At 42.1% G+C, this 133,663-nt stretch overlaps 1 protein-coding gene across 1 annotated transcript; it reads right to left on the minus strand.

Moving 5' to 3' along the window:
• Positions 1-41,710: 41,710 nt before the first annotated feature.
• Positions 41,711-118,166, minus strand: LRRC27 (leucine rich repeat containing 27). Its single transcript, XM_089669195.1, has 11 exons — positions 117,835-118,166; positions 108,927-109,128; positions 94,254-94,384; positions 91,634-91,692; positions 80,282-80,434; positions 69,478-69,697; positions 64,963-65,052; positions 61,119-61,206; positions 53,817-53,959; positions 48,748-48,874; positions 41,711-41,998 (listed from the first exon to the last, which is right to left on the minus strand). The coding sequence occupies exons 2-11, from the start codon at positions 109,113-109,115 to the stop codon at positions 41,852-41,854; spliced, it is 1,347 nt and encodes a 448-aa protein (XP_089525321.1). The 5' UTR covers positions 109,116-109,128; positions 117,835-118,166; the 3' UTR covers positions 41,711-41,851.
• Positions 118,167-133,663: the final 15,497 nt, after the last annotated feature.

Genomic DNA, 133,663 nt, shown 5'->3' on the forward strand with positions numbered 1-133,663 from the left:
GTTTAGCAAAAAAAAAACCCACAGGAAAGCTCTATCTGTCCCAAAAAAATGGTACAAATATCATATGGGTACAATTTTGCATTACCGCACAATCGTCATTCAAAGTGCAACAGTGCTGGCAGCGGAAGATTGGGCAGGAAGCGGGTGAAAGTGCCTGTATTGAAGTGGTTATTATTTGATTTTGAAATGAATGTAATTTCCTGAATGAAAACCTCATACACAGAAAAGCTTAGAGAATTAACTTTCTTAAAATTTGGAAGGAGCTGTAGGCTCATGATAGGTGAAAAAAAGCAAAGTATTTATTTTCTCTCTGTTCTGGGGACAGGGTAAGTCCCAGATCCCTTTCCCATTTTAGAATTTTAGGCCCTGTCTACACACACAGATTAGAGGAGTATTCGGATGAGATGTGATCTCGATGGGTTTTTATTTATCCTGGTTTTGAGATTGCTAACTGGAAGATCTGACTTTATTCTTCCACAAAGTTTTAATTTTTTTAAACCAAAATCCATGATGGCCAGTCAGGCCAATATGACTTGTTATAGAGCAATAACTCTCTCTTCAAAGACAGATGTACTATGCATCCTATGGCAAACTCCTTTATATTCATGAAGTGCCTTAGAGATCTGTAACTTCCAAACTACACTCTTGTGTTGGGGTCCATTCAAAATGCATTAGCTGTGATAATGTAGCTCCCTGCAATGCACAATAAAACTTGCTGCTGTGCATGTCCAGGGCCATACTTACATCTCAGGAGCCTATAGGCAGAGAATCCTGATGCGCATCTCCCCCCCCCCCCCCCCCCCGCCGAAAAAAAGACCAACCTTTTTTTTCTTGATAAAATATTTTGTTTAAAGGGGAATGCTGCGCACTTTGATGTAAAGGGGAACACTGCGGATTGTGATGTAAAGAGGAACTCTGATGTAAGTGGGTTTCTGGTCACCAGAGCCCCCCCCCTTACACAAGAGTCCCCAGAGTTCCCCTTACATCAGAGACCTCCTTTACATCAGAATTTGCAGGGTTCTCCCTTACAGTGCAAGGGAGAGCACTGCAGACCCTGATGTAAAGGGGAACTTTGATGTAAGGGGGACACTGCAGACTATGATGTAAAGGGGAACTCTGATGTAAGGGGGACACTGCAGACTATGATGTAAATGGGAACTCTGAAGTTAGGTGGTCTCTGGTCACTAAAGCCCCACCCCTTACATCACAGTCAGCAGGGTTCCCCTTTACATTGGCCCACAGTGTTCCCTCTTACATCAGAGTTCCCCTTTCCATCAGGGTCAGACACACAGAGTTCCCCTCAGCACTTCGTTGAAAGAGGCAGGCAGTGAAGAAGTGGCTGTGAGTGACATCACTCCACCAGCAGGGAATGTGAGCCGGAACTATAATTTTATCAGCATATGCAGCACCAGCAGCTTGTGTAAATCTGCCTGCGAGCTGATTTAGAAGAAAAAGTTCTTCAATGCTACAGGTCCTGGGCCCTTGTGAACTTAACCTCATACAGGCAGGTGCCCCCTAGGAAGGGCACCTGTAGGCACATGCCTAGACTGCCTATTGGGAATTCCGGCCCTGCGCATGCCTTGCCATAGTGCAATATACTATTAACATGTTTTTACATTTAGTTTCTGTATTGACTTTAGATCACTATTCCTTGAATATAAAAATGTACTAAAACTCGAGCACAAATGCTCAGTGTTCGGCAATGGGATTCGTTCCTTGAGTTTACTTAGATTGTAATCCTATCAATATGACATTCAGCTTTACCCAAAGCCAGGGTTCCGGCATACTCTCACTTACTTATATTAATTAGCTTAGTCATTTGCCATAATTAAATGACAGCATAAGTTTGAATGCTCTTTAGTTCCTTTCTCCCTTTGAAACTTGCACACATGATTTAGCAGGAACCATGTCTGGATGCAAAGTGTGTGATCTGAAAATGTCTGTGACTAGAGATTTAGCTTTTATGACATTAAAAAACAAAAAAATAGGGATAAGATATGATTCATGTATTTTCAGTCTCATGACAAACATTTTGGAATAGTGATTCCTTCTTATGCAATCCTAGTTGCTATAAAATAAAGATTCTAAAACTTTCTGACAAGAATGGATTCTTGAAGGCAGAATAATCAAAATTCATAGATTAGTATATTTGCAAATAGAAACATCCACTCACAATGTAAAACTTTCTTTAAGGCAGACCTCCACCCAAAAACTGAAGTGCCGCTTACCAGCAACTAATTTTCAGACGTCGTCATCAATACCCACTTCAACTACCTCAGTCATCATCTAGGCAAGGATGATGTCAGTTTGAACCTCCCTCCCCCCGCAGCCTCATGGGACCAGTCTCATAGTGTCCTGCAATCTCAGTGGAGAGATGGCTTGGAGACATCAGGAAGTCACAGCCAGCTTCCACATTCAAGATGGCTACATTAGGGATCTGAACCCAAAGTGCTGGACTCCATGGGCTGGTAGGTACTGATTTGGTGAAAGTAAACATCTACAGTATTTGAAGCTGCTGACTTTTTATTTTAAAAACACAAATGAAGGATCTCTTTAAGTTGAATTATTGTAACTTTATATTGAGCGCAGAGTCAAAATCCTTTAAAACAGTGAATCAACCTTAAAATCTTGATTCACTGTTGCTTAGTGAGGTTTTACATCATATAAATGGAGCAATTAAAGCTTTGAGGGGTGAAGTGAGGTGTAATTTACTACAGCTTTTCACCCTTGCACATTTTGGCAATGCATGGCATTGGCAACACACCTGCCCTATGTGTGATGCATTATGTTACCATTGTGAATGGCACCCCAATGCACTGTTCAGAAAAATGCAATAGATGACACACAGCAGTGCACTACAATGCACATACTAGGTGACATGAATCAATCCTGTTACAAGGCAAAGCAATTCTGAACAGGAGCAGTGAAACACATTGTGAGACATATTTATTAGATTATTAAGTTACAGCCTGAGTCATGCATTCTTTCTTTGTGTTTTCTAAAGTAGCACTTGGGACTGCCTGAAACCTGACCCTGACCACTTCTCAATTATGGGGAAGATTTAACAAAGCTGGTGTATACAAAATTGTAATTGAACAAGCTGAAGTTAGAAGGTGATTGGTTACAGAGGGACCAGCCACGATTCATCTATGGGCAGGCTAGCTGTACCCAAGCCAATCCATTGATCAATTGACTACAACCAGCCTGTAGGATGTTTTTACATGCAATTACTACCAGCAGCTATAGCCACTAGCATAATCATTTTTGCCGGAAGGCTCCTTTCCAGCAGAACACAATAGTGCTGATTCGAGCAACTTTCTTTCCTTCCACCTGTTGTCTAATTAAGAGCAAAAAAAACACATAATCTATGGGCTGCTTTTATTATGTACAGCTCCACCAGATTCTGTGTGCACTAGTTTTAGTAATACTCCTCTATGTGTCTTTTTAGAGTGTAAATCTGTCTTATCTTCAGTAATAAATCTTTCTTTGAACTTTGTAAAGTGTTGCACTTGACTGCTCAGGAATACAAAGGGACTTTGCTGTAGGAGACACAGCCTGATTTGCAACAAATTGTGTCACTAATTTGCTTGATAAATCCCCCCCCCCCCCGTACGTTTTGACTATTTTGAAAAAAAATAGTCATGCATGTTCTGTCACCCATTGTTGTGCAGCCCATTCCAAGTAAACATGCTGCCTTAATGCAACGCTCATTAACACGTGCCTTAACGAGCTTTAACGCACTTCAACAAATCGCTTGGGGCCCTAAACGTTTAGCTTGCCAATGCATTTATTTGCCTATGAGGAAAGAACAAACAGAGGGCGCACAGGCCTAGTGCTTTACCATAAAAAATGTTTAATAAGAAATAAAGTAGGTGTTGTACTCACAAACAACAATAAAGTCAAGGCACATCATGAAAGAACAGCTGGGTCAACACCGCACTGGAGTAACAGTCCGCAATAGGGAGTGTAGACCTCCAAAAACTGACGCGTTTCGAGGACTTGCCTCTTCCTCAGAGCCACTCCCTATTGTGGACTGTTGCTCAGCACGGTGTTGACCCAGCTGTTCTTTTATGATGTGCCTTGACTTTACTGTTGTTTGTGAGTACAACACCTACTTTATTTCTTATTAAACATTTTTTATGGTAATGCACTAGGCCTGTGCGCCCTCTGTTTGTTCTTTCCTCATTCAGTATATTTGGATTCCCCCGGTCTATTTGAAGGCAACAAGGTGTGCATGTTCCAGGACATTCTTAATTTGGTTGTAGCCTGCATCGAGTCCATCCCCAAGCGCAGGAGCATTTGTGTTTGCTTGTTATTTATTTGCCTATATCGCTTGATCTTTTTATTGTGACATGCAATATTCACTGAAGGTGACCCGTGATTGGACATTTCCCATTATGCTCAACTTAAATTTGCCAAATTGTGGTAACTGAACATCAGGTTTTGTGTGGCCTTTGTTTTTAGAGGCAAAATAAAATGCCCCCAACAGGGTCTATTTTTCTTACTGTACATGTTTGCCCCATTTATTGCTAAGGGCGAGCCATCATTTTCTGGACAGCCAGGGGCTGCCATTCAGTACAGCTTGTTCATGGGAATGAATGGGACCACGATGCACAAATCTTTGTTATGAGAGATGAGCAACAGTGGTGAGGGCTTTATAATAGGAATTACTGGAACAGGAAGGCAGGTAAGTATTTGATCCAGTGGCTTGCACTCAGTGGGGTTTAGGGATTCATTAATTGACAACTGTTGTAAATATACACTTATCATAGAAGATAGTAAACAAAATCCATAGAGGCAGAAAGATAAACTAATGCAAAGACTTAAGCTAACTGCTTTAAAACTGTTGAGATTAAATATAAGCCATACAGGGAGTGCATTGTTTTTGGTGATTCATCTGACGTATAGACTTTCATTATGAAAGAGCAGTGAAGCAACAGTTGTATAAACTATATCCTTCTGAGTACCTGAATATAGAGTAAATGGCTTTTTCACACCTTCAAACTGTATATTTTATTATTATTGTTATTACATATGTACCCCCTGTAGGAGCTGCTGGCTAAGATGGGTCCTCTGTTCTTTGCCTCGACCTCCATAAAAATTTCAGTCTCTCTGATACACTAGGTTGAGTGTACAAAGCATGCAATATTACAGACAATCACTGAAGGTAATACCTGGTAACCAGTAATAGTACCATGTCCAAGAAACAGGTACTGAACCAGTTAATAAAGGCAAACTTGATATATTGTCACCATACATAGTGGGCAATGAGGCAAGCATGAAAATGGATTACCAAAGGTAATAACACAATTTAGCATACCGAGTGATTAATAGTAAGGTCTAGGTATAAGACGACACTCGATGTCCAGATCAGCATAAACAGTAGCAAGGTCACCTAAACTGCAACAGTGGGCAGTACTAAAGCTTGATTCCCCAAATACAGGAGACTTTGCTGCTGAAGTGCATTAATGGCAACTATGCTAGGCCTAGACCAACTGGATATGCATTGTCTGTAATTATTAAAAAAGAGAGGAGTGATACAAAGGATTTGCAGGATGGTTTTTCTGCAGGGGCAGTCCTTGATGTTGTTCTTCTGTCAGCTATTGTTGGGTCCCTTTAAGACATGGTGGTGCACTTAACGGCAGTAAACCAGCATGCAGTATAGTTGCTGTAAGGATGCAGTAAAGATGCAATCAAGATGCAGTATAGGTTTGGTACAGGTGCAGTGCAGATGTGGGTCATATGCAGTGACAGTTCAGTTTAACTGCAGTATAGGGTTGGTATGGGTGCAGTATACTGTAGGTTTGGTAGAAATATGTTATAGTACTGGTATAGATGCAGTATGGATTGGGTGTCCTGTTTTCAGTGACTCATTCTCTGCTAGCAGAGTCAATAATGAGCATATAGCCTTTGCACCAGTTTCCAGGATGCTGCTGTGGACACTTTCTATAGAAGGGGGCCCCATCAGTATCTCCCTGAAAGCCTTCAGTGATTAGCGGTGGGAAGTAGAGGGTGAGCTGTGATGCGTGGGGTGCTGCGCTGCTCCCGGGTGTCCTCACTCCCAATTTTAGGTTTGCATCCCCACTGGCAGGCTAATCCTCAGACATATGTGCTGTCTCTCTAACTCCTCAGTACCAATAGAAAGTACTTTCCCTGAACAGATTAATAAAAATCATCTCTCCACTCACCCTACTACACAGTGTCTATGGGAATTGTAGTTTAAGAGCCCATGAGTCTCATAATATGGCTGCCATCCAAAATTACAATTCCCATCATTCTCAGCACTCTGCATAGAAATCTATGGGCTTGCTTAGCTTTAGCTTTCCTCCTGCTGGCCAGAGGAAAGTGGTGCAGCATAACATCAGTATCTCAGTAGAAAGTACAAGTAAACTTATTGTAAAAAGGTAAATGTCTCCTTTTCCATGTTTCTGTAGTCCAGCACCTGGCTACACACACGATTTATATAGAGCTAACAGTTTGCGCAGAATTTACAAAATTAAGGGAGATATTACTGTTACAATACAATTCAACATAGGAGGGTTCAGAGGGCCCTACACGGGAAAGCTTAGAGTCTAAAGGATATTTAGTTACATACTTTACATAGAAAATATTTATTTAAAAATGTTAACACACTTTGATAAAATATTTTATGTTAAGCTGATCTCCTTAGCATATATAACTAGGGCACCACAGTGGCTTGGTGATTAACACTTCTGCCTTGCAATACTGGAGTCCTCAGTTTGAATCCCAACCAGGACACTATCTGCATAGTGCACTATTTGCATGTTCTCCCTGTGCTTGCGTGTGTTTCCTCTGGGGACTCTGGTTTCCTCCCAAATTCCAAGCCCATACTGGTAGGTTAATTGGCTCCTGTCTAAATTGACCCTAGTGTGTGTGTGTACACATGTGTAAAAAGGACCAGGGGTGGACTGACCATTGGGGAACTCAGACACTGCCCGAGGGCCCAGGGTCAGTATGGGGCCCCATGAGATGTCTCTGGTACCTTTCATAGGCTTTTTTGGGTGTGGTTTGAGTGTGGGCAAGGACACAGGGGCCCCATGATCCCCTATTGCCCGGGGGCCCCATGAGTTGTTGTCATTCCGCCCCTGATAGGGACCTTAGATTGTAAGCTCCTTGAGGGCAGGGACTGATGTGAATGTCCAATATGTAAAGCACTGCATAAATTGATGCTACATAAATCCCTGTAATAAAAAAGATAAGGAAAATTACTATGTTTTGATACAACACATACACCATTTATTAACTCGAATTATGTACGCCAAGATTAACTGCAGGTTTAATTACTTTTGATAAAGCAGTCCCTGCAATAACAGTTTATACAAAGGGTGATGCTTTAGGTTTATGTGTACACAGAGAAGATTTGAATTGTTTGCAGATGGAGAAGTTTCTCATTTTTACAGAGATGGCAATCTATCACATTGTTTGACTTTTCCAGAGCAAGAAATGATTTGCATGCATCCAGCCAGCAAATTCCATAATCATTGACCCACATATTATGGTTCAATTACTTTCACGTGACTCTCTTACTTAATCACCTTTGTTATGTAAGATGTTGCTTTCCATGCTCAACCTTGTGAAGTATATCACTTTGGAGTTTGTACAATCACGTAAACATGTAGCTTTAACACCCAAGTTAAGTCTCCCTTGTGGAGGCCATGCCCATGGTATTTATGGAGAAGATTTAAACACAATCAGGTTTTGCTCAAGTATTGGATTGGAATGGATTGTGGGCAACCTACCATCTTGAAAACAAATGATACCATGGTGGTAGGTTACTTTGATCTGTTGGTAAGAAGTTGACTAGATTTTCCAACTTAAATCCAGGGACACCCTACTGACCTTGCCCATTTTTATTGGGGTTGGGACAGGGCAAAACATTGGGTGGGGAGAATAGCAGCTTTGCATGCTACTATTATCCCCCAATTAATCCTATTAGTTTTCAAAACCTGCTTGAAGATGGATGAAATTGCATGATAGTTGCTGCGTGCATGCACAGCATAATGCTAGGGCTAAAAGAACATAAATAGTATTAGCCTCTGAAAGTTTACTGACTGTTGTAATGTATTTACAAACCAATTTTTGGCCCTATTCACATCTGAGCTATCTGAGGCACATGTCCAAGTGTTTCAATGTTTGACACCAGATTCTTATTTTATTCCATGGGGCCCCTGTTCACATCTGAGTGATGAGCTGTTGCTTTTCACACCAAAATGCAGATGATGATTCTTTGGGGCAGGAATGGTCACTCTTTGCCCCAAAGACGTTTATTAAAGCACCTGAAAATGCACTCAACACATGGTCTTCGCACCTATAAACCGTACCCTCCTAGTAACCTGCCAATTATGTTTCATACTGTGGAAAATGCGTATGAAAAAATATGAAAGATGTGTGTACAAATGTGCAGAAAATATGTGCAGAAAACCAACAAAGAAGCCAACGTTCAACTGAACCTAGTCGACTCAACATTTATCTGAGAGTCCAAATGTATTTAGAGCACGGAGAAAGGTAATACGACTATTTATCACTGGGGTACAAGCTAAAAACAGGCATGTCATTGTGACAGTATACACCACCATGTATTGCATTTCACACTTCTGAGTGTATGACAGAGACACGGAAACTCTCTGCACCATCAAGTCATTCACACTAGTTGCAGACTACATTACATACAGAAATATTACATGCTACACAGAAAGAGCCGTGTTAATAATTTGTTGAGCAGCATTTATAACATTCTAGGGAGCACAATCTACAAATTAAAGTATAACTACAGACAAAACTTTGATTTTAGTTTTGCATAAGTGGAGAGGGTTTGGAATACCTATTGCGGTTTTATTGCTGTCTGCATTCCCATTAGGGAGATTTACCCTCTGTATTTGTCATGTTTACTGTCATCACCAAAAATTAAAAGAAATCCCAAAATCCATGAAAGAATAGTAGAAGGGAAATTTTCCAACTGGGATACTAGTTCTGGTGAAAACCAGTGATCCCTCACTTTGTAGGGATTTCCTCTCACTTCTATTTTGGCTTATGGGCAAAGGAAAAGGATAATCTCCCCAATGAGACAATGATGGCAAAAAATAAAAAAAACTGATGGGGGTTAAAACCCTCCTAGAATCAATATATAAAAATGAACAGGGGACCCCAGGATCACCCAAGAGTATTATACTAGAAACCATAAAGAGTACTTTAAATATAGCACTTTTTATTAACAATGACATCAGTAACATCTGGGACCTGTGACGTCCGGTGGACACTGCCATCCACACACTCCTCCCACTGTCCTGAGGCTCCTGGGATTATTATTATTATAGAGTATTTATATAGCGCCAAAGGGTTTGCTCAGCGCTGTACATTAGAATGGGGGACAAGACATGAGACAGTACAGTAGCAAAACAATACACAATACACGAGAGTTAGAGGGCCCTGCCATTTCGAGCTTACAGTCTAGGAGGGAGGGGATGGTGGTACAGGAGGAGATGGCTGTGGGGGATGGAATGGAGTGAGGAGTGGAGGGGATCGGCTGTTAGGTGAGGGTGGGGTAGGCTTCCCTGAAGAGATGGGTTTTCAGGGTGCGCCTAAAGGTGAGGAGGGTAGGGGACAATCTGATGGATTGGGGAAGTGAGTTCCAGAGGATGCGGGAAGCTCTGGAGAAGTCCTGCAGTCGGGCGTGGGAGGTGGAGACCAGGGAGCTAGAGAGTAGGAGGTCTTGTGAGGAGTGAAGATTACGGGTAGGGTGGTATTTGGGTATCAGGTCGATGAGGTAGCCTGGGGTAGCGCCATGAATGGCCTTGTATGTCAGTGTTAGTAGTTTGAATTTGATGCATTGGGCAATCGGGAGCCAGTGGAGGGAATGACAGAGGGGGGTGGCAGAAGTGGATCGGCTGGTAAGGTGGAAGAGTCTGGCCGCTGAGTTCAGGATAGACTGGAGCGGGGATAGCTTGTTTTGGGGTAGGCCGGTGAGAAGGGAGTTGCAGTAGTCCAGGCGTGAGATAATAAGGGAGTGAACGAGTTGTTTAGTAGTGTCTGGGGTTAGGAATGAGTGTATTTTGGAGATGTTGCGGAGGTGGAACCTGCATGCGGTAGTCAGCGATTGGGCATGGGGTTGGAAGGACAGGTTAGAGTCTAGGATGACACCTAGGACCTTGGCTTGCGTGGTGGGACTGATGGTAATGTTGTTGGTCGTGATGGAGAGGGTGGGGGGGGGGTGCGGGCAAGGGGGAAAATTTGGAGCTCGGTTTTGGAAAGGTTCAGTTTGAGGAAGTGCAGCGACATCCTGTCCGATATGTCGTTCAGTAGGTGGGTGATACGGGCAGAGAATGGAGGGGTGGAGAGGTAAATTTGCGTGTCATCGGCGTAGAGGTGATAGTTGAAGCCATGGGAGTGTATCAGTTTGCCGAGGGAGGAGGTGTAAATGGAGAAGAGAAGGGGCCCGAGGACAGAGCCTTGGGGGACCCCAACAGAGAGGGGGAGAGAGGGGGAGGTGGCAGCGTTATAGGTAACGCTGAAGGAGTGTTGGGATAGATAGGAGGCGAGCCAGGAGAGAGCGGAGTCTCTGATGCCAAGGGAGTGTAATTTGTTAAGGAGGAGGGGGTGGTCAACTGTGTCAAAGGCCGCAGAGAGGTTGAGGAGTAAGAGGACAGAGTAGTGTCCATTAGCTTTGGTGGATAGCAGGTCATTAGTGATTTTGAGTAGGGCGGTTTCGGTGGAATGTTGGAGGCAGAAGCCGGATTGTAGGGGATCGAGGAGGTTGTTGTCGGTGAGGTGGGCGCTTAGGCGATTGTAAACTAAGCGCTCAAGGAGCTTGGAAGTGAATGGCAGCAGTGAGATGGGTCTGAGGTTGTTCAGGTCAGTGGGGTTCAGGGAGGGTTTTTTGAGTATGGGGGTGATGTTGGCGAGCTTTATGGGAGAGGGAAATGTGCCAGTAGAGAGGGAGAGATTGAAGATGTGGGTGAGGGAGTGCAGGATGGTGGAGGAGGGTGACCGGAGGAGTTGCGAGGGGACAGGGTCAAGGGGGCAAGTGGTGAGACGGGCTTTTGAGAAGACCTTAGTGACCTCCTCAAAGGTAGCAGGGCTGAAGGAGTGGAGTGTAGGGGAGGTTAAGCTGTGCGGGATGTTCGGTGTGGTGGGTGGGAGGGCGGTAGCGAGGTCAGACGAGGGGAGAGTTGATGGGGCTATGGTGGGGGGGAGGCCGGGTGAGGAGGTGGGTTGAGCATTGATGATGTCCTTACGGATTGCATCAATTTTATTCTGGAAGTGTTTGGCAATCTCGTGGGCGGTGAGTGAGGTACTGGGTGGGGGTGGGGGGGGGAGAGAGTAGGGAGTTGAAGGTGGAAAAGAGCTGGCGGGGATTGGATGAGCAACCTACTGTTGGGTCCAGGATCATGTGTCATCCTCCAGCTTAAGAAAATATGTGTTTAACCCAACATTAAAGTGAATTTTGAAAAGTGAATTCTGTTCCTGGGCTTGTGACTCTAGGGCAGCACAGTGGCTAAATGGTTAGCACTTCCGCCTGGCAGTACTATGGTCATTGGTTCGAATCCCAACCACAGCACCACCTGCCTGGAGTTTGCATGTTCTCCCTGTGTCTGTGTGGGTTTTCTCTGGGTACTCTGGTTTCCTCCCACACTCCAAAGACATGCTGTTAGTTTAATTGGATCCTGTCTAAATTGGCCCTAGTATGTATGAATGAATGTAGGTTAGGGACCTTAGATTGTATGCTCCTTAGGTGTGGCAAGGCAGGGTTAGGGACTGATGTGAATGTACTATATATATATATATATGTGTGTGTGCGTGTGTGTACAGCACTGCATAAAATTGACAGCACTATATAAGTACCTGAAATAAATAAATATTGACTTCCACAGGGTTGGGAGCACTCCTTTAGTTGTTGTTTTGTGCTCGAGTCTCATTACTGGTCGGATGAGTTGTTGGAGCTGCACATACTGTTGTTATCGACATATCCCCTGGAAGCTCATTGCGCTTGGTATTTGCACCTTTTTCTAAATCTATGGAGACCTGTGCTAATTTTTCAGAAGTAGTTATTGAAGCTATAAGTAATCCTATCAATAACTGATTATGTTTCCAGAAGGTTACATATATAAATAACTACAGCTATCAGTATTCATTGTATTTTATTGTGCAAAAGAACAAGAAGCAAGGAGCAATTTTAGATTTCCTTCTTTAACCCCTTGACGCCGACCGCACGTAAATAAGCAGCCTCACAGAACAGGGGCCGTTAATTTGCATACCTGTCTTTCTACTGGGAGCACGTGCCTGGCGAGCTCCTAGCACAAGGACTGGGGTGTCACTGAGAGCCCCAGGTTTCGTTCTAATGATCAGGACCCGCAACTCTCAATTTTGGGTCACCTGATTGCTGTGATAGCCTCTGGCTATCACAGTGATCAGTCACTGGTGAAGCCCGCCCCCTTGTTTTCTCTCTCTAATTGGAGGAGAGTGATACATTGTATCTCTCTCTGGCCTTTCAGAAAGAAAAACAAAGACAAGTGTGTGTAAAAAAAATAAACAAATAAATAATAAAAATAAAAAATAAACAAAAATACCTAGATCAAGGTTTTACCTAGGTTTGTGCTAGGGTTAATGCTTGGGTTGAGGTCAGGATTTTTTTTTTTTGGTCAGGGTTTTTTTTTAATTTTTAAATTATTATCAGTGTCAGTGGGAGGATAAAAAAAAAATGCATATTGCGCACTATTGTTTCTGGATTGTACTACGGGTACAAACAACAACTAACATACACACATGGTATCGCTGCAATCGTCAGGAGCAGGAGAAATTATTTTGGGTTGTTCTTTGGTGGTAGGTGATGTAGTAGTAGCAAGAAATATACAGCTAAATTGAAAAAAAATTTTTTTTTACTATTTTGGCCCAGATTTCCTTTGGTAATAAAAAAAATCAGGAGATATTCATTACCATTTACCACCAAATCAAAGCCCAATTTGTCCTAAAAAAAACAAGGTATAATCCACCTGGATGCACAAAGTAGTTGTGGTGATGTATGGTTTTGCTAACACTTGTCAAAGTTGCAAAATTGTGCTTAGGCAGTAAGATTTGTTTTACCCTTAGGCACAAAGGGGTTAAAAATAATCCAACAGCCTCAAGCTGCCATGATAAATGCCTTGTGGGAGACATAAAGAAGGATGAAAAATTATCCCGGATGTTTGCATCATTCGTGTCGCCCCAAGTTCCAGTCCAATGGACCCTTTCCATTCTGTAGCTTAGTGAGTCTTTGAAAAGGAAGCCATCGGAGGCCACTCCTTCCGCATGTTTAGGTCCAATGTTATCCATGCTACAGAGCCTTATACCCTTCTGTGATCTGCTGTGTCCGTGGGTACTACTGAAAGCCATACATTCCTATGCTAGAGGTGACCCAGGACACTTTTGGTTCTAATTTTAGTAGTTATTCCGACTATTTATGTTCCAAACATATGGGCTTTGTTACACATACTCGCACTTACTCCTGTGTACACTTTGTGGCGCACTAGTTATGTTCCAAGCATATGGGCTTTGTTACACATACTCCCATTTACTCCTGTGTACACTTTGTGGCGCACTAGTTATGTTCCAAGCATATGGGCTTTGTTACACATGCTCTCACTTACTCCTGTGTACACTTTGTGGCGCACTAGTTATGTTCCAAACATACGGGCTTTGTTACACATACTCGCACTTACACCTGTGTACACTTTGTGGCGAACTAGTTATGTTCCAAACATACGGGCTTTGTTACACATACTCCCATTTACTCCTGTGTACACTTTGTGGCGCACTAGTTATGTTCCAAACATATGGGCTTTGTTACACATACTCGCACTTACTCCTGTGTACACTTTGTGGCGCACTATTTATGTTCCAAACATATGGGCTTTGTTACACATACTCGCACTTACACCTGTGTACACTTTGTGGCGCACTAGTTATGTTCCAAACATACGGGCTTTGTTACACATACTCCCATTTACTCCTGTGTACACTTTGTGGCGCACTAGTTATGTTCCAAACATACGGGCTTTGTTACACATACTCGCACTTACTCCTGTGTACACTTTGTGGCACACTATTTATGTTCCAAACATATGGGCTTTGTTACACATACTCGCACTTACTCCTGTGTACACTTTTATCTGTCCTTAGCAACTTGTTAGCGTGCCAATTGCCTGTACTGTAAAACACATATCTTAGATATATGCTGTATTGAAGAGACCCATTCTACTTATTATTTTGAATGAGTATGTACACAGTAGGTGGATGTCTTTGTATACATTGATGTTGGCACTCTATGCCCTTTTCACCACCAATAAATACTCATTTGGATATAAAATAATTAAACCCATCACACTGTACAACAAATGCTTTTTAAATTGCAGTGATAGCATTCTGCATTATTAAATTGATGGGAGTGAGCAACAAATGCCACTCATTGGAATAAAGTCCAAATACAATCTTCACAACTGTTCATGGTCTGATAAGGGGGGTAATTGGAAACCCTCCTTTGTAAATCCAGATCTGAAAAGGCCTTAGCAGGTGTTCAGCCAGAGCAAGAGCTGTATCTCCAACAATGGCACAAAGAGGAGCAGGACCTGTCCCTGGCAGTAAACAGTTCTCAGGCACGTCACATCCATCTTCCCCCAGAATCTGTCCAAACAGAGTCACCAAAGATACTGCAGTCAAAGTTGCTCTCATATGGCCCTGTATCGCTATAACTAAAACAAATATTTGCATCAGCTAACACAAATATATATTTTTATAGTTAAAGTACTTGCTGCCATTTGATACTGGCTTGATGATCCTAAAGTGTTTCTTTTCAATTGCTCCCACACAGTTGGGAAAACAGCAGCATTCCTGGAAAAGGCAATCTATTTTTGACCATTTCTTCCATCTATGTTTTTTTTTATCCTTTAGCACATCCTATTTGGCTGCGCTCTATCTTGCAATCAATTTTCCTATCATAAAATCATAGTTCAGACTAGCAGAGGATTGACCAGTTGCTAAGGATTTGAAAAATAAACCAAAATTTGTAATTGTTGTGTTTTATGTTTTGCAGTCAAAGTTTAAAAAACAAATTGGAAAAGAGCAAAAGATGTATATGGGTTCCATTGGAGGTAGCTGTGCACAGGACATACAATGTGACTGCTGTGCCTGTCAAGTATGTTCATACCCAGGGACCCAGTGCCGAAAATGAGGAAGTATGCACCTGTCATCACGTATATTAAAACTGAGTGTTTTAATATTTTGTATTTACAGCATGGAAAGCAGCTGGGAACCAGCACTCAAAAATGAGGGCAATGTTGATGAAGAGCACATACAGTTCTTTATCCACAACTCAACTCTGAACCCCCATACAAAGCTCACCTCTGCACTCTTGTCCAAAGCTCACCTCTACACAACCTACCTCTGCCCCCCCATCCAGAATCTATTTCTACACCCCCTCACTGAAGTTCACCTCTGCACACTTCCCTACTTCCACAACTCACCTCTGCACCCCCAACTGCAGCTCACTTCCACCCACCTCCCCCCTTACACATTTCGTCACTGCACCCCACCCCCATCCACAGCACCCTTCTTCCAAACCTTATCTCTGCAATCTACCCCCCCCCCCAGCAGCCGGCCCCTCTTTGGTAACTTCAGCAGCCACATCTTATTATCCCGCACAGTGGACTGAGTGCATATTTATTTGTGGCTCTTTCTCCCCCCTCATTGGCTAGCAATATTATCCAGCGTGGTTGGGGGTGGGGGCAGTGTCATTCAGGCGCCAGGTTGCAGCACACCAAAGCACCATGCTACGCCTCCTCTCCTGCTTATATACATTCTTCATAAACAAACTGCTCTTGGGAAGCCATTCCTCCCTTGTTCTGCCATGGGTGCAGGGGCAGAGAGGGTTCTGTAGGGGCCACGCTATCAAAAGCTGTGCTGTCATTTGCACACAGAATCTGGGTAGATAGCAGTGAGCTCACTGGCAGTTTGGCGTTTCCCCTACCTCCGCCCTCCATGGTTGCTGGGCTCTTCTACTTTTCCTGGGAGGCCGGACCACAACAAATGACTTCAGGATGTCGAAGAAATGGCTATTATTCTAGGTCTCTCATTGACAGGTAACTCTATTATGACGAGCTGTAAAATAATTTAAACCACCACCTATTGAAAATTTGGGGTAATGTAATTTTTAAAACACTTTAAAGGCGCAACAGTTTTGATGCTTAAAATATTTGGTATCTGTTTACTCAAAACTACATCTCATCTTTTATTTTGTACAAAAAAGAGTTGATTAAACTGTTTTTTGTATGTAGTCAAATTCATTTTTTTCCTGAAAATATATATATGATAAACAGTTGTGCAAATATCACACAACATCAAAAATTGTAACTAGCATTTTGTTTATTCTATATGTTCTCTACATTCAGGAAATATACAAAGTTCCAAGGCTTTTAAGTAGTTTTATAGCCTAAACACACATACGGAAAACAAAAAATTGCTCTAGACGGGAACTGCTTAAGTATGCAGAACACCTGTAGAGCTATAAACTTTATTACAGATAATACAGACAGATAAGGCAAAAAGAAAATGTGGAAAAAATTGATCATAGAACATCATATTTAATTTTATATTCTTGGGAAAATAAAACAAAGCATCTGACTGGTTACCATCAGCATTTTCTCATTTTATCACTACCCCTCCCCCCAAGTTTCTTTTATTAAAATCTGACATAGTTACTGCATATTTTCGATGGTAATAAACTGCACAGCACTGCAGGGGATTTTGGTTCTTCAAACATATATTATTAAAAAGAAGTCTTTTCTAATGTCAGAGCTATGATCTTCGACCTCTAGCAGTCATGCATGTGATACCGCGGTGCCCTCTGCTGGCTAGTTCACAGCTCAGAAATTTGTGATTGGAAAGTCTTTTGTGCCTTTTGTTGGACCTCATCGCTTTTCCTGTTCTTTGCTTTTTAACCTTGAATGATTTGTGTCTGGTTTTCAATTTTTTTTCCTTAAAAAAAATGACAAAAAGAGGTATGTTAAGAATCTGTTGGAGGTGTGCTTTGCACCTCAAATTGACAGCTGAAACACAACCTATTAGCAATTCTTCCTGATGATCAATAGTGAGTGTATGGATACTTTACAGGTGTCCTATGTCATCACATAGTAGTACAAATGTTTACAGGTTATTTATTGTAGCGCTCACCCCCAAAAGGGCTCACTGAGTGGTCCCAATCTAGTGTATCTGTAACCAAGCACACAGTCTCAGTCACTCTTCTGGCTCAATAGGAGTGCCATTTTTCACATGCTTTATAAAACTTGAACTTGGATGGGTGCAGGGTAACTGTGGGATACTCCAATAATGTTAAATAGCAACTTGAGGACACTTGCCTCTTTCTCAAAGCCTCCTAGCTCAGTCCTTTCAGCAGCAAAAAATAGAATTAGCCTCTTACAGACACCATAAGGACTATTCATCTTTATCCTTTGCATAGGCTGACACTGATGCAAAGGATAGTAGCAGCACAGAGTCATTGGAGTCTCACACACTGGTATGTACTCACACGTCCTTGGATATTTGGATGTCTTCTGTGAGCTCTGCAGACCAGATCCCCAGACAAATCCCTCCAGCAATATTCAGTAGAATAGGCCCCCAAGCTACTGCAGCAAGCGAACAAGAACAAGTGTAGAAGCACAGCTGGATTGCCCAGGAGGGCAGAAGCCCTTCAGACTGACATCTTATCCTCCTGGACAAAAACCCCCTGCTCCAGGCCTCAGGCTATTTATGCTCCCTCCCAACCACCTACTGGGTTAACTTCCCCAGGGATTGCCTGGGACCACATAAATTTTCAGACTGTAGATTTGACTCTCCCAGCCTACTACATTCCAGAACCACCCAAAAGGCAGGAGGAAGCAGTCAGACCCACAGCCTATGAAACTCAGAGCAGACCAGAGCCATCACAAGCAGCCCCATTGATTATAGAGGCACTAAAGAACTTTACCTAACCTAGCTAGCACCTAACTAGGAGGTGCTACATTATGAATTCATCTTTCAGAAGTAAAGTGTGCCCATTCTGTCAGTGCATCTAAAAATTATATTTAAAATGTTGGTGGATGCCAGTGGATTGTATTTAATTAGATATACTGTATGTCTTACTGCCTTTCTCTATGAAACTTTCTGCTAGAGAGATCCAGACCTGCCCAGCTATCGCATCCCTTACAAGAGGTCATAAGTCTTTCTAATGGATGTTTCATTTATTTTAAAATACAGAGAATGTAATGATACTCAATAGAAGAAAAACCAAACACTTTGCTGCTCAGATCTTGCGACTGAAGCCTTTGAGAAATATAACAAATATTATACAAACTTGAATTCAGTGAACAAGTGGAATATGAAAGAGTGGGGTGCACAACCAATGTGTAGTACTGCAAAAAAGGAAACAGGGCTTCATATGTACTGAGCAAATATGGTTGCTCCAATTTTCTCTTTTATTAATTTTTATTTCTTGCATTGTCAAAATAAATCCAGTGATTATTATTATGTACCTGTCGCGTCCTCCTTTTGTTAGACCATTAGGGTAAATTTTGTTGTTGGCTTCACTATATTCAGTGGAGCAGTGATCTCTTGGTTTTGTCTGGTCAGGGCTTTTTAAGCTTCCAGAATATTGGGCAGGGAGAGTCAAATATTCAGTTACCAATATTTATCACATCTCAGCCAATCCCTGGAAGGGGGCATCCAGAAGGTGGCTGGGGATGTGATAAATGTTTGGGAGGCCTGCTCAAAGTGTTCTTTCCTCTGCTAGGAGGATTCCAGTTCTCCTGGGGCTGCTACTCCTTGAAGGCAGCTAGTGTGAGAGAAAATTTACATTTCAAGCCTTGGTAGTTGCTGGGCTGAGAACCTAAAGAAGATCTGCTAAAAGATTTTTGCTGGAGGGCACTATCCTGGAGTTCTGGCCTGAAGAAGGATATTTTGTCTCCCTCACTGAACAATGTCATGTGGAAGCTGGGTGGTAGACAGCTCCTGGGACATTGTGAGTAAGACCTAATGTGGGAATTTCATGTTCTTCTGCAGCTATAAGGATTGGTGCCAGAAGTATATCCTTCTATTGATTGTTTTGGAGTATCCTGAACTCCTCAACTGTTTCAAGTTATTCAGCAATAAATTCTAAAAAGAAATCCCCTAGACTGAGCCTGTATTGTTGGTGTGCATGGAACTGTGTCTTGTGGCTGGCAGCCTCTGTACTAACAAGGGAGACCTGGGCATATTCTCAGCAGCCACTCCAGGGTGAGCTCTACAAACCAGTAAAGATTTCATTTATATGTATTGGAGGCTGTCTGTGTAATTTATATGTTCTTTGCAATTTTCATATATAATTACGAACAGGATTTATAAAATGCACACACTACTAAGAATTGTTGCATCACGCTTTAACAAGGTTCACCGGACCTTGGGTGCCTCTTAGCGATGTGGCTTGAGTGAAGTGATATAGCATGTTGTTTATTATTATTTATTTATTTATTTATCTAGTTTATATAGCGCCAAAGGGTTTGCTCAGCGCTGTACAATAGAGGGGGGGACAATACATGAAACAGTACAGTAACATCAAACAGCACACGAGGGGTAAGAGGGCCCTACTCTTTCGAGCTTACAATCTAGGAGGGAGGGGGTAGTGGTACAGGAGGAAATGGCTGTGGGGGATGGAGTGGTAGGAGGAGGGAAGGGCAGCGGCTGTTAGGTGAGGGTGGGGTAGGCTTCCCTGAAGAGGTGGGTTTTCAGGGAGCGCCTGAAGGTGAGGAGGGAAGGTGACAGTCTGGTGGATTGGGGTAGTGAGTTCCAGAGGATGGGGGAGGACCTGGAGAAGTCTTGCAGTCGTGCGTGGGAGGAGGAGACCAGGGAGCAAGATAGAAGGAGGTCCTGTGAAGAGCGAAGGGTACGGGTAGGGTGGTACCTGGGAATCAGGTCGGTGAGGTAGTTAGGGGCAGTCTTGTGAATGGCCTTATAGGTCAGGGTGAGCAATTTGAATTTAATGCGTTGGGCAATGGGGAGCCAGTGGAGGGAGAGGCAGAGGGGAGTGGCAGAGGTGGAGCGGCTGGTGAGGTGGATGAGTCTGGCAGCTGAGTTCAGGATGGTCTGAAGCGGGGAGAGTTTGCACTGGGGTAGGCCGGTGAGGAGGGAGTTGCAGTAGTCAAGGCGTGAGATAATCAGGGAGTGTACGAGTAGTTTAGTGGTGTCTGGGGTAAGGAAGGAGCGTATCTTGGCGATGTTCCGGAGGTGGAGACTGCATGTGTTTGTGAGAGATTTGATATGAGGTTGAAAGGAAAGGTTTGAGTCCAGAATGACGCCAAGGACCTTGGCTTGCTGGGCGGGATTGATGGTGGTGGTGTTGGTAGTGATGGAAAGGATGGGGGGGGGGGGCGCGGGCTGGGGGGAAGACGAGAAGCTCAGTTTTGGAGAGGTTGAGCTTCAGGAAATGGAGCGACATCCAGTCAGAGATGTCGTTTAGGAGGTGAGTGATGCGGGCGGAGAATGTGGGGGTGAGGTGAGGGGTGGATAGGTAGATTTGAGTATCATCAGCGTAGAGGTGGTAATTGAAGCCGTAGGAGTGTATGAGTTTGCCAAGGGAGGAGGTGTAGATGGAGAAGAGAAGGGGTCCAAGGACAGAGCCCTGGGGGACCCCAACAGAGAGGGGGAGGGAAGAGGAGGTGGCATCGTTGTAGGAAACGCTGAAGGAGCGTTGGGATAGATAGGACGAGAACCAAGAGAGAGCGGTGTCTCTAATGCCAAGGGAGAGTAGCTGATTAAGGAGGAGGGGGTGGTCGACTGTGTCAAAGGCCGCGGAGAGGTCTAGGAGAAGGAGGACAGAGTAGTCGCCTTTGGCTTTGGCGGTTAGTAGATCGTTGGTGATTTTGAGGAGGGCAGTTTCGGTGGAGTGTAGGGGACGGAAGTCGGACTGTAGTGGGTCAAGGAGGTTGCTGTCAGTTAGGTGGGCGCTTAGGCGATCGAAGACCAAGCGCTCAAGGAGCTTGGAAGTGAGTGGCAGCAGGGAAATTGGTCTGAGTTTGTTGAGGTCAGTGGGGTCCAGGGAGGGCTTTTTGAGTATGGGGGTGATGTGCGCATGTTTTAGGGGGGAGGGGAAGACGCCAGTAGAGAGGGAGAGATTGAAGATGTGGGTAAGAGAGCGGATGAGGGAAGAGGGGGGTGACCGGAGGAGTTGAGAGGGGATAGGGTCCAGGGGGCAGGTAGTGAGGCGGGCTTCTGAGAAGACTCTGGTGACTTCCTCAGTGGTAGTAGGGCTGAAGGAGTGCAGTGATGGGGGGGTTACGGTAGGCAGGGCCTTGGGTGTGGTGGGGGGCAGTGCCGTTGCGAGGTCAGAGGAGGGGAGAGATGAGGGGGGTGATGGAAGGGGGGAGACTAGATGGGGAGGTAGATTGCAAGTTGACTATGTCCTTGCGGATTGCGTCAATTTTGTTGTGGAGATGAGTGGCAATCTCGTGGGCGGTAAGTGAGGTACTGAGTGGAGGAGGGGGGGAGAGAGCAGGGAGTTGAAGGTGGAGAAGAGTCGGCGAGGGCAGGTGGAGAGGGTGTTGATCAGGTCAACGAAGTAGGCCTGCTTGGCGGCGTGGAGGGAGGAGGTGTAGGTGAGGAAGGCAGATTTGTAGAGGGAGAATGCATGAGGGGACCTGGTCTTGCGCCATAGTCTCTCCAGCGCACAACTGTGACGTTTGAGGCATTTAGTATGGTCGTTCTGCCATGGTTGGAGCGGTCTGGGTTTGATGTTGCGTGTGGTTAGGGGTGCCAGAGAGTCTAGGGTAGCTGATAGTGAGTCGTTGTACGCGGTGGTGGCTAGGTCAGGACATGACAGTGGAAGGATGCTGTCGTGTAAGCGGTCGGCAGCCGAGTGGAGGGGGGCCGGGTGCAGGTTGCGGAGGTTGCGGCTGGTGATGGTTTGGCGCACTGGGGGGGGGGGGGGGAGTTAGGGGAAGGAGAGATGGAGAACGTGAGGAGGTGGTGGTCGGAGAGAGGGAAGGGGGTGTTAGAGAACTGGTTGAGGGTACAGAGGTGGGAGAAGACGAGGTCCAGGGTGTTCCCATTGATGTGGGTGGAGGATTGAGTGTATTGTGTGAGCGCGAAGGAGGAGGTTAGGTGGAGGAGTTGGGAGGTAGCTGGGGTGTTGTTGTTGATGGGGATGTTGAAGTCCCCGAGGATGATGGTCGGTAGCTCAGAGGAGAGGAAGAAGGGAAGCCAGGCGGCAAAGTCATCCAGGAAGCGGGCTATGGATCCGGGGGTTTATTGAGTTATATTGGGAAACTTTCACACTTAACCACATTTATATACATGGGCTGGATGGGAGCTGTGCAGGAGTGGGTTGCCGTTCATAAACGGCGCCCGCATTTTCAGGCTGTGCGCGCTCCACAGGAGCGATCCAGTGCCCGCTGTGTCCGGAGAACACTGATCAGTGTACAGGACCTCTGTGTGAGGTCCCGATCATGTGATGACTGCTTGGCCAATCAGTGATCACATGAATAGTAGTAAGCAAGATGTCACTTCTGACATCATTGCTTACTACTAGTGAAATATGTGAATGATCACAGAGATCACATGGTACAAGGCTATTTACAACAGCCTTGTACCATGTGTCAAGCTGTGACCAATCACTGCTCTCACAGTATTTCTCAATAGCTGCAAGAATGCAGCCAGGGAGAAGGAGAAATTATTGCTTTTACAGCCTTTATGGGTGTAAAAGCAATTAGTGTAAAAAAAAAAAAAAATCTTCATCACCCCCCACAAGTAGTACAGTGTCACTATGGTGACACTGTACTGCTACAAAAAAAAACCAACATAAATAGTAATATAAAAAATAAAATAAAAATGTAAAAAACATTTTTAAAAAATTATAATTTTTGGTTATAAACTAATTTGGGTTATTATTTGTTTTACTAAAAAGATAGCTGAATACATTTTGACCAAGATTTATGAAGAAAGATTATTTATTTGCAAAATTTTATAAGAAAAACACTTTCTTTCAAAATTTTTGGGATTTTTCATTTATATAGCAAAAAAAAATAAAAATCCCAGTGGTGAATAAATACACCAAGATAAATTTTTATCGGTCTCAAAAAAATGCTAAAAAATTCATATGGGTACAGTGTTGCATGACCACGCAATTGTCATTCAAAGTGTGACAGTGCTGAAAGCTGAAAATTGGACTGGGCAGGAAGGGGGTGAAAGTGTCCAGACTTGAAGTGGTTAAACCTGGACATTGCAAGGACACACTGATCCCACAAACCTAAACAATGGCACTCCCCTCTTTAAATCAAGGTTTCAGTTTGTTTCCTGAACTGTCAGGGGTGCCAGTCCTAGTCATGGATTTCCATCATATTGTGAAGGTCCTCCTATGAACCTGAGAGCAAAGTACAAGTTCCACCTGAAGACTACTACCAATCTTATTTATTATTCCACTATGTTTAGTTAGTGGTCTATCTGGTGGATTATGAAAGGACTAACAAATTGAGTCTGAATTGTATTGGAGGTAAAAATACAAAGCAGCTTCATTGTCAAAAATGTAAATACAATCCCAAAGATTGTAGAGCAGTAGTTTACTGTATAATTGTGTTTTATTAGTTTAACCTCCCTAGCGGTATGATTATTTCAGATTTTTGGTGCTGAAAGCGGTACCATTATTTTGCATGGAAATATGTAGTTTTTTTTATTGTAGGCTGTAATTTTTAGGAATAACTCACTGAAATCTGTCCGAACAAGAGTCTATTAAACATCACGGGTGTGATAAAATTTTAAACACGAAATAAATTATAATTTAATAAATAATCATAAAAAATAAAAATATAATAATACATTTAATTCATTAATATAATCAAACTGAAAACACTTAAATTTGAAATATAGCGCCAAGTACGCACATCACTGAGCAAAGTCGCAAAATCGTTTTCAGTGTCTGATGACGAATTTCCCCACAAATCATCACTCAATTCTGCAAGTGGTTCTGATTTACTATCGCTGTTCTCTAGCTGGTCTAAACCCGCTTTTGACCTAAAGGGATGCTTTTTGGACGCCATGGACGTTTCTCAGTTTCCAGGCAGAAAGAACAGACAAAATGCAGGCAGGGCACAGGACAAAGCATTAGGGACAATATGTATGTGAAATGGGTTGAAACAGCAATGTTTTACTATGAAAAATGTGTTTTGAAAAAAAGACATTTTTTTACATTTTCAAATTTCCCGCCGGTTCCTGCGCCCGTACGTCCCGACGTCACAGGGACCGGAACACAGAAGCCGGATGCCGGCATCGGCCGGAGGAGATGGCCGGGGACGCTGCAGGGAACACATCGCGGGAGCGAAGGACAAGGTAAGCTCTGCAGGGACTCCCTATGCAGCGCCGCATGGTAAGCCCGAGTGTAGCTCGGGGTTACCGCTTGTGGTACAGACATTTTACCCCGAGCTACACTCGGGAATACCGCTAGGGAGGTTAACACATTTCTATAGTACACTGACATGGTTGCCGATCGGTGAAGCAACATATATTAGATTACATGGACCTTTTTCTGTTATGTGATACTTACATGACTAGCAGGATCTTATAATGTAACATTTCTTTTGCTATTTGTTATATCTGGTAACACTTTTGTAGACCAGTCATTACTGTGACCGAGTCGTCATTACTTTTGTATTGCCTAGAAAACGTCAGACAGGTCAGGTGTACTGCATCTCTACAATGTACAATAAAGATTGAATGTCAGAAGAGAAGAAACTTTCTATAACATGTTGAAGATCTATAAAATATATTTATTTGACATAGCTTTAAAATACTTACAGGGAATCCCAATACTGAGGTCTAAAGATATTATGTATAGGAGCCCTACATTGAGGATCACACTATATTTAACATAAAAAAAAATGTTTATGTGTAGTGAAATTTGCTCTTGCTACTTTTATAGAGATTTTGGAAAACTGGTTTACTAATAAAGTTTATATAAGAACAACGGAAGGACACAAGAAAGAAATGACGATGCTTTAATAAATACAAGACATGCATTAAGCCCTGGTTCAGACTTCTGTGGTGTGGCACATCGCATGGGATTCGCACAGGAACTGCACCGCATTCCTTTGCAAATCACATGTGATTTCTGTGCGGTGCATTTTGAGCATTTATGGCTCAGATCGCACCGCATCCGCACCACAATAGTGCAGGACCCTTTTTTTTTGTCTGCACCAGAATTGGATCACATGGGTATTCACACCCATGCGTTCCAATTCTGCACGTCACACCGCATTTTGCAAACTGATTTTGGGGTGTTAACTTAACATGCACACCCGCAGTGGTTCGCATGAACGGGGTGCGATTGTGATGCGGTGCAGAAATCAAACAGAAATCGGTGCAAATTCTACACCACATCAGTGTGAACCCAGGCTTAGCCCTAAAGCAGAACTAAACTTCCAGAAATACTTCCTCATTCCAACGATGCAGCAGCTAAAACCCTGGTCAGCTGCCGTCATCTTCTCCTCTGCTACATCTAGGTGCAGGGTTTGCGGCCTCTTGATTGGCTGGTGAGGGAATGACATCATCCTGTGCATGTGCACAGGAGTCTGCCATTCCAGCATAGCCAAAATGTGCCAGGAATGCACGCTGAGCTGCACATGCACAGCTCAGTGTGCATTCAATAGAATACTGCAAGCAGAGAGGTAAGTGTTTTTTATTGCATAGCATGTCTCTTCTCCAATAAGGAGCTGCTTGCCCACACTTTTTCATTAGTGTAGTGTTCACCCCCGAAGGGGGTTGCTAAAGATAGACAGGTTCTCCCGATTGTGTGACCGGCAGACTCTGTACTAACACTATCCCACACACACTGACAATGAAGGCTCAGACTCTAGGTGATATCTTTTTAGTGTTTATTGCTGAAGAACTTAAACAGGAGAGGAGTTTGGGGTCATGGGATACTCCAAAATGATCAGTAATCACAGTAAAAGGATGAACTTCCCTCCAATCTTCCCAAGAGTAGCTTTTCTGGGGGCAGCAGGGTATGGCTAGGATATCAACTGCCCTGCAACATCATCACTGTCTTCCTGGCTATCTCCCAAGGGCAACAGCCCCCCAAGGGACTGAAACCCTCCCTGACAAGGAAAAAACAATCTTCTAAGGCTTCCTGCATATTTATCATATCCACAGCATCCTACCAGATGAAATTGACCATGATACATGCTCAGTTGATCATTTGAATCTCCATCTCTATACCAGTGTTTCTCAACCTTTTCAGTCAAGGCACCCTTCAGAATTATGGAAGGACAGTCCCGAGGCACCCTTTAAAATTATGGACAGTCTTGAGGCACCCCATTCTAAAATGAGAAAACTATTTGGATAGCTATATATAATGCAGCAACATCCACACATGTAGGGCACCCAACATTAGAAGTGATTTTATTCCAAAGCAAATACACTTTTGCACACTGGTACTGACTAGTATTCCAGTGTTTTTCTTCTCCCTCAGTTTTTCTCTATCACTGAGCTAATGTGACCCCAGCACTGATAGAGAGGAACAGGGGAGGGTCAAATTAAAATGCTGTGCAGGCAGCTGACATCCTCCTTATCAACTGAAAATGTCATTGGTTGTCAGGATGGCAGTGGATAGAAGGTCGTAATGGTGCACAATGAAATTCTGTGGCTTTGTGTAATAAAAGGCAGGCTTGTTTCACCTGCTGACTTTTATACAAGTTTTGGGCAGTTTATAGACATTTTGCTAAGGCACCCCGGAAGAAACCTCAAGGCACCACTGGGCACCCTGGTCGAGAAAGGCTGCTCTATACTGTGGAAGCTTCTTCCAGAGTAAGGGGGAAGCAATCAAACTCTCCGCCTAGGAATCTTCATCAGGCCCAACCAATCAACAACCACTCTACTCACTACAGTCAAAAACAAAATTTACCTAGCAGCCTAACTAGTAAGGTACTACACCAATTAAGTTTAGTTCCACTTTAAGGATTTTAAGGTATAATTAAATCGAATTACTAAAATCTCATATAAGCTTTGACATACGGTATTAATGTAATTTCAAAAGTAATTTACAATATTTTAAAATCTACATCTTTCATTAACATAATACTTGGTGATCTTGCCCTTGTTCAGGTATTTCCTGTTATAGGGCGACAGCTTTCTCTCAGTTATGTTTCTGTATTGCCACCCTGTCACATGCTCCTCTGTTATAGATTGCAATGATCCGTGCTGACACTTCCTGTTATAGGTTGACAACACTATGTCTCTGTCTCCCTAGTGTGCTCCTTTGTTGTCAATCTGTCACAGTGTCTTCCGGTGGAGACTACAACTGACATTTCAACACACATTGTACAGACACGATCCACTGTTGTCATCATCAGGAGACTAGCCCCAACAAATGCCATGCAGCCATCTAAACCCAATAACAAAAATGCAGTATATTGCAGATTATCAGTCCTCAGATGATTAAAGTGATATAAAAGGCAATTCTTAAAAAAAAAAAAAAAAAAATACAAACATGTTATACTTACTTGCCCTGTTCAGTGGCTCCAATCCTCCACTTTGAACTCCAATGTTTTGCGTTAAACATAGTTAGTCTGGCTGAAAAAAGACAAAAGTCCATCCAGTTCAACCATAAATAAAAAAAAAAATAAAAGTTATAATCTTACACCCACAGTTGATCCAGAGGAAGGCAAAAAACCCAGCAAAGCATGATTCAATTTGCTCCTGCAGGGGAAAATATTCCTTCCTGATCCCCCGAGAGGCAATCGGATATTCCCTGGATCAACTTTACCTATAAATGTTAGTATCCAGTTATATTCTGTGTATCATAGAAACAATCCAGGCCTTTTTTAAAGCAATCCACTGAGCTGGCCAGAACAAACATTTGAGGGAGTCTATTCCACATTTTCACAGCTCTCACTGTGAAGAAACCTTTCTGTATTTGGATTGAATTTCTTTTCCTCCAGACATAAAGAGAGCCCCCTTGTCCTCTGTGATGACCTCAGGGTGAATAGCTCTACACCGAGTTCACTATATGAACCACTGATGTATTTATACATGTTGACAATATCCCCCCTTAATCTTCTCTTCTCAAGAGAGAATAAATTCAGTTCCTCTAATCTTTCCTCATAGCTGATCTCCTCCATGCCTCTTATCAGTTTGGTTGTCCTTCTCTGTACTTTCTCCAGTTCCCCAATGTTCTTTTTGTGAATTGGTGCCCAAAACTGAACTGCATATTCCAGATGAGGTCTTACTAATGATCTGTACCGGGGTAAAATGATATCTCTCTCTCTGGAGTCTATACTCTTTTAATACAAGAGAGGATTTTGCTCACTTTAGAAACCGCAGCTTGGCATTGCATGCCATTATTATGCTTGTGATCTACCAGAACCCCCAGATCCTTCTCCAATCAATAGCTAACATGGTACGATACTCTACTACTGATACAAAGCATTACAGTGACCTAGTCAGGACAAGCTATAGCCTCATTTGCATCTGATGTGTACCAATAAAAAGAGAGTCATACAAAGAAACTACTGTAAATTCCCGGTTAGCATGAATAATACAGTTCAGTCACGTAATAGGACGCTATAGAATGAATGATTGTAAAAAACCTTTAGAATCATATTAAGAAAACAACAGAGTCAAACAGGCATTATGCATTCAGTATAGACCCGTGGTAATCAGATAAAGTAGTTAGGCAATCAGGAGGTACTCAGAGCAATGTCTCTGTTTCTCAGTAAGCACACTAGATGACAGTACAGCACAGACTATGGAAAGTTTTATAGGAATAGAACATGGAAACAGGGTCTCTCTCACAATGATGTGGGCTGGTTTGGTGGTCCAAGCAAGCAGCTGCAGGATCCCATGATCAGCTCCACAGGAAGAGTCTCTGTCCTGGACTCAAGGTGAATGAGGATAAGCACAGGGGCATCAAACCTAAGGCTCAGTACTCTGGAAACAGTCGGCAAAGTGCTCTCTGCAATGGCTGTAGCTGCAGCATGTGCTGTTGAGCTTAAATCCAGTTGCCTGCATGCCAGGAATGAGGACACTTTGCAACAGATCATGTGCCAACTCCTGCCTCTGTATGCATGGTCTCTCTGAGCACTTGATGGTGGGAAATGTATTCCCTGAGCATGCCCAGAGGTTTGTTTGAGCAAAGGGGATCTTTGTGAAATAGAATATTCTAAATTTGATTTCCTTATTAACTACTTCAATACCAATCCATTTCTGACATTTCTGTCATCCATGTAAAAAACTGAAATTTTTTTGCTAGAAAATTACTTAGTATTGGTATACAATGTTCATGCATTTTGTGCAGCCAAGAGGAGATGGTGGTGTTTCTAGGTTTGTAGCTGCACCTATGGTTGTTCTCTGTATTTTCCTGTTTAGCAGAAACACAGTAGATAAACACGTGTGGACTGTGCACTGTCTGTTCTGTAGGGCTATAAATACAGAATGTGTAACAGGTTATGGGCCCAGACACCCAGTCATGGCCAGCTATAGCAAAATAAGTGCAAGATAAAGAAAACTGCAAAAGAATAAAAGAAAATGGCCAGTAACACAGCTTTCATTTACAAAACTGACAAACCAGAACTACCAGTCTTGAAAATTCAAGATGAAAATGCTGATAATAAGGGAAGGTATGTGGAAGTTTATAAATGAAGTCCGACCAGAACACCCTTCAGATGAGTGGATAGAGGAAGATGAGAAAGCTCAGAGCACAATCTGTCTTAGCACAGAAGATCAAATCATACATATACAGTATGTAAGTGTGAAACAAGAAATGTGGGAAGGATTGCAAAAGGTGCATGAAAGAACAAATCTCAGCAATAAACTGTATTTGATTAGAAAGCTATACCAAATCAAGGCCAGGATATGCAGGATTACATAAGGCACATTCTGGAAATGGTTGAACACCTGAGAGGTATAGGAGAAGAATTAAAAGATTTTCATGTCACAGCACTATTACTTAGTGGTTTACCAGAAGGATATGAAACATTTATCACAGCACTTAATACACATCCAGATGATGAAATGATATTGGAAGCTTGTGGATGAATATAGGTGTAAAACAGAAAACATTAATAGCGACAGTGCTTCTGTCGCAGAGTCTGTTTTAAAGACAAAAAATAGGAATAAAAACAGTAACATGAAACAAGTAACACATGAATGTTTTGTGTGCAAGAAACAAGGTCATTTAAAAGCAGATTGCAGAATCTGGAAAACTAAAATGCAAAAACAAACCAAACTACAAAAGGCCAAAACTATGAAGGAACCAAGTGATTATGAATAATGTTTTTCAATCCAGCACCTCATCTTTTCAGGCATGGTGTGTTGATTCAGGAGCTACGAATCACATGACAAATGACAGATATTTTTTTTATTCACCTTGACCAGAGTAAACAGAAAAAAAAATCACCAAATGGGCAAATATTAGAATCAGAAGGAATAAAAGACAGTTCTCTTTATTGCCGTATTTCCCAGAGTGTCATCAGAAATATACCTGTGTAAAATGTTCTCTATGTCGCTGCTCTTGAAACAAATCTTTTGTCAGTGAAGACGCTCACAAAACAAGGCAATGTAGTTACCTTCCAAGATGACAGTTATGCCATCACAAAAGGGGATATCCTACTTGCAAAGGCTAAAATTACAGATGAACTGTATCTGCTGAACTGCAATGAGGTAGTTAATACTGCCAAGGAGGAAAAAATATTCAAACTGCATTCACACATGGCACAGATGACTTGGGCACAGAAGTCCTGACATAAAGAAATGAACTGAGAATGACTATGTAAGTGGAATAAAAATGAGTCTTTGCAATCAAATGAAATGCACAAGCTGTTTAAAAGAAAAAAATGACAAGAAAAGTATTTCCAAAGCAGAGTAACAACACAGCTAAGAAACCTCTGGACTTAATGCATTCAGATGTGGCCAAATGGAAACATTTACTCCAAGAAAGAAGAGGTATTTTCTCACTTATATATATGATTACTCCAGGTATACTACACTATATGTGTTACACAAAAAATTAAGTACCAGAGAAACTTGAACAGTAGGACCGGTGCTAGACTATCTTGCACCCTAGGCAAGGCCAACTACTTGCACCCCCCCTTCCCCCTTTAAAAAAAAAAAAACTTAAAAATAAAACTCCACAATGAGCTAATCCTTGCCAACATTAGCACCGTGTGGAGATGACTGGGGAGCTTGGAGGAAGTTATGTTGCATGCAGCACACCTTGCGTGGCACCTCATTGGCTAGATACCTCTTCTTTGCGGTTTGGCTGGTTTGCAGGAGATGGCTTCATCTCCAGCTATCATTCAATCCTGTCTGGGGACAGTGACACCAGTGCCTAGAAGTGACGTTTTACACGTTGCTTCTGGGTCATTAACAGGAAAGAGGGATCAGTGAACAGGTTTTCGCTGATCTCCCTCACTTTTATCGGTGGCACCCATCATGCAGCTCCCGCTGATGGGAGCACAGAGCCTGGGAAGCATGGCAAGGCACATGGGAGGTGTGGAAGCAATCTGGAGGCTGCACAGAGATTGGATAATTTCCACCTGATAGCCTGTCAGATTTACACACACTCAATTAGATGCTTCATCTTAGTTCTTATTTACACTTTGAGGGACATTAAAAACTGCCACCGTAGTACGGCAGTGGGGGGTTTTACACAATACCTGACTACTATTGCTACATACTACGGTAGTGGTGCCTTTGCAGCATAATGGGGAGTGGCTGGGGGACAGTAAAAGTGTGGCTCAGCTGCACATTTTTAATGTCTCTCAAACACAAGTGTAAATAACAACTAACAGGAAGCCTCTCACTGTGCTTGTGTGATTGTCATCATTATCACGTAGATGATCACACAGTACAGAAGGTGCCATATGTCTGCCTGTATAGTGTATTGCTGTATCTCTGTCTGTGCCTCAGAAAAGAGAAATTGTGAGCTTGCCTGTGCACCGGACTCCCATTGCTGCCTGTGCCCTTGGCCACCTCTCTGTTCAATCACCTCTCACCGTCGGGCTACAGCCTTGCCTGCTGCCGTCCTCTGCGGAGGAAGGGATGATCATTCCGCCAGTGAAAGAATCACTCCACCACTGAAAGGCTGTGAGCAGCCGGCTACCAGTGATCGGCATTGCAAAGTGCAGTGTGGCTTCAGCCAACTGCGTCCAAAAGTCCCTCTCTGCTCCTTGCCTCCCAGACCCATCTCGTGAACTCATAGGGCCCAGGGAAAATATAAGGGCATTTTCTAAAAATAATAGAGAATAGCTACTTAAACAATAAACTAAGTGAATAGTCAGTTTTAAGGAGACACTCTAACTTTGCCCTTTCTCTAAAGGGCCCCCACAACCACCCTTACCAGCGATCGTTCATTGCTCCCTCTTCTTCCACAGCTGGCACTAAAAATGGTCATGTGACAGTGCTTACTGTGCTCAGCATAAATGAGTACATCCCTTTTGAAAAGTAAGATTTTAATCAATATGTCAATGAACAAGAACAATCTCCAAAATTGACAAAAGTGAGTTTTATAGAACATTTGTTTAGCTCATTACATGAAAGTAAGGTTAATAATATAACTTAGATCACAAAATCTGTAGTTTTACTCAAATTAGTTGATGCAAAAATGAATACACCCCACAACAAAAACTACTATTTCTAGTATTTTGTATGACCTCTATGATTTGTAAGGACAGCACCAAGTCTTATAGGCATGGAATGAACAAGTTGGCGACATACTGCAACATCTTTTTTCATTCTTCAATAACGGCCTCTTTTAGAGCCTGGATGCTGGATGGAGAGTGATGCTCAACTTATCTCTTCAGAATTCCATATTCTATAGGTGCTTAATTGGGTTCAGATCAGGAGACATACTTGGCCACTGAATCACTTTCACCCTGTTCTTCATAAATGCAACAGTGGCCTTAGATGTGTGTTTTGGATTATTGTCATGTTGGAAAAATGAACGACGACTAAGGGCACAGAGTGATGGCACCATATATATATAGAGAAGTACATCTGTGAATTCATGATACCATCAATGAAATGCAGCTCCCTGACATCAGCAGCCCTCATGCAGCCCCACAGAAGGAATCTGCCACCATGTTTCACTGTAGGCACCATGTATCTTTCTTTGTACTCCTCACCTTTGCGACACCATACAGTTTTGAAGCCATCAGTTCCAAAAACATTTATCTTGGTCACATCACTCCAGAGTAGAGTCCCAGTTGTCTTCTTTTTCAGCATGGGCCCTGGCAAATTGTAGGTGGGCTTTTTTGTGCATGGACTTTAGGAGTGGCTTCCTTTATGGACGACACCCATGCATGTCATTCCTCTGCAGTGTACACCGTATTGTGTCAGGGGAAACAATCACAACAGCTTGGCTTTCTACTTCGTTAGCTAACTTCAGTGAACTTGCATGGTGATTTTCTTCAACCCTTCTCAACAGAAGATGATCCTGTAGAAGTGTTAACTTCCGTGAACGGCCTGGACGTCTCTGTGAGATGGTTGCAGTTCCATCTTTGTTCAATTTTTGTATCACTTTTGCTACAGTATTCGGTCTGATGAGTAAAGTTTTGCTGATCTTCTTGTAGCTTTCACCTTTCTTGTGTAAAGAGATTATTTTCTTTCACAGTCCTTGTGACATTTCTCTTCCATGTAGTGCCATTGCTGACAGTATGAAATGGGAAGGGGTTTTCTTTGATAAGTAATGCCCTTTTATAATCAATTGTCTGCTGAACACTTGTTTATTGAATAATTAGACTCACCTATAGTTGAATTCTTGTTAATTAGGATTTTGTTGACTAAAATTTAGCTTTGCTCCTAAGACTTTTATTGGGGTGTATTCATTTTTGCAACATGGTCTTGAATGAATATGTTAGGAAAGATTTTGTGTGTGCAAATTAACAAATCTTGTTTGCAATCAATGGCTCGCATTTGTGGGAGTATATTTTAATATAGTGTCCCAAAGAAAATGTTGATTCTGAAAGGAAAGTAAAGGTTTTCTGACAAATCTTTTGGGGTGTACTCATTTATACTGAGCACTGTAGGTAACATGTCCCTCAATACTTGAAAGTCCCAGGTATTGGAGAAAAAAAAGAAGTGGCAAAGGAGTGAAAGTACTCTGAGTATAGCAGGTTGAGGTGGGCCAATTCCAGGGACACTGTAACTTTGCCCTTCATGGACAAGGTGACAGTGTTTCTATAAACTGGTGTGTCTCATTTACTTAAAAGGTTGGTTGAAGAAAATTTACAGCAGAACTCCAATCAAAACTAAGATAAAAATGTATAGTACATTAAAATATAAAATAACAAAACCCGCCTTTCCCGCAAAATTTACCAATACAGAAATGTTCCTGCAGTCATTTTTTTTACCACTGGATGTCCTCATTTTGATGGACAGTTTCTGTTTTCCTTGGTGTCTATTTAAAGGTTCTTGCGGTAAAAGCCAAGGAAACTTAGACCTCTGTAGTGTAATCTACTAAACAGAAAAGCACATACAAATGCAGAAAACACAAATCATAGCATGGAAAGCAAGTAAGCAGGTACAATATGCAATAAGTATACTTAGCAGCTAGTCAACTTGGGCTCTCCTGGTGATGGAACCTTCTCATGGTTCCTTCAAAGGCGAACTGCTTCCTCCTCCGTCTTCAGAACAAGCGTGTCCTCCTTTGTCTCTCAAAAGAACTCTTTCCTCTCCAAAGTCCAGAACAACTCTCTTCTTCTTCAAAGTCCCAAAACCAACTCTGTCTTTTTCTGTCACCACATGGTTGTTCAAAAGTCCTCCTACCCTCCCGCTGCTACCTCATTTCCTGTAAGGAGCTTCTGGTGCTGCTCATAAACCAGTCCAACTGGTTCATTTACACATCAGTAGGGGTGGCCTAAGTTTCTAAAACAACACATGGTCTTAAAATCAACAAAGTTCACATATATAAGCTATACAAATCAACAAAAAATAGCCACGCAATCCAGCTTCACTTAACCCACTTCCTCTGAGTCCCAGCTGTCCTGGACCCACCCAAGCTGATGACTGGACAGCAAAAGGAGAAGCAACACAATTATAAGCTCATCTCTCTGTCATTCTTCTTTCTCCATCAGTTTGCTTCTTTGCTAGCACATTAACTGGATGACTCCTTGTACTTCTTCTCCCTGTTGCAGTCCAGCCCTGCTGTACAGGGACTGCAAGAAGCGCATACCAGGTCTCATTCAGGTGCTTACACTGTTTGCATTCATTCATTTTAAGGATGTTTGACTGAATACAGAGCTGCATTCACGTTTCTTTATATCTGTGTAGTTAAGCGCTATGAACCCTGGAAAAAGATGTTGATAATATTTTCCAGTCCAGTAGGCATAGACCAGGGTTGCCAGCCATACATGAATTCATGGACAGTTTGTAAAAATCCATGATTTTTATAGCGGTCTGTGAATATCTGTTACTGACATAACGTAAAAACACTACAAACAACAGGGAATGCATGGGTCCATCTAATATGATATCTCTATTCATTTCACATTTTTTTTATTGCTGCGATGTTGCCACTGCAGTCCCACCTCCTGCTGCCAGCTTTAGCAGTTGCTTGCTAGGACTGCCTGGTATCCTAGCAACCATGTGCTTGCTCTGTCCTCAGCATTCAGAGGGGGAGGACAGAAGTTCCTCCTCCAGACCTGCTGCCACTATACACAATACAGTGGGACAGCTCTAGGCCACAGCAGCCACACAGTTTGCTTCCTGCTTGCCCAGCCCACCTTCCCTTTGCTTCTCTCCAAAGCCTGCCAGGTAGCTAGCTGCTGGTACTCTGTGGGGCAGTCAGTTGGTCAGTCATACTACACCGTAGAGTAACTGACTGACTGCCCCACAGAGTCTGAGACTTGTCTGATGAAAGGGGAGAATCTGATGTAAGGGGGACCCTGCAGACTCTGATGTAAGGAGGGAATTTTGGTGACTCTGATGTGAACTGACGGTTAATCCTAACTGCTGCACTCTATATGCTGTTTTGTACGTTTCTTAATCTTGATCCCTGCCCCTCTACATTACAAAGTCAGCAACCCTCCCCCAATGTATAGGTCCCTTATGTTTCATCAGTAGCCATCACAATGTAAACCCCCTTATATTCATCAATCAGCAGCCAATGTAAAGACTCCTCCTATTCCATCAGTGACAATCAATGTAAATTCCCCTCATATTTACCGGCTGACCCCCAATGTAAATCACCCTATATTCATCAAGCCCCTCAATATTAATCAGCAGCCTCCACCAAATATTGCCCCCTTATATCCCATCAGCAGCCCCCAAAGTAAAGCCTCCTTATGTTTAGCTATCAGCATATGCCTGCAGTTTACAGCCACTTTATATTTATCCATCAGTATCCCCCTCCCATTCATCCATTAGTAGCTCTTCAAAGTGAATCTGCACTATCCTTGTTTGACCCTCCCAGAAAAAAGTCAGTGGTGAGGAGGTGACATCACGCAGCCTTTCATAGCCCTAGAAATGCCACCAACTAGAACCCATTAGAGGGGTTGTTGAGGCAATTTAAACATATAAAATCTGTGTGCATATGTAGGTACCCCCAATCCAATACTGTATCATTGTAGACCCTCTATGCCCTGTGACATTTATAATGAAGACGAGCACAAATCAGATATACAGGAAGAGACTGAAGAATCATTGGCACTAGTCACAGATCCCCTTTGCAGGCTATGCAGTACAGAGAATTTGTTTAGCTCTTTTAGAAGTTTAGATTTATTGCCCTCAGAGCTTCCGGTCATCCTTGCAAGCACTGATATAACCTGTATGCCTAATGCAGTCTTCCTTTTGAATGCATGCAAAGCAAGTAAAGAAAACAGAAAAGTTGAGATATTCCCAGACTTCATTGCTCATCTTCATTAAACGAGTGACTTAAATGTCAGTTTTGCTCTTATTATCTAATGTCTAGCACATCTGTTGTGTGGGGACTTGTATACAGTGCCTTGAAAAAGTATTCATACTCCTTGAAATTTTCCACATTTTGTCATTTTACAACCAAAAACGTAAATGTGTTTTATTGGGATTTTATGTGATAGACCAACACAAAGTGGCACAGAATTGTGAAGTGGAAGGAAAAAGGTAAACAGTTTTCAACATTTTTTTTTTACAAATAAATATCTGAAGAGTGTGGCGTGCATTTGTCTTCAGCCCCCTTTACTGATACCCCTAACTAAAATCTAATGGAACCAATTGCCTTCAGAAGTTACCTGATTAGTAAACAGAGTCCACCTGTGTGTAATTTAATCTCAGTATAAATACAGCTGTTCTGTGAAGCCATCAGATTTGTTAGAAAACATTAGTGAACAAACAGCATCATGAAGGCCAAGGAACACACCAGACAGGTCAGGGATATAGTTGTGGAGACGTTTAAAGCAGGGTTAGGTTATAAAAAAAAATCCCAAGCTTTGAACATCTCATGGAGCAATGTTCAATCCATCATCCCAAAATGGAAAGAGTATGGCACAACTGCAAACCTACCAAGATATGGGCGTCCACCTAAACTGACAGGCCGTGCAAGGAGAGCATTAATCAGAGAAGCAGCCAAGAGGCCCATGGTAACTCTGGAGGAGCTGCACAGATCCACAGCTCAGGTGGGAGAATCTGTCCACAGGACAAAAATTAGTCGTGCACTTCACAAATCTGGCCTTTATGGAAGAGTGGCAAGAAGAAAGCCATAAGAATTCCCATTTGCAGTTTGCGAGAAGCCATGTGAGGGACACAGCAAACATGTGGAAGAAGGTGCTCTGGTCAGATGTGACCAAAATTTAACTTTTTGGCCTGAACGCAAAACGCTATGTGTGGCGGAAAACTAACACTGCACATCACCCTGTACACACCATCCCCACCGTGAAACAAGATGGTGGCAGCAACATGTTGGGATGCTTTTCTTCAGCAGGGACGGGGAATCTGGTCAGAGTTGAAGGGAAGATGGATGGAGCCAAATACAGGGCAATCTTAGAAGAAAACCTGGTAGAGTCTGCAAAAGACTTGAGAATGGGGCGGAGGTTCACCTTCCAGCAGGACAACAACCCTAAACATACAGTCAGAGCTATAATAGAATGGTTTAGATCAAAGCATATTCATGTGTTAGAATGGCCCAGTCAAAGTCCAGACCTAAATCCAATTGAGAATCTGTGGCAAGACTTGAAAATTGCTGTTCACAGACGTTCTCCATCCAATCTGACAGAGCCTGAGCTATTTTGGAAAGAAGAATGGGAAAAAAATTTCCCTCTCTAGATGTGCAAAGCTGGTAGAGACATCTCCAAAAAGACTTGCAGCTGTAATTGCAGCGACAGGTGGTTCTACAAAGTATTGACTTGGGGAGGCTGAATACAAATGCACACCACACTTTTCAGATATTTGTAAGTTTGAAAACCATTTATCATTTTCCTTCCAGTTCACAATTATGTGCTACTTTGTGATGCTCTATCACATAAAATCCCAATAAAATGCATTTACGTTTTTGGTTGCAACATGACAAAATGTGGAAAATTTCAAGGGGTATGAATACTTTTTCAAGGCACTGTATGCGTTACAATCCAATACTGTATACGACACAAGAAATCCGGAGGGAAAAGCTATAAGATTTCAACCAAATATAGATATTAAAAGCAAAGTCCATAATTGTGGAGGGAGTATAAGTTTCAGAGGTTTCCACATTAAAATCTAACATATAACATGAATATCGGTTGTGCTGAAACATGCAGTGATATGGACAGCAATATGCAAAATGGCATAAAAATTGTACCCAAATGCAAAACCAAGAATCACAAGTCTACGAAGGTTCAACATGCACAAGGTTTTAGTAAATAAGACAATATGAGAGGTCAGTAAATCAATCCCAATTCCAGAAGATAGGGACCAAGTCTGAATACGTCAATCATGGAAGCTCATGGAGGCCTGAATCCAGGACCATTGTGATGAACCTGGATACCCATCTCCAGCACACTGTGTTGTAGTGTACTTGTTTTAAAATGTAACAGTGGGAATGGGGTCTTATGCAGGCTTCATTGCATTGCTTGCTTTGTTTCCAGGTGCATCAGAAACTGCACCTGACTTCTTTTTTTTTTTTTTTTTAGCAACACAGCACATCACTATCAAAATGAATATCACCATAATACAGTTAAAGGATAACTAAACCTATGTAGTCATCTAAATGCCTAATAAGCTCTGTACCCATGTAAATCACAACTCTCTGGAGCACAAGAACAAAATTAGAGTCAAAGGATAAATGTGATACAGCGCTAAAAAACTATTGATAAAACCATTAGTATAACATTTAAAAAAGATAAACAAATCTGTGATAAAAATAAATATAAAGCACATAAAAATAAGAGAAATATATTGGAAAGAGCTATGACTAGCAAAACTTGTCTATAACATAGGTTCAAGATTGTGGTATAAAACTTTTTGTTATAGCATTAACCTTTCAAGTTGTTCTCCATAGCACTCAGGGAAGAGGACAAAAGAACAGCAAACTCATGTAAAACCACACGTACATGTGCAATGCACTACACTTGCGCACATACAATATAAAAATCACTTAATACCCTTTGATCACTGCCACAGACCCAGCTGTATAGTGGTGTATTGTGTGAATGTAGAGAACCTGGAGGGGCAGTCACTAATCGCATGGTATCACTAGGGCATTCACTGTGAAGGCCTGTGGGTGCCTCGGCATGGCAATGAACTTGTCTAGTTTGCTGTGGCATTTCCAGGCTATGGCAAAGGGCTTGAGAGACCTCTGGATGCAGAGCTCATTCCCCTGAATATTGACACCGATGGCTGAGAACATCTGCCTACCAATTTTCCACACCTAGGATGCGGACAGAGGACATGGCGGGAACAAGACGTTCTGCCCAAGAAAGCATTGTCTACTTTCCTTAGAGTGACATGACTTCTGGTGCCTCCTTGATGAATGATGTAGGCCATGGCTATGGCATTGTCCAACTGTATTCTTGTAGGGTGTCCTCGCAATAGGGATTCCAGCGTTCCAGGATGTTGATTGGAAAGTAAATCTCCTCCAATGACCAAGTCCACTGCACCAGGAAGGTAATCAGGACTCCCCATCTTGACAGGCTGGCATCTGTTGTGAGAACCACCCACAACAGCAGAGGAAAGGGTTTCCCTAATTCCAGCGCCAGACTGGAAATCCACCACGAGGGAGTGTCTAGTCATGGGGTACAGATGCATGGGGCCGCGCAATCATTGAGTAAATTTGTCCTATTCAGCCAGAATGTTCAGTTGCAACAGTCTGGAGTGAAACTGTGCATATGCATTGCATCAAAGCAGGCTACCATTAGGCCCAAGACCCTCAATGAATTAAAAAATCAAGGGCTTCTTCTGGACCTGAAGAGCCCTGGCATGAGAACGAAGAGACAGTTGTTTGTCTCGAGGCAGAAAAGCTCTGGACAAATTCATGTCCAGTGTCAGACGCAGGTATTTCAATTTATGAGATGGTTTCAGTCTAAGCTCTGCAGAACCCATATTTTTTGTTGGATGTTGATTGACAGGGACAGGGAGCACTGATCTTTTAAAAGATTGTCCAGGCACCCCAACATGTTAATTACCCGAGAAGAAAGCAGATCAAAAACTGGGACAAACACCTACCTAAACACTTGTGTGGCCTTAAGAGATCAAAGGGATGAGAACCAGGAGATGTTGCTCAGCTGGTGTCTTGCATCCAAAGAGGAAGGGCATGCACGTGCAGTAACTTTCCTCAAAGTCAGGTGGTGCATGCAAAGAACATGCTTTAGGCTGGTGCACTACATAGCCACAGAGCAGAAGGTAAACTTCACTACAGTGCCCCCATCATGCACCCTCTAGCACGACAGGGAAAGCAGGTGCCAAAGCCAAAAACCCCAGCCCATTCTGGATTGTATGACTGTACCAACATAAGTGTGGACAGCAGTCTCAGCACACCCAAAAAGGGGAATAAAATGGGCACCCTGGGAAAAAGGTTAAAGGGTTTCCACCCTGTACTCACCAAATTCAGTAGCAGGAGCAACAGAGATAAAACGCTTTCCTGGCTTTACCCTCGACAGTAGGCACACCTCTGCATTTTCAGCCCCTTATCCCTGTTCTCTTCCTGTCAGTGCTGCAATGGTTAACACCTTTGAATCTTCAGACAGAACAGCAGTACAGATGGTTCCACAGGGACCAGCCCCTCTTTCCTCCTCCTCCATTGAGAAAAGTGCTTTCCTTTTTTTATGCTGCTTCTAACAGGATCTGTGAATGGGGGAGAGAATCCTGTGACTGATCAGACTCTTCCCCATTCACAGATTGTTAAGAGCAATCTAATCAATGAAAGCACTTTATTCAATAGAGAAAAAGGAAGGAGGGGGAAAGTGTTTATCTGTAGCGTTGTTCTATTTGAAGACCTGAAACAGTTAATTACTGCAATGCTGGACGTTTAGAGACAAGGCAACCCTGCAATGAAGATTTCCCCAGAACCCAGCAGCCTGCACAACATATGACATATTTCATTATAAGTAAGTGATGTGACTAAGGCTGTAAGGAATGTATGTTTTAACTAAACTTCAGTTTTATTTTTCAAAATGGCTTTGTCAGGGTCAGTAAAGCCTCTGAATAATACCTCAATTTACCGCTTCACTGGAAACACTTTTTAAGTATGGCCTTGTATCATTTGCATAACAGCAAAAAAAAAAAAGACAGATTAAAAGAATATTTTTTCTGTAATTCTACTGAACACAAAATATTTTACAGAGTGGTGTGGAATTCAATAACATAAACAAAGAACTAAGATTTTAACATCTATAACATGTTGCCTAAACCCTATTTCAAAAGCCTTTTTGTTTTAATTTGTCATTGCAAAGATGTTTTGAGCTTTTCCTCCCGGTGAGGTGGTAGGGGAAATTTCCCCTGTGAAGGCAGAAAAGCGGTATTCCAGAGGTGTATCTTGTTCTCTTTTTCTCTGTAATATTTCTGCTTGAAGCAAGGTGGCCTGCAAATACACAAAAAAATGGTAATAAATTGTGTTAAGCTTTTTTTCCCCTATGGATTTAAAGCAAGGTATAAAACATGTTAGTGGTAGAAACAGTATCCTTGGAAATTATAAGGCAGAGAGAACCAATTAACCACAGTACTGAATAATCATTATTTTGGTTTTAAAGAAAATGTAGAGTGTTTTTTCATTTTAATTATTTTCTATTATTTTGCAGACTCAAAAAGTAAAAGTTTTTCACTTTATTAAAAAAAAAAATCTATTCAAGTAAATTTTCAAATTGCATGTGACAGGAGAGAGGCACCTGGCATTTTGTATTGAGACCTAAACAGCAGGATATTAGATTTTACATATACAGTATCTCACAGAAGTGAGTACACCCCTCACATTTTTGTAAATATTTTATTCTATCTTTTCATGTGACAACACTGAAGAAATGACACTTTGCTACAATGTAAAGTAGTGAGTGTACAGCTTGTATAACAGTGTGAATTTGCTGTCCCCTCAAAATAACTCAACACACAGCCATTAATATCTAAACAGCTGGCAACAAAAGTGAGTACACCCCCAAGTGAAAAAGTCCAAATTGGACCCAATTAGCCATTTTCCCTCCCCAGTGTCATGTGACTCGTTAGTGTTACAAGATTTCAGGTGTGAATGGGGAGCAGGTGTGTTAAATTTGGTGTTATCGCTCTCACTTTCATACTGGTCACTGGAAGTTCAACATGGTACCTCATGACAAAGAATTCTCTGAGGATCTGAAAAAAAAAGAATTATTGCTCTACAGAAAGATGGCCTAGGCTATAAGAAGATTGCCAAGACCCTGAAACTGAGCAGCAGCATGGAGGCCGAGACCATACAGTGGTTTAACAGGACAGGTTCCACTCAGAACAGGCCTCGCCATGGTCGACCAAAGAAGTTGAGTGCAAGTGCTCAGCATTATATCCAAAGGTTGTCTTTGGGAAAAAGATGTATGAGTGCTGCCAGCATTGCTGCAGAGGTTGGAGGGGTGGGGTAAGGGGTGGGGGGGTCAACCAGTCAGTGCTCAGATCATACGTTGCACACTGCATCAAATTGGTCTGCATGGCTGTAGTCCCAGAAGGAAGCCTCTTCTAAAGATGATGCACAAGAAAGTCCACAAACAGTTTGCTGAAGACAAGCAGACTAAGGACATGGATTACTGGAACCATATCCTGTGGTCTGACGAGACAAACTGATTTGGTTCAGATGGTGTCAAGCGTGTGTGGCTGCAACCAGGTGAGGAATACAAAGACAAGTGTGTCTTGCCTACAGTCAAGCATGGTGGTGGGAGTGTCATGGTCTGGGGCTGCATGAGTGCTGCCAGTACTGGGGAGCTACAGTTCATTGAGGGAACCATGAATGCCAACATGTACTGTGACATACTGAAGCAGAGCATGATCCCCTCCCTTTGGAGACTGGGCCGCAGGGCAGCATTTTAACATGATAATGACCCCAAACAGACCTCCAAGACGACCGCTGCCTTGCTAAAGAAGCTGAGGGTAAAGGTGATGGACTGGCAAAGCATGTCTCCAGACCTAAACTCTATTGAGCATCTGTGGGGCATTCTCAAATGGAGGGTGGAGGAGCGCAAGGTCTCTAACATCCACCAGCTCCGTGATGTCGTCATGGAGGAGTGGAAGAGGACTCCAATGGCAACCTCTGAAGCTCTTGTGAACTCCATGCCCAAGAGGGTTGAGGCAGTGCTGGAAAATAATGGTGGCCACACAAAATATTGACATTTTGGGCCCAATTTGGACATTTTCACTTAGGGGTGTACTCACTTTTGTTGCCAGCGGTTTAGACATTAATGGCTGTGTGTTGAGTTATTTTGAGGGGACAGCAAATTTACACTGTTATATAAGCTGTACACTCACTACTTTACATTGTAGCAAAGTGTCATTTCTTCAGTGTTGTCACATGAAAAGATAATAAAATATTTACAAAAATGTGAGGGGTGTACTCACTTCTGTGAGATACTGTACATAAATGAATAAATCCCAATCCCTCCTTTGTCTAGATTTTCTATCTGCAAAAGCACAATAACTAGAAGTGAACATTCTTATTTAGAAGCCCAGCATGCTCTACAAGTACCGCACCATAGAAGAAAACTGCAATAAATGTTTGTGAAAAAAAAAATAAAAACTATCAGTGGATACAGTATATTTCAATTTTTTTTAGAAAAATGCATTATAATTCCCATTTAAATATGTCCAGGGAAAGGGTCTACTGATCAGAAGGGTCGAGTAAGAGTTTCTTCTGTACAATGGAGGGAGGGAACTGGGACATATGGGGTGATTCATCCAGGTATATGGGTTCCAGGTCAGCCAATACTTTGAAAAGTTAGAAGGTGGGGCATGCTTGGAATCCGTCTACCTGCAGCATTCTGTGCACCACTGTTTCTGGACCCTACTACATGTACAAACAACAAATAATGCACGTATGTGATATCGCTGCGATTGTCAGAAGCAGGATAATTTAATATGGGTTGTTCTTTGGTGGTAAGTTACACAGTCTGGCTGAAAAAAGACAAAAGTCCATCCATTTTAACCATAAAAAAAGTTATAATCCTATACCCACAGTTGATCCAGAGGAAGGCAAATAAAACCCAGCAAAGCATGATCCAATTTGCTCCTGCAGGGAAAAAAATTCCTTCCTGATCCCCCAAGAGGCAATCGGATATTCCCTGGATCAACTTTACCTATAAATGTTAGTATCCAGTTATATTCTGTGTATCATAGAAAGAATCCAGGCCTCTTTTAAAACAATCCACTGAGATGACCAGAACCAACTCTTGAGGGAGTCCATTCTGCATTTTTACAGCTCTTACTGTGAAGAAACCTTTCTGTATTAGAAGATTAAATCTCTTTTCCTCCAGACGTAAAGAGTGCCCCCTTGTCCTCTGTGATGACCTCAGGGTGAATAACTCTACACCAAGTTCACTATGTGAACCACTGATGTATTTATACATGTTGATCATATCCCCCCTTAATCTCCTCTTCTCAAGAGAAAATAAATTCAGTTCCTCTAATCTTTCCTCATAGCTGATCTCCTCCATACCTCTTATCAGTTTTGTTGCCCTTCTCTGTACTTTCTCCAGTTCCCCAATGTTCTTTTTGTGAATTGGTGCCCAAAATTGAACTGCATATTCCAGATGAGGTCTTACTAATGATTTGTACCGGGGTAATATGATATCTCTCTCTGGAGTCTATACCTCTTTTAATACAAGAGAGGATTTTGCTCGCTTTAGAAACCGCAGCTTGGCATTGCATGCCATTATTAAGCTTGTGATCTACCAGAACTCCCAGATCCTTCTCCACCATTGATTCCCCCAGTTGTACCCGCCTAGTATGTATGATACATACATATTCTTAGTCCCCAAGTGCAGAACCTTACATTTATCAACATTAAACCTCATTTGCTACATAGTTGCCCAATTAAACAGTGCATTGAGGTCGGCTTGTAAGTTAGAGACATCCTGTAAGGACGTTATTCCACTGCACAGCTTGGTGTCATCTGCAAAGACTGAAATGGTATTTATAATCCCAGACCCTATATTGATTATAAATATATTAAAAAGTAAGGGTCCCAACATTGAACCTTGGGGTACACCACTGACAACCCTAGACCATTCAGAGTATGAATCATTAACCACTAATCTCTGAATACGTTCTTTTAGCCAGTTTTCTATCCATTTTCCAAGCCTGTAGAATTTGCCTTACACATTAGCCGTGTGTGGGGAACTGTGTCAAACGCTTTTGCAAAATCCAAGTATACTACGTCCACTGCCACCCCTCTGTCCAAGTATACCACATCCACCGCCACCCCTCTGTCCAAGGTTTTGCTCAAGGCCTTGAAAAAGTCACGGTATAGCGTGACGTAACGCGTAGGATGCGAGTGTGGTGACGTACTTCTGGCACGGACGCCATCTAGCTGCACCCAATGAGTTCCCATGAAAGTTCACCTTTAGCATGAGGTTTTTTGAAAAGCTTGTTATAATCTTACTAAATGTGAGTGGGCATTTGGCTGTGCTGTAATTTGAGAGTCCCTATTAAAACGGATTTACGCTATGGGAGGTTTCTTTTTATCTTTATCCTATCTGTGAGTTGGTGGCTGGCTGCTTTACATTGGAGGGGACCTGGCTATTGCTAGTGAGGGGGATATCATCTGCCTGAGCAGGTGTCCATTACCAGTGAAGATTCTTGGCTTCAAAAAACAAAAGCGTTTTGGCCCTTTGAGGATCGCATCAAGGAGGTGAGGGGGTATTTTAGCCACATACGGTGGTGATGCACATCCACAATATCACCTGCACTTAGGAGTAATTGGAAAGTTTTTGGTGTATATGCACCTATTTGGACAATTTTTTTTTTATGTGTTTGCTCATAAATATACTTTTTGTATGTGTGTTTTTTGGCACTATTGTATTTAATTGATCCCACATTTAGGGATCCATTTTATGTCACTATTTACTTTTTGGCTTAATTTAGCCATTATTTGTCACGATCTGCATGATATGTTGATCCTTGTTAGGGGTTCACGTTCTCATTTTCACCATCATTTGCATGAATTTATTGATCCCTATTTAGGGATTCACGCTTATTTGTGTTTTATTTTGTGTATGATCCTATTTTGGCTAGTGGGGGTATTGGTTCCTGGTTTTTTATACCAGGTGTGATCACTTTTTTACTTAAGATCCCAGAGAGGGTCAAATCCACTGATTTATTGGCACGTATATATATTTTATGTCACTTTATATTGAGATCCCCAGAGAGGATCAATCCACTGATTGTTTTGTCACATATATATATTTATGTCACTTTGTTTGTTTTTGCCATATTGTATTATTTTATTATTAGGGTAGCACTGCATCATTTTGGTTTCGTTAGGAGCTATCCATTACCATCAAATGAAAGCCCAGTTTGTCCTGGAAAAAAACAAACAAGTTTTAAGCCATCTGGATACACAAAACAGTTGCAATGATATGTACAGTTTTACTAAAACATCCCAAATTTGCAAAACTGTGCTTAGGCTTTAGGATTTGTTTTACCCTCCGTCATGAAGGGTTTAAAGTGATTACAAAGGCTTAAAGTTTTTCAACTTAATGCATTCTATGCATTAAGGTGAAAAACCTTCAGTGCTGCAGCTCCCCCAGCTCTCCTTTTTCTTACCGGAGCTTGATCTGATCCAATAATGTGCACAAGAGGAGCAGCTCTCATCACTGTCTCCCTTCTCCCTCGGCCATCAGCTCCTGTAGCTGTCAATCAAATGCTGTGACATGGGAGCGGGGGTTGGGGCTGAGCCACCTGCTCTGTGTCAATGGCCGCAGACAGGGCAGCTCGGAAGCGAAGAGGAGGGCCAGCAGTGGACCCCAGAAGGGGAGGATCGTGGCTGCTCTGTGCAAAAGCATTGCACAGAACAGTTAAGTATAGACTTGTATATTAATTAAATTAAAAAACAAAGCAAAAAAAAATAAGGTTTGTATAGGGATAAACTATGATCCTTAAAACATCACATATATAGAATGTTGTAAGATGGCTGAATACTCCCATTTTGTCTCATCAAAAATGTTTTTATAACTTCAAATATTTCAAGTTGTTCATTGCAAAACACATATCTTAATTGGAATTGTGCCATTAGGCATGTGTGACGTTCCAGGAGGGGTATAGTGTCCGCCTTGGTCCTTCCAAAGGTGATCATTTTCTATTTGATAAAAAGGGCTATATAAGTAGAGAGGGACTCTGAAGATCTGAGTACAGTGAGGGTGGACACTGTATTCCCCATATACGTATATACAACAATAAATAGAATTTAGAGTCTCATCTCGTCTGAAGGTAATTATTCAAGTCTCCTTTAACCCTAGGTTCACACCTAAGCGTTTTCTGCAGAGTTTTGCAGAAAAGCAGTACAGTCCATTTAACATGATTTCCTATGGGTCATGTTCACACCTGTTCGTTTTCACCCAGTGCAATTTTTGGAAAGGGTCAGGGACTTCTTTGAATGCAAAACGTTGCATTTTTGGTTCTATAGACTTCAATGAAAACACTACAGAAAAGCATGTATTGCGTTTTTGCTGCATTTTGCATTTTAAAAACAAAACCAAAAAAACAAAACGTGGCAAAAACGAAAACGCAAAACGCAATGCATAAACGGTTCAAACGCAACCTGCATAGGTGTGATCCTAGCCCAAAAGAGGAACTTGAGCAGGAGGTACTATCCTCCCTATACAGGTTTAATAATACATTAAAGCTTATCTTCATGCAGACAGCTAAATACACAGATGAAATAGATATAAGAGCTGTTTTACCTGCTAAAGAATTTGATTTTCTGCCCATCCAGCAAAGGAGACCTGATTTTTCTCTGCTGCAGTTCAGTAACACTTACAGGTCTTGTTCCTCCCCCAGCCTGTGACTGGACAGTGAAAGGAGATGCAGCAGATGGATTAGGTCATCTCTCTATCACTCTGCTTTCTCCTCCTATTTGCATGTCAATTGTTAGTCCATGAGCATGAAGCACAGCTTATTGGCTACGTTAATGAATAACCGTAACATTTCAGTGGGGTATCAAACACAACCCAACACCAACTAAAACTGAATCTGGGTGGGGTTGTCCTTTTATCCATGATAATCAGCAATATATTGGATGTTTCATTTCCTTTACACACTTATTAGTAGAAGTACAACCCTGTAAGTTGTGTCACTTTGCCTGTTCAAGTAAAACGAAAAGTAACTTACCATCTCTAATTCCTTCCTGGCTGCCTCCATCTCTTCTTGTGCGGAATGCTTGGGGTTTCTCTTCCTCTCCTGCATGGCCTGGAAATGCTCTCTGATACGTTTTTCCAGTCGGAGGTCTCTGGACACTCTATGAATATGAAATAAAGTTTTGTTTTTTTTTAACACAAAGATTCTCTTGTCTCCCTCTAAAATATGTTGACCTGATTTTTAAAGGATAGATGCCAAAGAGGTAGTCTGTCAAAAAATCCTCAGTTAGGAGGCTGATCTGCAGATGAAACATATTTGGTGCTTTTGGAAATATTTGGATCATTTTGAACAAAGAAGGAAGGGCACCATTGTAGACCAATGCAATATTACTGAAATAGCTGCAGATATGGGTTTTCTATTGCTAAGGATTGTGTTTAGATACCCATATAGAGCGATCACCACACATACCTGCAGCCCAGGAGATGGAAGAGTATGTGTGTGTGGGGGGTGGGGGGGGGGGCTGTTAAACATATATTTACTAGCTCCTTTCCTTTCCTTGAATGAAAAATCAGTGATCAGTACCAATCGCTTGTGTTCAGTCATCACTGAAGCATCACAAACTGTGTTTACGATACTGCACTTTGTGAATGAATAGGAGTCTCTATACAGATTCCAATTCATTCATCCACTGTACAGTTGGGGCTGCCGAGAAAAGGACTAGAAAGGGACTGTCTTCAGTCCCTTTCTGTTTCAAAATGAGATTAAAGGCCTGTAAAGCAGCCCCCCCCCCCCCAGGAAAAAAATATTAAAAATAATATCGTACATGTTAATAAATTGGAAAAAAGAAGAGATAATGAACATAGCAAGGGTAGATTTAGATTTGTCTAAAACCCCCCTGCTTCTGAAGCCCAATTTGCAGGCTAACAAGCGGTAAGGAAGTGATACAACGCCACCGCTCTCCTTGTTTTAACCCGTTCTTTCTGACAAATTCGCCGCAACTACATGGTTGTGGGGTGTTAGCGGCACTTTGACTTAAATGTGTTGTGTTCTGCGGGCTTGCTGTCCGTTGATCACTGCAAGTCAGGTCAACTTTGCCATGGGCTCAAGTGAAATAAGGCATTGCGGGCGCAGCTTGTAAGCACCCCTGTCTGCTACTGGCAGCAGTTTGAGGGGTAGTTGGCAGAAATGCAGCTCAACTGCACATTTTTTATACCCCCCAACCACAAGTCTAAACAGGGCCTAAGGCCTTGTTCACATAGGGCATACTACAGCGAGGTCGTGTTTAGATGCACAGTGATGCTCAGGAGTTCCATGCATCACCATGCAGGCAGACCCGACACAGCTGCCTGGATACAGTCACTGCTTCCATTTGAGTGGGTGCATGTCTCTGAACTCACACTGTCTGCGTTTGGGGCCATGCATCTACACTTGCACGGATGTCAGCCCTGTCCTTGCAGCCGCTGCATCCCAAATGACATGAATGGGATTGGTTGCACAGAGATACACAGAACACCTGTGCATCCCCTTGCAGGTAAACATGGCCCTCCAGGGGCATACACTTTGGTAGACCCCATGTGAACGAGGCCTTAGTAGGAATTTTTTCTAATTTACCGTGCTTGTATCTGCTAATAATGATTTTAATGTATTTTTAGCAAAAATACAGTTTTCATAAATGTTACGGGGCCATAAAAATCAATCAGTGGCACCTTTTTATTCTACTGATCATGTGCTTTTTACAAACTCTGAAATCTGTAAGGGAAAAATAAAAAAAAAGCAATGGAAAAATGGCAAAAATCGACTATCTGAGTTTGAAAGTGACACGTAGGGCCTGGCAGCAAAAGGGTTAAAGCAGAACTAGACCCTCCAATCCTTTACAGCCAAATAAACTGCCACCTCAGTTTGATCTGCAGTTGCCATGGTGTTGCACATATGATCAGTGAAGACATCAGCCATTTTTTGAAAGCACAAGCAACCTTTCCTAATTATGTCACTGCTTAGGGAAGTAGTCAAAATCTATGGATTTAGTTCTGCTTTAATAAATGGAGCCACCAAGCCATAATTGAAATCTAACCTCTTCCCGTCAACCATACACATACATGCGGTCTCACAGATGTGGATCTTTACCTGTGGGTGTGCATATACACGTAACTGTTTTTGTGCAAGAAATATACAGCTAAATTTAACCACCTCCCACCTGGCCAATGTACATAAACGGCCAGGTGGGAGCTTCCCCATTCTGAGTGAATTTTCCTGTACGTCCCTCAGAACAGGCACCTGCATGCGGCCCTGAGGCCGCGCAGCAGCGCAATTCCGTGATGGTTGTGTCACTTGGACACAGCACATCACTGATCGAGATATGGGCTCTCTGATTGGCCCTCCCAATCACAGCCATCTCTGAATGTCGACAAGGACACGTGTCTCTGTAGCTGCTTCCCCCATCAACATAGTCCATATTGATGGGGGAATCCCTCCCACAGATGGGGGAATCCCTTCCCGGATGACAGAACACCACGATTACTGCTAGTGGCTATAGCTGCTGGCAATAATTGTATATGGAAAATCAGACAGGCTGGTTGTACCCAAGTTGATCGTTGGTAAAACCAGCCTGCTTATAGATTAATTGAATACCAGCTGGTCCCTGCTGAACCTGTTGAGATTCGATCAACCTAATTGCCAGCTTTAGAGTCCAACATAAAACTAGCTAATCTGTTAGATGATGCATTACTATAGTAAGGGGAATTTGCACCTAACCAGCTATAGAGTTTGTCATAAACAGGGACAAGGAAAGGAAAATGTCCAAGGGGAAAGCTTTTAGTAAATTTACCAACATGCCGGTCAATTACACAAATTCCCTGTCTGGACAAGGAAACTAACAGGAAACCAAATAACACAAGCTATCACCATTCACAAATTAAAATGGAACTTCACCCTAAAGGGGAAGTTCTGCTTTATGTCATTATCCCCCCTCCTCTACCACATATGGCACATATACATATTTTAGAGGAGTGGGTACCTAGGCAATCTGAGCAAAAGTTTACCCTGGGTCCCAGAAGGCTGTCAGACCATTCACAAAACGCTGCGTGGATCGCACATGTGCAGTGGGAAACTAGCTGTGAAGCCGCAAGGAGTCATAGCTGGCTTCCCATAGTAAACTCGCCTGCACCGGAGACACTAAGACTGGTGAAGAACCGGTCTGGATGAGGATGGCGCTGGATTCCTGTACAGATAAGTGTCCTTTTATTAAAAGGCAGCAGCTACAATGTTTGCTGAATTTTTTTCTTTCTACTGACATTTGTTTTCTTTTCTGAAGGTCCTCTTTAAAAGAAATTGCCCCTCAGTCCTTATACTTCTAGCCAGCAAACTCTGCACTACAGCACAGCTTTGATTTTCTCATAGTGGGAGCAAGTAGGGAGATTTTTTAGGGGTGTTGCTATAGCTAATGGGACACTCTTGATAACATATTAGGCATTAGAGAGGTGTGGCCACGAGTCAACACCTGACATTTTTTATTAATTTACTGCTTCCTGATGACTCCTGTCAGGGTTTTAAGTAGGTCTTAAGGCCAGGAGCAGGAAAGACTTCCAGATCAAAGTTGGCTCCCGCCCATGAACAAGACCAGTAGCTGTCTGTAACAGCCTGGTCACTACGCTGGGAGCACACTCTTAGCACAGAAACCTTGGTCCCCATGGACACGTGTGGGGTGTCGCTATTAAGGCCCACCCGCTCTGCTACAGTACATATGCGTTATGTGGTTCTCAAGAGGTTTATATTTCCACTGAATAAAACAAGACTTTACAATGAAATAAAATGTAATAACATGATGAATATCTATTTTGTAAAATATACAAAAATAAATAACAGCTCATCTGTGCTAATTTGCATTTTTAAGGATATGGTCTTTCAGAAAGTATAGAGGGTTTACGCTGTATGGTAGATGGGTTTGATGTAATACGGTGTCCTCCTGACAGAACCATATATTGAAAGTAAGTGGTGAACAAAAAGTGGAAATGAGAAAACGTTTACACTTTTAAAAGAGGACACATTGAAAAGATGAAGGTAAAGGGGTGTTGATCTACACGTTTCAGAGATGCAAGACTTGGGGGGAAAGAACAAGGGGATGAAACATTGGCTGCCATGGAAGGGGCAGAAGGGTGGGGGATGCAACGTAAATATCTCAAAGGTAGAGGACAATTACATATTTTCTACTATAAAAAAGGTACCCATACATATGTTCTCTTAAAGGAGACGTATGGGGTATTTAAAAAGATAAACATCTATACTCACCTCTATGCTGCAGTATCAGTCTGATGTTGCAGTTGTCCAACATCGACTCTAAGCCCGCGAACTGAGCGATCACATAACTACTGATTGCTTAGTTTTCAGTCTGCTGCTCACCACTCCCTGCTCTGGCCCTCTAGCACTCACTGGAGTGCTGGGCTGGAGAGGGGAGCGGGTGCAGCTAGCTTTGGCTGAGAGCTAGCTGTCAATCAGGCAGCTGGGTGGATCCTGACAATATAGCCTAGCATGGTTCTGAGATGCTAGCTGACAGTGGGCTTTAGCTGCTATGAGCTGACTCTGGGTCACAGGAGAAAGTAGTGCACTCCTGTGACCCAGAAGGGAAGCATGACCAAAAAAAAGGCCTTGGCCATACTTCTGTTTTAATGTTTCCTGGTTAACGCAGTAAAAATGATTTCTTACAGCCATTTGAGGCCAGCTAGGCTGGCTGTATGATGCCTTGTCCTCACTCCACAAGTAGCCTGTAGTACATAGCAAAGTATCATCCCTCCTTTCCCCCATTAGAGTATAGATTATTTTGCTCAGGAACTCAAACTTTCTGTAATATTGATGTCAATTATATTCACAGTTCTTATATAAGGCATTTGTATTTAATTTTAAAGTAATACTGTGAGCCCAGCACATTGTGGCAATATAAATGCTACTAATACTAGTTAGTCGCTAGCAACAGTGAGAAACTTTCCATTTGCTATTTGTGACTTTGATAATGAGCCAGGCTGAGCTTGTGTTTGGGTGTACCACAGGGCATCTAATGACACAGTTTACATTCTATCACAGTGAATATGGCCACTGTTTATAAGACAAACCTTGCTTTCTCCATTTCCTTCAATGATTGCACTGACACGATCCTTGGCATCATCTCCTGCGTTTCAACTCCAAAAGGCTTCTGCTTATCCCAGTTTTGGGAAGAATCCAGATCTGTGGCATATGGAGGAACAGCAATGGGTACCTAGGCATGTAAAATGACATGGTGACTAGTAAAAAGAGGAACTGTGTGTGTCGAAAGGGTATACAATACTTACATTCACTGCACTGTATCAGGACTACCAGAGTGCATATTGGATGTAAAACTAAATCCTACCATACATCACAAGCAATAACTTTTATATAATTTTTTTTACACCATCAAAGCATACAGGCAAATGGTGAGGGAAGCCAACATTTGGCTTCAATCAATATATACTTATTTTTTTGTAGTATGTTCCATAGCAGGCTACACTAAGGAAGGGTTTTGTAAACCTGGTATCTCAAGTCTTATAAACAGTGCATGTTTTATGGATAAACACACAAGCAAAAGTGTATCAGCACACAAGAACAAAAATTCAGTGTTAAATAGAATGCAGCTAACTAGCGCTTAGATGTGGTGGCTGCATTCGTTCTTTTTTTTTTTCCACTTTACTTACCACACCTCCTTTGCTATAATGACAATGTTCACTCACTCTACTCTACTTACTCTTTGGAGGAGCAGCATTGTCACCCTAGGACAAGAAGTGTTTGGACTATAGAACACCTCCCTTCCTAACATAGGGGGTAGATGTTCTATAGTCCTAAAACATTTTCTGATCACTTTGTTTGGGACAACATTGCAGAAAGGGCACGCGACAGTACTGGAGTTCTGGCAGGATCAACTTTTCTTTTTTTTTTGCACTTATTTAACAGTTTTAACAAAACACTTGATATATTCAACAGACTAAAAGGAAGCAAATAGGAGAACTTCATTATCACAATTTACATTTATATTAAAGAGAAACTCTGGGAAAACATTCTCATTTCAAGATCTCAACTATACCTCTTTTACTTGGCTGCATGCTGTATGCTGCTATAAATCAAAGCAACGTATCACAGTCAGGAGTCAGCATGACACCCCTGGAGCCTATAGCTTTGAAGGGGACCTGAGAGATTAATGAAGCTGCCATTCTGATGCTTGGATTTCAATGCTTTCGAAGTCACTGACCGAGAACAATTTTAGAGAGAAGTGGATCTGACTTATTTTCTAACCCTCATTTACAACATCCTAGTTCTGGGTCTGCAAATGAAAAGTATTCAAGTCAGACAAAGCAAGACATCTAACACTTCCAGAAGAAGAGTGCAATGGCAGCCCAAAATTTCAAAACAAGTCAGGAAGGGCACTCAGCAGCTCTTGGGCAAACACTGTGTTCAAGACCATTTTTTTTTGCCTATGCTTAGTTGCAAACTACTTTTAACAACTGTGAGTGATATGCTGATCTGAGTCATTCAATGATTTCTAGTGAAAACAATGCCTGCTACAACACTGGAAATCACCTCCAATATGGGGACACTGAAGACTGCAACCAAAGCTAAACAGACCCTGAGTAGTGCCCTAGGAATGCCCCATGCTCCAACAAGCCTTCTTCCCAATCATCTAAGCCACAGGCATCCAACTTTTCCTTCCTGTCGCTGGATTTGAAGATTCCCAGCCTCTGTAGGTAAGGAGAATATGGCCAGGAGGGACATTGGTAAGCTCAATGCAGCATACGGGACTGATACCGATTCCTGGACTGCAAGATTTGATGGGCTACTTAAGGAAGAAATGAAAGAGATTCACCAATAGGCAGCCGTAGATAATGACACATTCCAACTCCAAATTCTCCAACCCATACCCCTCAACTCCATGGATCCTCCCTCGTAGATTGAAAGCTCTAACAAGCAGGACCCTCTGATTACTCCTGTATTAAACTGTATTGTAATTGTACTGTCTGCCCTTAAGTAGTAAAGCACTGAGTAAACTGTTGGCGCTCTATAAATCCTGTATAATTATAATAATCATGAAACCTGTACAGTGAATATGGAAAAGGTGAGCATGGTACAGCATAATTGCATTCAACAGTTCCAACTCAGAGTGAAGGATTGAAGAACTGTAGCCAGCTGAACATTATCCACATATGCAATCTGACCGAAGCAACGACAGGCCAGGAGCTACAGCCAATAGTGACTGCCACGGATGAGAAAGACTTGGACTGGATCCACTGGGCGACTGGCTCATGGGGGATCTTTTAAACTACCCTTGAAAAGCGATTTGTAGAGTAAATTATTATGCATTGAAAAAAGAGATCATACAGGAGGACGCCCCATTCACTCCCAATCAGTATTCAGGTAAAGAGGGGCACCAGACAGTCTGTGCTGCATACCCCAGATGAACTTCTAGCCCCGTTTCTTGAAGGCCGACATCCCCATTTGTAAGTAGCTAGATCCAACTATAAATGAATATCCAGTCAGTGTCATTGTCATAGTTATTCATGAAGGTCAAGTAGGATTTGTACAAGGTCAAGAGGCAAGAGATAGTATTACGAAAACACTCTTAGACTGGGTTCACACTAATGCGTTGTGGGACACTGCATATAATTTGCACAGAAATCGCACCACATTCCTGTGCGAATTACATGCGATGTCTGTGCGGTGTAAATTGAACCATCCATTTTGTATGGCACAAGTCGCATCACATCCGCACCAAAAAGATGCAGGACCCTTTTTTTTTTACCTGTACCTGCATTGCATTGAATGGGTGTTCTCAGCAATATGATGTGATTTTTGGCAATCGCACTGCGTTTTGTGATCATTTCGGTGTCATTAATTTAACATTGACACCCACACAAGATCACATGAAAGCCATACAATTGCAAGGAAACGCAGAGGATTTGCAGCATTTCCCACACCGCATCAGTGTGTACTCGGTCTTACTGTCAAACCTCTAAAACCCCCATGTGTCTCATATCGGTAGATGTAGAACAGGATTTGCAAGACCCGGCTACCAGTTCAATGAAGATCTTGTAAGTGGGACTGAAGAGAGGTATTTAAACTAGGGGAACAGGAATGTAAAGGACAATTTCACTAAAGGTGAGGTTGTTCTTTAAAAGATAACAAAATGTGTATAAATATCTTCAGATACATATACAGGTGCCGCGCTCCATATATACAAGTGATCATATGAATAGTGCTATGAAAAAAAACTTTATGTGCTTCAAATCAGTGCAACATATAGTGCTCAACCAAATGAATGCTGATTCAATACTAAAAAATAGTCCTCTTTATGCTTTAAATATATTCAGTGACAAATTCAGTGCCGTGCCACACTCCCCGTGCTCTATAGATAGATGTGCGCTCACCTCCTTCTTTAGCCAAACACAGTGGCTAACAGCGCTTTTTGTCCTCTCAGGACTAGGTAGTAATCTTCATATTATATATCCATCCATGCCATGGATCTATATTGCCTTTTTCCTGCCACCAGAGGTCTCCCTTTTTCCTCCTTCCACACTGAGCCTCAATGGATAGTAGGGATGGTTATCAGTAGTATTTCCTCCTCCCAGTAAATTAGGATACCATGTAAGAAAGAGCCACAATAGTGCCTTATCCTTTGTGAGGTTAAATCTTTTATTGTGAATAAGTTGCCACTCACATTGTACTGTCTCCCACAGAGCTGTATCCAACAGAGCTGTGCCCAGATCCTGTGTTTGTAAATGCCGCTCGTCCACCGCGGCATCGTGACGTCAGAGCCCCTCCCCTACGCGTTACGCCACAGGGTCACGTGGCTTCATCAGGGGGAAAACAATTGGACGTCACTCCGCCCTGCTCTATATATATAGGCAGTCGGCACCATTTTCTTGTAGACCGCATGCGCGCGGCCATTTTCCTGGGGTCTATATATGCTAGTTCACTACTGATATGTATTCACATATCAACAGTTCCATACAATATACTCAACTTCGTTCCTATTGCTATTTCTGACTGCATTGTCACTATTTACAAGCCAACAGGATCTTAGCACATTTACAACTTAATCATTAGTGAGCAATAATTTATATACCTATTACATGCATGATTTTATTAAAATATATCTATACCATTTTATTTATTAACAACTGAAATATACACAATAAAAAAAAATAAATATATATATATATACCCATGTAATAACATATATATATAAATAATAAAAAATATATATTTGAAAAATATATATACCGTATAAATAAAATTAAGCCTACTTTGTATATATAAAACACACAATAGTATGTGGGGACCACTATATTACCCATAATGTATCCAATACTTAATTCTATCTTTATTTATTTATTATTCTCCTCATTCCAGATATCATATCAATAAATCATATAATAAAACCTACTTCTCCATTTATATTTTTACTATGATTGTTTTATTCTTTTAACCATAATATGAGTTATATGCTCTTCTATTGTAATTATTTTCATATTAATTTATACTACCTATATTTCATAATTATAAGTACTCATAATTACATTATTTTAATCCATTTATATATATACATAAAATCAAATAAATATGCATATACAATGAATACATCTGAATAAAAATAATTTCTATATATTATAAAAAACTATTAGCGTTAAAAAACTGTTTAAAAATTACTAATAAAACACGTTAGGTCAAATTCCTTATTTAAACCATGGGGGGCTAAACATCTCATTTCATAAATCCATTTTGACTCTTTTTTGCTTATCTCCCTTACCAAATTATCTCCTCTCCAGTGTTTTATTAGTAAATTTTAAACAGTTTTTTAACGCTAATAGTTTTTTATAATATATAGAAATTATTTTTATTCAGATGTATTCATTGTATATGCATATTTATTTGATTTTATGTATATATATAAATGGATTAAAATAATGTAATTATGAGTACTTATAATTATGAAATATAGGTAGTATAAATTAATATGAAAATAATTACAATAGAAGAGCATATAACTCATATTATGGTTAAAAGAATAAAACAATCATAGTAAAAATATAAATGGAGAAGTAGGTTTTATTATATGATTTATTGATATGATATCTGGAATGAGGAGAATAATAAATAAATAAAGATAGAATTAAGTATTGGATACATTATGGGTAATATAGTGGTCCCCACATACTATTGTGTGTTTTATATATACAAAGTAGGCTTGTTTTTATTTATACGGTATATATATTTTTCAAATATATATTTATTATTTATATATATATGTTATTACATGGGTATATATATATATATTTATATATTTTTATTGTGTATATTTCAATTGTTAATAAATAAAATGCTATAGATATATTTTAATAAAATCATGCATGTAATAGGTATATAAATTATTGCTCACTAATGATTAAGTTGTAAATGTGCTAAGATCCTGTTGGCTTGTAAATAGTGACAATGCAGTCAGAAATAGCAATAGGAACGAAGTTGAGTATATTGTATGGAACTGTTGATATGTGAATACATATCAGTAGTGAACTAGCATATATAGACCCCAGGAAAATGGCCGCGCGCATGCGGTCTACAAGAAAATGGCGCCGACTGCCTATATATATATAGAGCAGGGCGGAGTGACGTCCAATTGTTTTCCCCCTGATGAAGCCACGTGACCCTGTGGCGTAACGCGTAGGGGAGGGGCTCTGACGTCACGATGCCGCGGTGGACGAGCGGCATTTACAAACACAGGATCTGGGCACAGCTCTGTTGGATACAGCTCTGTGGGAGACAGCACAATGTGAGTGGCAACTTATTCATAATAAAAGATTTAACCTCACAAAGGATAAGGCACTATTGTGGCTCTTTCTTACATGGTATCCTAATTTACTGGGAGGAGGAAATACTACTGATAACCATCCCTACTATCCATTGAGGCTCAGTGTGGAAGGAGGAAAAAGGGAGACCTCTGGTGGCAGGAAAAAGGCAATATAGATCCATGGCATGGATGGATATATAATATGAAGATTACTACCTAGTCCTGAGAGGACAAAAAGCGCTGTTAGCCACTGTGTTTGGCTAAAGAAGGAGGTGAGCGCACATCTATCTATAGAGCACGGGGAGTGTGGCACGGCACTGAATTTGTCACTGAATATATTTAAAGCATAAAGAGGACTATTTTTTAGTATTGAATCAGCATTCATTTGGTTGAGCACTATATGTTGCACTGATTTGAAGCACATAAAGTTTTTTTTCATAGCACAATTCATATGATCACTTGTATACATGGAGCGCGGCACCTGTATATGTATCTGAAGATATATATACACATTTTGTTATATATTACATGTTTCACACAGTTAATGAGTATTGTGTAAAGTGTTGATGCACCATTTATTTGATTTAATAGTTTGGTAAATTATTTATTGCACAAGGGGAGTACCACATTTTGGCTCACGAGTATCACTATATATTGTTCATTGTTCTTTAAAAGAGAAGTATGGGATTTCAAAATAACAAACATACTTACATAGGGGGATGCTGCTTCTTTTCCCTTTGCCTCCAGAATCGAGAACTGAGCAATCAAAGACCTCTAATCTATCAGTTCTTGGTCTACAGTAAGCAGAGAGCCAGTGACTGTCGGTCTGCTTTCAGCACTGCTCCTCCAGCACTCACTGGAGTGCAAGGTTGTGGAGGGGGCAGGAGAAGCTGGCTCAACCTCTCAGTGGTGCGCTGAGAGGTAGAGCCAGCTGCCAATCAGTGTATCTTGGGTGGATCCCAACATTAAAGTCGGGATCCCTCCAGAGCCTGGCCGACAGCGGACTTTAGCTTGCTATCAGCTGAATCTGGTTCACAGGACTGCAGAACTAAGTGCACTTCTGTGACCTACAGGAGAAGTAGGACCAAAATAGCTTTGGCCTTGCTTCTCCTTTAAGTATGCACAACACCAATGGGACTAAATAGTTTATTACAGAAAATACAGACTGTATTGATAAAACAAAATGCATTTGGAAAAATCAGTCAAAGAAGATCTCTTTCATTTTTTCACTTTTCCAATTTCATTTTTTAATATCGGGAAATATAAACAAATTAGCCGATTGTTAACCATCATCTGATTCTCACTTTTAGAACTCCCCCCCCCCCAATTTTCTTTAATTAAATGCCCACATAGTTAATGTATATATTTGATGGTAATAAACCGCACAGCACTGCAGAGGATTTTGGTTCTACAAACATTTATTAATATAAAGAAGTCTTTTCTAATGTCAGAGCTATGCTCTTCAACCTCTAGCAGCCATGCATGTGATACCGCGGTGCCCTCTGCTGGCGGCACAGCTTTTAGTGAACAGCACAGATATTTGTAATGGGAAAGTCTGACATACCTCTTGATGGACCTCATTTCTCTTCTTTGCTTTTTGACTTTGCATGATTTGTGTCTGTTTTTGCCATTCTTTAAGAATTTCTTGGTTCCTTCAAGGAATTACAAAGTAGATGAATTACGAATCTGCGGGAGGTATGTTTTTCAACTTAGTGGAAGTGTAACTTACTAGAAATTGCTTCCAATAATCAATAGTGTGTATCTGATGTCACCACATACCAGTAAAACGTTTACAGGTTATTTATGAATTTATCTTTCAGAGGTAAAGCCCAACTCCAGTAAAATGTCAATTCCTCCCTTGCTGTGTGGGTTAATAGCTCATTTTGTCTAGGAGGGGGAAGAAACCGTTTTTACTTACCTGATCTTCCGCTACCCAAACAGGGGGTGCTCTGTCACGCTCCACGGTGATTGTCCCCCAGTATCATCCCACCCAACACAGAGCTATGGACCCTGCTTTAGTATTGATGACATCAAGGGCCTAGACTTCTGGATTGTGGGGGAGAAAAAGCTGCAGAGACCGTCCAAGCTAGCTGCGTGAAATAGCGAAGGATCGGGGAGTTCTTTTTTTTTTTGTTCCTCTAGACTAGGGGTGCTCAACCTTTTGAAGTGCAAGGACCACATAAGTGGTTTGTTAACCGGTCGAGGGCCACAATGAAATCAAATGCTTCAGAATTAAATTTTTTTTAATTTTGAATAGCATAATGAACATTTTCCTCCTGCAGCCACTGAATTCCAATGGGAGGGAGAGGAGTTGGCTGTGAGCGGTTGCAGGAGGAAAATGCAGAGGATCGGTTCCTGTAAATGCCGACTCTCACGTCCAAGTGTAAGACAGGGGCACAGGCCTTCTGGTGCATGGTGCAGGGTCACCACTGTGACCCGTGACGCTACACTAATGGTTTGGGGTGTGTGGTAAAAACACATCTCAAGTATGCCGTTTTACCGCCCCCAAACCATAAATGTAAAAACCCATACTGTCCTGAGCCCTCTATAAGGCTGCTTTTACATTGACGCGCTGCGGTTTACCCACACCACAGATGCAGCACTGTAATCCTGCAGCTTTTTTGCTGGTTAGCAGTGCTTTGCCATTAACTTCTATGATATCTTGCAGGTGTGGTACACTTTCAGAAAGGACACTAAACCAGCAGGACATATTAGAAGTCTATGGCTCAGTGCAGCTAACCTGCAGGGAGGGAAGCCACAGGTGCACTGCGCTGCACCTGTGGATCAGTGTGAAAGCAGCCTAGTAGTTGTTAACCCTTTCATAGGTGCTAATATGCCCAATTTCAAAAGTGCAGTGCATGTGTTGTTTAATACACTGACTTTCTTTTCCTTTTCCAGCATCTGCTGGCATCACTTTCGGTCTACAGGCTACTAGAAATGTCTCAGGTGAAGCGCACTTGATATCACTCAGCCTAAAAGAGGAGCTGGCACTACAAAGGAAACATTGGCTTATGCCATGCCTGCTTCCTCCGCTGCCGGAGTTGGCTTGATGCGCTCTGATGTTCTGGGATGGTGGGTCACCAAGCCCAGATCGCAATCAATGGGTTGACAACCCCGGGCATGCACTTCCCTGGTTTGAGGTCAAGGGCCACATCAGAGGGCTCTGAGGGCCACGGGTTGATCACCCCTGCCCTAGACCAAAATGAGAAATTAACCTTTGCAGTGCAGGCACAGCCCTAATGCAAGGAATAATTTTAGTTGCCCAGAGTTGGGCTTTAAAGTGTGCTAATTCCTTCAGGACACCTAAAACTGATATATTTTTTTTCAAGATGCTGGTGGATCATATCTCTTCTCTTACATCTTACAACCTCTCCTTGGATTTTGCTGTGCCAGGAGGCGTAGTATTGCTCCATACGTTGTTCCGTGAAAAATACAAAAACTATTCTGAAAACCCAAATTCAGTGAAAGCATGAAAAATATGCTATACATGTAATAATGTAATACCAGCCCACGACAGTTTGTGTGTGTATAGTGTATCTTCAGAAAGCACATTTTTGGATCATTACTGAAATTTACATTAAAAATATCTAAAAAATGTTTAGAAGAAATAAAGTAGCCATAGATGTGAAACAGTATAATGAATATGTGAACATGGTAATACACCACACAATGATCATTTGTTTCACTTTGGCGCTTGTCTTGCATTTTCAAACTATGTACGAATAAAGATTTCAATTATGGGTAATGGAAAATGTCTGTACAATGTATTATGTTGCTGTCGCCATTTTCATAGAAAAAACAAACAAAATTTATAAAACACTAATACACACTGCTAAGATGATTGGACTCAAGCTAATCTCTATTACAAGTAAAGTGAAAAAACCATACATTGGAGAAAAGGGAAGGTTGTAACTAAAGACGACTCGTGTATATCCACAATCAACCTCTTGCAGCCAGCCAAAGTAATGCATATGTGCGGCGGCAAAGGGGGCTTTAATGCCCATACACCACACATTTACGTCTATGGGCAGCAGAGGTTTCTGTGCAGAGTGAATGCTCACTGCGTGCTCCTAGCATGGAGACAGCGCTGTCAAAGACAGCTCTCGGTCTGCTCTGATGATTGGGAACCTGCAAGGCTGGCTCCTGATCATGTGACCACTGTGACAGAATTCACATGACAATCAGACCTTTCCGCCTCCCTCCAGTGTAAGACCCCTGTTGAAAGGAAGCCGGGGCAAACAACAGGAGTTAAAATAAAGTACTAATATACAGTTGTCTGTCTTAGGCCACATTCAGATGGCTGAATAGTAGCAGCCAGGGACAGGCAATGACAAGACTCAGTAGATTCTTGCCAGCAGTTGTAAATGCTGCCTACACACACTGTGTGCAAACATTCGCAGCTGTCAGATTTGTATTCTGTACAATCCTATGACCAGCGCCTCCGCTATCTGCATGTAACCACTCATCTGAACAGCTGCATACAAACAGAGCCTCCTACCCTGGACACAGCCAGTGTGCATCCAGGGTCTGGGTTTCTGTGAAGTTCTGGCCATTGCTGGGACAAGGTCATCCAGCACCCAGAGCAAAGATGCCAAACTGCGCCCCCCCTTCATTATTAGCCACCGCTGCATCACTGCTCGTCTCAGCCCAGTGCTGACACACAGCCACCAGTTTCTTAATACAAGAGCGCTGCTCTGGCAGGAAGGAGATGGGGGAGAGAGCACAACCTGCACCTTCTTCCTGCTCTACCTTTTCCAGCGCTGGGCTGACAGGATTAGAGATGATGTTGTAACTACACCTGTCAGCCTTGTATCAGAATGAGGTCATCCAGCACCCAGGGCAAAGATGCCAAACTGTGCCCCCCTTCATTATTAGCCACCGCTGCATCACTGCTCGTGTCAGCCCCGTGCTGACACACAGCCACCAGTTTCTTAATACAGGAGCGCTGCTCTGGCAGGAAGGAGAAGGGGGAGAGAGCACAACCTGCACCTTCTTCCTGCTCTCACCTCTTCCAGTGCTGGGCTGACAGGATTAGAGATGATGTTGTAACTACTCCTGTCAGCCTTGTATCAGAATGAGTTCACCACACGGCGCCCCCATACCTACCGTAAACAGCTGCTCCCAGGGCAGCAGCTCCTCCTGCCTATCCCTTTTCCTGGCCCAATTTCCGGCTGCAGCTAGTCAACCAGTTTGTGCACAGCCATAGAACAGGGTGTTGCTGGTTTCAGAGGTAGCATTTAGACTCCTGTGAACACAGCAAACTATCCGCTGCTATTTGCCATCTGAATGTAGCCTTGGAGACTAATCTTCAATGACCAACACCACTCCTGCTATGTCACATAAAGAATATCATGGCCACAATTACATTAATCTGCTTGGCTACACTGCAAGCAAGGAAAAAAATGTACTTCATTTTTTGATGAACCATGGCAAGTTGTTCCTTCTCTTCGGCATGTTTATTGGTTTTTGGTTTTCTTCTCTCTGTGAGTGTGGCTTGCCTATCAAGAAAATGATGTTAAGATAAATTAACAATGAGGGAAGAAGATTCTCAAAAAGAAAGAAGACAACTCATATTTACACATAGATAATATAAAAAAATCTCCTGCGCTCACATGGACTCCTACCCTAAAACCATAAGCTGCTGACACTAAACTTATACCCAAAATAAGTGAATAAACAATACAAAAAAATATAAAAGTGCAGCGCTAATTAATAATCAAAATAAATATCTGATAAATGCGTGATACAATATAAACCCAATACACCCCTCCAAACAAATCCAAAGTACTCAATACATATAAAGTGTCATGCATGTATTCCCTCACGGGGAATATCTAGTGCAAAAAGTGACAAATATATCATATATAATAATAATACAGTGGTAACACACATATAGTGCACAAAAAAGCTTCACACTCCACTCTACACTACTGATAGGATTGTGTGATCCTGAAAGCGTGCTGGCCCCTTGGGGTCTAAGGAAGGAGGTGAGGGGGCATTTTGGCCGTTAAGGATTGTCACGTGTGAATCACGTACACTGCACATTACTTTTGCATGAAGAGTGGAGTGTGAAGCTCATCATTAAGCACTGCATCATCAGTATTATTACTAATTTTGGACTTTTCTCGTATTTGAATTTTTGTTCATCTTTTTTGTGCACTATATGTGTATTACCACTGTATTATTATTATATATGATATATTTTTCACTTTTTGCACTAGATATTCCCCGTGAGGGAATACACGCATGACACTTTATATGTATTGAGTACTTTGGATTTGTTTGGAGGGGTGTATTGAGTTTATATTGTATCACGCATTTATCAGATATTTATTTTGATTATTAATTAGCGCTGCACTTTTATATTTTTTTGTATCATATTTACACATATTTCAGCAATTTTCATTTAAATTTTTTTGTCATATAGCCCCTTCACACTGTTAAATAAAAAAATAAAGGAGAAAGTTGACTTTATGTAACAGCAAAAAATATAGAAATTGTGGAAGTTCTGTAATTTAAGTGATACCCTTTATTGGCTAACCTGAGGTATTAAAGATGTAAACTACTGGGATAACTCAGATCCCTTTATTAGGCTTTATACATGATTTTAAAATCTTGCTTTTTTAAAGGGTAATTCCACTTTCCTGGAAAAAAAATAGCAAACAAAATATAGCGTATACAATTGCAACACAAGCTGAATGTTACAAGAAATTACTTGTCCTTTTCAATCTGCAGCACTGTAATGTTCTGTAAAATGCAATACAATATGGCTACTTGGAGGCGTTCTACACACAGATCGTGTACAGAACGTCCCCTGAAAACATAATTTCCTGCTTCAGTCTTTGGCTTGCTGATTTTCCCAAAGTCTGCACTAAGTTAAGTCAACATCCCCTGCAACAAAAATGTCATTTTTGGCAAGATACAGCCAAAGGGAAATCACGTGTAAAGGGATGAAGACCCTGCCATTTTCCTCAGAGACCTGCAGGTGCAACAACTGATTGATAACAGATTCATTCTGACATGGACACACAAGACAAACAAACGGCTATTTCTCCAGAATAACAAAAAGGTAGGAATCTGCAAAAATGTTTGTTAAACAGGGCAGCACAGTGGCTAAATGGTTAGCACTACCGCCTGGCAGTACTAGGGTCGCTGGTTCGAATCCCAACCCCGGCACCACCTGCCTGGAGTTTGCATGTTCTCCCTGTGACTGCGTGGGTTTCCTCCGGGTACTCCGGTTTCCTCCCACACTCCAAAGACATGCTGGTAGGTTAATTGGCTCCTGTCTAAATTGGCCCTAGTATATATATGTATGAATGTGAGTTAGGGACTTTAGGTTGTACGCGCCTTGAGGGTTAGGGACTGATGTGAATGTACAATATATATGTATGTAAAGCGCTGCGTAAATTGACGGCGCTATATAAGTACCTGAAATAAATAAATAATAAACTCCCTGCAATATACATAGACCATTGAGAGGCGAATGTTTTTTCTTAAAAAATAAAAAAAAGTTACTCTTTAATAAACCAATAAAGAGTATAAAAAATTACAAGCGTTTGCATTCTAGGGGAGGAAAAGTGTTTTGTTTACAGTCTTCCTCCCTGTTGGCTCAGGCACACTGCTCTGGATGGCTGTGCACATCACAACTATCCAGAGCAGTGTGCTTATAGTGAAAGACACACCCCCGCCCCCTAGTAAAACACTCCCTACACATAGTTAACCCTTTGATCGCCCCTCATATTAACCTCTTCCTGCCCAGTGCCATTAGTACAGTGTCAGTGCTTTTTTTTTTTTTTAGCACTGATCACTGTATTGGTGTCACTGGGGATGTCAGTGACACCAAGTCAGTTCCCCACTGTCAGAATGTCTGCCGCAGTCCCGCTAAAAGCTGCTGATTGCCGCCATTACTAGTAGCAGAAAAAAATCCTAGTATCTATACCGCCATTTGTAAACGCTATAACTTTCACGTAAATCTATTAATTTACATGTATTGGGATTTTTCTCTAGCAAAGACATTTAGCAGAATACATTTTAGCGTAAATTTATGACGAAATTTGATTTTTAAAATTTTTTTTAGTGGACATGTTTAATAGCAAAAAGTCCAAAATATAGTTTATTTTTTCAAAATTGTCGGTCTTTTTTTATTTAATTGTGCAAAAAAGTAAAAACCGCACAGTCGATCAATAACCAACGAAAGAAAGCACAAATCGTAGGAAAAAAAAATTTCATGTGGGTGCAGCGTTCCATGATCATGCAATTGTCAGTTAAAGTAACGCAGCGCCAGAAAGCAAAAAATGTCATGGTCAGGAAGAGGGGTAAATCCTCAGGAGGGTAAGTGGTTAAATTGCAGTTTTAGTACTCTGTTGTCCAGATGACATCGACAAGATGAAAGCGACTAATAAAGTGTTGCAGCTTGAAGCAAACATAACAAGATCTCATTAACTGTAGCTTTAATTGTACTCTTCTTTCTGGTATGAAAAGCCAATTTATGTCATGATCTCAAAGAGGTCATGAACAGAGGGCTTCTTATTATTTTCATTTTCCGCTCTGCAATCCTTTCCTTTAATGATTAACATAAGCTAGTGTAATAATTAAGATACATTTTCATACTGTTTCAATTTACTTACCTGAATGCAGCCAGTAATAAGATGCTGCAGGTAAAAGTGGTATTAAACCCAAAAACAAAAAGGTAATATAGTGCAGCTTAAGAATTCTTAAATATGGAGGTTGCATTAGCTTTCGTCTTTTAGACTTTTTTCCTTTATTTTAGGATGTGTTATATGCCATTTACTGCCACTGATGTATGTCAAACGTCAGCAGCTGAGAGGGGTTTACACAAAGTCTTTGTAAACATCACAAGTCGACTTTCAGCTTTCTGATGGAAGTGAATTGGAGATTGTATAGGTGCCAGACTGCTTCCACAGACCCCGGAACTTAAGACCCCCTGCCATGTTTCCAGACTCCACTATCCCACCTTCAGGCCCTGGACTGGCATGACAGGTGTCTCCAGATGTAGAGGAGAGAGTGCAGTGAATGTCCTTTCATTGATCTCCCCTAGCTAGTAAAATCCAGAAGCAACATGTAATATTTCACTTTCGGTTGTCACTTTTGCCGGCCACAATGGCTGAGGAAGAAGCTTATTGTACTTTTTGTTCTCCATTTGCTTCAGTGGAGTGCTAGAATAACATCAGGGGTCTAACAGATCCCTGATGTCTCATTAAAGAGAACCTGTCACTATAAATATGCAGATTACATATAGGACTACTGGTATGAAAAGACGTTGACTGAACTATGCATCTATGCGAACTACTTATTGTCGCACATGCTGGAGTGAACGCAACAATTCTAAGGCTGCGTTTTTTTTGTGGTTAACTCCAAAACCGATGACCTGTAGGAGTTTTTAAAGGATCGCCAATGTACAATTTTACGTACCAAAATTTACACAGACATGCGCAATTTTTGGCTTCACATGTTGGGTATTTTTTTACTCACCTTCGATATTTCACCAAAAAATTGGGTAATGCATTGCATTTGTGTGCATTCAACTTAACTTCAGTGTATATTTTTACTGAAAATTTCTGCTTGATAAACTGTGGCCTTAATATCACGACATAAAAAAATTGGAACTACCAGAATCTTATACTTCAAGATTGCTGATTTCAGAAAATATATAATGTTTGGCGGTTTTACCAAATTTTCAAATTGTTATTTTATTGCGTGCAACAAAATGCAAAAACAGCTCTGGCAATAGTTAAATATTACAGTGTTAACCAATTGTATAATACAGTGTAATTTATTCCCATCCTAGATACTGTATGTACAGTCTTTTGCTGGATACTGCATATACAGTGTTAGCAATCTACTTCACTTTCCAAAATTTTTTTTAAGGGAAGATGATACAATTGCTACCAGAGCAACTTTACCTTGATTCAGTTAGAAACTTCCAGCCGTTTGGACCTTCCACTCTTTGGGGTCTGTTCTGAATATACCGGGGTTCAGTATGAACCATCTCCTCCATCTCTCTTGCTTCCAATTTGCTTTTTAATAACTCAAACTGCTTCTTTTCTTCTTCATCTGAGAGGTCCAGGTCCATGCTAGACTTCTTCAGTCCTTTAAGATCCAGTTTCTCCACAGGAGGCAATTCTATTAAAAGGGAGGTATAAGGCAATGGTATTTTTTTGTGTATCACGTTACACAAGGACAGGGTACAGGCTTTTTCAACTGCAGAAACATTACTGGGGATCTAAGCAGCTGGACATACACACGGATTTAAAGTGGAACTTTAATGTCAAAAATAAAAATTGGCAAACAGAAGGAATTTTTAATGCAGAAAAAAGACATACCGTGTCTTTTCTGCATTAAAGTTGCTTACCTGCCTGTCCACTGAGCTGCGCATGCACAGCTCAGTGTAAAAGTTTTTCTGGGGATTGATATCTGGAAGCCACCCTGACAGAAGATATTCTCTGCCGGCGGGGAGCTCTAGGGCATCACAGCTTTGGAGTATAGGTGAGTATAAATATAAATAAACAGCGCAAATTTAGATGATTAATCAATATAATAAATAATAAAAAATAAAAAAGGTGCATAAATTAATCGTGTTTGTCCTTAATCTTAAACAAAAACACCCAAAAGTCCATGTGCTGAAAACATAATTAAATTATTGAAATAAAAGTGCAAACTTCTTTTCTTCAAAAAATACTTTCACCTTCCACCCGTGCACAAACCAACATCGAATACACTCACCAGAACTTGGTGAGTAAAAGACCTTTAAGGAGTTTTTAGGGATCCTAAACCCTCTTTGGTGCCACGCTAGGGAAAATCTTCACCCTCCGAATAGACTCCACCATCCAACCAAAAGAAAAAAACTCACATAGCATAATATTGTCACACAATAGTAACTTTTTCCAAATGGAGATTAAGGCCACTCACATGTTAAACACTTGCTAAAGGCATGTTTATTATGTATAATAGGCTTCAGTTCCAGCAGATATACAAACTTTTCCTTCCAGGACTCTCACATCCACAGTGGAACAAAGACAGGACTCCTCTTAGACCAAACAGTGAACCAAGATGGCCGCTGGAACGCACCGCTCAGCGTGCGTTCCACTCACCGGAAATGACGTCAGGCGCATGGAGTGTGGACCGGAAATGCGTCAACGCGTTTCGCCCCTCCCATAGGGCGTTATCAAGACACCCATCTCCCGTCCTCACTCACTTAAATATCAATGGAATACCCTCCCCTCCGATTTAATTGGTCAGACCACCTCCCAGGATAATTTCAGAGGTTGCTCCTCCCACTTCATGACGTGAGAGACCTTTACAACATGCCGATCCACATAGCCACATAATGAATCTATACATTCTGACAATTAATATAAACAATTCCAATAAAAACAATATCTTTATAGTTTAATATAATTCATATTAAAAAATGTATATATATCTAAAAACAGATTGCAAAAAATAAAAATAAAAATATATGTAAAATTGAAATGAAAATAAAAATAATAATAAAAATAAAATAAAAATAAAACTAAACTAAATAAAAATAATAAGAAGAAGAAAAATAAAAATAAAATTAAAAATAAAAATAAAAAAATAATAAATAAAAATAAAAATGAAAATAAAATCAAATAAAAATAAATGAAAAATAAATAAAAAATAAAAAATGTGAAATATATAGCAGTCTTTAAACACTAAATCCTCTACTCTTACCAATCTGACAGGAAACAGTTGATATCTATATCTGAATTTAGCCCCCTGGGAAACAAGGAACCCAATTTAAGGATCCATCTCGTTTCATTCTGTGAGATGGACTTGACCCTATCTCCTCCCCTCCATGATGCTAAAACTCGATCAATCCCACAGAATTTCAAACAAGATGGGTCCCTATTATGATACATTCTAAAATGGTAGGAAAGACTATGATGCTTATAACCTTTTTTAATATTTCTAATATGTTCCCCTAATCTCACTGACAGTTCTCTAGATGTTCTCCCTACGTATTGAAGATGACATGGACATTCTAACAAATAGGTGACAAACGAGCTATCACATGATATAAAGTTTTTTATCTTATAAGAGGAACCATTTGAACAAGAGTAAAACGTATCGTACCTTCTGATATTATCTCCTTTCATTGTTTTACATACCAAACATCTTTTACATTTAAAAAACCCCACACTCTCAAGAAAAGTCGCCTTTTTCTTTGGAATATCTGGAACATTTTTTGCTAATTTTAATCTAAGTGTAGGTGGTTTTCTATAAACAAATGAAGGTTTCTTAGGTAATAGGTCATGAAGAACCTCATCCCTTTTTAAAATCTGCCAGTGTTTTCGTATTATATTTTCAAAAGCCTTATGCTGATTCGAATACCCAGTTATAAAGGATAATTCCCCTTTTCTATTTTCTTTCTTTATTTTATTTGACAAATCTTCTCTTCTGATTTTACTTACCTGATTTACTGCACCTGTTAATATCTCCTCTTTATAACCTTTCTCCCTAAATCTCTCTAACAGAGTATCTGCTTGCTTTTGAAAGATCTCCTTATCATCACAATTACGTTTCAGTCTTATCAATTGGCTTTTAGGGATGGATCTTAGCCAATTCCTATGGTGGCAACTATGTGTGGGGATGTATGCGTTTCTATCGACTTCTTTGAAATGAGTCTTAGTATAAAGAGAATCTCCTTGTTTGTAGATAGTTAGGTCCAAGAAATTAATCGCGTCTGTACTAATATAGTTTGTAAAGGATATATTATAAGGATTACACCCCATTTCATGAATGTAATCCTCCAGTTCTTCCTTTGTACCCTTCCAGATTATCATATCGTCTATAAATCTTTTATAGAGCAATAACTTATGATTCTTCTTTTCAAAAATTGCTTTATCTTCCCACATACTCTGTCAAAGAGACAGAGAGGGTGTAGAGGAGGTAAAAGGAAAAAGGAAAAGGTCAATGTGAATATAGGGATTTTCAATCTAAGTGATTATGTTTTAAATGAGGAGGAATTAAAATTTTTAGCATTAGGCTTAAAATTTGCACCAGATAGGAAATTAAATAAAGTTGAGACTTATATAGACCTGCAAAAGTTTATTAGAAAATTAAATTTAAAAAAATATTGGAGTAAAAATAAAGATCAGATGGGAAAGGATTTCCATAATGAAAAAAAGAAAAAAATTGATGAGAAGAATGAAGGTCCATATAGGCATACTGATTTAAGAAATAAATCTGTATTCAACCCAAGGGTGGGGAATAATTGTTGTATAGATGCATTTAAGAAGATGGTGGAATATGACTTGGAGTTATTATCCCTTCCGAATAAGAGAACTAAGCATGATTTAGTAAGAGGTATCCAGCAACTAGAGAAGAATAATGATATTGTAATAAGAGCAGCGGACAAAGGGGGAGGCGTTGTAGTGTTGAATAAGAAGGATTACTATGAGGAACTCAATAGATTGGTGGATGATAGGAGTACTTATGAATTACTAAAGGGTAACCCTATAAAAAGTTATAAAAATAAACTTGTGAAAATAGTGAAAAAAGGTGAAAAAGAAGGTTTTTTGAATAAGAGAGAGGTTAAATATTTAGTGCCGAAAGCACCTGTTACTCCAGTTATATACCAATTACCTAAGATTCACAAGATCTTGATGAAACCACCGGGAAGACCCATAATAAATGGGATCGATTCACTTTTCTCTAGGCTGGGGGAATATGTTGATAAATTCCTGCAGCCTATAGTTTCGGTTTTTCCATCGTATTTGAAGGATAGTGGTGATTTAATTTCAGTTTTAAAACAAGTAAGAATAGAAGGTAATTGTGTTATGGCAAGTGTAGATGTTAATGCATTATATACAAATATTAGACATGCTGATGCTTTAAGAGCGGTAAAATGGTCATTAAAGAAAAAATCAGGGTTAAAAGCTGAACAAATTAAATATCTGCTTGAATGTCTGGATTTAGCAATGTCGAATAACTATTTTTGGCATTTGAATAGTTATTATAGACAGTGCATCGGGGTGGCAATGGGAGCGAAGTATGCTCCATCAGTAGCAAATCTTTTTATGAGTATGTGGGAAGATAAAGCAATTTTTGAAAAGAAGAATCATAAGTTATTGCTCTATAAAAGATTTATAGACGATATAGTGATAATCTGGAAGGGTACAAAGGAAGAACTGGAGGATTACATTCATGAAATGGGGTGTAATCCTTATAATATATCCTTTACAAACTATATTAGTACAGACGCGATTAATTTCTTGGACCTAACTATCTACAAACAAGGAGATTCTCTTTATACTAAGACTCATTTCAAAGAAGTCGATAGAAACGCATACATCCCCACACATAGTTGCCACCATAGGAATTGGCTAAGATCCATCCCTAAAAGCCAATTGATAAGACTGAAACGTAATTGTGATGATAAGGAGATCTTTCAAAAGCAAGCAGATACTCTGTTAGAGAGATTTAGGGAGAAAGGTTATAAAGAGGAGATATTAACAGGTGCAGTAAATCAGGTAAGTAAAATCAGAAGAGAAGATTTGTCAAATAAAATAAAGAAAGAAAATAGAAAAGGGGAATTATCCTTTATAACTGGGTATTCGAATCAGCATAAGGCTTTTGAAAATATAATACGAAAACACTGGCAGATTTTAAAAAGGGATGAGGTTCTTCATGACCTATTACCTAAGAAACCTTCATTTGTTTATAGAAAACCACCTACACTTAGATTAAAATTAGCAAAAAATGTTCCAGATATTCCAAAGAAAAAGGCGACTTTTCTTGAGAGTGTGGGGTTTTTTAAATGTAAAAGATGTTTGGTATGTAAAACAATGAAAGGAGATAATATCAGAAGGTACGATACGTTTTACTCTTGTTCAAATGGTTCCTCTTATAAGATAAAAAACTTTATATCATGTGATAGCTCGTTTGTCACCTATTTGTTAGAATGTCCATGTCATCTTCAATACGTAGGGAGAACATCTAGAGAACTGTCAGTGAGATTAGGGGAACATATTAGAAATATTAAAAAAGGTTATAAGCATCATAGTCTTTCCTACCATTTTAGAATGTATCATAATAGGGACCCATCTTGTTTGAAATTCTGTGGGATTGATCGAGTTTTAGCATCATGGAGGGGAGGAGATAGGGTCAAGTCCATCTCACAGAATGAAACGAGATGGATCCTTAAATTGGGTTCCTTGTTTCCCAGGGGGCTAAATTCAGATATAGATATCAACTGTTTCCTGTCAGATTGGTAAGAGTAGAGGATTTAGTGTTTAAAGACTGCTATATATTTCACATTTTTTATTTTTTATTTATTTTTCATTTATTTTTATTTGATTTTATTTTCATTTTTATTTTTATTTATTATTTTTTTATTTTTATTTTTAATTTTATTTTTATTTTTCTTCTTCTTATTATTTTTATTTAGTTTAGTTTTATTTTTATTTTAATTATTATTTTTATTTTCATTTCAATTTTACATATATTTTTATTTTTATTTTTTGCAATCTGTTTTTAGATATATATACATTTTTTAATATGAATTATATTAAACTATAAAGATATTGTTTTTATTGGAATTGTTTATATTAATTGTCAGAATGTATAGATTCATTATGTGGCTATGTGGATCGGCATGTTGTAAAGGTCTCTCACGTCATGAAGTGGGAGGAGCAACCTCTGAAATTATCCTGGGAGGTGGTCTGACCAATTAAATCGGAGGGGAGGGTATTCCATTGATATTTAAGTGAGTGAGGACGGGAGATGGGTGTCTTGATAACGCCCTATGGGAGGGGCGAAACGCGTTGACGCATTTCCGGTCCACACTCCATGCGCCTGACGTCATTTCCGGTGAGTGGAACGCACGCTGAGCGGTGCGTTCCAGCGGCCATCTTGGTTCACTGTTTGGTCTAAGAGGAGTCCTGTCTTTGTTCCACTGTGGATGTGAGAGTCCTGGAAGGAAAAGTTTGTATATCTGCTGGAACTGAAGCCTATTATACATAATAAACATGCCTTTAGCAAGTGTTTAACATGTGAGTGGCCTTAATCTCCATTTGGAAAAAGTTACTATTGTGTGACAATATTATGCTATGTGAGTTTTTTTCTTTTGGTTGGATGGTGGAGTCTATTCGGAGGGTGAAGATTTTCCCTAGCGTGGCACCAAAGAGGGTTTAGGATCCCTAAAAACTCCTTAAAGGTCTTTTACTCACCAAGTTCTGGTGAGTGTATTCGATGTTGGTTTGTGCACGGGTGGAAGGTGAAAGTATTTTTTGAAGAAAAGAAGTTTGCACTTTTATTTCAATAATTTAATTATGTTTTCAGCACATGGACTTTTGGGTGTTTTTGTTTAAGATTAAGGACAAACACGATTAATTTATGCACCTTTTTTATTTTTTATTATATTGATTAATCATCTAAATTTGCTCTGTTTATTTATATTTATATTGTTTGTGTTTTCACGATTGGCACAGCAGCATTTTTAGAGTGTTATTTGTATATTGTGTATATTCATAAAATATGGACCACTGTGTACCCTATGGAGTTCTCTCTGCTTAAGTGGAACTAAATCCCTCCCCCCAAAAAAAAAAACAAAAAAAACAAATGTGAGCAGGCAGATTCTTTATTGAGAAGAGACATGCTATTTATTTTCTGCAAAAAATGAAGTTACTTGCCTGTTTGCAGACTTTGTTTTCAAAAAAATGAACACTGAACTGCGAATGTGCAGCTCAGTTTACATTCCCGTTGTAAAGGAAATTTGTAAATTCTGTATAAAAGTGCATTCTGTTTTGTATGCTTTGCCTAAGAATTGTACACTGCACTCATTGTTCACACGGCACTAATAATGTATTTATTACGTTTGCATTCCTTCAAGTCCTGATTAGAAACTAGCCTGCCTATGTAACGCCCCTTATTACCATAAAAGTCCAATTGTAATAGTAATTTCTACGTAATCATATGTATAAAAAAACTGCAAAACGCGCTGAATAAACAGAACAGTGATTTGGAAAGAAGGTGAGTGTATCTTTTTGTGTCTGTTCCCCACTGCACTAGTTATTAATTTGGAACCACTGATCAGTATGAGGATAGGAGTTCCCTATCTATAAAATTTCAGTATTAAGACCCAGAACACCATCATGGTGATTCCTACGCAAGTGAGGGAGTTATGTCATCCTGCATCAACTTATCAAGACGGCTGAAGACCCACGACCTGGAAGAAGCCACGGAGCAGTCGTCCTGCACCAACTAATCAACACGACTGAAGACCCACCACCTGGTAGAAGCCACGGAGCAGTCATCCTGCACCAACTAATGAACACGACTGAAGACCCGCCACCTGGGAGAAGCCACGGAGCAGTCATCCTGCACCAACTAATGAACACGACTGAAGACCCACCACCTGGTAGAAGCCACGGAGCAGTCGTCCTGCACCAACTAATGAACACAACTGAAGACCTGCCACCTGGGAGAAGCCACAGAGCAGTCGTCCTGCACCAACTAATGAACACGACTGAAGACCCACCACCTGGAAGAAACCACGGAGCAGTCATCCTGCATCAACTAATCAACAAAACTGATGACCCGCCACCTGGAAGAAGCCACGGACCAGTCATCCTGCACCAACTAATCAACAGGACTGAAGACCCGCCACCTGGTAGAAGCCACAGAGCAGTCATCCTGCACCAAATAATCAACACGACTGAAGACCCGCCACTTGTTAGAAGACACAGAGCAGTCATCCTGCACCAACTAATCAACACGACTGAAGACCCGCCACTTGGTAGAAGATACAGAGCAGTCATCCTGCACCAACTAATCAACACAACTGAAGACCCGCCACCTGGAAGAAGCCATGGAGCAGTCATCCTGCACCAACTAATCAACAAGGCTGAAGACCCACCACCTGGAAGAAGCCACAGAGCAGTCATCCTGCACCAACTAATCAAAACAACTGAAGACCCGCCACCTGGAAGAAGCCACGGAGCAGTCATCCTGCACCAACTAATCAACAAGGCTGAAGACCCGCCACCTGGAAGAAGCCACGGAACAGATGCTGGTGAAGAACTACACAGGTGTGGGACCATAAGAGCACACCTGTAAGTATTGTGCACTTTAATAACACTTTAATGCATCAGAAAAAACTTCATGATTGGAGGAGAACCAGTCATGTGACTGAGAGGTCTCATGACTGGTCTCTCATCCTCGCTTTATTTATTTTTTCCAATGTACAACGTAACAAAACTTCCAGTGAGGAATAATTGAGGAGAGGAGACAGGAAATATTTTGCTTCGCCCAGAAAATGACTTATGACATAATTGTCTTAAACTATTCTTGGCATAGCCACTTGACTTAAGGACTGCTTTTTGCTGATAAACTTTTCTTGGATAAATTAAATTGTCACTGTACATGACAGAGTCAATAATTTATTCAGGCAAACATATAAACTTGCTGGAAGGTCTGCTTTTACTGGGGTATAAAACAATGAGGTCACTGAACAGCTTGTGCAATCTGGCAGGGTAGCCTGAATCACAATACTGGCTGAACAGAACTACAGATCTTTGGCAGTAAGTATCACTGCAGCTGAGTGCAACAATTAAAAAATCCCATATTAACTACCTTTGCATAATTCATAGATAAATAAACATAAACATGCTCTATTATTTAATATGTATGCCAAGCCTGCTTGCAGATAGTTTGCAGTTTAATTGATACACTTTACTAGCATCTTGTTATTAAAGATGCAAACTTTCAGGATCAGATCCCTCCATCAGGCGTTTTACATTTTTGAGTTATCCTGAAAACTTGTATCTTTAATAAATCAAGTCAGCTAACAAAAGGTATCATGTTAAACACAAACTTTTCACATTAATCAATGGCTAATATGGTTCAGCACTTTTCTACTGCTAAGTCTGCTTCAAAGGGTTGGCTCACTTCGATTTAAAGCAGTATTAACATTTCTTTTATTGCAGCTTACCAATTCTTAGATGTGATGGCTACTTTAGTTTCCTTGTTAGGCTTGCTTTCTTCTATTTTCATCTGGTGATCTGGCCAGAAAGTCTGCTGTTTATCAGAACCACAAGCTTTTCAGCAGAATGTATCAGTTAACATGATCAGCTTTTATTTAAGTAAAACCTTTGTCCCAAAAGGAAAAAAAAAAAAAAAAAAAACTGTTTCTGTAAGCAGGGCTGGGACAAGGGGTTGGCAGGAGGGGAAGCTGCCCAGGGCACAGCTGTAGGGGAAGATGCCCCTTCACCACATGCAAGCTACAGATCAGTGGCTAGAAAACAGGGTCTGCAGGTTCATGCCTGCACTGACAGCTACTGGTATCACGAAGTGCTCCAACATACCCGCCCTCCACCCCACCTGCCCACAGCTGACACAAAACACACAGTGCATGTGCAACTGTCTTCTAGCCACAAGAAAGCAAATGATTGGCTATGCATACTTCATGTCAACCATGGGCAGTTGGAGCAAGGTGGCAAAGAATGGACACAAAGTGATACACCCATTCTATGGCATGCATTAGGAATGAAGCGCAATTTTGCATCCAGGTCCTGGGCACTGGTCCAACCTATCCCGGTACTGGCTGTAACTGATTAAGTGTTAGCTTGAATTTGGCTTCAATTTGTTACTGTATTTAAACCTGCTGGTACATTTAACACTCACAGGCTGCCTCATGTGCTCATTTCTCCAGAGGTGTGTCTCACTAATACAGGAAGTGTGTTACTGGCCAGATCACCATGTGAAAACAGAAAGAAAAAAGCAAAAGAAAAGAAAACTGATGAAGCCACCATATCTAATGATTGGTAAGCTGCAATATATAAAACTTTTTTGGTTTTGGGTTTAACACTGATTTAAGGGGGCCTCTGATGTGGACTCTGATAGGGACCCTGACATAAGGGGGAGATTCTGATGGAAACTGTGAAGAAAAATGTGTATGCAGAATTTATTTTTGATCACCCTGAATTTATTCTCTCTTGAGAAGGGAAGATTAAGGGGGGATATGATCAACATGTATAAATACATCAGTGGTTCATATAGTGAACTCGGTGAAGAGCTATTCACCCTGAGGTCATCACAGAGGACAAGGGGGCAATCTTCATGTCTGGAGGAAAAGAAATGTAATCTCCAAACACGGAAAGGTTTCTTCACAGTGAGAGCTGTGAAAATATGGAATAGACTCCCTCAAGAGTTGGTTCCGGCCAGCTCAGTGAATTGCTTTAAAAAAGGCCTGGATTCTTTCTTAGATACACAGAATATAACTGGATACTAACATTTATAGGTAAAGTTGATCCAGGGAATATCCGATTGCCTCTTGGGGATCAGGAAGGATTTTTTTTTGCCTGCAGGAGCAAAATGGATCATGCTTTGTTGGGTTTTTTTTTGTGCCTTCCTCTGGATCAACTCTGGGTATAGGATTATAACTTTTTTTTTTTTTAAAGGTTGAACTGGAATGGACTTTTGTCTTTTTTCAGCCAGACTAACTATGTAACCCTTTATAAATGGCTCAGGTTTTATGGAATTTAATTTGTTTTTGTGTCTCTGTTGTTCATATCATGCCAATTAAAAAAAAACCCATATTAATACATTTAAATTATATGCATTCATTTACAAAACTGTTTTTTGGGGGCAGCAAACATTTGTAAAATATACAATGTGCCCTCATGCTGAAAAGTTTAAAGACCCCTGTTCAACATTATATTACCAGTTACAGATATTGTATACCTGGCTCACAAGGATCGGAATACATGAGATCTGTTTGCTTGGAGTTTCTGAGAAAAGATAAAATAGATTCAAGTCCTTTACACACCACATCTTCAGGAGGAAATTCAAGTGGGCAATTCCGGAGATTTAAAGCCTTTAGTGTAGCCAAATCACCTGCATAGGAAAAAAAAAAAAACTAAATCAGGATTGATGCTTTACTACCACCAGAAGCACATATTTCTTTCAAAAGGTTGCTTTCAGAAACATGAAAAAGCAGGAGTAGATGTCCTTTGCTTGCCAAAAAGGAAAATAAGGCAAAATATGGTCCTGTCATGACCTTCTTGGTATAACCATCAATTCATGTGCAGGTCATGCTGCTTGTCCCAAATTGGTCAACAGTAACAGATTTGGTCAACCACAGTAACTGGCAAATCGGACCCATTTGAACATTTTATACTGGATGAAAAAAAAGGGTGCCACAAAAAGTGAGCCCAAAGTAAATTTAATATATAATAATGCACTAGGAATTCACAATGGTAGCCTACACGTGGAGGAATTTGGGGAGATTCTAGTAAATCATTCTGATTACGTTACCTTGGAATTTGCTCTTACATTTTCTTCCTATTCCAGCCTCCTTTCAAAAGACCCTTCTGTATATGCAAGCCTGCTGCTCAGTGCAAACACACCTTCATCCATCTATTTCATGTTACCCCTTGGAACTAGGCTAATTTTGGGGAACCAGAACCATCCACCCGCCCTCTCAAATATTTGAGCATTAGGAACCTATTTTGCAGGGGACAATGCTAGTAGCCACATGGGAATTACATACAAGCAGCAATGCACCCTTATACGATGACAACTTTCATTTATGCTTTTCAATGTCTAATCACATACCTCCAGGCCTCTAGTGTGGGAAATGGCCCTGCAATATGTAGGGTAAAGCTGAACCTCAGGCAAGTTTAACAGCACAAACTAATGCAGCTTTGTATTAATTATTACATCTTTATTTTTGTTCTTAATGTAAACAGTACAAGTAGCTAGAATTGGTCATATATCAACCTATTGTAGTCCCTATACAGCACAGCTCACACATGAAAAGGCAGAAGCAGCACAACAGATCATTCAGGAGTAGTTGTACTGCTTATGTGTTAAAAAGGATCCATACTATTAAATAAGATGTTCAGGATTAAAAATACAAAACAAAATATACATACTCAACTAGGTGGATAGACAAACGGCAACTGTCCCAATCTATAACTGGCCTTTGCAGCAAGGAGCACATGGAAGGGCGATGCATGTCAAGTAAAAACAAAGAAAAATTCCCAGTTCAACTTACCAACAAACCTGCAACCAACCAAACTGTCCTAACAGTTCACGTTAAAACAGGGGTTTACTTTGCACATATTTGCAAATATATGCGTAAGCTGGAGAGCCTCTTCATAGCACCCTAGTATTTTCTGCAGTCCTAATTCATTTTACGCATTCACTCACTCACATACATTTTGAGAGCTTGTGCTTCTGCTATGGAGGATCTCAAAATTTATGGAGTTAGAACTGCAGAAAATACTGGGGTGCCAGGAAGAGGCTCTACAGCTTACACGTGTTTACAAATGTGTGAAAACTAAACCAGTCTTTTTAACAAACTGTTAGACAGGACAATTTGGTTAGTTGCAGGCTAATTGGTAAGTTGACCTGGGAATTTTTCTTTGTTGTTGTTCAACTAGGTCAGGGGTGGCTAACCTGTGGCTCTCCAGCTGTTGTGGAACTACATTTCCCATGAGGCATTGCAAAGATGGGAAGTTACTGACTTGCAGAGGCATGATGGAACTTGTCCTGCAGCAGCTGGAGAGCCGCAGGTTGGCCACCCCTGAACTAGGTGAATGTTGCATCAGTCTTATGCTGCATTTGTCCCCTAGCGCCTCTACACCAGGAACTGAGTGATTACAGACTGCTGATCGTTCATTTCTCAGTCTTCAGTGAGCAGAGAGCTGGTGGCTGTCAGTCACCGGTTCTCTACTCTGCCCTTCCGTGGACTGTGGAGGGGGCGGGAGTGGCTGGATCAAGCTCTCAACAGCGTGCTCGGAGGCTAAGTCAGCTGCTGGTAGGGAATCTGGGTGAGTCGAGATCCCCTCTGGGCCTGGACTGACTGAGTGATGCCAGCCAACTGCAGATTTTAGCCTGCTGTCGGCTGAATACAGGTCTCAGGACTGCAGAACTGAGGGCAGTACTGTGACCCACAGGAGAAGTAGGGCCATAAGAACTTTGGCCCTACTTCTCCTTTAACAGAACAGAGAGGCAGAGAGATGCTAGTCAGTGTTCTGCTACTCCTTTCACTGTCCAATCATAGGCTAGGGGGGGGGGGGGTCAAGACCTGTAACTGTTACCTAACTGCAACAGAGAAATATCAGGTCTCCTGCCCTGCTAAACAGGGATGCATTATGTGTCAGAGCTGTGTAAATGTCAGAAATAGATGGACAAAAATACAAAGCTTTGGGCAGGTAAAACAAATCTCAAATGTACTTGAATATTTGTGTATTTAGCCATTCAGCGTAAAGCCTAGAACATCCTAATCTGCTCTATAATTGGCAACTACTGTACATGGACACTTGGCCTCCTCACACGTTCAGGTGATGCAATTGTTTTTCCTTTATTGAATTATTGGTAATGGTGAAACAATAACAAGGACAACCAATGACATGTTCTAAGCAAGTAAGAAAAAGTATTTTGCACCACGTTCTTGTCAATAAAGCTTTCACCTTCTTCAAGTGTGTAACAAACAATACTAAGGAAGAGAGAAAAAGGCCAGAAGTAGACTGCGACCTTGTATCTGATGTGTCCAAATCAGTTACATCTTCACTCTGACATTCTGCAATGCCATCATTTTGATTGATATACTCAAACATGCATGAGTATGCATAACTGAAATTTTCTTTTGTCCTCATGCAGAAGTAGTTTTGTCAGGATTCTTCTTAGCCGAAGAAAGCAGACTAATTCCGAGAGCTAATAAGCCGTATTACAATAGGGTCAGCTTATCAGGAGGGAAAATCCCAAACCCCACAGCAGAATGACAAATATTTTAACTAATACATATTTGGAATGTATTTAAAAGTCATCAATCTTTACATAGATAATGGTCATATACATTGTTTACAAAGGTTATTTTGTTAATTATGGTTAATGGTAGTGGTACGGTATAGGGGGGTGGGGGCAATACAAGGGTGGATTTTAGTAAATCCCTAGAGTGCACCATTACAAAGCTTCATGTTTTAAACCCCTGAATACTGGCATGTTTTTTCTTTTAAAAAAAAATTGTGGCAAAAAATCCATTCACCTTGGGTTTTCTACTTTCTGAAAAGGGGTCATTTCAGAAGTTTTCATCCTGCCCTGGCATTTTATTTAGTTTTTTCTTTTCAAAAAAAATTGTAGCAAAAAATCCATTCACCTTGGGTTTTCTACTTTCTGAAAAGGGGTCATTTCAGAAGTTTTCATCCTGCCCTGGCATTTTATTCAGTTTTTTTTTTTCAAAAAAAATTGTAGCAAAAAATCCATTCACCTTGGGTTTTCTACTTTCTGAAAAGGGGTCATTTCAGAAGTTTTCATCCTGCCCTGGCATTTTATTCAGTTTCACATTCACATTTTTTTCTACTTTCTGAAAAGGGGTCATATCAGAAGTTTTCATCCTGCCCTGGCATTTTATTCAGTTTCTTATCTATAGCTCCTGTCCTGGCATTTTATTTGCTAGTATCCAGTGCACCATTACAAAGCTTCATGTTTTAAACCCCTGAATACTGGCATGTTTTTTCATTTAAAAAAAAAATTGTGGCAACAAAACAAAAAATCCATTCACCTTGGGTTTTCAACTTTCTGAAAAGGGGTCATTTCAGGAGTTTTCATCCGGTCCTGACATTTTATTCAGTTTCGTTATCTACAGTATAGGTCCCGTCCTGGCATTTTATTTGCTAGTATCCAATGCACCATTACAAAGCTTCAGGTTTTAAACCCCTGAATACTGGCATGTTTTTTCATTTAAAAAAAAAAATTGTGTCACATTTTTTTCTACTTTCTGAAAAGGGGTCATTTCAGAAGTTTTCATCCTGCCCTGGCATTTTATTCAGTTTTGTATCTATAGGTCCTGTCCTGGCATTTTATTTGCTAGTATCCAATGCACCATTACAAAGCTTCAGGTTTTAAACCCCTGAATACTGGCATGTTTTTTCATTTAAAAAAAAAAATTGTGGCAAAAAAAAAAAAAAATCCATTCACCTTGGGTTTTCTACTTTCTGAAAAAGGGTCATTTCAGGACTTTTCATACTGTCCTGGCATTTTATTTGCTATGTTTTAAACATAAAGTAAAGGAAACAGTTTTTTGTTGGTCCTTTTTCTTTTATACCATAAAAAATAAAAACTCCAGAGCTTATTATATAGCACGAAAACTCTGTTTAAAAAATAATAAAAAAATAATTTGCATACAGTGTTGCATGAGAGTGCAGTTGTCAAAGTTTTCACTGTAAAACTGAAAAACTGCCTAGTAATGAAGGGGTGAAACAAGCCGGTAGTGATGTGGTTAATCCCTGCAGTACACTTTAATTGAGCTTAAACTGTCAACACCAAAAGGCACCATGCCCACTCCAAAAAAAATAACAGTGCTGATATCCTGGGGCTGAAAACTACTGATCCTATATACTAATGCAGAGTCCAATTAACTAAAATTGGATATGTTTTTCCTCTATAGTAGAAGAAATATGTGTTGAACACCTCTCATTTCAAGTAGTTAATTTGGATGTTGGATACATTAAAAACAGCACAAAAACAATATTACTTTGTCTCAGTATGAAATACATTTGGGGAACTGTCTATTTAAGCAACATTCTGCAGGGTGAAATACAATTCCAGAGTGCATTAGCAAACAGTCATGCTCAGCAGCACAGAAAATGGCAGCAATTAATCTTAACTGCTACAAGGTACGGCAAAGAGGGAAAAAATACAGCCATCTAAAGTCACGTCTCAACAAATAGATTTGTCAAAGCTCTATTAATGGCTTTATTGAAATTTAGATTACTTTGGCAGTATCAAAACAAAGCTGGTTATTGTAAACTCTAGTGGTTGCGCACAGCCACCTTTTGCTGCAATGAAGAGGAAGTGTATGGAACTCTCAGTGAGGCGAGGGGGATAGCAAATAGGCAGTTTGTCCCAAATTTGTTGGTGCTGAAGGTGCCTGGAGCATTCTTCCTCTACTGTGGTTGGCAGATGAAACACAAATGATCACCCATTGCAACACTTGTGACTCTGCAGTTACTCAAGAAACAAGCCAATAGAGGTTTCCTGTAAAAGAAGAGATAGTACACTTACCTACAGTCCACGTCTCCTTCCTTCTATACGTAGCCTACATCAGATCCTCCAGCATTCAACACTTCCAGGTGTGTTAAATACCCGTGTCCCCTACCAAACTCTATGGCTCCATCCCGACACCAACATGACTATAGAACTCCGTATTGCCATAAGTGTCCAAAACCCCTAGAAGTGTAATAAAGGATAAAGACTGCAGACAGAAGGTAGACGATACAGATGACCTCACAGTCAAGTTTAACCCCTTCCTGCCCAGGCCAATTTTTCAGCTTTCAGCACTGTCGCAATTTGAACGACAATTGAGCAGTTATGCAACATTGTACCAACATGAAATTTTTATAATTTTTTTCACACACACAGAGCTTTCTTTTGGTGGTATTTAATCGCCACCAGGTGTTTTATTTTTTGCACTGTAAATAAAAAAAAGAGTAAAAAATTTGAAAAAAAAAGTTTTTCTTGGTTTCTATTATAAAATTTTGCAAACAGGTAATTTTTCTCCTTCACTGATGTGTGCTGATGAGGCTGCACTGATATGCAACAATGATGGGCACTGATAAGCAGCACCGATGATGCTGCACTGATATGCAACAATGAAGGGCACTGATGAGCACTGACTGATGGCACTCACTGGCGGCACTGCCCTGCACTGCTGGGTGGCACTGCTGGGCAGCACTGATGGGTGGCATTGATAGGCACTGCTGGACACAGGTAGGTGTCAATGCTGGACACAGATGGGTGGCACTGCTGTGACAGCGTAAGGAAAGTGCAGCCGATAACTGGCAACTGCATTTACCGGTGATCTGCTGTGTCATTGGACACAGCTGATCACATGGTAAAAGGCCGCTATGATTGGCTTTTTAACACATCATGTGATTAGCTGTGTCCGCAGGTCACAGCAATCACGGAGATCACCTGGTGCACGCCCCCAGGGACGTGCTCTGGGAAAACATAATATGACGCCCTCCCAGAACTGGACAACCATGCTGTAGCCATCATTTGGCTATAGCGTGGTTGGCAAGTGGTTAATATACTTACTACTTGCAGCAAGCAGTGGAGCTGTCAGCAAAGACAGTTAGCAACTGAAGTCTCGGACAGCAGTTGTTTTGCTAACAATGGAACAAAACTGTGCAAAAAAATCTCCACAGCACACTTACCACCCAGTCCACACAAAACAAAGTCAAAACATACATTTGAAAATAAGTGAAGCCACACTGCCACCCCAAGTCAGGACACAGCTCCACCCTCATTTCTCCAAAATGTGTAGGACAGTGACAAAAACAGTCTGATTTAAATTTCATGCCCATGTTGAGCATTTATTAGATTGGATACACCTGACAATAATTTGGACAAGAAAACATTCCATTTTACAGCAGAATTGACAAAAAACAACCCCAAGTTAGATGAGAAGCAGAGAACATTAAGTGCTGGGGAGGGGGTTGTAAAACTTCTAGCAGTATCATGAAAAGTACTAAGAGTCTGGAAAACCTCTTAATGGGGTCATGTCATAAATGTCCTGTTGAAAATAGTGTGGAGACACAGTTGGAAGAATACAAATCTGTTAGAGTGGGGTTAGTGACCTATACTGACATACATAGAAACTGCCCATTGTTAAGTTTCATACAATTTCAATAATTTCTGCTATTATAGAGATATATTCATAAAAAGTGATTATACTGATGAATGATAAGATGGCAAGCTAGCAGACACTCAACCAAACACAAAAGTCAGAAGGCTAATAAAATACATTAGATTTGCTAAGCAAAATATGCATGGGATTCATTGACTCTTGGGAGTCAAATTTGGTAAAAAAAAAAGAAAGACAAAACAGCAGCGCCAGTCTAAGTGTAGATTTCTGTTGAAGGATGTACTTAATGAAAATAATCAACTCACAACATTAGGTACTATAAGGGCATGTAGGCAGTGATTATCTTCCAGTGGTGCAGGTCAGATAGTGGTAAGCCGTAGGGTCCTCCTCATTCTGGCTGCGCTGGTGGATTCCAGGGCTCCAGGGGTTGCAGAGATACACAGGGTGGCTGACAGCTGTGATGGAATCCGGAAGAAGAGAAGTGGTGCGCGTTCGGAGTATGCACGCTCCTTCCTCAGGCCATGAAGTGTGTTACTGAATCCTCTCTGCCTGCTTCTGCGATACCAGGCAGAGAGGATTCAGTAACACGCTGACAATATTGTATTGGGAGTTCTAACAGGCTGAATAGACTGAATATATCTGGTGTGACTGAGCACCGAAAGCATGTAAGTGGCTCATTTGTATTTTTTAAATAAAGGTGTTTTCAGCGATAAAGCTCTATGTTTTGCTTATTTTGATATTTATGCTGAGCGGTGGAGTGTGAAGGAAAAGATGGTCTGCCAAGGTGAAAGATACTTCAGGATACACCTCTACTTAGTCCATTTAAAAAGGGACACAACTGCCACCACCAGGGGCGGACTGACAACTCATGGGGCCCCCGGCAAATAGGGGATCATGGAGCCCCTGTGTCCTTGCCCAAACTCAAAAAAGCCTATGAAAAAGGTACCAGGGGCATCTCATCGGCCCCCCTACTGACCCCGGGCCCTCGGGCAGTGCCCGAGTTTCCAAATGGTCAGTCCGCCCCTGGCCGCCATTGTTCTTCCGGTTTCCGGTGACATTACAGCTGTCAAGAGGAATTCCACCTTTTGCAAAAGAATAATAAATTCACCCATAATGCAAAAAAGGCAATATGCATTTATTATTTTTGTTTTTTTGCATTTAAGCCTGCAAAGCATTGCAACTGTGATCAGTGGAACACAGATGCAATGCATGGCTCCTGCAGACCCTTCCTTCAGCTTAGGTCTGTACCAAGGTACAGACCTATAGATACGAAACTGAAGAAAGTATCTATGGACTACAAGTGTGGTGACGTCACTGCACTTGTGCTTCATTGAGAACTACTGTCCCTGTGCTGTGGGACATGCACATCAGCGCTTCAAATTTGCAAAAGCAGCAGTTTGTGGGTAGGGGGGCTGTCGACTTTGACCATGTTTCCTGTTATTTACCCTAAATATGGGTTATGAAACACAATCAGAAAGGTGGAGTAATCCTTTAAATGTGAGCTCCAGGAGACTTCATATCATAGTGTAAGCTCCAGCACCTCGTTTCTGTGCTTATACGCATTGTTGAATCTGGATGGATCTATCTTGAGTCTGTTAGGGCTAAAAACATCCTGGACATATACTGGCAAATAACACACTCACGCAGGTTCTACCTGATCTATGCCTGACAATCAAAATAACAGGAAATCCCTACAATAAAGACAACACTTACTGGTTTCAAAAGGTTGCCAAGTCGTTGACACAACAAAATCTATGCTATTTAATAAAGGCAGATAGCATAATACAGTTACCCATAGCGATTAATCAGAAATAATCCTTGTTATTGTGACTGCTGTCGACTAGTGGAAAGCAAATTTGATTGATTTCTATAGGTTGCCATCAGGGGCAGACTGACAACTCATGGGGCCCCCGGGCAATAGGGGATCATGGAGCCCCTGTGTCCTTGCCCAAACTCAAAAAAACCTATGAAAAAGGTACCAGGGACATCTCATGGGGCCCCCTACTGACCCCAGGCCCTCGGGCAGTGCCCGAGTTTCCAAATGGTCAGTTCGCCCCTGTTGCCATATACTACTGTTCCTAGTATTGTTAAATTAGCCCAAAGTTTGAAAGTGATTTAGTTCTGAATTTGAAAAAAACTGAGCATGAGAGGGTCAGGATGAGCGTAAACTGAACTTGGGTGGTCCTCAGATGTCACTATGCACCAAGCCTTTAAAAGCTATATATAATAGATGAACCTCCCAAACAATGCATCGGCAACCACCATGATGATGATGTATTGCTTTACTACAACCATGGAAAAAAGAGCTTGTTAAGTACCTTCATTTTTAGCACATTCTCTTTTGTGTTCCAGGAGATTCCTGGCGGAAGCTTAACCAAGACCTCAAGTTCAGTTCTCACATGGGGCTCTTCCATCATTCTTGCCCTCATTCAAACCAGTTGAAGCACCTTATCAGCCAATCAAGGGGGCTTTCCAAACACACAGATAATAAGGATTTGGCTAGTCGTAAAGGTCTTGTGTGTGTGAATTTTGTTCTTTTTTTGCCTGCTGCTAATTTACAGCATCTGTTATGAAATTAATGGAGTGAGTACTCTTTAACCTCCTGGGCGGTTTTCCCGAGTGTTTCTCGGGGTAGAATTTCTATACCACAAGCGGTAACCCCGAGCTACACTCGGGCTTACCATGCGGCGCTGCTCTGGGGGTCCCTGCAGCACTTACCTTGTCCTTCGTTCCCACGATGTGTCCCCTGCAGCATCCCCGGCCATCTCCTCCGGCCGATGTCGGCATCCGGCTTCTGTGTTCCGGTCCCCGTGACGTCGGGACGTACGGGCGGCGGCGGGAAATTTAAAAAATTTAAAAAATATCATTTTTTTTTTTTTCAATTTTAAATAGTAAAACATTGCTGTTTCATCCCATTTCACATACATATTGTCCTTAGTGCTTTGCCCTGTGCCCTGCCTGCATTTTGTCTGTTCTTTCTGCCTGGAAACTTAGAAAAGTCCATGGCGTCCAAAAAGCGTCCCTTTACGTCAAAAGCGGTTTTAGACCGGCTAGAGAACAGCGATAGTAAATCAGAACCACTTACAGAATTGAGTGATAATGATTTGTGGGGAAATTTTCCTAAAAATTACAGCCTACAATAAAAAACTATTTCCATGCGAAAAAATGGTACCGCTTTCAGCACAAAAAATCAGAAGGAATCATACCGCCAAGGAGGTTAAGAACTTACATCTCTACAGTCGGAAATAATTTCTGTTTCTCAGTTATGCAAATTAGTAATCAAAAACTAGATACTAAAGTCTCATTAGTCTGCAACAATCAAATCCGCACCAAAATTACTTCATAATGAAACAATGATGAGAGGTTTAACATTGACAACATTTTGCTAACATGATTAAATAGGTGTCTTTGCTAATGGTGAATTAACTACTTTGATGCAAAGAATACTAACTAAAAATAAAACCAAATATTTCCGTATCATTTATTTTTCTCTCTGTAAATTGTGGTTCACTAGCTGCATAGAAATGAGGTTCAGGAAGAACTTTGCTGAATACTACTTCCATCCAGACTGACCACGATATAATGCCAAAGCCTGAACATTAGTACATAACAGTTGACTCAGAAAAGAACCCTAAAAATATTCTCAATACATATTAGAGGCTTGGTGTATAAATCCTTTACAAGGAACGAGAGCTATCTCCTCACAGCCATCAATTCAAAACTTCAGATCTCAGTGGCCTGTTGACCTGCACTACTGCACGTGCATTAATGTCTGTATTACTGCACGTGCATTACTAAGTGTATTATTGCACATGCATTAATAGGCGTTGTTTTAAAGCAGGAAAAAGTTTATGATCCGCACTCTAAATTTAGCTCTTCTTGCTGTATTTATTGTCAGCAAAATGTGTCTGCATACAACTTCTCCACCCGAAAATCCTTAAGAGACGTTGTAAGCAGACACATTAGGCTGACAATAAATACAGTAAGAGGTACTAAGTTTGGAGTGTGGCTGATATACGTTTTGATATTTTTGATGGAGAGTGGAGACTGACTAGAGCAGCTATTACCCCGATTGTCCACGTATGCTAAGAGGAGCGAGTCCATTAATTATGAATGCTTATAGGATAAGTTCACCTTTCAGGAAAAAAATGATAAATGCACATATTTTTGCAGAATAAACAAATATGCATTTAATATTTTTTTCCCCAGCAGCCTGAAATGCATTGCACCTACAATCAGTGGAACATAAATGTAACAGCAGGCTTCTGTAGACGTTCTCCAGCTCTAGCTTACATATGCTGTCCAAGCTTCATAAGCTGAGGCAAAATTCTTCCTTTACCCAGGTATAGAATACCTTCCAGCTCTGCAAGCTCTGGTCCACAAATGATGTAAACTACATAATAAATATTTAAATATATGTACTAATTAACACACACACTTACCAAGCTGTACAGGGAGTGCCTTTATTGGGTTTCCTTCTAAAAGAAGATACTTCAGTAGCCTGTGGAAAGGAATATAAAGCATTTTACCCATGCACAACAAAAAATAGGGACAGACCTAACAAAGCAAACATCCACAGTCATCCGTTACAGGGTTCAGAAACAAGCATATCTGTGTAACCAAGTCCCAATAACTAAAATGCTTAAAGTGTTACTTAACCCAGGACCCTGTATTCTCTATATCTGGTCTCCCACAGAGCATGGAAATGCAATTATTTTTGTAAATATAAACTGCTAAATACCTTTTCTCATTAGCAGTATATAGCAGTCTTGTGACTTCCATCAGTGTCCAGCTGAACACTGGTTAATCTTGTAGGAGGAGTTTTCATTCTCCTCTGACTGTCCTATGAGGATGCATAACTCCTGACCCTCTGTCTGGACAGTGCTGATTGGCCCTGTGCTGATCACATGCACCCTTCCAAAGGAAAAAAAAAAACCTCTCTAACAATACACACTAAACTGAGCATGTGCAGAGTGACTCCTAGAGCTTTGTACTATCAGCAGATGGACTAAGGATAGTAAAAGGAGAGGAGGAACAGAGACAGGATCAAACAGCCTTTTTACACAATGCAGAGGATTAACCTCTTAGGTTCAACAGTGAGTATAACAGGCATGCTTTACTGCATATACAGACTGATTTTAATGTTGTGGGTTTAATGACACTTTAAGTAACTATAGCCATTTGAAGACCATGCAACTGCAATTGGTCCAAATGGCAGTTGTGTACTTAAGGTCATCTGCTATAGTGGATCTAAATGAAGAAAGGCAAGCATGGAAAACAGCAGTATATGCTGCACTGGTACCTGTGTACAAGTTTCTGCTATCTATTCTTCTTTTAATTACATTAATTATTTTATGGGTACAGACATTTGGTTTGTTGGCTCTGAGGAAGAGGTCAGTCCCTGAAACGTGTTAGCCTGTTGGAAGTCCAGGGTTCCCATTGCGGATAGACACGTAGTGTGGATTGGACAGAGCTGTTCTTTCATGAAGTGCCTTTGACAAAATCATTGTTTATGCATACAATACCTACTTTTATCGCTTTAATAAATGTTTTTTAAGGTAATGCACTAGGCCAGTGCGCCCTCTGTTTATTTTCTTTCTATCCCATACATTTGGACTTCCCCGGTCCTTTGAGGTCAGCAAGGAGTGCACAGTCCAGGACATCCGCAATGTGGTCATAACCTTTATTGAGTTCATCCCCAAGCGCAGGAGTATTTGGGTCTGCTGTTTTGGTTATTAATTATTTTGTAACGGTTTCAATAATGGAAAGGCCTTTTTAAATTATGCATCATGCAGAGTAAATAATTCACAAATGCGTGTATTTTAAAACCTTCTGAGTTGTTTTTACTCAATTTATGTATGAAAAGTCAAAATATGATACTCATTGCGTATGTTTGGGGATCCTAATAATATTCACAATTTGGAAAACTGACAACTTATGTGTTCTGACAGGTTTGTTTTAATATTATGGAATGTATACTGTATATACCATACAACTGTATTGTGTTTACCACATTTCCTTCAATCAACATCATTTAATAAAAGCCCTACAGGACAAAATGCTATTATAGTCGATTCACAGTTTTAAAAAAAATGCACACTGTGCAGAATGAAGGACAGTCAATATCCAATCTTGTGTGAGGGAAATTATAAAAAGATAGTTTTTTTCTAACATATGACTGATTGAAAATAATCACGGCTTATCTTATTTCTTAAGTTTAGCAAATTCAAAATTGGAAATGTTCATTGTTTTAGTAAAGTGCAGAAGACCCCTAGTGTTAATCAGGTGAATACCGCTGAAGAACAAGGCATGCCCAAAAAAAAAAAAAAAATCCCCAAACTCTATGTCTTACAAGCTGACAGTTGCTGTGCGAATGAAATCTGCAAATATATGCAGGCTTTGTTCATAAATACAAAGTAACAACATTGTTACAATGAATTTTGATCATTTTTTTATGCACTAATCAAATCAAAGCCTTTAATTCTGTAATTTCCAGCATTTTCACACAAGAAAAATTATTTACTAAATAAAAAATAATTTAAAACATTACTAGCCCTTAGTTGACCCTAATCAGCTATTCTTTTACTTTTTTTTTTTAACCCTTTTCAAGGTTTGTTTTTTTTTTGCATTACAAAAAAATTTACACAAAATAGAGACACCTTTATTTTATGTGAAAATAGCTTTGCTATGGTTTGTACCAGAAATGTGTTTCAGAGTCATTATAAGGAGGACAAATTACGTAATACTTTTACAATTTCTATCTACAGTAACTCTAGTATTAAAACTAAAACTGCTCAATCTAGAAAAACAAAACAACAGTTTTATGGTGCAGAAAACTGAATTATAGAAATATGGATAACAAATTATTTTTTAAGCCAACAACATCAAAAGAAATGCTTGTTACGTTGGTACCATAAGGGATTGTTCAGATGTGTGGCTGCTGGCAGACAAATTACCTCTATGCACACCTTGTGTATGAAAAAGTGCAGACAGCAGTGGAGTGGTCAAATTGTACCTGTTACACATCAACCTACTATTGCTTGCTTTCTAACAAAAGATTACCTCTGCTTCCCAATTGTACTAGGCAGACTTGTGATTTTATTGTTGCGAAGATCCAACCAGACAAGATTTGGCAGATACAGAAAAAGACTCTCAGGTAGGGAGCTAAGGGCATTCCCTTCAAGGTGCAGATTCTGGAAAGAGAAAAAAAAAAGATGGCATAATAAAATGGATCCAACCACTTTTTTTTCCTCAAATGTAACCCAATAGATAAAATCTTAAACTGTATCTAAAGTCAAAATGTTTTTCTTTAGATTTGATTTAGTTGTTACAACCCATTTTGTGTTATCATAACAGAAAAAGAGAAGAAATCTTCCAATGGGAACACTTGTTCAAATGACAACTGTGGAAGAAGATTTTGCCCACTTCAGAGCGGTCTCTCACTTCTTGTTGTACAGATATACTCAAAAAAACCTCAAATGTGCTGCCAATGCACTACGGTAAGTATCAGGGGCTGCTGTAAACACCAGTTGTGTTTAAACATAAACCAAAAAGATAAACAAATGTTGAACTGTCAAACCAACCACAACAAAAATGGAACATTGACGCCAATCAATAATCAATATTAACCAAATTAATAAACACCTCACAGCCCTTCACACCCCACAAAATGAACACACTAAATGACACCGTAAATAATACCTCATAACACAGAAATAAAAAGCCTAAAAAATACTATGATCCAAGTGCAATTAAAGATAACAGCAAAAAGGCTGTTTACATAACAATTCCCCCAAACAAATAGCAAATCAGTATAATAATATATGAAATAAATAAAAGGAAGAAATGAATAAATATATACATACATATATACACACGGACAAATCTGTATGCAAATGGATAGAAAACTTCCTAAAAGATCGTATTCAAAGAGTAGTGGTTAATGATTCATACTCTGAATGGTCTAGGGTTGTCAGTGGTGTACCCCCGGGTTCAGTGTTGGGACCCTTACTTTTTATTGGTTTATAAATGATATAGGGTCTGGGATTAAAAATACTATTTCAGGCTTTGCAGATGACACCAAGCTGTGCAGTGGAATAACGTCCTTACAGGATGTCTCCAACATACAAGCCGACCTCAATGCACTGTTTAATTGGGCAAATAGATGGCAAATGAGGTTTAATGTTGATAAATGTAAGGTTCTGCACTTGGGGGCTAAGAATATGCATGCGTCATACATACTAGGGGGGGGTACAACTGGGGGAATCAATGGTGGAGAAGGATCTGGGAGTTCTGGTAGATCACAAGCTTAATAATAGCATGCAATGCCAAGCTGCGGTTTCTAAGCGAGCAAAATCCTCTCTTGTATTAAAGGAGGTATAGACTCCAGAGAGAGATATCATATTACCCCGGTACAAATCATTAGTAAGACCTCATCTGGAATATGCAGTTCAGTTTTGGGCACCAATTCACAAAAAGAACATTGGGGAACTGGAGAAAGTACAGAGAAGGGCAACCAAACTGATAAGAGGCATGGAGGAGCTCAGCTATGAGGAAAGATTAGAGGAACTGAATTTATTCTCTCTTGAGAAGAGGAGATTAAGGGGGGATATGATCAACATGTATAATACTTAAGGGGGGATATGATCAACATGTATAAATACATCAGTGGTTCATATAGTGAACTCGGTGTAGAGCTATTCACCCTGAGGTCATCACAGAGGACAAGGGGGCACTCTTTACGTCTGGATGAAAATTCATTTAATCTCCAAACACGGAAAGGTTTCTTCACAGTGAGAGCTGTGAAAATGCGGAATAGACTCCCTCAAGTGTTGGTTCTGGCCAGCTCACTGGATTGCTTTAAAAAAAGGCCTGGATTGTTTCTTAGATACACAGAATATAACTGGATACTAACATTTATAGGTAAAGTTGATCCAGGGAATATCCAATTGCCTCTTGGGGGATCAGGAAGGAACTTTTTTCCCAGCAGGAGCAAATTGGATCATGCTTTGCTGGGTTTTTTTGCCTTTCTCTGGATCAACTGTGGGTGTAGGATTATAACTTTTTTTTTAATGGTTGAACTGGATGGACTGTTGTCTTTTTTTTCAACCAGACTATGTAACACACACACAGTGATCACAATAAAAAAACAGCAGTAAACACCTTACAGCCCTACTAACCCACTAAAGTGTTAATGAGGTCAGAGTGGTCTCTCACTTCCTGTTGTGTCTACAAAAACACAAAATGAAGAGAATGCTCCTCAAAAGGGACACAAGTGGCTAAAAAAAAATGACATGGATTAAACCAGGGGTAGGTATGATGTTTGATTAAAAACAATTTTGGGCTAATTTCTCTAAATGCTCCAATGCAATTACAACTGCTTTCTAAGTCACTGGACTATAAACTGTGGGTCAATCATCATACCGTACAATTAAACCATTCCCTACTCTACCCAAAATGATATAAAAGGTTTTTGGCTTTTATTCCCTTGATCAGGGGTGGGCAAACTTTTTGACTTGAGGGCCGCAATGGGTTCATATATTGGACCCGGGGGCCGGACCAAGAGTAGATGAATGATGTGTATGTGTGAATTAATATAAATTAAATTAAAATTTGTAACATTTCATCCCCCATAGTACTATTCCCCCCCAAGTAGTAAGCCAAGTCCCCCGTGTCAATTTACTTACCTTTGCTCCGCGCGTTCCTCTCGCCGTGTTCCCGCACCGTTCCGGTCTTCAGGGCGGACTGTGAGAGGAGCCTAGCTCCCCTCACGTTCGTCATGCTGCCCCGCCTACACACATCCTGACAGCCAATCACTGGCTATCAGGATGTGAGTGGCAGCGAGACTGGCCAATCATTGCATTTGAGCGCGCTGAATGATGCAAATGTTTGCCTGCCCTGGCTGTTTTTTTTTTTGTATCACGCTCCGCGGGCCGGATTAAAAGGTCCGCCGGGCCGTAGTTTGCCCATTCCTGCCCTTGATCCTAACCTACCCCTTAAAAGAAGCCCAACTACTAAACCTAACTTTGACACTTAACTCAAAATCTGAACCAAAAGCCATGTCCTCTACCCAAAAACTGCAAACCAAAGCTGTGGAATACTTGCCTAACAGAAGCTACAGGCTGCCAACACCACAATCAAGCTTCTGCCGGTCATGAGGTCATGTCAAATGGTTTATATAAGGGCTTGTTTACACCAGGTCAGTTGAGCTGCATTTTTCTGGACAGCACCGAACATGGTGTGAACAGGACTGTGTAGTGGTTTGAAGAAAAACAACGCATGGTGTGAACAAGCCCTTCCAGCCAATCAGTGGCTCTGCATCAACACATAGCCTGGTCTGTAGGGTAGTTCTAAAGACCCTCCTTGCATTAAAGTAAAAAATTTTTTAGGTGGCAGTGTACGTATACTTGCCTGAGCCGTCACTTGATCCAGCGCTGTGCCCAACTGTAGTGGCTTGCTCCCTTCTCTCCGCTCCCTCAAGCTTGGCTGAGAATAGCGGGAACCATTGGCTCTTGCTACTGTCAGTCAAATTCAGTAACGAGGGAGGGGGGCCAAGCCACGAGGTCTGTGTCTATAGACATGGGTAACTTAGCTCAAGTGCAAGCCTGCAGGTTTGCCCCCATAGCAAGTGGCTTGCTATGAGGGCACACCAAGAAAAACGAGGAGCCAGTGGGAACCCAAGAAGAGGAGGTTCAGGGCTGCTCTGTACTATTCCACTGCACAGTCCATAGACATATAAACCCACTGTTTTTTTTTTATTACGTTTACAATAATTTTAAGGAAGCAACTGCACTGCTGCTATGGCTGTTTGGGTTCAGGAAGTCTGGAGCTGTATTAGTAGCTTAGAATGAAGGACAGTACATGTGTGTGGGTTAAATTGTTTTTCTTTAAAGCCTAATAAATAGCACACGGTTTGTAAAAAAATAAATAAATGCAACTCTCACTGTAATATTCACCCCTTCTCTGGTGATGTCTCCACAGAATCACTCATTATGTTATCTATCCTTTCCTAGGTTGAATGACACCCAGTATCAGCAACCCACTTCTTATGAGTGCAGGGTGTCATGGATTCACCCTCTAGGGAAAGGGAGAGTGGGCCGTCACCATGGTATCCTTCACTCAGTTACAAACTTCTTACAACCCATCTGCAATTTCACTGTGTAAGGTGAACTGGGGAAAAGCTCATTAACCACATTTCAGCAATGACAGGTGCTTTATGGTCACATAAACTTGTTGCAGCAACAAGGCCAGGCTTAATACCCATCTATACAAGCCTCATATTATGTGTCACAAGTAAACTTTATACCTTTCACAATCGCACCAGTCACTAGAAACCACATTGCTTTTAATAGCGATCGCTGCATTCAAAACTTTATGGCCTATGTTCAACAATGTGCAGTTATTCACAGTAGGTGACATTTCAGCAGTTTAATAGACAAAACCAGTGACAGAACTTCTGATTAATTGCCGTGAACTGCTACACTTTGTAAATAACCGAACTCCAGGCAAACCGTTAAATATACAACAAAATACAAATATAATAACAGCTAAACTTGTCAACATACTGTATGTGTAATTCTGTTCAACCATAAGGCTCCATGCACACTGGGAGATTTAATAACGCTGGTAGCGTTACTTGTGTAAAGTCGTGTTAAAATGCAAGTTTTTCAGCATTTTTATATTAGCATGTAGCTGCATTTGCGGTTTTTAGCATTTTTTTTTTTTCTTACACAAAAAAAAGTTGCTAAAAAAATGCCCAAAAATGCCGTTTTGCAGCGTTTTACCACAGCTACCAGCATAAGAACAGCTAAAAAAACTCCTCTAGAAACCAACTAGTTCTGGGGTTTTTCCAGCCAAAAAAGGCCCCCTCCAAAAAAACGCAGTTATTTACCTGTTAACTGTATTTCCAGGAATCTTCTAGGACAGCTCACTTGAGAGATAGGGCTCCTCCCAGGAAACACCCGCTCCACCTTTTTTTTTCCCCTTATAGGCGTCCTCTCTCCCATTGGCCCCCAGTATAAGAATATGACCGAAGGCCTAGGAGAAAACAAAGAAAAAAACCGGTAATAAAGACATCCCCCATAGGTTCGCAACATACCTGCACATAATTGTGTGATCAAACAGTAATCGGGGGGGAGTTACGCTGTCCTAGAAGATTCCTGGAAATACAGTTAACAGGTAAATAACTGCGTTTTCCCGAGTCATCTTCTAGGACAGCTCACTTGAGAGGAGTAGAATAGAAATACGTACATTAGGGCGGGCACCCTGCTTGTAGGACCTTCCTGCCAAATGCCTGGTCCTTGCTGCCGATCAGATCCAGCCTGTAATGCTTAGTGAAGGTGGCGAAACTGGACCACGTTGCGGCTCTGCAGATCTGTCCGGGGGAGGCCCCCCTTTTTCCGCCCAGGAGGCCGCAGTGGCCCTCGTGGAGTGGGCTTTTAGGCCGGGCGGTGGTGACAGGCCTGCCGACTTGTAACCTTCCGAAACTGCCTCCCTGATCCATCTGGCGATGGTGCCCTTGGAGGCACTGTCCCCCTTCCTTGGCCCCTGGAATAGGACGAAAAGCCGGGACGAGTGTCTCCATGTCTTTGTGCGTTCGATGTACGTGATCAAACACCTTCTAACGTCTAACCTGCTATAGTCCTCCATGCTGTCCGGATCGGCCTCCAGGGAAGGTATTACTATTTCCTGAGATCTATGGAAGTGTGACGTGACCTTAGGTAGGAAGGCCGCGTCCGTGCGGAGGATGATTCTATCCAATAAGATGGTGCAGTACGGCTCGATCACTGAAAAGGCATGCAACTCGCTGACCCTGCGGGCAGAAACTAGTGCCGTGAGGAGGATGGTTTTAAGAGTCAAAGATCTGAGCGAACACTCATCCAGCGGTTCGAAAGGCCCCCGCTGAAAGCTCTTCAGGACTGTGCCCAGGTCCCATGTTGGACGTTTCGGCAAGGACGGGGCACGGCGCCTGGAGATAGCCTTCAGGAATCTGATTACTAATGGGTCTGCCGCCAACCTCAGCTCGAGAAAGTTCGACAGAGCCGCTACCTGTACTTTGAGGGTATTGGCGGCCAGATTCTTATCCGCCCCGGCTTGAAGGAATTCAAGAACTGTATGCAGAATGGGCGTGCCCGGTGCTTCGTTTCTGACCTTCCAGGCGGAAAACTTCTTCCAGACCTTGTCGTACAAGGCGTTCGTCGACCTCTTCCGGCCATCCAAGAGGGTGGCGACCACTCTTGCCGAGAGCCCCTTTTCTGCTAGCCTGTCCCGCTCAGAAGCCACGCCGCTAAGGACAGCCTTTCTGGATGAGGATGCATCACCCTCCCCTGGGTGAGTAAATCGCGTGTGGGTGGTATCATCCAAGGGTCTGCTAAACTGAGCTCCTTCAACCGGGAGAACCAAGATCTCTTGGGCCAGAATGGCGCGATCAGAATAACTTTGGCTCGAGACAACTGGATCTTCTGTATCACCTTCGGCAGTAGTCTGAATGGAGGGAAGGCATAAAGGAGGTCTCCTTCCCACTGCTGGGCTAGCGCATCTATCCCCTCGCTTTTGGGGTCCTTCTGCAGGCAGAAGTACCTTTCCCGCTTTGTGTTCTGGCCATTGGCAAATAGATCGATAGAGGGGGAGCCCCACCTGGCGCAAATCTGATCGAACGCTGACTGGCTGAGGCACCATTCTGTCTGGATGACCTCTCTTCGGCTCAGCTGATCCGCCAACTGGTTCAGGTCCCCTTTCAGATGTACTGCCGTGATGAACTCCAGGTTTTTCTCCGCCCAGCTCAGGAGGGATCCGGCCAACTCCATCAGCCTTGGGGACCTTGTGCCTCCCTGCCTGTTCAAATACGCCACTGCAGTGGTATTGTCGGAGAGAATCTGGACACCTCTCCCCCTTATCTTTCCCTGAAAGGTCGTAAGTGCCTTGAAAACTGCCAACAGCTCCCTGTAATTTGACGACCTGCTGGAGTCTACTGCACCCCACGTGCCCTGGGCCAGGCCGTCTTCCATATGGGCGCCCCAACCAGTCATGCTTGCATCCGTGGTGATCCGCAGTGGGCTGGCCAGCCTCCAACTTCTTCCTCGTTCCAAGGTGAGGATGCTTCCCCACCACCTTAGCGATTCCTTCACTTCGTGCGTGATGCGGATCCTGGAACTCAGACCTGCTCGGCTGCCGTCCCAGTGGGAAAGGGTGTGATTTTGCAGAACCCTGGAGTGAAGTTGCGCCCATTGCACCCCTGGTATTGCTGCTGTCATCCGCCCGATTATTCTCATCGCGGTTCTGACCGTGCAGGTCGACATCCTCCGGAGGGCCCTTGTGTCCTGCCGCAGGTTGAGGGCTTTTTCTGATGTTAGGTACGATCGGGCCTGTGCGGAGTCCAGGACGTACCCCAAGTACGTAATCCTCTTGGAGGGGGTTAGCTGTGACTTCTCCTTGTTGATAAGCCACCCCAAACTTTCCAGAAAAGATATCGTACGTTCGATGTGCGATCTCAGGCCTCCCTCTGTGTCCGCAAATAAAAGCAGGTCGTCCAAATAGGGGATGATGTTTATCCCTTCCAGTCTCAAAACTCTTAAAGGCTCCGCTAAAATCTTGGTGAATATCCTCGGGGCCGACGACAGGCCGAAGGGGAGTGTGTTGAACTGAAATAGCACCGGACCCTTTTCTCCTTCCAGCGCAAACCTCAGGAATCTCCTGGAATCTTCTCTTATCGGGACATGCAGGTATGCGTCTTGCAGATCTATCGAGGCCATGAACACCCCAGGTGAAAGGAGTTCCTTCACCGTGTATATGGATTCCATACGGAATTTGCTGGGCCTCACGAACTCGTTCACCTTCCGCAGATTCAATATCATCCTGTAAGTACCTGACGGTTTTTTCCTTAGAAAGAAATGGGAGAAGAATCCACTTCCCCTTTCCTCTTCTCTCAACTGGCAGATAACGTTCTGACTGAGCATATCTTGTAGGAGGTCCACCAGCGCATCCGCCATGGCCCTGTCCTTTGGCAGGGGTGTTGCAAAGAATCTCTGAGGGGGGGCCCTTGTGAACTCTATTCTGTACCCCCTGTGGATGGCCTCCAGAATGTAGGTGTTCTGGGTTATCCTTAGCCATTGTGCGTGGAAGCGCCCCAGCCTCGCTCCCACCTGGCCTCTCCAGTCACTTTGGCTGGGTTTTGGGTCTATTCTGGCTGGGGTTGAAAAGGAAACCTCCCCTGCCTCTCGGCTCGTTCCTGCCTCTTCTCGCGCCCCAGCCTGGGTGCTGGGTTTGGAACCTAGCTTCCCTCGACGCGTATCGCCTGGATGGGCGAAACCCCTTCCGTCCAACCTGCCTGCTGGGGACAGGGAAGCTCTTTTTCCTGTCGGCCGACCTTTCCAGGACTGAATTTAGCTCCGGGCCGAAAAGGAGTTTTCCTTCAAACGGCAGGCCACAGAGTTTAGATTTGGAGGCCAGATCCCCCTGCCAAGATTTCAGCCAGATAGCCCTCCTTGCCGTGTTTATGAGCGCTGTAGATCTAGCAGAGAGTCTGATGGTCTCTGCTGATGCGTCCGCGATGAAGGCTACCGCTTTCTCCAGCACCGGAAGGGACTTCAGAATCTCTTCCCCCGGGGTGCCTTGTTCCAGATGCGAACGGAGCTGCCCCAACCACACATCCAGGGTTCTGGACACACAGGTCGTTGCCACTGCAGGTTTAAAATTCACTGCGGACGCTTCCCATGCCCTCTTCAGGAAGGCATCCGCTTTCCGATCCATCGGGTCTTTTAGGGACCCACCGTCTTCAAAGGACAGGTCCGTGTCCTTCGAGATCCTCGAGAGAGGGGCGTCTGGCTTTGGGCAAGTCTCCCAAACCGAGGCATCTTCCTCCTTAAAGGGGAAACGTCTCTTGAGGTTCTTGGGAAGGAAAGCCTTCTTCTCTGGCTCTTCCCATTCTCTCCTGATCGTGGACCATAGGGCAGGGTGTACTGGGAATGTACGGCTGCTTTTTGCCTGTAGCCCTGCGTACAGTTGGTCGTGGAGAGAGAGGTCCTGCTGTTCCTCCTCCAGATCCAGGGTCTCATAGATCACCTTTAACAGGTCCTCCGTGTCTTCCACCTGAAAAAGGAACCTGTCTGCCTTTGGGCCCTGAGCCTCAATCTCACCCTCCTCCGAGTCTGAGGTGTCCGACTGTTCGGCCTCTTCCCAGTCCCTTACCGGCGCTACCAGCTTCCTCTTTTTCCCCCCTTGGGTGCCAGAAGTGCCCGGTTGGGGCTCATCCTGGGCCGGTCCCGGCTTCTGTTCCCTGAAGCTTTGAAATGTCTTGGACATCTCTTGTGTCATATTCTGTAGGAAGTCTTTAAAAAGAGATCCAGACTCCTTCTTGATGAGCTTGTCTATGCACCCCTGGCAGAGCTGCTTCCTCCAGGAGCTCGCCAGTTTCTTCCTACAAGTGGCACACTTCTTTTTCTGCTCACAAGGAGCTTCTTTCTCCCCTCTATCCTCCTCCTGTGGGCCCATCTGGGGACAAGGAGATACACGCGTTCATGCGTTTGTAACAGCAACGCCTCCCCCCGTGCCACTGTGAAAGCTCCAGCCGTGGGCCTGGGGGGGGGAGAGGGGGGCTGTGCGAGCGTGGGGGGTACCCAATCATCCCGGGAGGGGGGGGGAGGAGGGGGGTAAAAAACAAAAGAGAGTTGCCAAACAAAGGCCCTTACCTTACTGCAGGCCTCCCCCGCTCCTGACAGATCTGCCTCCATGCTGCCGCAGACTCTGCCTCGGTGCGGTGGTTTTTCAGGGGCTGGTGGGCTCCGCCCCCCCCCGGCGATCCCCCCTCGCCGACCCCCCTCTCACGGCCGCCGGTGGAGAAGCGGCCGTGGCACGGGTTCCTTCCACGGTCCGCCGCCCATTTCCAAGATGGTGGCGGCCGTTCCCTGCTCCTGCGCCGGAAGTGACGACACCCGGCGCCCGGAAGTGACGCGATCGCAGCGTCCAGACCCTCCGCAGCCGAGCCTCCTGGCCATGCTGCCGGGATCCAGGAGCAGGTAAGACTTACCTGAAACCCCGCAGGGAAAGGCACCAATGCCTCGGTCGGCGGAGCGGGCTCTACCCCCCTGGAGAGCCCCGCTGGGACCATCTGGGGCCGACGCCCCCACCCTACAACGGGCATTCCAGCGTGAAACTGGCTGAAAGGTCCCCCCCCCTCACAAGGCCCCTGCCTCGCTTGGAGGAAGGGGGGGGCCTCAGCCAGGGACCCTCTGTACTCCGCCAGAGAGCCCAGACAAAAATAAAAAACGGGCGTAGCTCCTTCCTGGCCGGAGGAAACACTAAAACTGGGGGCTAATGGGAGAGAGGACGCCTATAAGGGGAAAAAAAAAGGTGGAGCGGGTGTTTCCTGGGAGGAGCCCTATCTCTCAAGTGAGCTATCCTAGAAGATGACTCGGGAAAATGTTGATTACAGTCTATGTGTGCATGGACACAAAGGATAACATGCTGGAGAGTTTACTGGCTGTAGAAAAAACACCAAAAGTCAAAAACAGCCGCTGTAAAAACATCAAGTGTGCATGAGGACTTATTGTAATCCAGAAATGTGAGTTGGAGCCCTGGATCCCAAATTGGAGTTTACACCCTCCAATTCATGCGGAGCTAGGTACATTAAGCTGGCCATACATTAGTTTAATTTATTTTAAAAATGTTTGTTTTCAGAATGTTCTTCAATTTCCTAACTCTTAGTGGAGTCAAATCAACAATTGGTTTTGATTACAGTAAAGAGAAAATTTGCAGGGGCAGGATGGGACATGTTTCTTGAACAAATTAACAGTGAATGTTGTTTTTGTTTATTCCAAAATCAAATGTTAAAAGTAAACATTTCTGAAGTAATTTCAAATGACATTCATTGTGTCACTGAATGTACTGATGAGAACTTTCATATGAATGTTCATTCAAAAATCTACTACGGTATGGTCAGCTTTAACTGCCTCCCGCCCACCATACAAGGAAATGATGGACGGGCGGGAGTTCTCTCGTTCTGGGAGGACGTCATATGACGTCCTCCCACTCTAATTGCACATGCACACCCCTGGGGGGCCCGTGGCGATTGATGGTGCACTGTGTACCTTTCCTGACTAAGCCAAATCCTCCACTTGTATCTCATTCACCTCTCCTCAGACACTGCAGCTCACAGTAGAAAGATTTCAGCAAGAGAGGCAATGCTGCCAATGCAGGAAACCTAGCTGTGGCCAGGTGCGGAATGACAAATTTGTGAATTAGCAGCGACAATGACAATACACCCCCTGCAACATTGTTTTCATGGCAGTGTAGTGAAAGCAGGCACAGCCTACATGAGAATGGCAACTGTGCTCTGAATTCAGCAGCAGTGCTGCATATTTGCAACACATCATAGGAAGCTGCATGAGGTGGACTTAACTGGCCAGATCTGTAGGCATTTGTGGGGCTTTTCACGGGGAATAAAAAGAAACTGCAAGTAGAGATGAACTTAAAATTAACTGCTGCAGCCTAGTGCGTTACCAACAACATTTTATTAAAAAAATCCTGGGATCCTGCTTCATGTATCTCAGGGTGGCTAAAAATCCATGATTAAAAATTGCTTTATTTAATTTAAATTGGATTTTTTTTATTTTTATCAAATATACTTTAATAAAATGCTTTTGGAGTAAAAATCTATGTAAAGATCGTTTTCTATTTAAGATACATTAATAATTTAGTTTATTCAGCATGAAATGGAGCTTCGTTATGTAGAATGAGGCTGTATATTCTGTAATATTTACATTTTTGGCAAACTCATTCAATGAATACAAGATCTGCAAGCTGAGATCACATGCACTGCATTGATACATTCACACAATTTAACAGTCACCATGAGAAAAAACATGAAATAAAAGAATTCAAGTAGTTCTCCAACTATGTGTGATTAACCTATTAACCCAAATTCGGTTCTGATATAGCTGTTTTACTAACCTGACAGCTTATTATTCTAAAAAGGAAAACCTTCATTTGGTTTGCAAATATTAAAGATTCTAATATTACCAGCAAGAATGAGTCGGATTCCTTACATTTAAAGAGCACCTGTCATTTTAGATCCATCATGGCAGCGCCTGTTAGCAGGCATCCACTCACCTGCTGCCGCCACGTCCCTCACCTTGTTGTGTCACTGCCGCATCACCAGCCGTCCCGTTAAAGTGAATGGGACTGTCGGTGAATCAACAGCGGGTCAGAGGAGGAGCCGCTGCGAGACAGAGATGACAGTTGCTCTTTAAAAATTATGATTTAAATCAACCCTTTTCACTAGTGATTGAAATCAACTTGATTTAAATCAAATGCACCCCGGTATATCTGTAGTAAATATTTTAGAAATACTTCTAGGTCTACAAAGAAAACAAAAGGTTGCAGAGTCCTAGTGCATTACCGACAATATTTTATTAAAAATTTAAAACCAAGTGAGTGCATACTCCCAATGGCTGTAGATTACAGCAGCGATATACATAGACCCAAGGTGGCCCTTGATTAGAGATGAAAATCGCACAACACTGACATCAGACTTGCCAGCTGACGCATTTTGAGGGACAGGCCCCCCTTCTTCTTTGCTCTGAAGACCAAACAAGTGCATACTCACAATAGCCGTAGATTACAACAGCGATGTACATAGATGTCAACAGCAAAAGAAAAAAAACAAAAACTTCTTGCGCTTAAAAGAGCAGATCAGGCATTTGTGGACAAAGCTTCTGCAGTATTTATATTCAATCCTATCAGGCCATGCTGTGCAGCCCCCTTAGGGCTGGGAAAGCCCAGAAAGGCACCACAAAAAAAAAAAAGAAAAATAAAGGGGTGCACAAGCCTTGCTCATTACCTCAGCAATAAGATTTTATTACTAAAATATACCAGATATACACTCACAAATGCCAAAATTTACAAGCCAAAAGTCACTAGCTCTGAGGAAGAGGGGCTCCCCTCAAAACGCGTCAGCTATTCGAGTGTTTTCCTGGTTTTGGGATTCGCACAGTACTCCAGGCCATCTGGGTCAGTTTTGGTTCTGACATGCTTGTGAATTTTGGCATTTGCGAGTATATACTGCATATATAGTTGTGCCCAAAAGTTTACATACCCTGGCAGAAATTGTGGTATTGATATTGAAAATATGACTGATCATTCCAAAAAATGCTCTTTTATTCAAGGATGATGATCATATGAAGCCATTTATTATCAAATAGTTTTCTGGCTCCTTTTTAAATCATAATAACAGAAATCACCCAAATGGCCCGGATCAAAAGTTTCCATCCCCTGGAATGTTTGGATTTTTAAATTGCAATTAGTGTCAGTGTATAAATAGTCAATGAGTTTGTTAGCTCTTACATGGAAGCACTGCCTAGGCTAGATACTGAGCCATGGGGATCAGAAAAGAACTGTCAAAAGTCCTGCGTAACAAGGTAATGGAACTTTATAAAGATTGAAAAGGACATAAAAAGATGTCCAAAGCCTTGAATATGCCAATCAGTACTTCACCTATTAAGAAGTGGAATGTTTGGTGATCTCTTGATACCAAGCCAAGGTCAGGTAGACCAAGAAAGACTGCAGCCATAACTGACAGAAGAATTGTCTGGGACTCAAAGAAAATCCCACAGGCAACCTCAAAAGAAAGGCTTTTTTCTGGCACCTTGACCATGCAGCTCATTTTTGTTCAAGTGTCATCATATTGTGCTCCTTCAAAACAACCACACTGCCTTTTTCCAGAGCAGTCTGTATGTCTTTTGAAACGTTTTGGCGGAAAACACCCCTTTGGCCGAAATGAAAAAAAGCACCAATACAGGTGTAAAAAAAAACTCCACCCCTCGCCTCCGCCCGCCACCACTGCTGCCACCGGCCGCTGCTCGGTAGTTCTTAGCCTTACCTGAGAAACGACTGATGCCGGCGCTGGGCATAGAGATGAGTGAAGGAAAGATGGCCGCCACTCATCTCTATGCCCTTGAAGGACCGGAGCGATGTCACTTCCCGTGCAGGCCAATTTCTTTTTTTTTTTTTTTTTTTTCATTGCAGAGGAGAGATGTGGGGTCTTATTGACCCCATATCTCTCCATAAAGAGGACCAGTCACTAATTATTTCTATCACAAGGGATGTATGCATTTCTTGTGATAAGAATAAAAGTGATTACATTTTTTTTAAGGGACAGTGAAAAAAAACAAAAACAAAAAAAGCAAATAAATAAAAATAAAAAAAATTTTAAGTGCCCCCGTCCTCGGATGTAGTGGTGAACGCATACGTAGGCCATGCCCACAAATGTAAATGATGTTCAAACCACACACGTGAGGTATCGCCAGGAATGTCAGAGCAAGAGCAATAATTGTCGCACTAGACCTCCTCTGTAACTTTACACTACTAACCTGTAGAAGTTTTTAAAGCATCACCCATGGAGATTTTTAAGTACCGCAGTTACACGCCATTCCACGAGCAATTTTAAAGCGTGACATGTTGGGAATCTATTTACTGGCTGTAACATCCTCTTTCATATTTTAAAAAAAATTGGGGTATACAGTATATAGTTTTTTTGTTTTTTTTTTAATCAAAGTGTATTTTTTCCCAAAAAATATCTATTAATTTTTAAAAACGGTGCATTTTGGTTTCGGTTTTTGGCCAAGTATATTTTGAATTTTCGTTTTCGGCACCAGAATTTTCATTTCGATGCACCACTTCTGCAAGTATGTCTAAAATATTTACTACAGATATATGATGCAAGATCGCAGGTGTATAAGGTACCTTAATATAAGGACTGTTCCTGTAAAGCTCTTCACTGAGATTACAGAGCTTTTTCTTGCTCAAGTCCAAAGTGTGAGAAGTGGAAGAAGGTTTGGGTTGTTGTTGCCGGTCCGCTGCTAGAACGCTAGACTTCACAATGGCATAGTCAGCATCACTGCTGTGACCACCTCTGGTGGATTCCTTATCCATTTGTTACTAAGATCTGTAAATAGAATAAAGAAAAAATATGCAAAAAAAAAAACTTATTTAGAGCACAAAAATAAAGTTTCAGTTTACTTACAATGTTGGCAAAAATAAAAAAAGATGAGCAAATATGCTTTCTATTTTGCAAGGGATTTGATGTGCAAGGAAAAAAAAAGGAATTTTTGCTTGTACGTGATTGGCTGTTGGATGTCAGCACAGCTTCACCGTGTATTCACAAAGTGAAGGAAAAATTCCCTTGCAAACTGAACAGCCTATTTGCCTTAATAAATCAACCTCACTGTATACTCTGAGGTTTCTGTGCAACCTCTGTTTGGGTTTCTGCCAGAAATGACATTTATTCATTCATATTCCTTTGATGGGCTGAAAACACCAACACTCTGATCAGCTCTGAAGAAGGGGTTCTGTACCCCAAAACGCGTTCCTTCCAACCATTCGGCATCTGATGAGATGACATTGCCTACGCCTGGGGCGTTTGTTGTGCCTGATATTATTCATGTTTGCGAGTATATAATTGTTTTAAAACTGAATAAATGTATTGTGGAAATGCACTAGGTGTTTACACCCTCCTTTGAGTTTTTTGTACCAACATGCGGATGCTGAAATCACAATCAGCATTGATTTCCCTACAGCTGGACTTCAACAGTATGTTCTAACATATTGAAAGTCAGCCTAGCACCATTCAAGGGGAGTATTCGGCTGGCACCAGGAACCAGGAAGGTGTACTTCTACTGCTCCTCACACATTACAGCATAGTGTCCAGAATGTGTCAGGAGACACTGGTAGGCACAGAGGTTCAAAGTGGATTTTTGAAACATTTAATCATGGCCGTTAGACGTCTTTCAGAGGCGCTTAGAATTATGAAGAATGTTCTAATGAGGGTTTAGATCTACCTTATAGTGGAAATTTAGTCTGAAAATGAAGTCCTGCTAGATCTCTAGATACTGTATAACCCCTTCATGCCTAAGGGTAAAACAAATCTTAATGCCTAAGCACAACTTTAAAACGTTGACGTGTTAGTAAAACCGTACATATCATCACAACTACTTTGTACATCCAGGTGAATTATACCGCGTTTTTTTTCAGGACAAATTGTGCTTTCATTTGGTGGTAAATGGTAATGGATATCGCCTGATTTTCTTTTATTATCAAAGGAAAACTGGCCCAAAGTAATGAAAAAAAAAATATTTTTTTTAATTTATCTGTGTGTTTCTTGTAACTACCATAACCTATCACCAAAGAACAACCCAAAATATATTCTCCAGCTCTTGACGATCGCAGCGATACCATATATGTGTATGTTATTTGTTGTTTGTACCCGTAGTACAGCCCAGAAACAATAGTGCATATTTTGTTTTTGTCTCTTTTTTACCTAAAACACACTGACACTAACTGACATTGACACTAATACCAATTTTTTTAAACCCTGACCTCTGACATTGACCTTTGACCCTGACCTTGAACCAAACACTTACCCTGGCACTGAAGTACCTACCGTATTTTTCGCTCCATAAGACGCACTTTTTTCCCCCTAAAAAAGGGGGGAAAATGTCAGTGCGTCTTATGGAGCGAATATAAAGCGGCCGGTCCGGTATTTCTGCCGCCACCATGTCAGAATACCGGGCCGGCCGCTCAGCTGTTCTCTCCTGCAGGGCCTTACCTGTTCCTCGCTCCAGCGCTGCACAGTCTTCCCGCGCTGGCTTCTGTGACAGCCGGGTGCCCACTGCGCATGTGCTGCGCTTTGTGAATGATCCGGTGTCTTCCGGGGCACATGACAGGTCCCAGAAGGCGCCGGGCTATTCACAAAGCGCAGCGCTTCTCGCGCATGCACAGGGGGCACCCGGCTGTCACAGAAGCCAGCCCGGGAAGAAGAGGGAAGGACAACTCTGCGGAAGTGGGAGCGGGTACCTGTCAAATCCAGGTACCCACTCCCCCTCCCTCCTCAAAGGTCAGCAGTCTCTGGTCATCCCCTGCACTGTCTGCAGTCTCTGGTCATCCCCTGCACTGTCTGCAGTCTCTGGTCATCCCCTGCACTGTCTGCAGTCTCTGGTCATCCCCTGCACTGTCTGCAGTCTCTGGTCATCCCCTGCACTGTGTCCGCAGTCTCTGGTCATCCCCTGCACTGTGTCCGCAGTCTCTGGTCATCCCCTGCACTGTGTCCGCAGTCTCTGGTCATCCCCTGCACTGTGTCCGCAGTCTCTGGTCATCCCCTGCACTGTGTCCGCAGTCTCTGGTCATCCCCTGCACTGTGTCCGCAGTCTCTGGTCATCCCCTGCACTGTCTGCAGTCTCTGGTCATCCCCTGCACTGTGTCCGCAGTCTCTGGTCATCCCCTGCACTGTGTCCGCAGTCTCTGGTCATCCCCTGCACTGTGTCCGCAGTCTCTGGTCATCCCCTGCACTGTGTCCGCAGTCTCTGGTCATCTCCTGCACTGTGTCCGCAGTCTCTGGTCATCTCCTGCACTGTGTCCGCAGTCTCTGGTCATCTCCTGCACTGTGTCCGCAGTCTCTGGTCATCTCCTGCACTGTGTCCGCAGTCTCTGGTCATCTCCTGCACTGTGTCCGCAGTCTCTGGTCATCTCCTGCACTGTGTCCGCAGTCTCTGGTCATCTCCTGCACTGTGTCCGCAGTCTCTGGTCATCTCCTGCACTGTGTCCGCAGTCTCTGGTCATCTCCTGCACTGTGTCCGCAGTCTCTGGTCATCTCCTGCACTGTGTCCGCAGTCTCTGGTCATCTCCTGCACTGTGTCCGCAGTCTCTGGTCATCTCCTGCACTGTGTCCGCAGTCTCTGGTCATCTCCTGCACTGTGTCCGCAGTCTCTGGTCATCTCCTGCACTGTGTCCGCAGTCTCTGGTCATCCCCTGTACTGTGTCTGCAGTCCATTGGTTCAGAATATTTTTTTTTCTTGTTTTTTGCCTCTAAAACCTAGGTGTGTCTTATGGAGCGAAAAATATGGTATGTATTTTTTCTTTATTTTTTAATATTTATCTTTTTTTTTTTTTTAACAAATTTTTTTTTCTATGAATGGAGAAGAGAGATACATTTTATCTCTCTAACTCCTGGCATAGAGAGAGAGAGAAAAAAACAAGGGGGCTGGGCTGTACAGTTACTGATCACTGTGATAGCCAATCAGAGGCTATCACAGCAATCATGTGACCTGGAATTGGGAGTCCTGGGTCCTGACCGTTAGAACGGGACCTGGTGCTCTCAGCGACACTGCGGTCTTTGTGTTGGGAGTGCGCCGTGCGGCGAGCTCCCAGCATAAAGACAGGTGCGCAAATATGCGGCCCCACGGAAAAAAGCCCAGTTCTGTGAGGCCGCATATTTGTGTTATGTCGGCGTCAAAGGGTTAAAATCCAGTAACACACTGTCACCCTGCTCTGCACATGCTCAGTTGCTCTCTATTTTTTGGCACTGTCCAAAATTTGTAGAAGCCGATCTGCTGACAGCCTAAAGATTTACTGCTGCTCAGGACTCTGGACTTCAGCAAAGTGGCAGCAAAAAGAAACGGGAACAATGCTGGAGGCAATTTACAGCACACACTGATTTTGGTAGCATAAGGGCTCATGTACACTGCAGCTGCTAAACTGAAGTTTAAGAGCAGTTGTGCATTTTTTTCAGCAGCCCCTGAACTCTCCTTTATGTTTTCCTATGTGTCCATGTACACTATGTTATTCACAGGCATTTTTTGAAAGCACAAAAATCGCGTTCAGGAGTAGAATTTACCGGCATTTTAAAGCCAAGCGCGTGTAACCGCGTTTGCGTTTAGACGCCTTTTTGGGCTTGTCCATATCCAAATGCTGTCCAGAGCCTTTTTTCTTCATCAAAAATGCATGTGCAGCGTTTTCCATGTATTCAAATGGATCTAGTGCACCAGCGCAGTCGGTTGCAGGTTTCACGTGACGACAAAATGGTAGAACGTGCCGCATTATGCTCATGATGGGATCCATAGTGAATACAACCAGAAAAGACAGGTCATCTCAACACATACTGCTCTCCCTGCTTCTGCTCGATTTCTCACAAAATATCTGAAATAGTTAATTGTACTGTTTTTCAGTGCATTCTGGGCATTTGGGAGGGTCTCCTGAGGTTATCTTTGAAAAACGCTTCTAAACGCAAGCACGCATAAACGCGGCTAAACTGTCATTTTTTAACCTACGTTTTCTAGCAGTCAGTTTCCAGAGGTCAGAAAAGTTTTTCAAACACCCCGTGTACATGAGCCCTAAGTCACCATACAGCCCCTTTTGTTTTTAAAAGCTCTAGACATTCCTAAAAGCACCTCTGCAAAAAAATAAATAAATAATCAACCCTTTGTATTTTCTATTCTGGGAATAATTTTTTTATCAAGACAAGTAGGTTGTATTAAGGGACACGTAGATTGTACTGAGGGACACGTAGATTGTACTGAGGGACACGTAGATTGTACTGAGGGACACGTAGACTGTATTGAGGGACACGCAGATTGTATTGAGGGACACGTAGATTGTATTGAGGGACAAGTAGATTGTATTGAGGGACACGTAGATTGTATTGAGGGACACGTAGACTGTATTGAGGGACACGCAGATTGTATTGAGGGACATGTAGATTGTATTGAGGGACACGCAGATTGTATTGAGGGACACGTAGATTGTACTGAGGGACGCGTAGATTGTACTGAGGGACGCGTAGATTGTACTGAGGGACGCGTAGATTGTACTGAGGGACGCGTAGATTGTACTGAGGGACGCGTAGATTGTATTGAGGGACAATTAGATTGTACTTAGGGACACGTAGATTGTATTGACGGACAATTCGATTGTATTGAGGGACACGTCGATTGCATTGAGGGACAATTAGATTGTACTGAGGGACACGTAGATTGTACTGAGGGACACGTAGATTGCATTGAGGGAGAAGTAGATTGTATTGAGGGACACGTAGATTGTATTGAGGGACACGTAGACTGTATTGAGGGACACGCAGATTGTATTGAGGGACATGTAGATTGTATTGAGGGACACGCAGATTGTATTGAGGGACACGTAGATTGTACTGAGGGACGCGTAGATTGTACTGAGGGACGCGTAGATTGTACTGAGGGACGCGTAGATTGTACTGAGGGACGCGTAGATTGTATTGAGGGACAATTAGATTGTACTTAGGGACACGTAGATTGTATTGACGGACAATTCGATTGTATTGAGGGACACGTCGATTGCATTGAGGGACAATTAGATTGTACTGAGGGACACGTAGATTGTACTGAGGGACACGTAGATTGCATTGAGGGAGAAGTAGATTGTATTGAGGGACACGTAGATTGCATTGAGGGACACATAGATTGCATTGAGGGACACGTAGATTGCATTGAGGGACACGTAGATTGTATTGAGGGACACGTAGACTGTATTGAGGGACACGTAGATTGTACTGAGGGACGCGTAGATTGTACTGAGGGACGCGTAGATTGTATTGAGGGACACGTAGATTGTATTGAGGGACACGTAGATTGCATTGAGGGACACGTAGATTGCATTGAGGGACACGTAGATTGCATTGAGGGACACGTAGATTGCATTGAGGGACACGCAGATTGTATTGAGGGACACGTAGATTGTATTGAGGGACACGCAGATTGTATTGAGGGACACGTAGATTGTACTGAGGGACGCGTAGATTGTACTGAGGGACGCGTAGATTGTATTGAGGGACACGTAGATTGTATTGAGGGACAATTAGATTGTACTGAGGGACACGCAGATTGTATTGAGGGACACGCAGATTGTATTGAGGGACACGCAGATTGTATTGAGGGACACGCAGATTGTACTGAGGGACACGCAGATTGTACTGAGGGACGCGTAGATTGTACTGAGGGACGCGTAGATTGTATTGAGGGACATGTAGATTGTATTGAGGGACAATTAGATTGTACTTAGGGACACGTAGATTGTATTGACGGACAATTCGATTGTATTGAGGGACACGTCGATTGCATTGAGGGACACGTAGATTGTATTGAGGGACACGTAGATTGTATTGAGGGACAAGTAGATTGTATTGAGGGACACGTAGATTGCATTGAGGGACACGTAGATTGCATTGAGGGACAATTAGATTGTACTGAGGGACACGTAGATTGTACTGAGGGACACGTAGATTGTACTGAGGGACACGTAGATTGTATTGAGGGACAATTAAATTGTATTGAGGGACACGTAGATTGTATTGAGGGAAAAGTAGATTGTATTGAGGGAAAAGTAGATTGTATTGAGGGACACATAGATTGTATTGAGGGACACATAGATTGTATTGAGGGACACGTAGATTGTATTGAGGGACACGTAGATTGTATTGAGGGACATGTAGATTGTATTGAGGGACAAGTAGATTGTACTGAGGAACAAGTAGATTGTACTGAGGGACAAGTAGATTGTATTGAGGGACACGTAGATTGTATTGAGGGAAAAGTAGATTGTATTGAGGGACACGTAGATTGTATTGAGGGACACGTAGATTGTATTGAGGGACACGTAGATTGTATTGAGGGACACGTAGATTGTATTGAGGGACAATTAGATTGTATTGAGGGACAATTAGATTGTATTGAGGGACAATTAGATTGTATTGAGGGACAATTAGATTGTACTGAGGGACACGTAGATTGTATTGAGGGACACGTAGATTGTATTGAGGGACAATTAGATTGTATTGAGGGACAATTAGATTGTATTGAGGGACAATTAGATTGTACTGAGGGACACGTAGATTGTATTGAGGGACACGTAGATTGTATTGAGGGACAAGTAGATTGTATTGAGGGACAAGTAGATTGTACTGAGGAACAAATAGATTGTACTGAGGGACAAGTAGATTGTACTGAGGGACACGTAGATTGTATTGAGGGACACGTAGATTGTATTGAGGGACATGAGGGACCTCGATTAAGTCCCTGGACAAGCAGTTTTTAAGAAATGTCCACACCCCTGGAGTTTATTGGATATTTTTTATAACCAAAAGTGAAACATATAATCTTTTTCAAAATTTTTGGTCTTTTTTTTGTTTATAGCAAAAAAAGTAAATATCGCAGAGGTGATCAAATAACACCAAAAGAAAGCTTTATTTGTGTGAAAAAAGGACATAAATTTTGTTAGGGTACAGCATTGCATGACCGCGCAATTACCAGCTGAAATAGAGCAGTGCTGAACAGCAAAAATGGCCTGGTCATGAAGGGGGGTAAATCTTCCGGAGGGCAAGTAGTTAAAGGGATTGAGGTTATGTTCACACTTTGCGCATGTCAATAACGCATTAGCAGACACTTGGCAGTGCCCTTAATTTGTAATGACACCCCCATGCATCTGTGAACATCTTCACACGGAAACACATGGTGCCATGTGCTTTGATGTGACACAATGTTGCAAAAGGGTCATTATATGCTTGCACTCTGGGCATGTCGGGAACGCATGAAAAACTGTGTGCTTTCCTGACACCCATAAAAACATGCCGCAGTGACTAAATGGTTGCCCTTCTGCCTGGCAGTACTAGGGTCGTTGGTTTGAATCCCAACCACGGCACCACCTGCCTGGAGTTTGCATGTTCTCCCTGTGCCTGCGTGGGCTTCCTCATTGTACTCCAGTTTCCTCCCACACTCCAAAGACATGCTGGTAGGCTAATTGGATCCTGTCTAAATTGTCCCTAGTATGTGTATGTATGAATGTGAATTAGGGACCTTAGAGTGTAAACTCCTTGAGGGTTAGGGACTGATGTGAATGTACAATATATATGTAAAGTGCTGCGTAAATTGATGGCGCTATATAAGTACCTGAAATAAATAATCATGTGGCCCTTTAGCAGACACAGAGCAGTGCCATTAATTCACCCCATGCATCTTCTAACACATGTTTTTTTCGCACACCAATGCCATGCAATTCGGTACAGTGCGATTTTGCAAAAGGGTCAGGACTTTTTTTGCGCATTTCTCGCACACTGAAATAAAAGGCCTGCCCTACAGGATTGCTGGCAATGCATGGCGGCTCCATCTCTCCTGCACGGTGTAAACACAGCCTCAGAGTCTTCTTTTGCGCATTTCTCGCACGCTGAAATAAAAGGCCTGCCCTACATGATTAACAGCAATGCGCACCTGCACAATGTGAACACAACCTCGGGGTCTTCATTTGCGCATCTGTCGCACACTGAAATAAAAGGGCTGCTCTACAGGATTGCTGGCAATGCGTGGCGGCTCCATCTCTCCTGCACAATGTGAACACAGCCTCAGAGTCTTCTTTTGCGCATTTCTGGCACATAGGGCAGCCCACTGAAATAAAAAACCTGCCCAGTGCATGTGCGGCTCCATCCCACCTGCATGGAGGTATAAAAGGCCAGGGACGGTCCCACAGATACCGAGGACCCATGTTGTCCCTGGTCTGCGCCATGCAGATGAACACAGGGCCAGACGGGTCCAGCTCTTCAGCAGTAATTGGGCATCAGGGACAGCCGGTGACCGGGCATGCTGGGAGTTGTAGTGTCACCTCATCCCTTTAAACCTGAACACATATTAATGACGGGATCTGAGGCTGACTTCATGCAGATAAGGCACCAAGTGAGCCTATTACCGACTTCATCAGCCCCAGAATCTGTGCCAACGATGTGTGTTCGGGTTCAGAGTGCTGAGGTGACAACCCTAGCTGGGAGTTGTAGTGTCACTTCCAGGAGGTGTCACCTACTTACCTGCCCGGGCACTGCTCTCAGCACTCCGGCTCTGTGCGGCACATGGACTCTCCTCCGGTCCCGGGCACCGGGCAGAACCGATCTCTTCACCCAACACGTGCAAAGCGCCAGTCACCGGACACGCCTCAACAACGCGTTGCTGGGGCAACCGAGGGCGGACTACGGCACCTTGATGGGGACAAAACTGTTCAGTACGGTGTACGGCAGGATGAGTCTCCATGGAAACCGCGGCTTCAGGGGATCCCGATCTTCATAGGAGACTCATCCTGTCGCTACACCGGCTGGCCGGGAGGAGGATGTCTGCAGACATGCGGGGTCCTGGCGCCAAGAGATGCCTAGTGTCTGCACTAATGGCCACTAATGATTCACAAGAGGGGGCTCTGTTCATGATGGCGATGATGAAGATGGGGGGGCTATGATGATGGGGGGTCTATGATCATGCTGGTGATGATGAAGATGGGAGGGGGGGCTCTGATCATGATGATGATAAAGATGGGGGGCTCTGATCATGATGATGGGGGGGGGGGGGGGCTCTGATCATGATGATGAAGATGGGAGGGGCTATGATGATGAAGATGGGGCGGGCTATGATCATGATGGCGATGATGAAGATGGGGGGGGGGGGACTATGATGATGCAGATGGGGGGGCTCTGATCATAATGGTGATGATGAAGATGCGGGGGGGGGGGGGGGGGGCTCTGATCATAATGGTGATGATGAAGATCGGGGGGGGGGGGGTTATGATGAAGATGGGGGTTCTGATCATGATGATGAAGATCGGGGGGGGGGGGGGGCTCTGATCATGATGGCGATGATGAAGACGGGGGGGGGTTTGATGATGCAGATGGGGGGGCTCTGATCATAATGGTGATGATGAAGATGCGGGGGGGGGGGGGCTCTGATCATAATGGTGATGATGAAGATCGGGGGGGGGGGGGGGTTATGATGAAGATGGGGGGCTCTGATGATGATGAAGATGGGGGTTCTGATCATGATGATGAAGATCAGGGGGGGCTCTGATCATGATGGTGACGATGAAGATCGGGGGGGGGGGGGCTCTGATCATGATGGTGAAGATGAAGATCGGTGGGGGGGGGGGCTCTGATCATGATGGTGATGAAGTGTTTTCTCTTTGTTGGCATTTATATTGTGCAGCAGAACATAAGTCCATGTAGGGGACTCCAAACTTCTGGGCCACATCTTGTGTCTTACAAATGTTCATAGGCTGAAAAAGTCAATATTATAAATGTAATGAGTCCACCACCTACATCAGAGTCCTTCTTTACATCAGAGAACGCATCAGAGTCCACCCGTACATCAGAGAACGCATCAGAGTCCACCCCTACATCAGAGACCCCTTCAGAGTCCACCCCTACATCGGAGACCCCTTCAGAGTCCACCCCTACATCGGAGACCCCATCAGAGTCCACCCCTACATCAGAAACCCCTTCAGAGTCCACCCCTACATCAGAGACCCCATCAGAGTACACCCCTACATCAGAGACCCCATCAGAGTCCACCCCTACATCAGAGACCCCATCAGAGTCCACCCCTACATCAGAGACCCCTTCAGAGTCCACCCCTTACATCAGAGACCCCATCAGAGTTCACCCCTACATTAGAGAACCCATCAGAGTCCACCCCTTACATCAGAGTCCACCCCTACATCGGAGACCCCATCAGAGTCCACCCCTACATCAGAGACCCCTTCAGAGTCCACCCCTTACATCAGAGACCCCATCAGAGTCCACCCCTTACATTAGAGAAACCCATCAGAGTCCACCCCTTACATCAGAGACCCCATCAGAGTCCACCCCTTACATCAGAGACCCCGTCAGAGTCCACCACCTACGTCAGAGACCCCATCATAGTCCACCCCTAGATCAGAGTCCTTCTTTACATCAGAGTCCTCCCCTACATCAGGAACCCCATCAGAGTCCCCCTTTACATCAGAGTCCTTCTTTACACCAGAGATCCCATCAGAGTCCACCCCCTACATCAGAGACTCCATCAGAGTCCTTCTTTACATCAGAGACCTCATCAGAGTCCAACCCCTACATCAAATACCCCATCAGAGTCCACCCCTACATCAGACACCCCATCAGAGTCCTCCCCTACATCAGAGTCCCCATCACAGTCCACCCTTACATCAGAGTCCCTGTCAAAGTCCTTCCTTACATCGGAGTCCCCATCAGAGTCCACCCCTACATAACAGTCCCCATCACAGTCCACCCCTAAATCAGAGTACACCCCTACATCAGAGTCCCCATCAGAGGCCTTCCTTACATTTGGGTCCCCATTAAAATTTTCCTTACATCCTTACAAGTCTCCCTTGTATGAGTGTCTCTATCAGCGTCCCTCCTTATATTACAGTTACCCTTACATCATGGTCCGCATCAGAGTCCCCATTAAAGTCCTTCATTACATCAGGGTCCAAATAAAAGTCCCCCTTACATCAGAGTTCCCCTTTATATGAGGGTCCATCCCAGAGTCACTCTTACATTGGACTCCCCATCAAAGTCTCCCTTGTATGCAGGTCCTCATCAGAGTCCAACCTTGCAGTAGGGTCTGCCTCAGAGTCCCCCCTTGTATGATGGTCCCAGGCAGAGTCCTTTCCTACATCAGTCTCCTTTTGTATGAAGGTCACCATCAGAATCTCCCTTGCATGTGAGTTTCAATCAGAATCTTCCTTGCATGCAGGTCCTCATCAAAGTCTTCCTTGTATGAGAGTCCCCATCAGAATCCAACCTTATAGAAGGGTCTGCCTCAGAGTCCCCCCTTGTATGAGTCAGAGTCCTTCTCTACATCAGAGCCTCCCTTTGTATGATGGTCCCCATCAAAGTCCTTCCTTACATCAGGGTTCCCCTTATATCAGTCTCCTTGTATGAGGTTCTCCATCAGAGTCACCCCTTATATTAGGGTCCCCCTTACATCAGGGTCCGCATCAGAGTCCCCCCTTACATCAGGGTCTCCCTTTATATCAGAATCCCCAACAGTCCCTTTTACAGTCCCCTCTCACATTAGTGTCCCCATCAGAGTTCCCCATACCAGTGTAAGGCTGGCTATACATGAATCATTTTTTTCAGCCGGTAGGCTAATTGAAAAAACTGAACAGATTCCCTCATCCACACAAGAAAGGTCAATGGAGGAGTCCTCCCTGCTGTGTTACTGTATTCTGACAGCAGGAACTCCTCCGCTGTCAGAATACACTGATCAGTGCTGCAGCCGATTGGTTTGTTAGGTTTTTTTCTTGTGACAGTATCACTTTAAGGAAAACCCATGAGTTGTAAAGTAGATGTAAAACTTAGAAAGGCCCCTTTGTGAAAGCACTGCGTGTCATAAACAGCAGGACTTATTTTCAGCCTCTTTTGTTGTATTTTACTGCTGCTGATCTCCTGCATCCTCTTCTCAGTCATATCCTGTCTACATGCACTGCAGTGATGATTGCATGTCTCAGGGTGGGGCTCCTGATGGTGACAACAGTGGGCTGCGTCTGTGTGATCTGCCACTTGAAATCTCCATTAGAAGCCCTTGTGATGGGGTGGCAATGCAGGAGCACAGTTGGAAGACAGTACCATAAAGGAAATGCCTGACCGAGGACTTTCCTGGCAGGATCACAATGTATTAAGTTACTTAGAATGGTTTGAAAATTACTTTTTAATTGCTGTGTTATAGCTGATATACAATTTTTCGCCTCTATAGAAATGATTTATAGCACACAGTATAAGCAATATAAAGTAGACTTCTGTTACTCTCATTGTGGCATATAGAACGGTCCTATGTTATGGTGAACAATACACAGTACATGCCGCTCTGAGCTCAGGTTAGTGTGTCAGTGTTCTGTAGTAACACTATGAGTTGGCGTGTCTATGGCTGCCAGGATGCGTCGCAGTACTAAGCTATGTTATGTATGTTATAGTCTCCAGCGCTCTACAGCCGGACCTCGCTCGAGCCCCCTATAAGCACCAGGGATAATCAGGCATTACAGAAGTGGTTCTCAACCTTCCTAATTCCGTGACCCTTTAATACAGTTCCTCATGTTGTGACCCCCAACCATAAAATTATTTACCCAGTAATTATAATTCATGAAGTGTCGTTTTACCTCCAATACTGCTGCTTTCAACACAGTAGCTGCTTTCAACACGGTAGCTGCTTTCTACAGAGTAGCTGCTTTCTACACAGTTGCTGCTCTTTACACATCAGAAATATGTTTTCCCTATGGTCTTAGGCGACCCCTGTGAAAGGGTCGTTTGACCCCCCAAAGGGGTCACGACCCACAGGTTGAGAACCACTGCATTACAGGGTTCTTTCCCATGCGGGGTCATGCGGCGGGGAGGAGCCGAAGTGCCTCTCAGAACCCAATCCCTGTGGCGGGTAGGGGAGGCAAGATGGCGGCTGGCTTTGGTCCCACGGCCTGCAGCTCGTCCCTGAGGACTAATCCTCTCCCACAGAGGACCGAGACATGGGCACTGTGGCTCCTACCAAGGAGGTGAGTGAGCTTCTACTACCTTCCCACTAGTCCTGCTGCATCAGCCTGCTCCCTAGGCCGTGATTCTCATGCCTCCTCTATCCTGGATAAAGAAATGGCTGATATATTCCTCAGCCAAAGTAGCGGTATGGACCCTGATCTAGACAGCCTTGCGGGATCTCTGGCACTTCAGCCTGTCCCACTGCAGTATTCGGGGGACGCAACCCTTTTCGCTCGCTTTGCTGACCTGCTACAACGGGAAATGGATAAAGCTACTACTAAATTAGCGGTGTATCTAAAGCAAAACTTCCAAGAATTGGGTCAACGTCTGGATGGTATTGAATCTAAAGTAGAAGCAACAGTCCATAAAGTGTCCCAAAATTCTAATATAATTACTGAATTACAAGATCGACTGGATGAAGCTTACTTTAAATAGATGACCTGGAAAACCGTGCCCGACACTACAATTTCCATATTCGGGGGCTCCCAGGATCGGTGAAAGATCTCACTGACCCTACCCAGTCTCTTATGCAATCTGCAATGTCTGAGATTGATGATCTTCACACTGAGATTGACTGTATTCACAGGAAGCTGATTCCCCCCTAGACCAGAGGGACCTCCTAGAGCCGTTCTTGTCAATCCACACTTTTTCCGGGTCAAGGAAGCGGTCACGAAATATGCCAGAGAAAATCCAGACATGGAACTTGCGGGGAAAAAAATAAATCTTTGCGAACATCTCTCCGACTGCCATCCAGAAAAGAAGATCTCTCAAACCATTCTCTCCTCCTTGGTACAGCGGGATATTCGTTATCAGTGGGCTTATCCCTTTCAGCTTCAGTTTACCTACAACAGAAAACCCTATGCGTTCTCTACATCTCAAGAAGGCGAAAAAATCCTGCTCCAGTTGGGTATCATATCCCATAGTCCTTCATCCCACACCCAACCGAGATCCAACACTCAACCGCCACCACTTTCGCCACTCTGGTCTGCTTCAACATCAAGGAACATGAATTCATATCGTAAGACTACTTAAGACTTCTTTATTGCAGTGTTTTGGACTTTTTACGTGGTAGCTTATCCGTGGTTTCCCTTCCCTGCTACTGTTGGCTCATTTCTCTGTATGTTTTAATACACAAATTATATGTTTGTGACTGCTTTCTTGAGGTTCTTATACTTTTTTTTTATATTAACTATTTTTATTGGTTTTCATATATATATATATATATATATACACACACAAACAGTAAATTGACAGAGGAACACAGGAGCTTATACTTCTACTGATCCCTGCTCTTGCGGGTTTTTGGTTCCCATTGATGTTTTACATTGTGCTTTTTTTCTTTTTTGTGCCGGGAGGTGTCTATTGGCCCTCTCAGATCGGTGGACTCTCCCCAGAGGTTGCTCTTTGGGTAGACCCCTTCCTTCCCAGGGTTATAGCCCTGGACTAGTTGGTAATTTTTTTTTTTCTGTTGCTCTATAATGTGTACTGCAAGGTTCTCTTTGACATGGGGTTCTGAGTACCATAAGTGTCTTCTCTTCTTTTTCTATACTATCTTTCTTTTTCTTTTTTTTTTTTTTTCCTGAGGGTCAGTTGTATTTTTTACTGGTCACTCCTGATTTCTATAATACTATGGGGGTGGGTAAGCATAGTTGCTTATAGTCCATTTATAATTGGTTATGTCTCCCCAACGGCCTGATAAAGGTGTCATTCAATTGCTTTCTCATAATGTCCAGGGATTTGGCTCTCCCTCTAAATGTATTAAAGCCTTTAATCATTATCATTCTTTAGGAGGGGACATTGTAGCCCTCCAGGAGACACATTTCCCCCCCTCTTTTACCCCACGATATGTACATAAAGATTATCCTCTATGCTACTTTGCTAATGCTATGGAAAAGAAGAGGGGGGTAGCACTTTGTCCCGACATTTATCTTTTTACTGAATCTAAAACTATTAAGGCTCGGGAGAGACATTATCTTTTGGTGAAAGGCCAAATAGGAGAAAACTTGGTCACCTTCCTGGTTTATTATGCTCCAAATGCCAATCAGGTTGAATTCTTTCAATCCCTACTCAGTTCCTCGGCTCCAGAGTTTGAGGGCGATCTTATTTTAGCATTGGACCAGCTGTTGGACAGATCCTGTACCATCATGCTTACATCCCCTTCCAGACAGAGCCGTAAATTTGCCCAGCTTCTATTTCGCTATGATTTAATCAATGCCTAGAGAGAAGTTATTCCAACTTCTCGAGATTATTCTAATTTCTCCAGAGCTCATAATTGTTATTCCCACAGTGATCATGTATTTCTCCACACGAGATTACTTTCTAAACTAGTTACAGCCAAAATGGTCTCTACCTCTTGGTCTGGCTATGACCTGGTCCTCTTAACGCTTTTGACTTGGACGAATAAGACAGCTAATCCTCATTGGCATCTTAATTAATCTCTCTTTGGCAATGCTTCTTATTGTCTTGATATTTCAACACATCTGAAATTTTACTTTTAGACTAACAAGGCTGAGGACATGAATCCTGCTATAAATTGGGCAGCTCACAAGGCCTCTGTTAGGGGCTTTCTTATTCAACTATCCTCATGACTCAAAAAGGCTCAAGGCGACCTGATTCTGGCTAAAGCTAAAGGCTATACTGATCTTGCAGTCCAACATAAAAGGACCCCTGACTCGGATTTACTTGCTAATCTTGACCAGACTCAATTGGAACTTAACTTATGCCTCACTACTACAGCAGATAAACAGTTACATTGGGCTTATCACAAATTTTTCACGTGGTGGGATAGGCCAGGTGCCTTGTTGGCGTGTAAATTGTCTCCTAGACACTCCCATATAGCTCTTCCTAAAATTAGACTATCGACTGATACAATGTCCCAGAAACCTGGTAAAATCCTGCAAGAATTCCATTCTTTTTATGCTGCTCTTTATTGTCCGCCTCGAGGTGACGCCTCCCCATCTGTTAACCGCTTCCTGACATCATTGACTCTTCCATCTCTTCAAGAAGCCCACAGAGACCTAATGGACAAGCTTATCACTTGTGAGGAAATTCAGAATGCTGTAAAAACCTTAGCTCCACATAAATCACCAGGACCGGATTGTCTTCCTCATACTTATTATAAAGCTTTCTCTGATCTTCTGATTCCACATATGGCTCATTACTTCAATTTACGGAATGGAGGTGAGGTGCCATTTGATGAGAATAGAGCGTATATTAGTGTCATTCCCAAGCCTAATAAAGATACCACTGCCGTTCCTAATTATCGTCCTATTTCTCTGATAAATTGCGACCTTAAGATCCTCATTAAGATCGTGGCTTTATGCCTTAATACATTTTTAGCACACTACATTCATGATGATCAGTCTAGGTTTATCAGAGGCCATCAAACACTTGATCAAATTTGCCAAACTTTGGCATTACTATCTGCTGTATGATCTAACTGGGATAATTCCCTGCTGAGAGAAATATTGCTGCTGTCTCTAGATCTCCACAAAGCATTTGATAGTTTGTCCTGGGACTATTTGTTTCAGACGTTGGATGCATTTGGGTTTGGCTCCTCCTTTCTGACTCTTTTACGAGCTTTATATTGTAACCCTTCAGCTCAGATTTTTATTCGCGGGTATAAATCGACTCCTCTTCCGATTAGGAGAAGTACCAGACAGGGTTGCCCTCTCTCCCCTTTACTCTTTGCATTGGCAATAGAACTTGCTATTGTTTGATAAAAAATTCCTCCTGCGCTGTAATGGACCCCAAACCCTACCTATCAGCTGCTTACACTCAAACTGATACCCAACCAGTGCAAAATAAATATTAAACAATAGTGCAGCGCTAATAAACTAAATCACTATAATCAATGCCACATGGGCTAAAAAAGCCAAACACACCTACATGTGAAATACTTATATTGAAAACATGAAAAAATAAAAATGAAAATATATGAAATGTGAAAAATATGACACATCTTAAAGTGACCAACTCATCTTAGTGCCCCACACACGTGCCAACATATAATATTGAAATAAAGATAACAAACATAAATCACGTGATAGTGCCACTTCAAATCTCATAAATGAACAAACGCATAAATATATAAGTCCAATATGAATAATTCAGTGATGCAACATACACATGCAATGTGCAATTGGTGCTCAATCGTGTAAGTGCCAACACACTTTTCCACTCCAGCTGCAGTGCCTCCTCACCTCCTTTCTATGACCCCTAGGGGCCAAAAAGCTTTCAGGGTCACCCTGGATCCTCAACAATCCCGTCTGGTAAACCTCCTTCGTTCTCCTATTAAGCCTCCTCCACCTTTTCTCCTCTGTGACCTTTGGGGTCCTTTAAGCAGAATTTCTGTGAAATCTCACTCGCTACACAGGGTTAAAAGTTTTCTTCCTCTGTGCTGAAAGGGTTGATGCAGCAGTTGTCTGAGACTGCCAGCACTGGATTGCAGTATGTTCTGGTGTGGTGAGACCCCCTAAGGAGTTTTTATTTCATTCCAAGGAGACTTCTCACAACAACATTCCCAATCTGCCAAAGACTTCAAATCCTGTTTATCTTTCACTTAATGCTCTGGATTGAGACAAGCTCACAGTATAGAAGGATATGCTTTGTTCATATTTCATGTCTGAGGTTTACAACCACTTTGATAATCCCCTTCATTCATCAAACCCCTCAATAAAGAACTCCCTGGGCAAGGGTCCTATACTTCTCTTGACCTCTGTGTGTGTTCTGTTCTGACTACACTCCTGTAACACCAGCACATATAATATTATGTTTGTTGGGGGAAAAAAAAACATCCCCAGCCATTGCGTCTTTCTAAAGACATTCTTCATAGCCTATCATTTCTCAGTCAAACCGAAGAGTAATTGGCCACCTTATCAACATCGACATCCCAAACAGCAGGCTGACTAAATGTAATAATATTCTGGGCTTTAAAACAAATCTGTCTCTCATGCCACAGGCATATATCAGCTTTCAGGATGATCTTATTGCAGATAGTATGGAGGTGGAAAAAAAAGAAAAATGTAACAATGTTGTCATGGAAATGCTGACACAAATTGATGACGGTGCTCTGAACCATTTGCAGGGCAGTTTTGGATCAATCTGTATGTTCTCTAACTGAAGGTATACTTAAACAAAGATACAGGAGGGCAAGGACAGGATCGGATATAACAGGTGTATTTGTATGGTGGATGGCATGCACTGAAGCCAACCCAAGATATAAAAGCTATTATAACACAGGTCAGCCTGACACATTGATGGTACATTTAATAGTAGAGGCACAGCATTTCATTACTGGGTTGAAGACTACTGATGTCCACAGCCTTCTAGTTGCACAGTGTGTCTCTGTAAATAGCTGTCAAGTTTGTCTTCCTATCAGTGTGTTATTCAGACTTTTTTTTTCATTAGGAACCATAAACTGTATTCTCAACTGACATGTCCAGTGAAACAAAAAGATAACCATACATTTAATAAGTGCACCTTTATAATAAAAGCAAGCTGCCATGTTGTAATAAAAAGTGTGATAATGAGACTGTTTCTTCGATCATAGTTGTTTACAGTAGACAATGATGGTATTAGTTGCACTTTAGCATCAGCCCATTTCAGCCAAGAAGCCCTATAGCTACAGGTTTCTTGCACGGCAGACCCCAGATTCAATGGTTATATGACATTTTCACAGTAAGTTAGGTTAAAAGAGAAGTATGGAATATGGAAAAACAAACCTTCGTAACCCGGAAGACATCATATCTGACAAAATGTGTTGGGAGAAGCTTCATGTTGATATCATCATGTCCTTGTAAGTGGACCCAAAAGTGAGGCTAGGCTGGTCCAGATTGCTTTTTTCATGCTCAGTGAAAATTCTTTTATATGTATGTGCATTATATGTGTATAATAAATTGCCCATCAGGTTTTACACTGTTTGTAGCATTTGGTCTCCTGTTCTTTCCAAACATTTACAGACATGGTGGAGGTTGACAGAGGACACCTAGGGGCAACTTTGCTTCATGGTATGATGGTGGATTCTGCCAAGAGCCAGGAGCCTTACCTTTGGCTTACCAATATTTGCATATGCCAGATATGACTTCTCTGTAATCTGAGAGTCCTATATCTTTAGTAAGCCTTCAGTTGCGGCCGTATGTTGGTGTAGATCTTCTTTGGAGTGGGACACACAATCTAAATGTTTCTGACACCAGGAATTTTGAATGATTCACTGTGTGGAATGTTTCACTAGTGGACTGGACTAATATTTTTATTTTTGTGATCTTTTATGTTTTATGAAATGTATATATTTTAGTGCAATGCAGTATATATGCAAACCTTCATACTTACTTGATGCAGCCGGCACACTGGCTCTAAGGCCAAGAACTGAGCAGTCACATAACCATTGATCACCTTTTTCTCAGTCTGTTCAATGCTCTCCACCCTGCTCCTTTAGCACTCACAGGAGCACTGGATAGGGGAGAGGATGGACATTACTGGCACCAACTCTCAGCCAAGCATTGAAAGGCACAGCCAACTGTATGTCAGGGAGCCAGGTGGATCCCAGCAATATTGTTGGAATCCTTCCAGAGCCTGGTGCGACCCACAAGAGAAGTATGACCAAAAAGCATATCTAAGCCCAAAACTGAAGGCAATGATTATAGTTGCAGCTTACCATTCCTTAGATGTGGTGGCTGCATTCGTTTTCTTTTCTGGTGATCCTTCCACTAGCACACTTCCTATCGTAGAAGGACAATGAACAATCACCATGCTGAGTCAATGCAAGAGCAGTGCTGTTACCCTAGAACAGGACTAATAAACACCTCCATAAGTAATCATTTATGTAGCTGCCTGGGAAGGAGCAAAGGGGGAATGCTATAGAGTGTCACTTGAATGACATTTTGTGGGTAAATATCATGCATAAAATATGTTAAATGCAAAAATATACTTATGGAGAGATTGTTTGGTCTGGCAATAGGGTGTCTTTAAGTACATTGGCCATAATGGGGTCTGACATATTTGCAGGACAAAGACTATAATGGTTCTCTTCTGACCACAGTCTTCCTGTATAATTGCTTCTCTGATTTAAGAGCAGTAGCCTGTGTAACAGTCAATCTGTCCGGTTATATATTTTCTATTACAGTGAAAATGGAAATACTTTTGCAATGCATACTAGACATTTGAAAATTCATTATGTTTATGGTCTTATTAAAATATGAGTCTGCAAATAGTGTATTGTACCTTGCAGTAATACACCTTATTTAATGGGAAATGAATTGTAATATGGAATTACACGGTCTTGTATCTTCCCATTTTAATACTGTTAATGTTTTTTTTCACAAACATAGAATGTACTTTGCTTCCCTCAGGATGTAATTTGTTTATTAATCCTATACATTATTGATTTGGCATAAACAGTAGCATTTTAATGCAGCTCCAATGCGGCATATACTGCATAGGGAAAGCTAAGTCCTGTAATTCTGGACAAAGTCCAAATGTACATAGTATTTAGGATAATTTACTTTTCTAATCGGTTTTGGATAAGAGTGCCTAGCACCAAATTACATAGCTAAGGGATATGGAAAAATGGTGCTGGACCTGCAACATTACCTTACTGGTATTGATATCTTATCCTAAAACAGAGGTATGGGATTGTGTTTTTTTTTTTTAAATAATACCTAGGTGATTGCAGCATCTCTAAGGCTGAGAACTGAGCGACCAAACACCGTTGCGCTGGGCTGTGGAGGGGGTGGGAGCAGTTGGTTCAGGCTCTCAGCGACTCGCAGAGAGACTGAGCCAGGTGCCAGTCTAAGCTCCTGGGTGGATCACGACTGTATGGTTGCAATCTTTCCCCAGCCTGAACTGTCTCAGTGACATCAGCTGACAGTGGGCTTTAGCTGAAAACAGATCACAGGAGTGCAGAACATACTACACTCCTGTAATCCATAGAAGTACAGCCAAGCAAATGCTCTCCTTTAAGGTATTGATGTTGATGTAGATGATCTGGTTCCTAGGCAGGCAATTTCTACAACCCGGAGGGTCTGCATGGTCTTCTTGGCTTGTAGTAACAAAAATGTTAATTAGAAGTTCCACATCACTGCTGAAAGATCCAGATATGACGTTATTCCTATAAAGGTCAGGAGGAAAATCCAAAGAGTAGCCAGCTTGTTTCAGGGGTCCAATATGACCCCATTCATCAGAGCTTGAGATTGAAGACATAAGAAATGGACTAGAAGTCACTTCGCTGAGAGACTGAGCCAGGTGCCATTCCAAGCTCCTGGGTGGATCCCAACTGTATGGTTGCTATCTTTCCCCAGCCTGAACTGTCTCAGTGACTTCAGCTGATAGTGGGCTTTAGCCTGCTGTCGGCTAAGAACAGGTTAAAGGAGTGTAGAACATACTGCACTCCTGTGATCCGCAGGAGAAGTGCAGCCAAGCAAACTTTTTCCTTTAAGGCATTGATGTTGACGTAGATGATCTGGTTCCTAGGCAGGCAACTTCTGCAACCCGGAGGGTCTGCATGGTCTCCTTGGCTTGTAGTAACAAACAATGTTAACTTAGAAGTTCCACACCACTGCTGAAAGGTCCAGATATGACGTTATTCCTATAAAGGTCAGGAGAAAAATCCAAAGAGTAGCCAACTTGTTTCAGGGGTCCAATACGACCCCATTCATCAGAGCTTGAAATTGAAAACATAAGAAATGGACCAGAAGTCACTTCAATGGTATTTCTCTGAATGTGATTACAAGCACAGGTCTGAACAACTGGTACTGGACCTCCAAAATGCTCTGAACACTCCAATTAGACACATACAGTGAGGAACAGAAGTATTTGAACACCCTGCGATTTTGCAAGTTCTCCCACTTAGAAATCATGGAGGGGTCTGAAATTCACATTGTAGGTGCATTCCAGCTCTGAGAGACAGAATTTTAAAAAATTTTTCAGGAAATCACATTGTATGATTTTTAAAGAATTTGTCTTGCATTGCTGAATATAAATATTTGAACACCTAAGAAACAGCAATAATTCTGGCTCTCAAAGACCTGTTACTATGCCTTTAAAAAGTCCACCGCTACTCCACTCATTAATCTAACTTAGTAGCACCTGTCTGAGCTCTTTAAAGACATCTGTCCACCCCACAGTCAGTCAGACGCCAACTACTACCATGGGCAAGATGAAAGAGCTGTCAAGACACCAGAGACAAAATTGTGGACCTCCACAAGGCTGGAAAGGGCTACGGGGCAATTGCCAAGCAGCTTGGTGAAAATAGATCAACTGTTGGAGCAATTGTTAGAAAATGGAAGAGGCTAAAGACGACTGTCAGTCTCCCTCGGACTGGGGCTCCATGCAAGATCTCACCTCGTGGGGTATCACTGATGATAAGAAAGGTGAGGAATCAGCCCAGAACTATAAGGGAGGAGCTGGTCAATGACATGAAGAGAGCTGGGACCACAGTTTCAAAGGCCACTGTCGGTAGAACACTACGCAGTCATGGTTTCATTGCATGGAAGGTTCCCCTGCTCAAGTCATCACATGTCCAGGCCCGTCTGAAGTTTGCCAATGACCATCTGGATGATTCAGAGGAGGCATGGGAGAAAGTCATGTGGTCAGATGAGACCAAAGTAGAACTTTTTGGTCTAAACTTCACTCGTCGTGTTTTGAGGAAAAAAGAAGGATGAGTTGCATCCCAAGAACACCATCCCTACTGTGAAGCATGGGGGTGGTAACATCATCCTTTGGGGCTGCTTTTCTGCGAAGAGGACAGGACAACTGCACTGTATTAAGGAGAGGATGAATGGGGCCATTTATTGTGAGATTTTGAGCAACAACCTCCTTCCCTCAGTCAGAGCATTGAAGATGGGTCCTGACTGGGTCTTCCAACATGACAACGACCCGAAGCACACAGCCAGGATAACCAAGGAGTGGTTCTGTAAGAAGCATATCAAGGTTCTGGAGTGGCCTAGCCAGTCTCCAGACCTAAATCCAATAGAACATCTTTGGAGGGAGCTGAAACTCCGTGTTGCTCAGTGACAGCCCCAAAACTTGACAGATCTAGAGGAGATCTGTGTGGAGGAGTGGGCCAAAATCCCTGTTGCAGTGTGTGCAAACCTGGTCAAGAACTACAGGAAACGTTTGACCTCTGTAATTGCAAACAAAGGCTTCTGTACCAAATATTAACACTGATTTTCTCAGGTCTTCAAATACTTATGTTCAGCAGTGCAAGACAAATACATTCTTTAAAAATCATACAATGTGATTTCCTAAATTTGTTTTTTTAATTTTGTCTCTCAGAGTGGGAATGCACCTACAACGTGAATTTCAGACCCCTCCATGATTTCTAAGTGGGAGAACTTGCAAAATCGCAGGGTGTTCATATACTTCTGTTCCTCACTGTATACAGAGCTGTGATTAGAGCTGGCTATACATAAAAGCATTGAGCGGTATTTTGAGTGGTTCACACTATACAGTAACTTACGTGTTAATGTGCTCATTTAATGGTACTTGGGTTTGCCACACGCAATCCAAAAATCTACTGGTGGGTCAATTGGCTTACATGTATGTACCAAAAGTGGCCTTTGTGTATACTTACAGTATCTCACAGAAGTGAGTACACCCCTCACATTTTTGTAAATATTTTATTCTATCTTTTCATGTGACAACACTGAAGATATGACACTTTGCTACAATGTAAAGTAGTGAGTGTACAGCTTGTATAACAGTGTAAATTTGCTGTCCCCTCAAAATAACTCAACACACAGCCATTAATGTCTAAAACGCTGGCAACAAAAGTGAGTACACCCCTAAGTAAAAATGTCCAAATTGGGCCCATCTGTATCCGAAATGGATACAAATAGATACAATGTTGCAACCGCAATACTTTTTAATGTCAAATATAATAGTGGGGTTCTCTGCAGGGACAGAAGTAATTAAATGCTGGCCGTAGACGGGAAGAAAATCGACCGATTTTTTTTACTGTTGGTGGTAACGTCGGCCTATTGAACAACCGATTTTTCGTTTTTTTATTAAAAAACCAGCCGGTTTTCTCCCCCATCTATGGCCTGCATAAGGAAGCTCTTTGGATTTTTTTGGCTGCACTTGAATTATGTCATATTTCACTTATTTCACTTGTTTGAATGCTATTATGTGTTAGGTTAATTAGTTCACTTCAAAATTTATATTTGAAGTAGTGTGGCATATTTAGGGAATCACAATTGTTTTATATCATACAGTGGGGCAAAAAAAATTTAGTCAGCCACCAATTGTGCAAGTTCTCCCACTTAAAAAGATGAGAGAGGCCTGTAATTGGCATCATAGGTAGAACTCAACTATGAGAGACAAAATGAGAAAAAAAATCAATCCAGACAATCACATTGGCTGA

This window comes from Staurois parvus, unplaced genomic scaffold (assembly GCF_062004578.1).
Source record: "Staurois parvus isolate SC_StPar_1 unplaced genomic scaffold, SC_StPar_1.0 ptg000009l, whole genome shotgun sequence".
Lineage (NCBI taxonomy): Eukaryota > Metazoa > Chordata > Amphibia > Anura > Ranidae > Staurois > Staurois parvus.

Coding starts and splice junctions, on each gene's coding strand:
- LRRC27 (XM_089669195.1), bottom strand. CDS start 109,115: ATGGATAAGGAATCCACCAGAGGTGGTCACAGCAGTGATGCTGACTAT. Junction 91,693..94,253: donor AGTACAATTGGGAAGCAGAG/GTAATCTTTTGT, acceptor TCCTTTCCACAG/GCTACTGAAGTATCTTCTTT. Junction 80,435..91,633: donor GGCACTCCCTGTACAGCTTG/GTAAGTGTGTGT, acceptor TTTCCTATGCAG/GTGATTTGGCTACACTAAAG.